Source organism: Chiroxiphia lanceolata, chromosome 9 (genome assembly GCF_009829145.1).
Source record: "Chiroxiphia lanceolata isolate bChiLan1 chromosome 9, bChiLan1.pri, whole genome shotgun sequence".
Lineage (NCBI taxonomy): Eukaryota > Metazoa > Chordata > Aves > Passeriformes > Pipridae > Chiroxiphia > Chiroxiphia lanceolata.
In genome coordinates this window covers 1,985,260-2,110,139 of record NC_045645.1, presented here as the reverse complement: position 1 = coordinate 2,110,139, position 124,880 = coordinate 1,985,260, and the positions used below count along the sequence as shown (strand labels likewise).

Here is a 124,880-nt window from a genome sequence, read left to right as displayed (position 1 = left end):
TTAGGTGCACATGGGTTTTCCTCAATGTTTTCTTCCAGGGTGCTAAGTTCTGTGAGGTGTGACAAGACACAGCATGTTCGTGAGCCTTGTGAAATTCAGCTGCACACCTTGGCAGGTGTGTGCTGTCAAATGGAGTTAGAAATTCCTTACAAACAGACACATTTTTTTTGCAGCCAGAATGGAAGTAAATGCGTGGGAGCAATATAATCCTGTAAGTGGTGACATGCAAAACTCTCCTGCTTTGGTCACTGCTCATCAGTGCCACGGCTTGACCTCGGCAGTAATATTGTGCTACGGTGCTCAACAAACTCAATTCCACAGGACAGAATGCATAAGAAAAAATTTATGTTACATATAGAACTACATGGGGAGAATATTTATCTATGCATTGTTATTAACAGCATATTGAAATACCACGTGAGGAACACATACACATTAAAATGGAGCTATAACATTTTTCCAGTTTAATAAAAGGTTTCATAATTAAGGTGTAATGTGAATAGATTTGTTCTAAATGGGTAGTGAAAATACTGCATTTCTTTTTTTAATGAAGCACACTGAGTCTAAGCTCACAATCAGCATGTAGATACCTGACTGCTAAAATAACAGCTCCAATAATTAAGATGGTACCAGCTGCAATGTTCTCTTAATTTGCAGCATGTTCTCTCTCTTTTTAATAGGTTCTCTCTGCCCAGGTTTGTTTTCTTGGGGGAGAAGAGCAAGTGATCTCAGAATTTTTGTACCTATTATCACTGTAAAGGAACAATCTAATAGATGCAGTAAGTGGAGAGGAGACACAGCTAGAGTTTGAGGGTCACAGCACTGGGCTCTAATCCTTTCTTCAAAGTAGACACACCGTTCCAGAGAGTTCTGAGGGAATAAAGAGGAGATGTATCACTTTAAGGAAATGAATAAAAGGAAGAAAGGTGAGAAGCCATACTTTTTAAAGCCAATACAATTTTTCTTAAACATTCAACAGGTCATGTTATTGAGCAAGAAAATACATGAAAAATAAATAAAACACAATTAAACACAAAAAAACTTCCAAGTGAAGAAAAGGAATTGTTGAAAAGCAATGGGAAATATCTTGGGAATTTTTTTCTTTTAAAGGAAGAGAATATACAGTGTTGAGTGTTACAGAGGGTGTGATGGCTCTATAAGGAGTGCAGTAAGATGAGGTAGAGTGCTTTGAATTTACAGGGCACTTGCACCATAAATGAAACATGAACACAGCCTAATTAACCTGATTAGAGCTATTGCTTCTATGCTGCAATTGTCTTTACATAACACATTCTGCTTGAGTAACAGAGTCTTATTATCTGCTGTTGTACTGCCAGTGATAGCTCTGCACTCTCCTTGTTCTGTATTCACATGGCTGAATTATGGTGCACTGGTGCCATTTCCACCCTGCTAATATATGGCCTAAAGACAAAGCAGGGATTAGCAGAACAGCTCCCAAGCAACCACAGCAGGTTAAAATAGATATAATCAGTTGGCTAAGCAAAGTGATTTTTAGCCTTCAGCTTTCCTCATTTCTAAAGATTTCTGAAAGAAAATTTCACACCTATTTCATGTTTAACATTCATGCTTTGATTTTTTTTTCTCTCAAAACATTCAGCATTTGTTTGTGTAGCATAACCCTCCGAGATAATGTTTGATATTCTCTCCAGAGATATTGTCTAATGAATAAGAATGTGTTCTAGGTTGGGCTAAATCGCCATATGCTGATTCTAGGACATTCACAAAGGGATTTTGTTACATCAGATTGCTTTAAAAGGTGCTTTTTTTTGTTTTTTTTTTTTTTTTTTGACTTCCATTCCATTTACTAGAAAGAAACAAACAGGCCCCAATTCCCAGTTTGATGCTGGCACACCACCAGTGGAATGATAACTGTGGGAATTGGATACAAGCTTTGAAACCACGCATATACCAAAAGCTAGACAGTACACAAATAGCATTTCTACCTCTTTTATTTTTCAAAGATGCTGTTGGTCTAGATTTATAGAATAGTTGTAGAGTTTTATTTTGATAGATTTCCTTTTTGCTAACACATGCTGCTAAAACAGAGCCCTCATCTTTGTGCTTTTCCTGGGCTAGCCAGTGGGACTGTTCCTGATGCCTGGTGTGGATTTGCCTGTCACTTCCAGACAAAAGAATGAAATTAAGAAGAGGAGCATGGAACCTAACTTTGACATCTTCAACCTGAAAACAGATGGTTTTGGTACAACTTAGCTTTACTAAGGAGCTCAAAGGGTTTTGTTTTTATTCAAATGTGGCAAAGACATTCTGAAGCCTGACATCATTGGCTCACCATCAGCCAGCACACTGATTAGGTGGCTTCAGGATTTCCCCTTCCTTTCAGTATATACTGTTTCCCAAGTCGTTCAGTGGGGTTAAATGTTAGACAACTCGCCATCTGAGGTCTGAGTCACGTCATATTTGAGGACTGGTGTTTGCTATGTAATTCCATTGCACTGGAAGATAACTTCTCCAAGTTTATCTTAACCCTGACTTCTACTCCATGGTCACAGAGTGATTAGCTGCTGTGGCATTGGTGCTGACAGGAGATCAGGTAGCCCTGAAATTTAGCAGTGTCATGACTCCAGCTCAGTCACTTTGGGGATGAAACTTATATGGGACATGGAGAGCTCTGTGCAGTGCACCAATAGGCTGTAGGCCTTGTTTTAGAGGCTGAGGCATTGCTTGGTTAGAGCTATCATGGCTGGGAACTTACCTGGGAGGGAAAAATCCTCCTGTAATGTCTGTGGTGATGAAAATTTGGGCGCTGCTGCGAGGAAGGTGAGGAGATCCCGGAGTGTCCCGTGTGCCTCAGGAGGGATGGCAGGAAGTGAGCAGACCTGGTCGAGCAGACTCAGCATCACAACCCTTTTTCAGGAGCCACTGTGAACACATAAAATAGTCACCAATTCAGAAAATGACCCATGATCCCCTGTCATTCTTTATGAGGACACCTTTCTATCTGTGGAGGAACAATGCCAGAGTCATTGGTGGAGGAATTTTAGAAAGAAGACGATTCTCAAGTCTTTTGTCTTTACATCAGCCCAAGCGTACCAGGGATGCAAAACTTCAGACTCTCCTAAGAAGGGAATTGGACTTATTGGTTTTTTTGTTCGTTTTTCAAAGCTTGGAGTTGCACAAATGTATAATGAATTCTCAAAACTGCTACTTATGTTCTGGTTCCACCCAAAATGTGCAAAGTTCTTTAAGAATGAAGGGGAAAGGACTGAGGTTTTTTTTACTTAGAAGCCAATATTCTCAGATATAATGATGATTATTTTTTGGTTCCATGGACCTTCTTCTTAGTAACTTATTCCTTCATATCACAGAACCACTGCAAGAACAGGATAGATCTGGATCATCCCACTCTGGTGTCAGAGTATCAGATAGGTTTATGGTGTCAGGAGGAAGCTCAGTATGAACTCACTCTCAGTACAGGATATATGAGGTGTGTGATACCTTAGTTTCACAGCACTGGGTCACTGTGACATCAGGTCATGGGTCAGATAAGATAAGCAGTGTATTATTCCTAAGGAAGGAGCAGATAATACCCTGCCAGTTCAAACAACAGGCATTGACTTTACCCTCACAAAAAAAGAAAAAAAAGCAAAATCACCTACCAGTATTTAATGAATGACTATGACTTCCAAAGTATAAAAGGCCTAACCACAGAAACATATAAGCACACTTCTGTTTTTAAGTTAGTGTGAAAGTCAGTTCAGTAATTAATTGGGCACCCTGTTTCATTACTTTGAAAAACATTTGCTACATGATTATTCCCACTACAATGTGTATCAATCATAGTATTTTCTGTACTAGGCAGTTACAGTTTAAAATATTAAATGGAGCACTGATGTTCATATCTGCTTATCAAGTACTGCAGCACTAGGATTTGACATTGCCCAGAAACTTCAGAGGGCAAACTAACTCTTGAACATACCTTTGGCTAAGACTAAAAAGATTTAATTTTATCCCCCTAGTGTGAAGAATGAAGGCTGAACAAATTTGCACATCCAGGAGAAGTGGCATCTAGATGCAGATCCAGGCCTGCAATTTTCAGTTGACTGATATCTCACACTCTTACACAATCACATTTTCTCCCATCTTGCAGAAAATCTCTTCACCATTTGACTGGGGCTTAAAAATCTCTTCCAACATAGGTACTGCTCAGAACGTTAAAAAAAAAATCTATAATACTTTATGTCAGAAACCATCCAATTTTGTAACAATTATTTTTTAATAATAATATCTACATTAATTTCCTTATGTTAATCTCTGCAGTCTACAACTTCCTTGTGAGAGGAAGAAGAGGGGCAGACTCTGATCTTTTCTCTGTGGGGACCAGGGACAGGACACCAGGGAATGGCCTGGAGTTGTGTCAGGGCAGGTTTAGGTTGGATATCAGAAAAAGATTCTTCTCCCAGAGGGTGGTTGGGCACTGATCAGGCTCCCCAGGGCAGTGGGCACAGCCCCAAGGCTGCCAGAGCTCCAGGAATGTTTGGATGATCCACTGGGGCACAGGGTGGGACTCCTGGGGATGGTCCTGGGCAAGGCTGAGGGTTGGACTGGATGATCCTTGTGGGTCCCTTCCAACTCAGCATATGCTGTGATTCTGTGTAAACATTAGGAAGATTGTTATTTTCTTAGTTTTTGAAAGCAAATGACTGAGAAAGTGAATTCTGAATTTAATTTTCAAGGAATGCTTGCGCTGATCAACAAAGTGTTGACATAGTTATCCGTTTTTTAATTCTTCAGAGAAGGCAATGGAATGAAGCCAGAGAGATTCCATCAACATTTTCTGCAGTCTTGTCTTGTTGGTTTTCCTTTCCCCTCTGAAAATTTAGTTGTAATTAATTCACTGCCTGAATTTCTTCTGGAATAATCTCCTCTAGCTCAGTCAAATTGTATGGAATTGGGTCAGTTTACTCCAGCTGTGTATTTGGTATTTTACACTTTTTAACACAGGAAGATGTTGCTTGATGCTAACTTCTTTTCCTAGAGACTTTCTAATAACAGAGTTCCTTTGAACTGATTGTTAGTGCATAAACCCTCTCTGAGGACTTATACTGCAAAACTCAAAGAACTATAAGTTCTAGTACATGATCCAGGCATTCCTATTCATCTTCCCAGAATTTCTGGAGACTGTGACACTTAAAATGAAGACTGGAAGTAAAAGTAAATCGAAATTTGTCTTCCCCTTGGTTTAAAGATTGATTGAAGGTCTTTCCTCCAGCAAATAAATCTATCTGGATCCGTACATGTGTGAGTTTTCTGAAGTGAATGTCAGCTTTACCACCCCCATCTGCACTTGTGCACTTCTAAATATATGCAGTATATACCACTATTAGGTGTAATAAATAGGTGCATTTAAACACATATTTTTATTTTACCTTCTAACTAGTTATACAAACATTCTATACCACTTGTGTTCTTGGTCCAGCCACCACAGGCCTCTACTCTTCAGTGCATGTGCTGGTGGCTACCACCTCACCCAGAGTCACAGCAGAACTGCCTGTTAACACAGCCAAGACCCTTTACACAGCATTTTTGTGTTTATAAAGCTCAAATATCTTTCTCAGGGTAACTGTTTTTTATAAGCGCTAAAGATTTTTTTGAAATCTGCCCATGTTAAGGCTCTCCAGGCAGCTCCTGGGCTTTCTGTAGCAGCATTGTGCTCGAGCAGACGATGGCAGTGCCACTGTTGAACTCTGAGTCAAGAGATACTATCATTTTAGGTAGAAGTGTTGATGCTAAATAATTCAGTGTCTTTCTGGAAGGTAGTAGCCCTATAACCTTTCAGTTCTCCTCACTAACCAGTCTACAAAGAAATGTTGCTAGGAGAAACCATGGAGGAGTGTGGGAATGGCTCATCTTCCAGACATAAAAGTAGCTGCTGGTATCGACAAAGGAAAATTAAAATAAGAGACATACAGCTGTAAAAGAAAATATATGCTCTACATGAAAGCACATCAACAGCTCCATCTGTAAATTTTCACTCACTCAACACGTTGGGACATGTACAGAAAAAGATAAAAGGGAGTGACAACAGTGCAAGTAACAAGACTTAGGCAACATCTGACAGGGTGGTAACAAATGCTCTGTTTTAGTGAAGCATGGAAGGGAAACCAGTCTCACAGTACAGCTTAAAAAGCCAGGCCAGTCACCTGGGAAACAAGAAAAAAGGCAAACCAAGAAAATAGGCTATCAGCCTAAGCCTCTAAAACTATCACAGACCAGTAAGTTAGTGGTTAATAGGTTCTGCAATGATAGAATTGTCTACACCACATGTGGAACAACAGGCGTGTGAGCCAACCTTAGCACTGAAGAAGATTACTGGAGCAGGAGGTTCAAAGTGTATTGAAATGAAGACCTTTACAGGCATTTCCAGAGGCATTTTTCTGACTCCAATGAACAGCTCAGAAACGGGTTTGAAAAAGTCTGTCTTTCCATCCTGAAGTTAGGGCAAATAAGAGTTTATTGCCATTAGAAATAATTTCTTTACAGAGAGGGTGGTCAGACATTGGAATGGGCTGCCCAGGGAAGTGGTGGATTCTCCACCCCTGGAGATTTTTAAAAAGAGACTGGATGTGGCATCAGTGCCATGGTCTAGTAACCGCAGCAGTAGTGGATCAAGGGTTGGACTTGATGGTCTCTGAGGTCCCTTCCAACCCAGCTGATTCTGTGATTCTACGATTTAATGGACAAATTTCCTCTTTCTCTCAAGAACAGTCAGACCTGTGGACAGGCCTTCACTATGGACCTGGGCTGAGCCCAGGAACCTCCATCTGTGAGAAACAAGGTGCCAAGGACCACAATCAAAGGCAAAGTGAGGTAGTGTCCTTCTTCAGAAACAGTGGGAAGAATAATCCCTGAAGCAGGCTTGGACTGCCTGCCGTGGAAGGCGGCGCAAGGGGTGAGGAGAAGACTTTTGGCAACTGCATAAAAGTGCAGGTTCAGAGAAGCAGCCAGGATTTTCCAGAGAGTATTCCCCAACCCTGTGAGATAAGGGGAGTACACCTTGCTAAAAAGCACGAGACACAGCAAGATGCTGCCAACAGCTTCAGATTGATCGGGAGAGCGGGAAGAGCCGATGGACTTCCCAGGGAAGGAGCTGTTCGATTTCTCGTCAGAGCACTTTGCCCTCCCTGTCACTCATTTTGCTCTGGAGCCTCATAAGATCTTTAACCCAAAACAGGTGGTTTTGTCCCACTAATGACATTTAATTGGAAACCTTTTGTTTTTACAGAGAGACTCTTAGTTCTCCTCAATAGGCGGATCGAAATAACGTGAGGGAAAAAGGGATTTAAACTGAAAGACACGGGTGACATTTTGTCCATGTTATTACCTCAGCATTAAGTAGTTTATTTTTGTCTCTCTGTCTTGGGGAAAAATGATTTGGATTTGCCCTTTTAAATAAAAAAAGATAGAGAAATTTTAAACGGTTTAAATAAATACACAGTGAAAATTACACTGGAAACAAATGAGAATTATTTGAAGCTACACAATAAAAAAATAGAGATATAGAAAAAATTCTACTTTTTCATTTTGAAATCCATTTAGAAGGCTGGGAAAAGGTGTCTACTTCAGTCTCTTATCTGAAGCCAGGAGCAAGTGTACAATGCAGAAAAAAAAGGAACCAAAAAACCCCTTTATTTTTCTCTTTGATCCCTTCACGGATCCTTCAGGACAATATAAGAGAGCTTCAGATATTTTCTTTCTCTTAGTCTTGCACTTCTGGAAGACCTTTGAATTTCACATATTCTGTTTTTCCCAGATGGCTTTTCTTTCTTATCTAGAAAATTTATTCTAACATCTCTCACCATTTTCAGTCTGTCCCTTGTTTTTTGGCATTATAGACACAGTGACTCTGTCTCAACCTCAAAGTTGAAAGAGAGCAACAACATCCCTCAGAGGCTTTTTGATCTCTTAAACCGCCTGAAATGCAGTTCTCTAAACCTCTCACTAATTTACATTGTTTCATGGGGCCTTCAAGGAAGACTGAGTAAAACTGGAGAGAGATGAGTATTCCTGTTACCTTTCCAGAATGGAAGGGGGGCTCCATTTAAGCCACCCTTAGGTGCTGCTGCCTCCTCCTGTGGTGCTCTGCCTATGCCACTGTGACACAGTTGGTCACTGACCTCGCTGCTTCCCCTCCCTCCTTTGGGACCTACAGAAGATGTGAGAGCCACTGACTTCCCAGACTGCTCACAAAACTGGTCTTGTGTTCCCCACAGGCATTGCTGATAAACAAATAAGCAAAAAAACCCTAACCAACAAATCCCCTCAAAACCAAACCCAAAAAACCCAGCCGAAGAACCCCCCAAAAGACCCCAAAAAGCAGAGCTACCTTCCTTGTGTGGATGCTGTGTTGATCAGCACAGATGTTAATGGCTGCCACAGGGATGCTAAAAGGTAAAAAAACCCCAACTTCACCTCAGCATTACAGCACAAGGCACTCAGGGAAAGGGAGAAATAACAAATATACAAGAAGGTAGTCCAAGGACCTGATTCACCTGCAGCAACTGAGTTTACTGGCAGCAATTCCCGTGCTGTGGTGGGACAGCAAATCCTACAAATACGTGATACTGCTTGCTTGTAAAGTACAAGAGACAACAACACTTTAGGTGTATCTGCCTGAAGGATGTTAACAGGGATGCCATCTCTCTTCACAGTTCTGCTTCTGACTCTATTTCACCAGGTGAGAACTGTCCAGCAACAATTTATCACAACCTCATTAGCAATCTCTGACAACTGCTTTTTCTCCAGCTTTGCTTTCCCTCAGTTCTCACAACCAAGAAAGAGCCAGTTCACAGTTTTCTCTTCCCTGATTTTCTTCTGTTTGTTGGTGTTTTTTTTTTTTTTTTATGAAAGCCCTCAGTATGTAATGAAGGATTGCTGCCAGGAGCACACTGCAAAATGTCTGTGTGACGATTATGTGAGAGGTTCACACAGTCTTTCACGTTCCACAGTATAGAAGGGAGCCTTTGGGGCACCTCAAAAAGTTTTAAAACACTTGATTTCATTCAGGGAAGAATCAAAGAGTTTCACTAGAAGAAATTGTCTTTGCACACATAAAAAAAATGAAGGTTTCTAAAGGGATCTTTTAGTTAGATGACAGAAAACCTGCATTTTGAAATACCGCAGGGGTTCTTTTAATAAGTCACTGAAAAGTTCCATTTGACAAGTCAAACCCTGAATTTTTTTTTCATACTTATTATAGCCAAGGAGGTGCTAACCTAATACAATGGGCAAAGGAGTGTCATCACAATACAATAGACCAGACAGAGTTAGTACAATGCTGGGCAATAAGGGATCTCACTATAATGAGTGAGAGAAGCAGTGTCTGCAGCATAAGAAGGATGCTTCAGAAAAGAGAAAAGAAATGTGTTTGGTTTGTTACTGGTCATTTCATAGCTGCAATTGTAACCCAGTGCAATGACCTCTAGATGCTTAAGAGTCTTCTTTAAAAAGCAGGATGATGATTTCAAAGGTTCACAGGCCAAAAGAAATCATTATGGTACCTAAACTGGAGGCCTCATAACACAGGCTATAGATTTTTGCACAATTTTGCCTCTCTCTACCATGATAATTCAGAGTTACATCAATGGGGTAAGGCTGAGGCTCTATATTGTTCACATATATATAAGATCTATATTGCTCACATTGATGTTCTGTGAGAGCTACAGAAGTATTTAGAGCATGAGATGAGTTTTCTCTTGACTTCCATTTAATTATATTTGATAAAAATTTGCATAAATTAAGTCTGAAATCCCTGCTTTTTTTATATCTATGTTTCCATAATATTTATTATATTATTGGCCCTCAAGTTACTTTATTCCATTTATACTTACTCTCAAATGTCAGGGCTCACTAGTTCCACCTCAGGATAATCCTATAGAAAGTATAAAGGGTGTTTGCCTAGAAGAACATTCCCACCCACCACATCATTCTAAAGCACAACGTGGGCAAAGGATGCTCGCAGGAAATCCATACAATATGCTCTATGTAAATCTCCTCAGGTTTTCCTCAAACTACACTCTGCAAATTTATGTGACCTACTTTTGCAGATTGCTCAACACATAATAGTACCCTTGCTGTCAGTCAAATGGCAACTGCAAATATAATATATGCCCTTGATATGGGAAAAAGGGAACGGTGGATAACTTGAATAAAACCTGGGCAAGGTGCTGAAGAGAATGGCACAGATATGAGTTCAAATTTACAGCCCAGCTATAGGAATGCTTGGCTGGGGAAAAAGTGCTGCTCATTCACTTCAGAGCAGAATGAAACATGTGGGGTAGAATGGTGACATTAAGCATAATTGTAGTATACAGAGATGCAATTTGGATCACTTAGATATACATATGACAGGCATTTGAAAGTCCAAGTAGCACCTTTCCTGATTACCCAGAAGCTCCAGGAAAAAGCTTTGTACAAAACAGGGACATACTTGAAAATATCTGTCACCAATCATAATGTACAATACACCAACTTTTCTGATGTAGATTTGAAGAGGAGACAAAGTATGTTGGAGTTACTTGGTGCAGTACAGTTTAAGGAGGAGTGCACCTGATTTTTTAAACATTTTTAATAGTTGAGTACTGATGAAAAATGGCTCTCTGATTTAGCACAGAAAAGCTGTAGTGGTATATAAATTTTAATTCAAGCATGGCAAAACACTGCAAAGTTACAAAATGAATGAATACACTAGAATGAAACCACCCTGGCTTCAGTAAGGCCCAATTTACAGCTACTAAGAAAAAGAAACTGTGAAATATTTCTGAGTTCCAAGTGCTAAATGACCTGCAGGAGTCCTAAAACTTAGTTTTGTGGTTGAGGCAGTGAGTTAAGCCTGAGAAGAACTGGTTTCAATTTATGGATCCGTGCAGGTTTTGGAGCAAATCACACTTAATACAAATTGTGGGTAGTATGTCATGCCTGTTGGACTATAAATGTTTCAAGGCAGGGAAAACCTCTCACTAGGTGAAGCCTCAGCATCTACCTCAAAGAAATATCTGTCTTGACTGAAAGGCTGAGGTATTTCTGTATTAGAAATACTGATCAATAACAAAAACAAATATTGCTGTCTTTTCCCAGCCTCCCCTGGTTTCTGGAGCTTATCTGGGATGTGAGATTGGGTACACAGATTTTCTCCTGCACTTAGCTTTGTTGTGATGCTGGAGGCAGACAGCTCCTGATTGCTGATCAAGAAGGCTGGCAAAGAAGAAAATGAACCAGAGATGTGAGGGAAAACAGAGAGAAGGAGGAGCTGATGGAAGAAAATGAGCTGGTGAAGATATTCTGGTCTGCAGATGGTGAAGGGCTTATCCCAAGCAATTTCCACTTCACCATCTAGCACTACCTAGAAGAGAAAGTTCTCAGGGAACTAGAAAATATTGTTTTCACCTCCAAAATACCCCAAATACAGGGTTAATGATTAAGGGGAAAAAACCTGATTATGTAGTCAAGTATCCAGAGTTCAGAGAGCAGGTAGAAAGCATAAGAAACAGCAAGGATGAGAGCTCTAAGACTCTTTTTTCTAGCCAGCACTCAGTGAAAAAATTAACCCTTGCTCTGAATTCCTTTCACTTTGTTCCTGTGTTTGATGCTTCATGCAGTCCTCACCATCCTACTTCTCACATCCTTTCCTTTCAAAAATCCCTGCTCCTGCAATATTGCTGTACCTCGCTTCTGGGCCATAACCTGGCACGTGGGACGAGGGCTAATGGTTTCAGTGGACATATGTGCTTTTTGTTCTGATGGGAGGTGGCCTAGGTTAGAAAATGAACTGCCCCCTCTCTGTCAGTGTTCTACTCTCACTTCTCTGAGGGACATTTGGGGTATGATGTGGTGGGAAGACGTGTTACAGATGGATAAAACATGGTGAGAAGTTGGTTTTATCTGCCTCAAATTAGACATGGAGACAGAAAGGACAGCAGTTTCTGGACATTAGGAGTAAGGTTTACTTGGCAGGGGGTTTGAAACGCGGTCACATATTTTTTGTTTAACAGCTTACAAGATAGTGTATTGTAAGATTGAGTGAGTGTTTATGATCTGTGTTGGAAAAGGACTACGGAATGAAAGTTGCTGCTGAATGGTTTCAACTTATGCCTGAAAAGCTGGCAAGGATGAAGGAGGCACTATTTAGTTTGGCCCTTAACCCTGGAGAACTGGACACTGACCACTCTGCATCTGCTCGGTGGCTCCTCCTGGGGCGGAGGAGAAGTCACTGCCATTTCACAGCAGGAGTTCAACACACAGTAATTACTTCCCTCTGATGTTTTTGGAGGAGGACAGCAACTTCCTTCGGTTTATACAGGCACATGCATTTATTGCTAAGGGAATGGAGCTTCCCATTAAGTGCCTCTCAACTCAAATGGCTCTGATTGTTCTGTCTTAAAGATGCGAGGTGTGCTTTCTTTCGTGAAAGCCTGTAGGAAAAGACCCATACTACCAAAGACAACTTTTCTTGCTTCTTATCCTTTAAAGGTTTGCAAAATGTTCTTATTTAAAAACAGTTATCTTTATGTAGTAGCTGGATCTTTTCATAAGCTAATAGTTGTAAAGCACTGTCTACTTTGCTTAATGATACTACTTTCCCAATATAAAACAGGGCTAATGGGTGTCAAATGTGAAAGTAATATTCCTGCAATTTATCACTTAAGCCTTCTTTCACTCTTTTGGGGTGAATTGTTGTATTTTTAAAGGGAAGTTGATTGCCTTGAGTGAATTCTTTTATTCTTCTACATTAACAATTCATGAATGAAGCCAATAGCTGCAACACAATCTTCGGTTGCTTGTCCCACCAATAACCTCAGCTGTATCCTGGAGGGTAAACTCACACTGCATCCATCAACTGTCTCGGTGATCTGTAGCACAACCATGTGAACCGTGGCTTACACTGTGTTCTTGTTTGCTCCCTTGACTTCTGGCAGTGGGGAACTCCACAAAAATGAATTAACTGTTACTAAGTTTTCTGCTGTGCTGTACTTTACACGATCGGAAAGTTACATTATTAGAAAGAATACAGACACTTACTCTGAGATTCAGAACCAAATGCCAAAGGTCAAATGATCCTTGTGCACCTTTCTTCTCTGCTCTGCTCCTCTCTCAGTCACTGTTAAGCACTGGGCCAGTCCAGGTAAAGAGATTCTGGGAGATGAAAGAGATCTCAGTTAGGGGACAGTTTGGACCACTTATTTTTACTTAAATAACCCAACCCCAACCCAGCACTATAAAACTGAACTGGGAAAGGCAAAGAGGCCAGCACTTTAAGGGTACACTAAGATTGCACCTTCAAATGAGTTCATTCACTTCTTTCCATGAGCAAACTTGGTGCTTCCATTCCCAGATGAGGAATAAACGCACAGCATTGAGCAGGCAGGCATCCAAATGCCCAAAATAGCACTTGTAGGGCAAAAAAAAAATTAATACTGCTGGTTTACCCCCCCCCCCCAACCAAAAACCAATGAACAGTTACTCAGTGTTTCAGGAAAACAATAAATGAAGATGCAAATAAGTAGATCCCCCTTTGCCATTGAAACTGTATTTAAGAGAAGCTGCTGTGGCTTCAGTTCTTTTGACCTCCATGGCACAGAGGAGATACAATCTGCAAACAAATAATCTTTTGGAAGATAACAAGCAGAATATCTGAAAATACGAGTCTGAGATGACTTCTTACAAATGATCTTAGAAGAAGAGGAACAGGTACCAGGAAAGCAAAAAAAAGAAAAAAAATGAAAGAGGTAGAGAAAGGAATGAAAGACGTGCAGGTTGTATGAATAAAATGCTAAGAAAAGTCCTGTGGAAATAATTGATTTTTCTGATTCACACTGACATTTCTTAGAAGTTCCTGAGTAGTTTCATGTCCACCTGAACCTAATTCTGCTTTTCCTGAAATTATTCGCAATTGAAACAAATATTAAATAAAAGTGTTTAATTTTATCTGAATTATTTTTTTAACTTTGAGTTGAGGTATTTCCTCAAAACAAAGACATCAAAAATTAAAATAAGAAGTACTTGAAAATAGAAGGATTGACCAATAGGGACTTAAGCATCACAACTAAAATTGAAGAAAGAGGAGAACATGTAATGATGGCGCCTTTCACAAAATGGAGCAGGAACAAGGTCTGAGATGTGGAAAATCCAGCCTTAGATTTCCCCTCTCCCAGAGCTGCAGTGAAGACATTAATCTATTTCTCCTTTCCTGTGCTCACGTAATTTATTCAGACAAACATTCAATAAGGGTTTATTCACATGTTCACTTTTCAACACAATGTCTGTAGACCCCAGCTGAGATCAGGGTCCCACGCACACCAGAGAGCATCAGTGAGATGGCTTCGCTGCACACAGTGGAGAGAGAATATCTGCATCCTGTGGCAATACACAGAAAGACTAAAGGTTTCTTGTTTGTCCAAAGCAATCCCCGGAAAGCGGGGTCAGAAATCCCAAGCCTTGGTTCAGTGGCTTTTCTGAAAAACATTCCATAAGAAACACCACAAAGACTCTCTCTGATGTCCCTCTGCCCCTCTGCTCCTGCAGCTGGTTGTACTGAGACCCCGGGAAAGCTCTGACCAGATAACCTTGATTGACAAAACATTTTACATGGACAAGGGCAAGGTAAACTTCCCTGGACTAGCCTGCAGTGTCATAAATGTTTGCAGAATTGACTGTTCCCTCCAGAGGCAGCCCCGTGGCTCGCTGTCCTTGCTGCATACAAATGAAGTCACTGCTCAGCACAGCCCGGTGCCTGTGCTGGGGGGTGACCTCCTGCTTGGTGACATCCATCAGTGAAATGCTCCCTGGTAGGGGCTGGCTGAAAATCATCTGGGACGTGAATTTTTACTCTGATTTCACTAAACCCCAATCGATAAGGGCACGTAGCTTTGGTGTTCTCATACACCTGCTCCCTGAATAAAGCAAATGAAATGTTTGTGCCGACTTTTGGGATTTTCTTTCTTTTTTTTTTTTTTTAAAGGCCTGACCAGGAATTGGAACGTGTCAGGAGCTCTAAGGAGGGGGCTGCTGACAAGCATCATTGCCTGCACAGGAACTGCAAAGTCCTCCCTTCTGGGCAGAGGAAAAGGAAAATCAACTGAAATATGAATAAGCACTTAGAAAAAAAATCTTGAAAGATTAATTTGGCATAAGTCAGTATTGCACTCTCTGATGCTGGACCCTAATGAGCGTGTAATTCTGATTAAAATAAAGAAACATTATAGACAGCTGTTCAAATATAAGCATATATCCCAGCTATATCTATATTTGCATAGGAATTTGTGGAAAAAAGTTCTCTGGGCATGATAATTGTAAGTATTTTATGGGGGAATTTTGGTGTTCCCTTCAAAAATCAAAACCATAAACCAGTCTGATTATGTTTTAATTATGGAAAGATTAGGCACTGAGTGGAAACAATGGCTCACTTTGTAATCTAATAAGAAAACTGGGGCAAATCAAAGGAAAGTTCAAGTAGCAGTTTCAAAGCAAAAGGAGATTCCCCTGTATTCAATGTGTCATTAAGCAAAATGTGCCCTGGCTACTGAAAAATTTCTGCGACTAATTGGAAAACTACTGAAAGAAATTACCACTAAGGCTGATACAGAGCCATCCCACTTGGACCTAAAAAAGACCAAATGCCCCTGGTGGTAACACTGAGAAAATATAATAAATGCTTATTATTGTCTGAAGTTCATTCTTAGGTATTGTCTTTCAGTCACAGACAGGATGTGGAGCTTTGTAAGAATAGCAGTGCCAGTGTGAGACAGGGGGGTTATTATTCCTAAATGTTACATTATTTTTCTTAAAACATTCTTCTGCTAAGAAACAACGCAGCAAGATAAAAACAATGGTAGTATACTCAAGAGAAAAAACAATGGCTTTAGGAAAAAAACAACTCTGGGAAATGGAGAGGAGGTTTTGCAAAAGAGCTCTTGTTTTGCTTTGCAAGGGATTACTTGAGAATGAAGACACAAAATGTCCAAGAGCAGAGACAAGAGCATTTAAATGAGCTATTCAGATGTTTGGTAAATAGAGACATGTCTTATGTCAGGGAGAGTTGATAGTAACTTTCCTTGCTCCGAGTTTTTGATTCTATTAAGGATGTGGGTAAAAAATAAACATATCTGCTCATATTTATTATTGTTCTACTGAGAGAAAGGCATTTGACTAAGACAGTCAGACTTTCCAGCTACAGAAGTTACATGCTAGTCTTTGGTGTTCAATAAGTTTGTTAACCTGTCTCAAGCATTAAAATTGGTTGGTTCCCTGTCTAAACATCCTTCATCTTCTCTGCAGTTCTCTTACCTTTTGCTCCTGTTTTACTCCCTAACTCCTTTCCCAGCTGTCCACAATTATAAAAGTAAATGATTTCAATATGATGCAAAAGAGTAAACAAACCCTTACCCTGCAATTGTTCTAGGCACTGTGAAAGAACAAATAATCATTTTGACAGGTAGACAGGAGACAGGTCAAAGTGATCTGCTGAAAATCTGCCTTCAAGGAAGGTAGGCAATGCAAAACTTCTTTCTCTTTTCTTTTCTTCTACCTTTGTTTTCTTTCCTTCCCCCTCCCCCCTCTGAAATTTTAGTGCGACCCCACAGCATTCATAGATATTGAGTTAAAGAGTCAGTGACTTTGTTAACAGCAAACCATTTCTAAGGTAGATACTGCAGAAATATGTGATCTTTTCTGTATTTTTCCAAGCAGTAGTATGAAATTCCCTTGCTTTTACATAATGATATAAAGAGCCATTGCCATTTAATTAAAATATTACAATAAAATATACTCTGAACAATAACTACTTAGAGATATGACAGTTAGAAACTTTATTCCAAGAGGAAAAGTCTGGACACTGGAATGAGAGTAGTTCAGTTCACCAACTTTTGCTTTCTACTTCTCACTATTGTAAGGAGAGATCCCACCCAGTTAAAACAAGGTACACGTTTGAAATTATAGTTCGGAGCCCTAAAATATTGAGCTTAAAAAACCATGCAAGTACTGCAAAGTATTTATAGAGAAATCTAAATATATTACATATATATACGAATAATATATTTTAAAATTCTTTTTAAGGACCCGCTGCCTCTTTCTCTGGAAATTCATTAATATTCTCAAGCTTTGGCCCTCCCCCTTGCTATGAAAATTAGGCTTTTCTCCCCTCTAATGGCAGCTGGCACCAATCATCACTTTCCAGTTCCTGCCCTCTTTTAGTTGGTACATGGACAGTCAGGACAAAGGGCACTTGGGACACCTGTCCTGGCACTCAGGGCCTCGTGTGATTCCCGGGGGATTGCAGCAGGAGCTGGGGCAGGGAGAAGGCAGGGCCTGGGAGTAGGATAGTGGCTGGAAGTCCTGGTGCCTCTCTGAGCAGGGCTGCCATGTGGGGAATGGAGGTGTCAGGGTGCACTGATGGCCCAGCACTGGTCACAGGCTTGGACTGTGTCTGTGTGTGCAGGGAGGTGGATTCCAGGAGGCACCACCGACCCACATCACAGACCTTTGTATTGTGGTAGCTCTCAGCTACACATTTGCTCGTGTTATTACTTCTCATGCTGGCAGGCTTAAACTACCAAGGGTAATTCTGGGACAAGCTACAATTACAATTTCTTTATGTTATGGAGACATGACCTTTGACTATTTGATTGCAACTGGCTCTGGATCAGGGCCTGTAGCCAAAGCTTTGTCGCTGGTATAACATGTAACACTCTGTGCGGAGCCTCCAAGTATAAGCCATCACTTCTCTGATCTAAAATACACATAAGTGCAATGAGCTGTGAGATTCTCCAGTGTTTCACAGCATATAGAAGAGATTTATTATCAAAGATTTGCTGTTTGCAGATAGAGAATTATACAGAAGGCCAAATTTTTAGCTTCCATGAAGTGGTGAAGCGTGGTGTGGAAGAAGGGGTGAACTCTGCATGCACATGGGGACATACCTTTTCCATGTGCCCCCTGGTAGTTCTAAGAGGATAGATCTTTGAAGGAGCTGGAAAAGCCTGACACAATGGCTGTGGGCTTACAGTCCAGTTTTGGCTAAAACATGACTGCTAGAAGAGGTGATATGGGCATTCCACATTCCGTTGCTAGAAAAATTTGGGTCATGCCTTTTACATACAGAGTGAGGGCAAATTCTTATTAGTAATCCATACACACAACAGGATTGCAGTTCTGAGCTCATGGAATAATTGTGGCTAAGAGTAGTTCAGCAATCAGAGTGCTTCAGGGGGTATATCAGCATCTCAGCTCCAGGCACAACATAGGACTCTCTGGATCACTGAGACTCTGCCCTGAGCTCTTCTGCGCTGTGCAAGCCAGGGCCCAGCCTGCTGCAGCTCCAACAGCACAGTGGGCCTGTGAGAGGAGTACTGCAGCCACCAGTGCACTGAATAACATCGAAGCTATCAGCATCAAAAAACAACCCCAAAAAACTCTCTCAAAAGCAACTGCCCTGTCAACCTCCGCACAATCCAGTTTAACTGTCACACGTGCTTTGTGAAAACATCAACCTATTAAACTCAACAGAGTCAACTTCGCACTTACTAGAAAGGGAACAGAACACAGTGAATATATTTTGGTCAGGCACGGTACAATATTTTTCCCCCACTACAGTTATGCTACAAATGCACTTTACGTGAGTAGATCTCGTTAGACAAGCAGGCGTTTGCAAAACATTACAAATGCAGCAGAGTATAATGAGTACACTTCCAGAGAGGATATTCTAGTACCCTCCAGGCCTTGATTGGGCAGCTTGTTTAAACATCAGGTTAAATCCTTTTTAAGTGGAGTGCCTTATAGAAGTTTTGCAGCAGTGCACTTAATGACTGCAAAAAAACCTGTCAGGAAAGAGAGCGAAGTCAGTTCTCATTTTCTTCCCCTTTTTCAGCTAACCACTCTAACAAACCTAATTCCCGATTTTTTTTTCACACACATGAATTCCATGTGGACTTAGAGGTAAATACGTGTTTCCTTCTCCCTCTCGCACAAAAAGCATCCCCGCGATGCTACCCCACCTCCACCGCCTTGGGCAGCCTCTTGGGCACCGCACCCAAATCTTATGCCCCCTCCGCCTCGGGATGGGTCATCCCCCAGGCCGCTCAGTGCCCAGCGTTTTCCAGCTGTGCCCAGCGGTTTCCAGCTGCGGCATTCCCGGCAGGTGGCACTCGGGCTCCGCGCCTCGGGGCCTCTGCGATCGCGCCCTGCAGCGCCGGGGAGGCTGAAATCCTGGGCTTAAATCGTCCTCAGCAGCATCAGCATCTCTGCCCCGAGCGCTCGCCGGGGGGCAGGTCCCAGCCCCAGGGCCGGCAGCACCCTTCCTGCAGCCAGGGGAGGCTCCTGGCTCAGCACACATTGCTGCAAACCCTCGTGGAAGCAGAATTTAAAGCATAGTTTATTATCCTGGGGAAAATCTCTACATTGAGAGGGAAAATACATATACATACATACATATATATATGTATATATATAAGCACATATATGCATACTGTAACTCCTACTGGTGCTAATGGGAGTTCTGTGTGTAAATCCCCAAATTCCAGCGTCCAAAGATGAGAGTGTCCCTGTAAGGGTCTGAATTATGCATTTGAATTAAACCCGACTGCTGGGAAACTCATAATGCTGCAGCACTTGTTATAGATTTATACTTGCTAGGACTAAGTTTCACCTGAAACAACAGAGCCTGAAGTGTTATTTGTTCCAGCACATTATTTTGTTAGATGTGATAATCAGTTCACAGCAGGGCTGTGAGAGGCTACTCAGCTTATTGACAATCCTGGGTTCCATCCAGCTTTGAGCAGCTACTGAAACATCTCCAAAGGCCACAGAGGGGACTCCAAAACCCAGCTCTTCAGTAAGACATGGCCAGGACACGTCTGACTGTCTCAGTCAACAGGACAACCCTTTCCCAGGGGCAGAGCTGCCTGTTCTGCCAAGTGCACTCCCGGGCCAAAGCAAAGAATACAGGTGAGACTCAGCAGAGGTGCTGATGTTTCCAGCTCTGTGTATTTTGCCAGGTGGATGAGATTTTTTTCTTATGAGCTAAATGCCTAAAAACCAGTCAGATGGAGGACGAGCTGCAAATCAGTTCTCCTTGACTTACTGGACTCCTCTGTAGTTTATTTCAGGAATTATGTGACCTAAGGGTATAACATCCATTAGCATCACCTTTGAATGAGGAAGATGCCTTTCACAGGAGCTTTTGTCCCACAATTATCATCTCAACCTCAGATCAGATTTAATCCCAGGGTATCTCCTCTCTCAAGGCTGCACATTTTCCCCCTGTGTCTGGAAGGAAGGAAACCCTGTCCTGACCCTCAAGTGTCAGCAGCTGGATTTGGTGAGCAACCACAGTGCTGCAGGAGAAATACCATGGGGTTGGGGGGTTCCTAATGGGGAAACACGTCCAAAGAAGCCACATCTATGGTTTCAGCCTGCCCTAGGTTACCTTTATCACCTCATTATATGGCCCAGCACCCAAGGGGATGAAAGCACAGAGGAAGCTGTGGAGGACCCGAGGCAGCAGTGCACTCATGGCAGGGAGGGGTCCCCTTTCCAGCTCACATGCCACAGGGATGCAATGCTGCTGGGTGTCAGCAGGAGCTTCACAGGGCTGCTGTGTACAGGAACTGCCACAACCATGGTTGGAAACAACTGCCAAATAGCCCCTTGCCCCCTCTAGTTCTGTCATATTTTCTCCTCCTTCCTACCTCTTTTTGTATCAGTGCTCAGGCTCTTCATTCCTCTGAGCTACCCCACAGGAGAGTAGCCTTGTGTGCCCTTTAATCCTGCACAGTCCCAAGGTCAGGCTGAAGCAGACCAGCCCATAATGCCACCCTAGATTTAAATACCAATCACAGAGACCAGGAGTTGCTTTATTCTGAACGAACCCTAAATCTATTGAGTTATTTGGAACAGCGCAGGTAATTATTTTTAAACTCCACTCTCCTACCTTAAGCCTGGGTGTGACTCCAACAAATTCACTTTCAAATCCCTTAATGGAATGGAAGTATTGCCTGTCCTCATTAAAAACACCACAAAAGCCCCAGCAGCAGCTCTGTGTTCCTTGTGATGATTTGTTTTACTGATAGATCAAACAACCTGTTGACAGCGGTTGACTGCATCCCACAGCCTCTTCTAATAAGATAAAGAAGTTGTACATCTTATTGATTACAAGGTAGATTGGGTTTTTGTCCCTTTAAATTTTTTATTGGCTAAAAAACCCAAGGACTTAGGCCTTTGAAATTCCAGCTTACCATGACATTATAATCCTAACCCACTCGTGCTTCCTCAAAGGCCTGACCCATTTGACTGCCTTGCAAGCATGTTGTAAAATGCCCTGCACTTGTATACATATTTTCAGGAGCTTTTTATTCCAGAACTGTGGCAGACTGAGAAAGGAGGCTGAATGGGCAAGGAATCTTGAGATCCTAGAATTTTAAGGGTCTTGCAATATCTTTTCTCAAGCTGCGAGCTCAAGGCAGACATTTTTGGACAAGGTTCTTAGTTTTTCATTACACAGGTGGTGAAATTTTTAATCCTTTCTGGCTCTGAAGATCTGTGTTCCTGAACATCCTGGGGATGGAGCTCGCATTGCTGAAATAAAACTAATGCTTTCTAGATTAATATTTAGGGTCAGATCTTACAGAAGCTCAAGGCAAATCAAGGAGGTTTTTAAGGGCCAACCACAAAAATCAGGACCCCCAAATCTGCTCTCAGCATCTTTCTTGCAAACCCAGATGTCTCCCTGTCTAAACCCAAGCTGTGCAGGCATCTCCAGCTCTGCCTGTGTCTTTGCACATGGGGATCTGTGGCAAGGCAGTGCCTGTGAGGAGCTCTGAAGTCCTTCGCCTGGCACTGTTTGAAGGGGGAGGCCAGGGAACACCTACAAAAGAGAAAGGGAGAGAGAAGAATTTCTTGTCCCTTCCCTGACACATCTTTGTGGGTAAGAAAGCTGGAGCACCTGACTCTGTCAGTAAAGCTGAACAGTTGAGACAGCAGCAAGAAGGAGCCCTGACTTCTGGTCTCAGGGCTATTTTTGTCCTGTCGCTCTTCCTGCTCTTTTCCTGCTCACCCATGGCTGTGACAAATGGGGGTGGGGGGAAGTTTTGGAAGGAGCTGCCAAAGCACAGGCTCCCACCTACTGCCTCAGTGCTTTTCCAAAGGGAGAGATGCTTGGGCCCCTCTTGGCCTCACGATTTTTTGCTTCAGCAGTTGAGATTTGCCAGGAAAACATACCCCAACTGTGCTGAGTACCAGCTCATGGGCTGGTGTCTGGCAATCACTCCCAGCAAGTAAGAAGTGTAGCTTTGAACCCTTGCAGCAGCTGGAGCATGTCCAGCTCCCTGGACCCACCACTCCTGGCTACAAGGCACTTCAGAATAAGGGGATCAGAGTCACCATTGCTGTTGGCTATGAATTAGAAGTGTAAAAAACAACCCTTGCTCTGTTATGAAGCAACTGGATGCAGGTTACATCTCCCAGAAATGCTGGATCCAGCACACATGACCTTCCTAGCATTCACATCTGCATGGAGAGCTCAGAGTATCCCTGTGCTCATCCTTTTCCTGTCTAGGTTGTGTAAATGAGAAAATAATACAAAATATCAGATAGCACACCACCCCAAAAACATCGCTCTGGACCAAGCATTTTATCCATGTCACCCTTTGCATGTTCTCATCCTCAGTCTCTTTGAGTAAGGAGGAAAACACACACACACACACACACACACACACACACACAGAGTCCACAGAGGTGACACGGGAAGCCCTGGATTGGAAACTCAGTTTCCAGTTGCTTTAGGGTGGGCAATTCATGAGCTGCTGCCCAGAAAGGGATGAGGCACCACAACCCAGGGCTGTTTGCCCAGGACAACTGTGGGACTTTGACCTCTGATGAGCCTCTGTCCCCACTTGAGGACCAGCCCCCAGCTCTGCATGTCTACTCTCTCAGTGTGGAAACTGGACCTGAAACCCAGCTCTTCAAAGAGGCAATGTTTCCATGAATGGTGACCAACTGATTACACCCACAGCTTGGCACTCCTACATCTTATTTTATTTTAAAGTCAGTGTCTGAAGCAGTTTAGTAACTCCACCATAGATTTCAGTGGGAGTGTTTGAGCTTAGGAGACTGGTTTGAAAATTTTGACCCAAGTGCATGGGTTATTCCCAGGTAACATCCACTGAGTCACAAAGAGGATCAGTTAAAAGCAGCTTGCAGTGCAACAGCCCATGCTATCTTTGTCCTACAGGGATTGAAAGTCCTTTGGTTTCCTGTTTGTTGATCAAGTGCTTTCTCCAGTGCTCAAGTCAGTCAAAGGAAGAAAAAAATTAACAGAGCTTCATAGAAATATTGCATTCTTTCCTAGAGTGGAGGCAAAACAAACAGAAGTTTAAAGTAAACAATCTCTACCAGCGGATCTTTTCCCCTTTTATTGCATGAATTACAATGCCCTTCAGCCAGCAGAAGGCAGAGAAAGTTCTGCCAGGAAAAAGAGTTATTTGAAAAAGTTTAAAGTAAACTTTTGTTTGCTTTGCTGCATGCACACACACACACAAAAAAAAGAAAAAAATAAAAAAGAATAGAGACTCTTTCTTCTTCCACTTCAGTGCTAGGTAGAAAGAAAATGGATTTCTCTTTATCGACTGGTATGTGGTTGGCAGAAGTAAAGGCAAGTTTCCTCATGGTCATGGTCATGCCTCTGTGCTCAACCATGACCTGGAAGAACATCGTGAGAGGTAAAGCAGGACTGTCCTGTTCACCAAGGACGTGCAGAGCAGTGTAAGAGAACAAATACGAGCGTCTCTGATCATTCCACTGAGATAAACAAGCATAAAGCTACCAGAGTCAAACAGCATAATTTTATTCTAATATAGCTCTTCAATGAAACTTTTCCTTCTAAATCTCTGTCCCTTTTGTAATGATGACAAAAATTACACAGTCTCTTTTCATTCTCACACTTGCAAATCTGGAGTAACAGGAAAAGAACTAAAAAAGCTCTTTGTTGGCTAGGAAACAAATCTGACTAAAATGTTATATGTTCTCAAGACAAAAACATCACCTTTTGTGAAAAATGTTCCCATTTCTGACTGGTTCTAATGTTTTCATTTGAAACAGGCTCCTTGATCAGAAGTTAATAAAAGTGTGTTGTGAAATATGCAGAGCATTTTATAAAATGTATAAGAAAAATAGGGTGGTTTCCTGAAGACTTTATAATAGATAGAATAAGAAAAAGAGACAAAGGAAGATAAAAAGAGATTTGTAGCAATGTATAAGCAGGGGGGATAAAGCTGAATAGCAGTTGGATTAGTGCAGCATGAGTTTGTTTTTAAAGTACACCCCTTTTCTGCACTTCCACCCTCTCCTGTTTGCCCCACAACCCTGACCTTGGCTCCTCCTCGTTTCAAAAGAGCCGTCCCTTCTTATTTCCCTCCTGACCTGCATTCCTCACTGATGGTTGGAACGGGCGATAAAGGCACCGGCAAACCCGGCTTGCCGGAGATCGGAAGATACGGAGGGTGATGTTAGCAAATTAACTGATTGGTATAAAACAAAAGGGGGAAAAAAAAGTTATCAGGAAGCCGAGAACTTTTGAACCCATTTAAACAAATAAGTGGCAGAGGAGCAGCCTTGTCTGTGACAGGAACAGCGCCTGCAAGAGCCGAGCCAGAGCTTGGAAGCTACAATCAGATGCAGCCTCTGAGAACAGTCCCTGGTAGGGGAACAGAGCTGCTTAAGAAAGAGGAGTTCCTGCCTTGCAAAAGGCAGGACACGATGGGATGTTCCCTGCTGCTGTTTCTGGCCCTCACAGACATTATCTCCACACCCTCCAGCCTGCAACACCCGTAAGGAGACACCCAAGTCCAAGGGCCTTGTGCTGGTAAAGAAAGGATACTGTACTGCAAATAGTTGGAGTAAGGCTTTGAGACACACACAGGCTCATTTATTTAATACTAGTAACTGTCTTTCCTGCCTCTCCACCAGCACTAAGAGGGTTAATGCCTTCCTCCTGGGCTGGCCTCCAGAGACACTGCCCTCTGTGGCTCCAGATGGCTTTCAGAAATCTCCAAAGTTTTGCTGCCCTCATTGGTGGCAGATGTGGGAGTTACAGTTTGAAATTTGGGGTCCCTAAAGTAAAGCATAAAGAAGTCCCAGGAACCCCCTGAAGCACTCCTAACTATGCCAGTGGTACAGATCACAGGAAACACGCTCTCACACGGTGCTGAACATGAGGCTTTATTACCAACCACATCACTTCCCTTCTCCCCCACCACTTGATCTTAGAATTCCAGCCTTCCCTTGGAGCTCCCTGCTTGGCTTTTGGGGTCCCCCAGAGCCCCTCAGCCTGCACCTCACTGCAGTGGGCACACTGCTTACAAGCCTGGCAGCACCATCTCCTGAGCTGCATCCTACATGGCACCACAATCCCGAGGGCACAGAGTGCCTGAACCAGAGCCACAGGCTAATTCTGCCCTGGAATCAGCCCTGCTATTCCAGCACATTTATTTCAGCTGACACCTAAAGTAACCTGAACCAGAACACATCTCAATCACTGCTTTTGTCATGACAGTTGGACGCAATTTTTCATCACCTCTGTGCTTGAGAGCTACCTCCAGAGCATGCCTTTGTTCCCAATTCTGTTCCTCTTTTCCTGATGGTCAAAGGAGAGATCTGTGAGGTGGCTGTAGTCCTAGAGAGGACAATTTTTTTTTTTAAGCAGACTGGAACACTCACAAGCAGAACCTGACAGGCAAAGCCTCTGAGGTCAGTTGGCACTGGCACCACAGAGGGCTTGGAGAACAGATTATTTCTTCATTGTCATTACATACAGCCCTTGACCAGCAGCTCTTGTGCATAGAACTGACATTTGTACCATCCTCTATTAATATTGCTTCAGTTTTGATCTGGGGAGGAGGCCTAAAGTAGCCGTGCAACATGGGGTCATTTCTGAATGGGCTTGAAGTAGATGGCACATAGTAGGGAGAATCTAACTTTTTGCTCATTCAAGTGGTTAAATAACACTGACCCCTTGAAAGGATGGCTTACTTTAAAACATGGGTTTATGTAGCTGTTGTACACTTGCCATAGCCACAGAGCACATTTCTACTCATCCTTCTCTGCACAGACACACAACAGGCACAGAGAAAATATCTCAGAAATGGGTGCAGGCTGAGGTTGTCAGATCCAGAAGGATGCTATTCATTTGTAGCTCACAGCCCATGTGTTCCACACACACAATGTCTTTCTGAAGAAAACAATTTTAAAGGAGGAAAAAACCAACCAAACAAGGACAAAACCTGACTAAACAAGACCATTCAAGACATGCAACAGTATAAGCAGATCTCACAGGCTCACGTGGTTTCATGAAAGCTGTGCCCAGCCACAGAATAATCTTTCCCTTTTTCTCTCTTTTTCCTGCTATTCCTGCAAGATTATACTGATTCACTAATCTGTTAGGCTTTTAGTCTAGAAATGTTGCATACAAATCATTCATTAAAAAGATAATAGACAGGACATAAATGGGAGTTGCTTTAAGATTCAGTGGATTTTTTTTCACTTTGTTTACCTGCAGGGGAAGCATCCTTGCAAATTTAACATTTGATGCTTCTCTCATTTTCCCAACAATTCATAATCTATTTGTGTTTCCTCCAGACCCCAACCATCCTCTTCTCCAGTAGTATTTCCCTTTTCTTTTTACAAATTCAGTTATTCAGGTAGGGAAACGTGGTTCTCTAGGCAACATCACTCAACTATCTTTTTTGCCCCAGAATTTATTTTTTTATCTGTTTTTCCCCCTCTTTTAAAACTTTACGTATTAGCATTAGGACACATTCATGCCTTTTTTTGGTTACCCACCAAGCATCCCTGTTTTTACCTTTGTATCCTTGTTGCAGCACTGATGTGCCTTACTCCAAATCCAAATGTTGTGCTCCACTCTTCTCAGCTGTGCTGGGGGTTGGACTGGAAGGCAACTGTAGACAGGCTGTGGATGCACCACAGAGGGAGGGGTTTTGGGTATTTATGTCCTCATCAGTACCTGCCAGAGGAGGGTGGACACATATTCCTGCCTCATTCATTTCCAGAGGGAGTGCAGGCACCACTGCTTCTGAGAACAAGGAGTCAACCCCCAAAGTCTTTAGGAGTTGTGTCATAGGCACCAAAGCAGAACTGAGCATCAGAGGGAAGATTATCCTTCACTAGGACATGCACTGTAATTTCAGTGAGGATATATTTGGCTTTTATCTGCTTCAGTGAGACCCACCTGCCAAGGTGGGGTACAAGCTGCCTCTCCCTTAGCTGGCATCTGCACTACATGGGTTACAGCTGCTACTAATTTCATTTAGGGCCTAACTCCTTGACAACAGAGCACATGACTTGTGCACAGGATTTGGATGAGTCCTAGCTGGGCATTTGCAATTGGTATTTCTGCAGCTCTCTTACACAGGGAGGAGCACATTTTCAGTTTGAGGAGTGTGACCTGATCTTTCCTCTCCAACATAAATGAGCTGCTACCCACACGTTTAAGGTGGGCATTTGTAAGTGGGGCAGAAACCCCCATATGTTAAGTGACAGAGACAAAATCAGCAATGGCTGAGGAGTGGCAAGAAAAGCCATTTGAAGTTCACTTTAAAAAGAAGAAAAGGCTCATAAACATGACTGGATGAAAAGCAGCTGAACGAATTCCACCACTGATAATGAGCAGGAAGCCCAGTGCTTGGGATCATGAGTTTATGTAAATCTGTTATTACTGCAAATTGGCATCCTAAGACCCTGATCATACAACGCTTGCACATATGCTTAACTTTATGCACATGAGCAGCCTCATTAACGCCAGAGACTTAGTCGTGCATAAAACTGAGCAAATACATGAGTGTTTGTAAGACTGGGATTTAAACACAAGGGAGAGAAAACAAATTTACTGTATCATCAACAATTATTTCTGAAACCCATCAGAAGCCAAGGTGGTGCCAGAAGTCTGCATAGTGCAGAAACATTCAAAGAGAGAGAGGAGTGGGACTTTGAAAATTGCTGTCTTTAACTCAATCCATTAGACAAAAATAATGGTGGGCCAGGAAAATATCCCTGTTCAGATTCAAATATAACTGATTTTACAAAATAAACTACGTTGTCTCTTAAAAACATAGTTTTAAAACTTAGTTATTGTAAAGAAGAGCTGTTTATAATCAACTTGGATTTGACTAAATTATTCAGCAGTGTCTCACAAAAGTCTTACAAAATTAATTTAAATGGTGTTAGGTTTATGTGGATTCAGAGCTGACTGCAGCATTTATATGAATAGTTACAATAAATACAAAGGCTTACATTGGAGGGAGGTGTCTATTGCACTGCAGTGAAGACTGATGGTCAGTCTCGGAGTTAATTTTAATTAGAATATTTGGCAATGCTTCAGAAAACAGAAGAGCTCCCTTATGTTACGAAATTTGATGAAAAGATGCTTTTTCCTTGGGAATCTAATGGAGGAAACACAATAAAATTTGAGTACTTACCAGCAAGACAAGAAAAAACAAAGAGCTGTAAAACAACATCTGTAGAAGTAAAGCTTCAGTCAAATTTAAAGGGATAGTTCTGGAAAAGGAATTCTGGGAAAAGTGCAACCCTGCACTGGGGAGATGTAAAACAAGGCCTCTACAAAACATAATTGTTATCACAAACAGAATCAGTCAAAATTCATGTTTATGTTTCATGATAATTTCTGTGTGCTTTTTAAGCATTTTTTTGGTTACACTTTGAAAAAAACGAGTACATTCTCGACGGTCACTTTTACTGCTACTTTTTGGTGTGTAGGGATTTTTTTCTCATACTTTCCGTCCTTCTCACCCAGCAGGATCGCTGCTGTCAATTTAGCTGTGCAGCAGCAGAGCTGATGTAATTACTGTGCTTTGTTTTAGTCACACCTTGCAGCTCCTTTTGAAGCAGCAGCTCCGGGGCCCCCCGGGTTCCGTGCGTGGCCGTGGACCCCACTCCTGGCAAAGCCTGGATGTGCCAAGGGCTCTTGGTTCTCCATGAGGTTTGTTCGGGAGGGTTGTCATGGAGATGGAGAGGCTGGGAGCGGGGTGTGTGTGGACAGGCTGCCCACAGCCAGGGCCGTGAGGGCTGGGCTGGCAGGGAGCCAGGCAGCTCGTGAAAATACTTCAGCACGTTGGCACTCGGCGTTTGGGTTGGGTTTAACTGGAGCACGGGTGCTTTGGTGATCAGCTGTTTGCCAGTCTGCATCCATCTTAAAGACTTGATTTTATATAAAAATAGCACAGGGATGGGGTGTGAGGGAGCATCTTCAGTTCTGTAATCTCACAGCACTGAATGTATGAGCACAAAGCGAAAAGAGTAACACAAGCTAGACCAGGCTCTTGTCCAGGAGCCCTCCTCCCATCACCTCTTATCCCAAAGGAAAGAAGGTTTAAACTTTCTTCATGGGTTAAGTTTTGACTTTTTTGTCTCACCTGTACGGATTTCAAAGAAGGTAGGACTGAGACTGGATGTGGCATCAGTGCCATGGGCTGGGAACCACAATGGGGTTGGATCAAGGGTTGGACTTGATGATCTCGGAGGGCTTTTCCAGCCTGGTTGATTGTCTGATTCCCTGATTCTGTGATTAACTGGCACATGTCAAGAGCGTGATTATGAACTGGGCTTTAAGGAACTGTCATGATAAAGACATAAAAAATGGTATTATTGGTGAGAAGAGCGATGCTGGAGGTGTAGCAGCTGGAGGAATCAGACCTGAAAATATTTTTTCATTCTGCTTAATGTCAACATGTGCAACATTGCTTTACTTTATACGGTTGGTCAATAAGATGTACAAATCTGCAAATTCCTGGCTTCAGAGTACCACCATGTTCTGAGTTGAAGGTCTGTGACACCTGGAGAGTGAAGGAAGGCCTGAAATAAATTTGCACAGTATTTATCTTGTTTTGAATGCCTATCTGCTTCATTCCAACAGGTAAAGAGCACAGAAGATCTGTTTATCAGCACAGCTCTAGCAGCTTAAACCTCCCAAAGGATGTGATGATAATATTGCAGTTTCTTCGAAATACTGTTTTAATTCTTTGAGGGAATACTTGTTTCAGAATAAACCTGTCCTTACCTTATTTATTATATACTGAAGCCCACCTTGACATGCAACACTGAACACAAATTTCTGTTTGACTGGTTTCATGGAAACAATTCTTCATCAAGCATTTACTTTCAGTGTGAAACCTTAATATTTTTCTTTTTATCTGTCTGGTCAATCACTGATATTTTTTTTTTTGTTAATTTTTCCTGTTGGCCCTACTGGACGTGTCACATGCCTCTTCATGCATATGATTACATTAAAAAAATGTTGAACAAAATTTTTATTTTTCAAACCAGTCAACTAGTCATTAATTGATCTGATAAATAGATTAGATGAATTTGCTTTTGTAAAAACAGTTTGTTCAGCTGATCCTTAGCACTTGGGTCCAAGTTTGTGTAATAAAATCATAACTCATTTCCGATTATTATTTTTCTGATTTGATATTTCACACCATAGGCTCATAGAACAATTCAGGCTGGAAGGGATCTCAGGGGGTCACCTCATCCACCTTCCTGCTCAAAGCAGGGTCAGGTGTGAGATCAGGTTGCTGAGGGCTTTGTCCAGTCTTAAAAACCTGCAAAGATTTTAACACAACCGCACAAGCTCTCTCTGGGAGATCCTTTCCAACACTTTACTGTCCTCATGGTGAAAAGGTTTTTCCTCATGTCTTGCTGAAACCTCTCTTTTTTCAGTTTATGCCCATTGTCTCTCCTCTCTCTGTTGGCTTTAGGCTGTGACAAATAAACCCTTTAATTTCTTGTCAGCATGTCTGCATGCATTAGGAAGGACAATTGCAATATCCTTCAGGGTCTAAGGCAGTGAATCTAAACAAAATTCTTCTGCTCTTTATGTGCTGTATTAAAAGATGAAAACTCATCCTTGCATGTAAGGAAAACAGCATTTCAGTGACGATCTGACCCAGAGACAGGAGACCAGTTTCCCTATGAAAGATGTTCTTTCATTACAAAGACTATTGTAGCCTAAACATTTTATGATGTATTTTCTTTCCAAGGAACTTTTTTCAATCTCACTGAGCATGCTGAAGTCATTATATAGTTACTAGAGATGCTTTGTCCAGACAGTCTTACTGTAGGTTACAGTTCTGCAGGAGATTAAAAATGATGTATTAGTAGATATCCTTCTAAAAATACTCTTTTAAGTAACATGTATCTTCATCTTCCCAAACCTAGAAGAACATATACAACAGCAAAGGAAATATAGCAAATAATTGAGGGCAAATGATATATAACAGTGAGAACTTTTACTGCTGAATTTATTTAAATGAATGGAAATGTCAAAATGTGAAAGCAAAGCACTTCAGTTTATTCACATATTTTACATTCAAAGGACCAGCAGATTTTTAGTTTTTCAGAAAAATAGACTCCTGTTGTGGTTTCAAAAAATTTGACAGAGACATGGAATATACTTAATGAAGCCTGTCACTGCAATGCATACAATGAAAACCTTGTGTATATGGAAAAGAAGATGAAAACCAAACAAAATTGACCGTTACTAAAAAAAGACTTCCTTTTAATATAAATAAAATTCAGCATAGTGCTTTATTTTAACAGACAACACAGCAGTGGGATTTATTAACAACTACATATTTACAGTGCCTCACTGGTAAAAACATTGGGCTTTGCCTGAGATCCTGGACACTTCCTGAGAAGGCAATGTGGGCAGGAGATTGCTCAGCACTTCACATAAACTGGGTGCTAGAAGGGTGAAATGAAAGCCTACTTTTAAAATAAATAAGATGCCATGGGTGGAACTGTTGATGCATCACGTTCATGCTCTGATCTGCCAAAGCTTGCACTTCAAGTGCTCCCTTTGCTTTCAGTAGCTCTGTGGATACTCCTAAGGTTGAGTGCAGGATTGTGCCAAACCCAGGAGCCTCAGAGGAAGACAACTGCTTGACTCAAAGTTGCTCTGAGAAAACCTGTAATTGTAGTTTTACAGGGGTACATTACCTTGAATTTAAATCTGTATTCTTCTGCAGGGCTGATTTCTACCACTTTAATTTTAATTTGATCCTACAAGGTCTGGATTCCAAGTATCTCTGTGAAGTGACAAACCTGTGAAAGGATCTTCTTCCCACAGCCTTCAAAATCATAGGTGCCAGTTTAGCAGATCTCAGCCTTTTTGGCAATTAAATAAAACAGGAACCAGATCTTTTTCAAAGTATTCACAAAATAATCTTTCACTTACAAAATGGCTGTCCCACCATTCTTACATCAGATCTGACCTCAGCTCTTTAGATCTAAACAGTTCTTTAGAAGTTATAAAAATAAAGCATTGATTAATATACAAATATATATTTCAGAGTGATAAGAGAATAATATTAAACAAATTCCTTTTTTAATCTACTTTAAATTAAAAGAAATGTTTTCAAAAGTCTAGGCTGAAGCAGATCTTTATCTATTGACTCTTTAATGGAACCCATTCCCTGCAGATGGTCACATGCAACTTAATGTAAGAAGCTCGTTACTACAAAAGGACAGTGAAATATGTTTCCACTAGCAAAGCAATTCCTAAAATCTGCTCTGCCAGTTGGTTTTTGATATTTTGCTTTCAAGAATTGCAGGTATTTTTAATATTGTTGAATTGTTGAGCTCCTTTGGAAATTAGCTTCTTTCCCTGGTCTTTATTAATATTTGTTTTGCAATAATCCATTTTTTTTTTTGTATACTGTTTGTATACAGAATAATATAAATGTTCTGCAGGAATGCACACATATGTACAAAATTCAGTTAAGAGATATGCCTGCTCACTGGGTCATTTCATGCTTTCACAATACCATATTTTGCTGTAATATCCATAACAACAGCATGTGGGTTGCTCCCTTCTTCCACTGAGATGCTTATGGGTGTTTTCCTTCTGTTTATCTCAAGCAGCCGAAACAGCAAGGAACATTTTTGAACAACCTGTAATACTCTTCCTGAATCTGAAATAAAAATATTGAATTCAAACATGAAATAGGTTTATTACTAGGTCTAGATGTCTTTAAACTCATTTTGTACTGCTTCTGCCTCTATATGTTTTAGGGTGGGGCTGGTTTTGACCTTAGGACAGAACACTGAAGAAAGCATCATCCCAGGGTAAGTGTGGGGACACTTTGCATTATTTCATCAGGTTAATGGCACTATAACCAGTTTTACAATTAAAAACCCCCCATTTTCCCAGGTTTAACACATAAGTTTTAAAACTGGGAGGAAATATGTGAACAGGTAAAAACTAGACAGAGGTTCTGTCTCCACTGAACAGACAGAAAAGCTCAACTTCTGGGCTGGCACCTGACTGTGTAGGTACCTGAGACTGCCCGAGTCACTTCCCACAGGGACTGGAACACTCACCTTCCTGGACAGTACACAAAGGAAAATGAAGATGAACATCCCCTGGAATGCATTGAAGATTGTAAAAAGGTAGGCAGTAACCACGGATCCCTGGACCACGTGGAGCACCCCGAAGATCCAGGTGGCCCCGAGGAGGAACAGGAGGGCGAGGGCACCTCGGGCACAGGACCTGGACGGGAGAGAAACATCGTGAGCAACGTGCAGGCACAAACCACTTCCCTTCCTTCTCCACTTCGGGTCAGCAGTTTGTTGGCAGCTGCAAAGGCCTGAGAAGTGCAAGTGCACGGGCTGCTCTTCAGGGTGTGCTGCAGCACCGTGGCACGGATGGACTCACGGGATCCCTTCGGAAGAGCAAAGGAGTAAAACTGGAGGGCCTTAAAACACTGGCTGCTTTAATCTTCAGATGTGTTCTCTCTGGTGTACTGCAGCACCATATGATTTGATTTAAATCTACTGTTAGTGTAATTCCCCAAGGAAAAACATATGCCTGTTACGAAGCATTCCCCCCACTTTTCCTCCTCCCCCTTATCTTCCTCCAAAAAAATAACCCAGAAAAAATGTACAGTATGCTCTGAGGTCAGTGCATGTGCATGACATCAAAGGATTCCCTGGCTGCCTCTCAGGTTCACTGCAGAGGTGCCAGTTGTAAAACCAGACTTTCTTTCTTTCATTCTTTCTCTTAAAAAAAAAGAAAAAAAATTATTTTTGTTTTTAGAACACAAATACTCTCAAATAGCTCCTGGGTCAGCATATTGATGCTTTAAAATTGTAGGAACTGATTGGCTATATCTTTTTTTTTTTGTTCCAAGATGCTGTTCACAGACTTGAGCAAATTACAGCATGTTGTCTTGGAAATGAAGCCACTGATTACTTTCTTATTCATTCTCAGCTCAGTCATTGCAGGACTTCCTTTGAACAGCAGACATTTTTAGCACTGTTCCCCTGAAAATGAATAATTTTCAACTTCATTAGAACCAGGTCACCACACGAAGCTATGAAGGGTGAGGAATAAGAGAAAGTAATCAATCAAACAATTCCTAAATCCTAACTATAAATCCAGTGCAATGCATTGAAATTGCAGGAGTGTTCCTAAGCAACACAAACAGTGAGTTGTTTTCAATGTTCCCTGTAGTACACTTCAGCTTTTCCTGCACAAACGGTTTTCAAGGTCCCTATAAATCAGTTTTAAGGAGAGTGAGTTGATGGAAAAATCATAGCAGCATGCAAAGTAAAATCCTGGAGAGGATCTGCCCCATCCCCCCAGTGCCACGGGAGCACAACATCCCACTGCAGACTTTTCCAAGCAACATGAACGGCTCGAGTCTCTTATCACTGAATTACTTGTTACTTCCAGGCAAATATTTTGGTCCCATTTCAGACATAAGTTCTGAGATCTGTTTTGGCTTGTATAGAAGCTATGGAAATTAAAAAAAGGACAATTCCTTCTTTAACCTTGCCATCAGCCTTTACCCTCTGGTTGATGTGGGCTGCTGGGATTCCTCATGCACCTCTCACACACCCCCAGTGTTACTGTACAAGGTATAGCTGGATGGGAATCATGATTACAAAATGTACTTCCAACCATATATAAGGGGATAACAGGAAAATAAAGATCCTTCTTTTTCTACAAATCTTTAAACTGTTATTTTTGAATACTCACTGTCACCTCTGTCTGCATTCAAACTTACAGAAGGTAGAATTTGTGTTAAATGGCAAACTTACCTTATATTTTCGTAGCAACTAACTTCTGGCTTTAGCATTGCAGTGTGTCGAAACACTTTATAAATAATCACTCCAAAAGCCAACAAATTAACCTGTGGGGAATGAAGGAAGGAACTTTTAGTTCAAACCAGGACGCTTTTGAACGTCAATAACTGTTAAACATTCAAATGAAACAAGTCAGATAAAGTTTCTGTGTCTCTGAAACCTCCAGAATCCAGTTAGGAGGGGAAAAAAAGTGCTTTGATCCACTTCCATTAAAAAATATGGGCCCTGCAATAAACATTGATCAAACAGGGATGGAACTCCACCTTATCTCAACTTTATCACTACTAACAGTCTGCAAATGTTCATTGATTTTATTGGTAAATGTCTTTGATTTCCTGCTGAGATTATTTTCCCTAAGCATAGATGGAGGGAAAAGGGAAAGGCAGAGAGAAAGGAAGGAAAGGGAAGCAAGGCAAAGAAAGGGAAGGGGAGGAAAAGGAAAGAAAAAGGGAAGGGAAGGTTTGGGAAGGTTTGGGAAGGTTTGGGAAGGTTTGGGAAGGTTTGGGAAGGTTTGGGAAGGGAAGGGAAGGGAAGGGAAGGGAAGGGAAGGGAAGGTTTGGGAAGGGAAGGTTTGGGAAGGGAAGGGAAGGGAAGGGAAGGTTTGGGAAGGGAAGGGAAGGGAAGGGAAGGTTTGGGAAGGGAAGGGAAGGTTTGGGAAGGGAAGGGAAGGTTTGGGAAGGGAAGGGAAGGTTTGGGAAGGGAAGGTTTGGGAAGGGAAGGTTTGGGAAGGGAAGGTTTGGGAAGGGAAGGGAAGGGAAGGGAAGGTTTGGGAAGGGAAGGTTTGGGAAGGGAAGGGAAGGGAAGGTTTGGGAAGGGAAGGGAAGGGAAGGGAAGGTTTGGGAAGGGAAGGGAAGGTTTGGGAAGGGAAGGGAAGGTTTGGGAAGGGAAGGTTTGGGAAGGTTTGGGAAGGGAAGGTTTGGGAAGGTTTGGGAAGGGAAGGTTTGGGAAGGGAAGGTTTGGGAAGGGAAGGTTTGGGAAGGGAAGGGAAGGGAAGGTTTGGGAAGGGAAGGGAAGGGAAGGGAAGGGAAGGTTTGGGAAGGGAAGGGAAGGGAAGGGAAGGGAAGGTTTGGGAAGGGAAGGGAAGGGAAGGGAAGGGAAGGGAAGGGAAGGAAGGGAAGGGAAGGGAAGGGAAGGGAAGGGAAGGGAAGGGAAGGGGAGGGAAGGGAAGGGAAGGGAAGGGAAAGTTTGAGAAGGGAAGGTTTGGGAAGATTTGGGAAGGAGAGGTTCGGAGAGGTTCAGAGAGGAGAGGTTCAGAGAAAGGGAAATGGAGAAAACAACCAAACCCTCTCCATCCCATGGGTTTTCTCTTTTACTCTATCATGTTGGTCTTGACAAATATGTCTTTCATTGCTGAATAACATTAATAACATCATACATTCGGAGGTCTTTAGGGTGTGAAAACTTTCAAGTGGCACAAAAAACTTTGAGGTTTGCACAAAGAATTTTTAAAAAATCTAACTAATTGAGAGGCTTCTTGCTGTGTATTCTCTCTTATTTTTCATGTTTGTTTCATAGATGAATAATTTTGATATTTTTTTCCCCTGCTGCCTGTATAATGGCATCGCTTTATTTGAGTTTGAAACAGAGAAAAGCAACTAAAAGAAGCAGTTTTGCAAATGATGCTCAATTATAGTTCTGATCCTCTCTTTGCTTGGCTAGGCTTCACTGATCTTTCATTTAAATTTATGCTGCATTCCTCTAAAAATGTGGATGGTTGCTTTCTTGTTTTTTAAAAAGTATTGTATTTTGCTTTTCAGCATTTAACATCAGAATCTATTTAAAATGTTAGCAAATGAACCAAATTTTCACTGGATGTCATTCAGGTACTATTTGTAAATCCTTGGTTGTAATCTCTTGGTTGGTTCCCGTGGGCTTCTAGCTGTAGGCTAAATAGAATTAATGCCCTTCCCAACTTGTTTCTCCAGAAAAACTGTATGATTTTCCCCCCTTCTTCTTTTTCTTTAAATAAGAAACAAAACAACAAAATCCCTCACCTTTGAAAAGAAAACAAAAAACTGCTGTATGGACACAGCATCACTTTAAGAGGTATCACTTTCATTTGTTAACACTCGTTAGCTATGTCCTTAGAACATTTTTGTTGTGTCAAGGGGGGAGCATCTGATATTAAAGCAGGCTCTGCTTTAATTAGCTGCATGCTCATACTTTAATACAGCATAATATATTTACAATTTGATAAGACAGGAGATAGAGCTGATTAGCAGTTTAGGGAATTAATCCTTCACTGAATACCTTGTACTAGGCTGATCATGAGAGCTATTCTGAAGCTCCTTATATTTAAAATTGTAATCTATGATATCTCCTAAACCAGCAATTTTTCAAAGTTAATTATAAGTCAGTCAGCAGTTGTGGGTAATTATATGCAGACTTACTTTTTATCTTATATTTGTTGGTGAATAATATATCAAATAACTCAGTGCACACACTGTAATCTGCATAACCCACCTAATGTACTTATTAAGCTGAAAAAGGTAGCTGGAAATCAAAGTACCACGAGCATGGAGAACACACACTGCTACTTCAGGAGCCAAGATGGAGCTCACAGCACAAACCAACGTGGCCCACCTTCCCCTCTGCCAGCCCCTCACCACGACCACTGATGTCAAACTATTGCCACTAACAAGTTCTGGGAGAAGCTCTTGGGCCAACCCCCCTTATTCTTCAGCCACATGAGCAGCTGCAGAACCAGCCAGGTTTTCTGAGCAAGGCTGGGGCAGCACTTGGGCTCCATTTCTCTCTGTCCCAGCGGGGCTCCTTTACACAAACAGTGTTTGCACTGTCCACTGCACAGGATAATAGGATTTGGCCCTCTGCATTAAAGTAATACCCATTAACCACCATCTTTTCATTCATCAATCCTTCTAATGGGAGTAATCTGTGCATCTCTGGGGAACAGGAGAGGTTAACACGGGCTCCTGGAGCCAGCTGCCGGAGCACAACTGCTGCACCACACGTCTCAGGTAGCCTTGCAGGAGGCAGTGTTACAGGGTAATGAGGGTGAGCTTAACTTCTGAAACACCAGGTCATTTCCAAGATTTATTAAAGCCTCAAGTTGGTCTTTGCCCCGTTTTGAAGCACTCCATTAATAAAAAAAAATACCTATAGCGAAGTGAAAGTGCCTAGACTGCCTTTACGCAATGTTTGGTGTCTCAAACCAGGAGTTTTTAGGCAAAACAACATTTTTTCCTTTTTTTTCCCCTCCCCCCCTTTTCAACCTAAGCTAGAGGCCTGTGGAACTGCGTTTTGTTCTTTGAGGAGGGACAAAATGTGAGGCAAAAAAGAAGTTGCAACTGTCCCATCACACAGAAATGCAGCAAAACTTGAAGGAAAACAACAACATGAACTCGTGGGTAAATCATCCAGGAGAAAAAGCAAGCTAATGTAAATAATGTGTTAATTGTGGCATTTAGAGAAAACTGGTAATCCAAAAGGTATTCTAAACTTAATGTATTCTGCTTCAACCCGATACTTTGCATGTTCTTTGCCATGAACATACCAGTAGCCTCAACTAATTCTGGGAAATGTAAAGTAAAAAGTTCATATTGCATGGCTGGGCTGAGTAGGAACACTGAGAAACCGGACTTGGAAGGGCTAAAGGGGAAATATAACTGATATCCCCAAAGGGTCATATGTATTCCAACAAATGTAATGGGAAGCCAAATCACCTAAAATGCCTGGCCAAAGATACAAGCACTTGAGACATTTGAATTTGTACCCAAAACTGAGTTTCAAGTGAGCAGAAATTGAAGTAGCAGGCTGTAAAAGTCATTCAAAATATAGAAAAAGACACAAGGAATCCTAGATCCCCAAACCTTCCATCTGGAACAAACTGAGTGGCTTCTGGATGAGAGACACTGAAACATCTAAAAAGGTTTCAGCTGCCACTTGCTGCCAAATATTGTTTTATACTTACTTCGGTTGTAATCGTGTGTTTTCATTTTTATAATTAAAGCACAATCTTCAGATCTCGTTGAATAAACCTTCAATGACATTATAATTAAGGCTGCCTTGAGGTGACAGGCAAGGTGAATGAGAATGAAATGGCAAACATAAGGCGTGCTGTCTCCGGAGAGGGAGCGAGTTGGAGCGGAGCGGGATGTGCAGGGAAGTGTGGAAGGAAGCGAGCTCAGGACAGGCAGGGCCCGGGGCTGGAGAGGGGCCAGCCTGGGGCCAGCTGCGGGGACCAGGTACCTGTGTAATGAGCAGAGTTGCTCTGCAGCTCTGGGCAAACCCCGAGGTGGCCGCAGTTTGATGGAGTGAATAACGATGTTACAGTGTGACACCGCGAGCCCTCGTGTCTTTGTTTGCGGTGTTATTACACGGCTGAGCAGTCACAGAAACTGCTGCGTGTCCTGAGAGGGCTCCTCGGCAAGCCTAATAGACTAAAGGGGAATTGCATTGATTCCAAGCCCAGAACTGAATTTTTTTAAAATTTTATTTCTTTAATAAACCACTCTAAACTGCTAGTGGGCACACAGTGCCCCTAGTCCTTACTGTTTCACAAAGGAAACCTCTGGCTTTCTCCCTGCCAGCCCAATTCTGTGAAGTGCTGAGCATCCTCAGCCCTGCCTCCCTGTAATTCAGCGGGAATCATGTTTCACTCTTCATGCTCAGGTGCACTACAGGACTAATTTTAATAATTAATCTATTCCTTTTTTTCTTTTTTTTTTTTTTTAAGTGGTTAATCAAAGACAAGGGCTGATACAGAAACAGCCTCCACTCACAGCATCTTCAGGGGAATCAAGTCTCCTTAAAGATATTTGTAAAAGTATTTTTAGCTTTCTTAAATTCTAGAAATGTTGTGGTATATTTATGAACAAATGGAAAACTTAAAATGTATTTATATGAAATAGGCATTGAATAAGGGCAATTATTAGGATCCCATGGAATCAGGATTCTGTAGAATCCTGCATTTATGTATTGTATAACCCCAGATAGTCTCTGAGGAGACACAAATCTCTATGAGCTGGATTTTATTGTACCCCCGTGACTGAGTTTAAAGGGAGGACTGTAAGTGTTCAGTACATCTCTCTCAGGGACGTCACCCATGTGAAGGGTCAGAAAGATTTAGGACTTTGGAGTGACTTCTGGCCCCATTAAGCCAATGGTAGAACTCCAGTTAAATAGTAAAACTTCCACTGCTACCAGCATTGTCAAAGCTTTACCACTGCACACCACAGAGAATGACAGTCTCAAGGGATTCACTGGCAACTGGACACTGCTGCAGGTTCACTCTGCAGGTTAGCAATGGCTAATGCCATGGGTGCACACTGGGGCACAGAACAGGACAGGGAAATTATCCCACAGCTGTTTTGGGGACCCCCATGGCACAGTTCCCATGCTGACAACTGTGATGTTGGTGAGTAAGATCCAGCAGGCACAGAAGGAAGAGCTCAGAGCTATCTGGAGTGGTACAAGCCCCAGGGTCAGATCTGACCCCCAGCATCGCTCTGCATGATCTCCTCTTGTAGGAGAAAAAAAGCAACTGAACATTCAAAGAGATTTCCTAATCACTTTGTCAACAATAAGGAGGCTTTGCCAAAAGAATTAGCTCTGTTCAATCAATCATATGTATTTTAGGATAGGATGGGAAAAGCTCTGTGTGGAGTTAACCTACCTCCATCTACAGCTCTGGGAATCTGTTTGCAGGTTTGAATTCCTCCCTCTGATCTCCCTACTACCACAGGTACCTGAATAGAGTGATCCTGCACAGGCTCCTGCAGGGAAGGAGAACTGCCCAACAGTGGGCATGGGTGGACCAGGACACTGCTGCTCTGGCTTCTGCTCCTGGGGCTGCCACAGCAGAGAGCGCTGAGGAACAGTCTCATCTGTTGTCTAAGAGAATTACAAACTTCTCTATTGATTGCCAACTGTATTCTGGAAACCAAGTAATAATATAAAAACGAGCATGTAGGTCCTAAATGTTCCAAGCTGTTGGAGTTCTGCTAATAGCCCATTGCTTAGCAACTGCTATATTTAAAATAGGTCCTTAATTCCAGTGTTAAATGTACGTATTTTACATACTGCAAGGGTAACATAATGTTCTGTCCTCAAGTAAATATGATGTTAGTGCTTCACACTGCATGAAGCTCTCTCTGTGTAGGTACAAAATGATAGTTATTTTTAGTTGAGCACTGAATAGTATGAACTACACAAGATTTAATAAAACATGCAAAACATCTGCCTGCAAATAAAAATATTTGCACTCATGTTGAAGAGCTGTAGTTTCTTTCATAATTAATTACAATTAAATTGTAAGCTACTGAGTGAAGTGATATATCATCATTTTGCCCCTTCAAGATAGCTGACAGCTGTCAAATTTGACAACAAGACATCTTTTTCCTTCTTTTCCCCTTTCCTACTTCCAAGCAAGACAAAAGAGCACTTGAAAGCTCAGAGGGGAATGGTCCATCTTTCATGATGGTAGCTCAGTTAGCACCTGGGCACCTGGTGAAAGGACAGGGATCAGGATGGGGCATTGAAAAAAGATTTGTCCAACACTTTTTTTTGTTGAAAAATGTCAGTTCATTAGCACTGAAAGACATTTAGTGTTTTAGACTGTGCTTTCACCAAGAAAGGCTCCCTGACTAGGATAGCTTTTCTGAATAAAACCAGAAAGGACTCTCCTGAACAATGAAAATCCCTGTGGACAGGGTATTTATAAGGGATGTTGGAGACATGGGCACAATTTTCTGTTGTACTTAATATTCAGACTGGGCTATGACCCTCGGTTTCTCCAGGCTCTCTACAGGTTATTCACTGCTACTGCTGGATCTATTCCTTGCTATATAAATAATTAAATATTCACTGGAGCAGGGAGACCTGGATTTCCCTCATCCCCCAGTTCCTCATCCAGTATTATCTAAAGACAGGTTTGTTTTTTTCACACTGGTGTAATTGTTTAATACAAGACTGAGCTTTTTGATGGTGCTTTCAAGACACATTATTTATAGAATGAAAAAGGAATAGGTAATTTCATATATGGTATCCTTGTGTGAAAGATACACCCCAGCCTTTCAAAAGTTATTAAAACATTTCAAACACCAGCCTTTAAAGGCTCTCTAGTGTTACAAAGAAGAGAAGGTATAAGAAAGAGGCAGCTAATTCTAAAGACTCAGACATACTAGTTCTGATTCAGTCTGAGCACTTTACATTCAAACTTCAAAAACGAAACCCCCAAATCATTCCCTTTCCCTTTCTTGGTCTCCGTCTCAATAATTGATGAAACCATCTATATGCTGATGTCAGATCTCACAAAAAAGAATGAGAAAATTTCCCCTGCTGCTCTCTTAGGCATATACCTGAATTTTTTACATATATCATATTGAATTTGGCTCTTTCAAAAAATGTCTGAAGTTCAGAGCAGCTGTATCTGTATCAGTTTGTACAATGACCCTCATTATGAGTGTTTGAATTAATGAGCTTGTGATGGTCTGAATTCTGCCACAGAGAGCAATACATTTCTGTCTTCCTGGCTCTGTGGCTAATGGCTGGGTAAAATGACAACATCCAGTGGGTCATCGTTATTTCAGTCAGGGGAGGATGGAATTAAGCTATTTAACAATACAACAGTTTAAGCTTCAAAATGGAAATGTATGCTATATTAATTGCATAAAATTGGACACAAGCTGGCAGTCAAACAGTCTGGGTTTGTCTCCTGACTGATTTATCTCATTACCATGTCCCCAGTGAATATATCTCCTCAAATGCTTTAAGTATACAACAGCAGTCTTCTCTGGGAGTAGAAAATGTAACAAAAACACTGATGAACCCCCTTTAGGCTATATTTTGGGGAAATAGTTTCAATTATGCAGGGTTAGAATGTTATGGTTCTAAGATTTTAATGATTTTGCTTGTTTTAAAAGTTAAAACATAACTAAAGGAGTTTATTTCAAACCCTGTCAGGAAATATAAGATTTTCACATAGGATTGCATATGAGTACTTCAAAGTTTTCTTTTACATACCTCGAGCTATAGATTTAGACTCAATTAAGCATTTCCTTTATATTTTTAGAACACTTAAACAAGCTGTAAATAAATAAATAAATAAATAAATTCCTATGCTTTTCATCATTGTAAACAGCTTCTCAGACTCGTAGATTCCATGTTATTTCTTATTGGATTGCAAAGCTAAACACATACTGACCTAAATATTTTTATTTACCCTCAGTTCCGCAGCCAAGGGCAGGAGGGATGAACCAACAGAGCTGTACCTGACCTTAGCTATAAACATCAGCCCAGTTAGATCCGGTGGTAGGACTGGGGTCTATCTTGCTCACAGTGTAATTAATTACTAGATTTACTCTTCTCCTTTTCCAAGAAGCTTTTGAGAAGGTGGATTTTCCTGTGAGTTGGTAGTGACATAAATCAGGCTGTTTAATGAACAGATTCAAGGTGCATCAAAGACTTCAGACTACATATCCCTCCCTCCTATGGTTTCTTTGCATACACAGAAACCTTTGTTATGCTGCATTTGGAGCCTTATGCAGGAGCCCTGCAGAAGGATTTTTACCTGGCAAAGAGGAGTGAAATAGTTGTATATTATATTTTAGCACAACTATCTTCAGTGAACGGATTAGCTACTGGGAGGGAGGCAGCATCAGGAGCACGACTGAGATGTCAGGTCTGAAAACAAGCTGTGTTTGCCATTTTGGAGGTGTCAGTAGTTGGCAGAAAGCTGTCCATGCCTTCCACAGTTTGCCAAATCCTCCAGAGGATTTGGCCTTTAGCTTTTTCAGAAATATCCATGATTCTGCTGTGAATGTGGTCCCAAAATCCCATGCTGTGCCTTATTCAAAGACACAAAAACTTCTTTCAGTGACCAAGTGAGATTTCCAAGCAGAGTATTCACGTGCAGTTCCTACTGTGAATTTAAATTCACTTCTCTAAATGCCTGTCAGTGACAAATCAAAGGGGCAGTAGAATAGTCGAAGAAAATCTGGTTTGAGTGAGATAATGTCATGTGGATGCAGTCATTACTTAATTACTAAGAAAGTCCTAAAGACATCACCAGTCCGTACTAACTATCTAAAGTAAACCTACAGTGTCCTTTCAATGAACAATTTAGGGTAAGCATATATGTTTATAGCAATTGTGCTTACAGCAAGGCAGTGTAAAGAATCACCTAAGAGGATATTAAGCAATAAAAAAAAAACCCCAAGAAACAAAACCCAAAAAAGCCAACCTATTTCAGACTCTTCATGTGGCTTTCCTGAAACAAAAATTGACTGTGGCTCATTTTATATACATGGATCCATAAAAATTGTGGGCACTGTTTGTCTTCCTGGAATTGAAGGGAAGAGAGACATTACCCTGCACTGAGCTGTGGAGTGTCTCAGGAAATCTGCACAGCCAGCTGGCACCTGCAGGTGCTCTTCCCCTTCCCCTTGGCATCCACCTGTATTCCCTCACCTGCCAGCCCTGGTTGCTTCACTCCTGGTGGCAGAGGACATGCTCAAGGCTCAGGTCTAATGTCCTTCCAGTGGACGTGAGGGACAACTTAATGTAATTTTCCTTATAACATTACTAAGCTGATTTTTTAAAAAAACACTTTTACTTTGAACACCCTCTGAGGATCTTTCACCCTCATGTGATAAATTTGTTCCTATGTAATGGCACAGGATCAAGCAATTTTCGTGTTATAGACTAATGGCCACAGCCTCTTTTTTCCAAGTATTTCCAGGAACTTTAGAACGGGGGCTTTAGTGGCAGAGGGAAGGAAATAAAAACCCTTAATTCAGGCTCTGGTCTTGGTGATAAACTGCATCCACTGGGTGTGGAAATATGGAAGCTGTGGCTTGGAGATTTTAGCTGATCCTGTCCACTGAGCAGGACAAGCATTTTCTGACTCAGTTATTATTTAGCACAGCAGGTATTGTTGTAGCTGAACAGCACTGTGGTTTGAACTAATCTGTTTCCAACAAAGTTGCAGACTCAGTCTTTAATGCCACTATATAATTCATTATCTCCACTTTATCCACAATGGCATGAGAAATGCAATGGAGACACCTTTAACTGAAGCCACAGAGGGGCTAATGAAAAGGGGGCTATTACTCTTTAATAAAGAATAATAAAGCCATTGCTAGTCCCTGTAGGAAATTTATTTCCACTAAAAAGGCAGACTGAGGAACAGCAGTGGATATAAAAAAATGTTTAAAACAGCAATTTTCCAAAAAACCTACAGTAAATGGTAGAGTATATTTTTCTCATTTATCTAAGAAATACAACTAGGCATTTATCACAAATAACCCTCTGGAAAAAAAAAAACTACAGAATTTTCAAAGCATAAATATCCACTAAAAAAATCTGAGATGGTGTTATATTTTGTTGTGATGGCAGTCAGAGGTCAAGCAAATTTTTGTTAGTAATTCTTAGCATATCCAGAAATAGCAAGAGTAACAAATACTAGATGCTTCACTGAAGAATGGGGATGACAAAGTGAGGAAGCCCAAAGACACAGTGGATTTGATTGCACCAGTGTGATGTGACTGACCTCAGAGATGCTGCTTTTTTAAAAATTATATATTTTTATTTTAAATTTTTTTTTTAAGTGGTAACAATGGACTGTCAGACCACGTTCAATACTGAAGCTTGGGAAAATGCAAAATCTTAAATTTTTTGAATATTTATTTTTCAATAAGAGAGATGTTCAGTTTGAATAGCCTATATTAAGTCCATGAAATTTGTGAGTATATGAGAAAACAGCAGAGTAATGGATTTGCCAGGAAATTTTTCTGCATTCATTGCAGCAGTATTACTAATCCTGAATCAACCTAAATGCACAGAACTGAATAAGTATTAGAGCTGTCCAATAAGATTTGATAAATGCACGATTCCATTAATTTTACCTTTTTTGTTGAATAAATTATTTGACAAATAATGGTAAAATTCATCAAATAAATTATCTGATGAATGTATTTTTTAAGTAATCGACTGGCTCTAATGAATATGCAGGCAGTTCCTTAATGAAAAGCATTACTCTACTGTTAGCCTGCTTTCATCACTCATATGTCACATTTTTTTTGTATTTTGCAACTGCAATCTGTATATTTTATTCATTTACCCATTCATTTATACAAGAAAGGTTCAAAACAGTATGGTTAATCAATCACTGCAGTTTTTAGAATATTTTTGCTTTACAGTTGATTATTCATTACATTTATTAAAAAGGGCCTGGATTTTCTGAGGACAGCACTCCCAAGAATTATTCTTGGCTTGTATGCTCCAAGTCAAGTGCACAAGAATGCTCTGAAAATTGCAGGGTTCATTTGTAAGCCATTTTTGTAGTTGCAAACACTACAATTACCAATTGTTTCAAGAAAACTTGGACTTGAAGCCAAGCCAGACACCTTCAAAGTCCCTGAAAACACTCATTAGGGGAGTAAAACAAGGAACAGGGTAAAGGAGCTCTCTTCTCACTGCACAGCACTGGGATGTTTGGATAAAAGCCACCCAGAGGATTATTTGGATGATGTTCAATTTTGGAAATGCTCCAACCTCAAAGAGCGAGTCTGTGTTTTGTCATTACAGAGGTGATCCCAGCAAACGACACTGATGGATTTACACTGTCAAATGGCAAATTGCACCTATTAATGTTACAGCATGTCACACCTCTGAGGGCTGGCTCCTCACAGGGATATGCCAATTTATTGTGACAGTGACAGTGGGTGCAGCAGCAGAGCCTGCACGACTGCAAAGGCGCAAATCGTGTTTTCATGGGTGACCTGGAACTTGCTGCACAAATCTCAGCAGAACAGATTTGATGGGAGAAAGTTGTGGGAGACAGGTATGTTAGAAGGGTTGGCCATGACTGCACTTGGAGTTGCAGTGGTTCTCTTCCAAGTTTTCATAACTGCACCGTTAATAGTCTTTGACCGACCCTTCCAAACACCATCATTTCTACTGCCAGTGGGACAACTAATATATAACTATCCCTCAAATATGTACATAGGTACAAATTGGCCAACAGGTCCAAGGAAGTGATTCTTCCCCTGTACTCAGCCCTGGTGAGGCCACCCCTGGAGTGCTGTGTCCAGCTCTGGGCCCTCAGCTCAGGAAGGACATTGAGGTCCTGGAGCAGGTCCAGAGGAGAGCAACGAGGCTGGGGAAGGGACTGGAGCACAAGTGCTGTGAGGAGAGGCTGAGGGAGCTGGGGCTGTTCAACCTGGAGAAGAGGAGGCTCAGGGGAGACCTCCTCACTCTGCAACTCCCTGACAGGAGGGGGGAGCCCGGTGGGGGTTGGTCTCTTTTCCCAGGCAACCATCAGCAAGACAAGAGGGCTGGGTCTGAAGCTGTGCCAGGAGAGGGTTAGGTTGGAGATTAGAAAGAATTTCCTTGCAGAGAGGGTGCTCAGCCATTGGAATGGGCTGCCCAGGGAAGGGGTGGATTCTCCATCCCTGGAGGTTTTTAAGATGCGACTGGATGTGGCATCAGTGCCATGGGCTGGGAACCACAGTGGGGTTGGATCAAGGGTTGGACTTGATGATCTCGGAGGTCCCTTCCAACCCGGCTGATTCTATGATTCTATGATTCTAAGTGGAAGGACTTATGCTGTGTCCACAGAGTTTAAAAGATGAAGTTTCCAAAAACACCAGTGGTGCAGAATAAAGCCCTTACATAGATCTGCTTCCACTCAGCAAGCTCTGGTGCCAGAGTTAGGGACAGCCACGTTGAAGTCCTACACAAGGGGAAGGGGTTTATTATTGACTGATATTACATACTCATCAAAACTGCAGCCACGTTACGCTGGTAGCAAATAGTTATTTCCACTCTACACATTTCTTATTACAGAGAGATTATTATTGTAACAGTGCATTACAATAGAAAAGAAAGTGTTCTAGGGCTTCTTTTTATTCTGCTTTTTTTTTCCTTTTTTTTTTTTTCTGTAACTTTTATCTCTGGAGTTTATATTTGTCTTTGCCTGAATCAGACATGGGTCGTGCTATGTGTGAATGTTTGTCCCTTAAAGCTTGAGATAAACTCACTTTTCTATTAAAAAGTTTAAATACTTGTTATAAATAATTTCTCCATACTTGTATGCTTTGATCTAATCTACTGCATAGTTTTAGGTAAAATGGTTGTGGTTCTAAAGATTACAAATATTAGGAGGAAGAAATAAGTTGTAGAAATTATCTTCAGCTTGCAGCTTGCTTTATAAAGGTTTAAAATGCCCTTTCTTTGCTAACTCCATCTAAAGAGCTTTTGACCCACTCCTTTTCATGTACAGTCACCAATCTAATAACAATAATAATAATTTTTAGATGGGATCAATAAGGCTGTTGCTTTGCACTTAAGACTTCTAATATTAATCAGCAAACACCTTCAGAAGTAGTGTTTCTGCTTAGGCAATCAGAGGAGAACTTAATTTGTACTCCTGATAAACACTTAAGCTCCCTGAGCTTCATTATTGCTGCAGATTTACAGTGCAGGAGCGTGTTTGAAGCAATGTGCCCCGAGACAGATAACCCATTGGTACAGGACTGGTTCTGTTCTTCATCATTTACATGCTGTCTCAAAGGCATATTACAGTATAATCCAAACCACAAATCTCCTGGGCCCCTACTCACAGAAATGGAGAATACCATTTGGGCACAAGGGCATCTGTCCTGACAATGAGTTTAATATTTTTGTGCAAGAATCAGATTTGTGGTGAGGAGCTCTCCAGAGATTTGGTATCCACACTCTCCAGACTGTCTTGGAAAACCTGCAAATTCAATGCTATTGGTAAATGAAGCTCAGGATTAAAGGTAAGCTTGAAGCTGCCAGATTTTTCAGCTTTCAATATGAGGGTTGCAGTGTCCTATCTGGTTATCCCAGAACAAAAATGATAATTTCATTTCAGAGTCCTTAATTAGTATTTGTTTTTTTTCTTTAATGAGCTGTGGGCAGAATGAAAATACAGGAAAAAAGATCAGCTCCTGGAATTAAAAGAACTTCCTGAGTGGCACTACTTTGGAAAGAGTTTAATCTTTGTCATGGTGGTGCCCGTGCAGTCTGCTCAGCAGGACTGGACAGTGGAAACAGAATCACCACAGCACTGTGCCTTCCACAGAGAAAAGATCTCACACCAACTTCATCTTCCAGCATCAGTGCCTATTTTCATAGGGTTTTCCATATTTTACCTAGACGATTACTTGGACAGAGCGTGGGCAAATTACCCAGCTCCCTGCAGTCTTTGAAAACATTCCTCTTGCATTTCAGGCTTCAGTTTGCTATCACTCCATCAAAACAAGCTGTCCAAACTCTCAAAACCACCCCCAGAGCAGCTGAAGCAGCTTGCTGAAAGCAGGTTGCCTTTCCCGCCGGGTCTAGTGGTGCGTGATTACGAAGAGACAATAATAAAGGTGTGCAAATACTGGGAAAACAAGTTTGCACAAAATATTTCTACGACACGCAAAAAGTAGCTGAACAACCACAGGATTCTTTGCTGTCCAGCTACAGCTCTTTTGTGTGACTTCACTTAGGCAAAGGAGGGAGGGAAAAAGAAGGAACTGCCTGGCTGCTCTCCTCATCCATAGGATGCACTGGCACACAGGCCTGTATCAGCTTCTATCACCTCCTCTTTTCCTTTTTATTTTCAGGGATTGCTGGAAGATCTGGAGTGCTCAAAGAACAGCTACAGGCCTCAGAGCCCAGCTTGCAGGATTTGCTTCTGCAGCCAGCCAGACTTAGAGCAAAGCCACTGCAGAGCTGCTCTGCCTCTGCGCTGTGTCCCTGAGATCCCCACTGGGCACAGCTCGGCTGGAGCTGTAAACAAGGTTACAGATGCACACACTTGGGGCATTTTGTATGCTCTGATAATGCAGTTTTCTTGTGCTAACCGTGCAGGGATACATCACAGTGCATAAATCTTCACTTGAAGGTAGATGAGGAACAGGAATGAGAGAAACAACAGAAAAATCCCTGCCCTGCTGCCTCCGTGGAATGAAGAGATAAGGTCCAGAGAGGAAATAGGAAACTGTAAACTTAAACCTAAGAATCCTAAGAACTTCCTAATAAAGGATGATGCCTCCCCATGATTTTGTTTCATAGTGGTAACCTGCTGGCCATCAGGGCTATCTGAACCCAGAAGCACTGAGCCAAGAGAGGTCACAGTGCTTCACCCCTCTCCAAATTTGCTGTGCTCGCCAGGAGGGTGAGACGGGGAGGCATTGCCTTGCACTTGCACCTGGTAGGCTGTTCCCAGCTGTCCCCAGTCTGCAGTAGGAATCTGAGGGGGAATTCGACCAGAATTATACCTGATACTTTATCAAGCTTTGAAATGTCTAATGCCTTGAGAGAAAACTGTTTTACTACAAAGCTGTACGTGTTAGGCATTGCCACTTCTCTTTTTTACAAATCCTCACATTCTCACCAAATAGCTTAAAAAGCAACAAAGGGTTATAACTGACTTGACCAGAGATGTCACGAAGCCTCACCATTGTACCTTCTCCTTCTGTTATCTCCAGCTATTGCCAGATCACTGTCAACAAAGTCATACACAATAATGCCCCATTACAGCTGGAATGGTTCCTTAAACTTTACAGCACTCACAAATGCTCCCAAGGCCCCAAAAATGTCTCGATTCAGAACTGAACATATAATACCTGCCAAATTCGCAGGTTTGAAACCACTTCCAATAAGAATTAAAAAGGCCCTCTTCACAGCTGAAATAGGGCTATCAATACTTGACTTGTCTGCCCGTGTGAAATAGTGGGTTCTTTTCTCTGACGTCGCAATTTAGTTCAAAATGGCTTTGATGATGACAGGGTACATGCCAATGATAAAACCACAGAGATGACAGTCTAATCTTACAAAGATGACCGATCACTGATAAGAGATTAAGTCACACAACATTTGAAAAACCAGATTATCTGTCTGCTAGGATAGTGCCTGTGCACACCTCCTGCTGAGCCATGCTGAGATGCCAGCAACATACAAAGATGCTTCTCTGTAAAAACCAGAAATGCTTCAGAGAATTTCTCAAGCCATTGGGATAAAAGAAAGAAAGTGAGTGAGAAAAAACTCCTCTGATATTACACTGAGCTTTTTTTGTCAAACATTCATTTTTCAGACTAGTAAAGTATTTAGATGTACAGCATATAAATAATTTAGAGGCACTATAAAAGGGACTAAATTAGTCAATTCTGCCCTATAATTAGCACTCACAGCTATGCTGGCAATGGGTGGGTGATTATTAAACACCTTTTATTATCGGTTTTATGTACTACAATAAAAAAATTAAAATTATACTTACAAGAATTATTAGACATGCCGGTCCTATAAAACTCCATATAAAGTTATTCTTAGTGCTGAGCCAACATCTGAAAATCGAACAGCAGAAAATGCCTTGAAACGTGCTGTTTTGATTATTTGGGGCCAAGTAGGATGACTTGGACAGAGAAAGAGTGACTTACACTTCCGTGGTGCCGTAGTACTTGTATCCCAGTGCAGCTGAAATTCCAACCACCACGGCTGGGCTGACGTAGCCAAAGACATAGAAATTCTTGTGCAGGAAGCCCTTGTTGTAGATGACTCCCACAACTATAAGGTAGAGGTGAATGCCTTCGATGCACATCCACGCAAAAGCAGCTAGAAGGAAATAATGGAGCAATCCAGCAGTAATTGAACAGAAGAGCTGGAAATTCAACCAGAGAAACGAGAGTCATAATTCTATTAATATGCCTTTGTCAAGATATTATAATAGTACACACACAGCAACTGAGTGACTCTGAAGTGGTGACTCAGCAGCCCATTTGTAATGGTTGACAAGATCTGGGCCTACACCCATGAGCACACTTGGTCATTAGTGTCTTCTGTAGCAACTTGGAAAATAAAGATAAAATAATATAAAATAAAAAAGATAAAAATAATTCAGCTTTTACAATTGGTATATGCCTCCCCAGAAAAACCGTATAAATGATTTGACAAGGTTTATCCTATAGTTATAGCTGAGTAATCTACATGCTGATCTACACAAAGCCCATTTTTAAGATTTTGATAACAGTTACATTGTTATCACCTTGTAACTGCATCGCAAGGAGTTATTTCTGAAAGAAGTTTTGTTATAAAGAGCGTTTGTAAAATGATATTTTTCAATCAATCAGTACTGGGATGCTACCTCAGGGAGAGCAGCTCATACTTTTTTCAAGTAATTTTAAATCCTATTCAGCCACTTATAGTAGGGGTATTTTGATAATTTATGCATAACTTTATTTCCTAAAACCAATCTGCGATGCAAAAAACAACAGCTCAGCTTTCTGAAAGGCTCAGACAAAGGCCCTGCTGCTTTAAAGGACCATTTTTTATTTCCTGTTGCTGTGCTGGGAAGTCGGGGTCACTGCTGTAGGTAGGAAATGTGGGTGATTATTACAGTCAAAATCATATCTTACACTGTATATTTCCTGTGCAATACAAAATCAAGACACGAGTGAAAACTACCCACCTTGTTATTGTTCATATTAATTCCAATCAGAAAAATCAGTTCCGCCAGGAAAAGGCTGCAGCAGAGGTTTTTGTGGATTGTCGTTCTAGTGCTTTGAATTTCACTGAAGAACCAGAATGTAAAAATGCACATGGAGAGGCAAATCAACGAAATAATTATTCCTAGCTGAGTGATTCTTGTAAGAATGTTATAATTTGTAACACCCTGGGGGAAAATTATAATATAGTATTTAAAAGAACAGCTTTATACCTTCTCAAGAAAAGACCTCATTCTATAATACAGCTCTTTTATTCTTTTCTATAAAATATTAATCAAAATTGTTTGTAGAGTTTCACTGGAAATGAACACTTTGGATAATCCAAAAAGTACTGGGGTTTGGTGAGACAGATATAATTCTAGGGGAAATTAGTAATAAACTGTATATATTCTGCTCTTGCGTTTTCTGATATTTCTCAACAAAACTTTTTATTAACATCAGTATCTCCTAATAAGATTTTCAAAATCAGATCATTTTAGTGAATGACAAATACACTGGCAGTGGGACATATATTAATATGACATGAACATTTTCTAATATAAAAGGACTTATCACAGCAGTGACTTAGATAAGCAAAACCGAATAACTGTCCTACTGAATTTGCAACATGATCAAAACAAGACTCTGAAATAACAATCACTTCAAGCAAATGCTATTCCAGATACACAACGTGAACATTCTCCAAAGAAACACAGGATATTTTAATAGGGGATGTGAATATTTTCTGTGTAAGAATACAGTTTCTTTTGCCTCTTGCTATTGTCACAAAGAACATCTGAGATACGTGACTGTACATCAGCAAAAGGAGAGCATTCAGCTGGCCATAAAATGTCTCTAAGTATTTTTTTCTTAAATAAAAGATCAGAGATTATTCACCTCCCAGCCTTTCTTTTCAAAATAACTATATAAGTACCTGCAAAGGTTTTAAATTTGAACTGGAGACTTAGGATGCTATTTAGCAAGCAGGAAACAGCCTCTATCAGCATGAGATTCACAGTGTGAGAGAACTGCCTCAATAGAGTATATTCATGCTAATATTCTGCTTGCTGTCAGTTCTGTTAAAAAGCTGCCTCCTGAGGCAGGACCTAAGCTCCTGCAGATCCCCACTGAGATCCTGGAAATCTGTGGAGCTTCTTAATATAAGAAGGACATAAATTGAGTGGTCATTCTCCCAATTTTGTGCTGGTTGTGAGTGTCCACGTTTAATAGTCATAAACTTCAAATTGATTATGCTGCTGCAAACCCTCAGGAGAGACTTTAAAGCAGATTTTTAGGTGCCAAAGTTAGACAAATGGGTGGCAAAAGTTTTGTGAGAGAGAAATTCAAGGCCATATGGTTACTGACCACCAATGAATGGCAGATAAATCCCACAGCAGTCTTAAAGTGGGATTTAAAATGAAAAGCAATGCTCCAAAAATAAGCACAACAGACTGTGTATTTGGAACAAGATCCTTTGCTGCATCACTGCTCTGTAATACTGCAGAAAGGACATAAGGAAATTCAAACACATATGGGAGGAATTTTGTTTGCTCTGTGCACAATAAATTGCGTGTTTGCTGAATAAAACCAAGACACAACCTAAAGGGGGAAAGTATGTGGGTTGCACCAAAATAAAAACATAAGGAATGAAAACAGGGAAAAGTATCAGGTAAAACACTAAATTAAAATAGCACTTACAACAGAGCCACCTGAGGACATCAAAACAGCAAAATGAGTCAGATGATTACATTTGCATGAGATATGAGTGGAGTTGGAATGTGTCAGCTCACAGCCTTCTGTAGCCCAGTTGCCATTCATTGTGTCCGCTGAGTAGTTCCAAAATGCACATTTAATGTCTTTATCTGCAGTCTGGAACAGAAACAAGATGTTTTACTGATGGCAAAAGGCAGGATATTTCCCATCAAGAGACCTTTCTTATGCTAGCCAGAGCAATTCATTAAAAATCGTTTGTTGCCATTGGAAGGCTGGGAAACAAAAGGCACGTTCTGCAAGGCCTGTTCCAAGCAATTAAAACATGGCCGGGGATGGAAGCATTTTATCCACGCAGCTAAACCCCCACCAAACATGTAGTCTAATCAGATTACTGAACTCTTCTGGCACTGGCAAAGATGTTGGAATTTTTACCTACAGAAAACATTGTTAAATACACACTTGCACCTGCTGAACATGGACTAGACTGCAAGGTTACAGTCACATTGCTTGTCCTACTCATGGTCCATTCCAAACGAGCAGTCCAAAAACTGAGACTTATTCTGTTCATTTTACAAAGTAATCTGGGATAAAGCCAGGCTCATACCACACCTGTTGTATCACCTGCCATACAGCAGTGATGGGCAAGACCATTAGTATTATTTAGTACAGTTAGTGCTCACTAAATCCAGTCAAAGATAAGGTCTCAACTGTACTATAGGCTTTATAAATATATGCAAATTTATATACGGGTGATTTCTAACTCAGAAGGCAAGTAACATATTTAAAAACTGTGTAACCAAAGTCAGAACCTTGTCTCTCTGCTCACCTCCCTACAGAGTTGTTTTCTTGTTAAATTTCTGATAATTCCTTGTGCCATGTTAGGTGATTCTTCACATATTAGTGAAGCCAGCAAAAATCTTTATTTACTGGAAGTAAATCTCTCAGTTCTAAATAAATGTGTTCAGAAATAACAAAGTTTCAAAACTATGGGTTCTGCTATTCCCCCCTAACTGCAGGTTAACTTTTTGTGTTAACTTTGAAGCATTTCTTCCCTTTTTTTGGGAAGAAATGCTTAAATGTCTGATAAAGTTTCAGGAAAAACCCCACCTAAACACAGAACAGTCAAGATCCTGTAGTGTTCTCTAACTCAGGCATCTACATTTTATCCATACTAGAACCCAACAAAGATGATATTGTTGCCCTTGTTTTAGTCCCAGAGCAATTTTCCTCTGTACCATATTTAGTACATACTGTGCTTAGCACGTCACATTTGAGATTAATATTATTAGAGTAATAAATGGCAACCTCACACCAGCAAACAACAGTATCATGTCTCAGTTTATCACACTCCGCAGGTGTGGTTACATCACATAAAATGATTAGCTAATGCTTTGTTTTATTTGAAGCTGACAATAAAAATAAAACAAACAAACCAACCCTTACCTTGGTATACTTTAAGGTAAATGTTATTTTCTCGAGCTCATAGAGCGTGGGTGGGTTTGAGCTAATTGCAACAGCTATAACTGATGAGCTCACTGTCTGTCTCTGCTCGGAAGGATCTTTTGAGGAGTGGTTTTGAGGTGAAGAAAGCAAGGAACCAACGTTGCTGTACCGCAGAAAGACAACTGCGACCGTGCCTATCAATCAATCAAACGCACCATGCTCAGTAGTTTGTGGGTTTTTTTATAGAGGAACAAAAGTGAAGACATTAAGGAAACAATAAGCAATAGACATTATTGCTGCTGTGGCATAAAACATGCAAAGCAGATGGAATGTGGAATACTTATAAAAATGTTTTAGGGACAATAAAATATAGCTTTATTTAAACCAGTGTAACTGGCATTAGAAATAAAACTGCATGTTGGCACTGGAAATACTGATTAGAGATAGGTATATATATTTTTCCTAGAGTAATGTGTGCTTGCTGCTGTTCTGCAACTGGTTACACATATGGTGTCAGGGCTTACAAATTAAAATGTCTCAGACCTGAGGTAAATCCTGGACCTTTCTGAAGTCCCTGGCTTGCTTTGACTCCCGTTACAGTGAATCGAGTGTGGAAGACAACTAAGGAAAAAGGTATTTTAGGACTCACTGCTGATCTTAAAAAATGTAGTGACTTTCTCCCTGGTATCAAAGTAAACCACAATTTGAGATACTGATAGGTGGTGAGATACAGATTAGATAGAAGATGAAGATTTAAAAAATCTTTTCTATGTTTTTAGTTAGGTGGTTTAATTCCAGAGCTGTTTAAACACATTTATTTATGTTTACTGCTGACAGTAGTTGTAAGCCCTTTCTGTAGCAGTCTGAGGTCCAAGTCAGACCTGGGTCCTGCTGGTTTTGGTGCTGAAGATTGCATGTTTTTGCCCCAGTGAGCTACTCTCTAAATGGAAAAGATGCACCAATTTTTGGAGGAGAAGTAGCAGAGAGAGTTGAAGGGACCACTCCAAAGTCACACAGCAGATCTATGGCTGAGTAAAGGATAAAGCTCAGGTACCAGTGTGAAAACTCACTGGGTACTCACTGTGCCACTGGAAATGTTGGAAATATCAGTCTTGAGACAATAAAGGGGCAGGAGAAATGGTGATAAAAACACCTTGTCTCCTTTGTGGTTAAGCAGTGCTGAAGCTCAGTCTTGGTAAACTGCACATTTATTGCTAGAGGGTACAAGTCTGTCCAAGGTGTTTATTAACCCCCCTGCTCTCTAACCTTTGTTTCTTACCATTAGGATGAGATTCCTTTCTCTTCTTTGGCGAAATCTTTATGTAATCTCCCCCTGTGTAAACGTGAGGGTGAATGTGTTTCATGTGGTGTGAATCAAAAGCAAAAACCTTGAGTGCTGTAAAGGAAGAAAAATGCAGTACAAATCACAGCTCCATTATGGTCTACCATAATTTACAGTTGGGTTAATAAATGTGTTATTGGATTGCATAATTACTGTGAATTTGAAGAATATATCACTGTGCAAAATATTTCAAGAAAAATGCTATTAGTATAACACGTTTGTTTAAACGTCTGTGTTTTTTTATTTTCATGCATACATTTTGCTCTCATAGTTTTTACTCTTTCCATGAAAAATATGGTCTCTTATTTACCTTGCCTTAAATTAGGTACTGGAAAAAAACAATGTAGGTTACTTTGGGAAGAGCTATTGCTTTATTAAAAATGCATTTCTGAAAGCAGCCACAAATCACAATTATAAAAAGCAAAGCATAAAATTCTCCACTGAATACTAACATTTGATAAAAGTCAATTTTTGAAGAGTATATATTTTATAGTTATCTATCCATGCTACCGAATGCACATTGCACCATGAACTAATGATGTGTCTTGTCAGAAAGCAAACAAACAAGCATCACCCCTCAGGACAAAAACTACATTAGAGGCCATTGAGCTCTTTACTTGCTTCATTACAGTGCTGAGTTTCAATCACCCGGGATGGGAACAGAAAAAAAAAAGTCAATCAGGCCTTTTCCTTTTTTAAAACAAAAAAAAAAAAACAACAGCAAACAAATCCAAAACCTGACTGATGGAGGAGTATCACTAAGCTAGACCATCTGCATTGCTTATAGCACAGCACACAAAAATAATATGAGCTATTCAATAGACCAGCTGTCAGAAAATGTTTGTCAGGGCATAAGAAATAGTTTTATTTGGCTGGAGTTTTGAAAAGCTCATAGTTCAAGGGCTTGCACCATAAAAAGCAGTGGAGAGAGAGAGACAGACGTAATGTTGTAGGTCTTGTCCCAGAATAGTTATGTGTGGCACATGAGATCTGTGGAAAATTTATTCATGCTGAAAGACAATAACAAAAAATGTTAGCGTTTGGGTCCAATTTGGAAATGAGCTCACACACAGTTTACCGTTTTAGAACAAAAATAAGCCAAAAAAATCATTAACCTTTCAATATGGAAATTCCTCCCTGTTCTCTTTATCAGCTCTTTCTATCACCTTGTGACTGATACCCACAGTGCCACCAGAACCTGCACCTGAATCCTCTCCTCCTGACCTTCCCAGCCTCAGCTTCCAAGCGAGGGAGGTGGGGAAGGTGGGGTGAGGGGGGTGAGGAGCAGGGGGCCTTCACAGGTAGCACCTGGCACAGAATCAGACTTAAGTCTGACTCTACAGAGCCTATGCCATGCAAAAAATTCCCCCCCCTCTTATTTTTCCATCACTTTGTGTAATTTATTTTCAGAGAGGTGAGGGAAGAACAAGTGGTTTGACCTGTCTGGGGATCACGGGAGGAATCTTTCTCATGAGCTCATTTTATAAAACAGCAAGCCAGTAAGAGGCACTGAAGGACTGTGCTAAATCTGAAGTAAGACATCAGATCACATGCAGTTTGGGGACATTCAGAAAAATAAAGATGAAAGAGTGGCCATCGACAAAGGAATCAGCAATGCTTTATTAGGATTTTCAGCAGTGGCTGGTGTTAGTCTTACTCTGCTCCCAGTGAAGGAATGGTAAAACCATTATTGCCACAGAAAAGACAGCAGGTATTGGTAGGAAGACACCAGCTCACAGGTAGAAGGTAGGAGAGCAAAATGGTGCAGTTGAGACCAAGCAGTTCTCCTCCTGTGGAATTCCTCTTAAAAAGAGAAATTTCTGTTGACAGAAAGCCACTCAAGGTTAAACTCACTAGGTAAAATCCTTATTCAAAGTTCACTTATAATACCTTCACTGAACTAAAATGAGTAAAAAAATATGTATAGAGCAAGTCCAATTTTCATTCCACTGGTGCTTTTTATGCATAAAAGATGCATAGGTTAATTCTGTACTTAGAAAAAGGATCCAGATTCACTGTGAGTGTGGCCATAATGAGAGATTGAAAGAGAATCTGAAAACAACTTCCCACAGATTCCCATTTTTTTTCTGAGCTCTGGACTCAAATGTTCAGCCTTTGAAAATTATGATACCTACACTGACAGTCAGGTGTTAGTTACGAAAATCATACAAATTAACACCTGTGTCTTTCACACGACACCATCTCTAATCTTCATAATTGTGCTGAAAAACTCCTCGGTGTAACCCACACCTAAAGTATACCTCGGATTAATTTTCTTTGTCTTACCTATGTCACTTGCATTAGCATCTAGCTGTGTTGTCTTTCTGAAGCTCTGTGACACGAGGAGTGTTGCTTGCTCTGCAGTGTGCAGCAGCTTAGTCAGGCTCCTCCTTTGGTTGTCCGCAGGAAGGGCTTCCCAGACTGTAAGTTTGTCCTTTTGTAAAAAATTATTCACAGTGTTGACCAAAACCTGTAAATAAAAGCGTGTGTTTGAGAAGAGAGTCAGGCACTACCTGTGGAACAAGGACAAAGCCCACAAAGCCAAGGCTCGACCCGCTCACGTTGATGGTGGTGTTAGGAAGAGCTTCGCTGTCGGAGTCGCGCGTGGCGTCCCACGGGGGGTACGACAGTGCTTCCACGTAGGAAACCACATCCACGGGTGAAAGCGGGCCCAAAGTGCTTTTATTAATTTCCTGCAGCATCTCCAGAGGCGTTTTTAAGTGACTGATCTGAAAAATGCCAGAACTCACATATTAATGAAGCAAGCAAAGTAGTATTTCTGCAGTTGAAAATAGACCCGGTGCAAACGACTGAGTTCTGTGAATTATCACGCTGGTTTTTAAGGCACTTGTGCATAAAATCCCCCACTACTTGAATCAGCAGTTTGACCTATCAGGTATTGGTGTTACACGTGCCTGGTATAACCCTAACAAGTCATGTGCTATCATTACACTTTTTTTTCCCTACTGCAGCTCAGTTTCCAAATTGAAATTAGTAAATTAGTGAATGTCCCAAAGTGAATTAGTAAATGTTCTGCAAAAATAATTAAATATCATCGATATGATCATTCTATTGACTTTTTTATTAAATTTTAACTGAAGAGGTGGGAGAAGATGTGCAGTATTTGTATATTTTTTAGTGCTCTTTTTTTTTCAAGCGCAAATTATAAAGAGCTGGTTGAGTGGACTGTACTGCCTATTTCACCTTCACTGCTTCAGTTTATGAAATGCTAAATGCACTTACATCAAACAACTAGTTTAAAAGTATGGACAAGAGAGGGTGAGATGAAGATTAAGCTTGAAGGTTTCAGTCTCATGGCTGAATAAGAAAATTCTTACTTCAGAATACTGAAATCTAATTAAAAAAACCCCCAACATCTGATTTTGTATGATCCGTAATCTCTGCTGTCAAGCAGCTTTTACAGGCCTTGCTTTGTCTTTAACTGCAACTGAATAGAACTAGAGCACAGGTTAAAAACCAGGCTAAAATTCTGACAGTTATTTACATGAAATTAAAGTGTTTTGATTTATTAAGTTTAGTTTAATGATGCACTTAAAAAAATCTCACTCTAAGATCCTACTGTGGCATTTACCATGCCTTTGCACCTAAGTCTGATAACCATATATTATATTTGATATATTACATTGTAGGTAAACATAAACAACATGTTAACACAATGTATATATAACACTAGGTTAATAACAGTCTTTAAATTAATATCTTTCTGAACCCAGTAACTTCAGCAAGCTGCTTAATATCAAATTCAAACATATACAATTGGTTTTAAATTATTTATGCTTACGCTTCATTTATCCTTTAAAAATAGACACTAATGTAGCTGTAGATTAATGAGTAGTGCATTAATTAATATATTTTTTAATTTGCTTCAGGAAGCTCTGTTTCTGTGAAAAAAAAATGAGCCTGGAGTCTTTGTTTCTACAAGTTCTGTCTCACTTTACACAGTATGCTTTGAGGAGTAAATAAACCAGCACACCAAGATGTTATGGCTCCCTTTTCTATTTAGTCACTTGTTGACATTACTTTTGCAAGCTATCTTGCTACCTTTCCTTCTGAACAAGCAAATAATTGCACATCAGTAAATGCAGCAGTGTGTAACTTCAGAAATTACAGAAACAGCTGAGTGATTACCACACTTCTGAATTTTTCATGCATCGTGATTCACTTTGCTGGAAACAGAACATGCAGATTCCCAGCAAGTTATTATCATGATTCGAACATACAACCCAGTTCAAATAATTTGAAATTATTAAAAAGACTTCTGTAAACATGCTTAAGTTCAATTGTATGCTCCAAGTCCTTGTTAAAAGCTGTTTAAGAACAATTATAATTGAAATAGCAGTTTCAAACAGAAACAATTAAAAGATTTGGAAATTAATCTATAAACCAATGCTACTTACTCTGGCTAAAGTTCTATTAATATGTTCAGTTACACAGTCTTTGAATAACTCACACTTGGCCTTTGGATTTTCTGTGGAAATAAAAGGAAACTAATTATACATCACAGTCCATGCAATATTCAATATATTCTAATTGTAAAAGCTCTTGTTTAGGTCATTCCCCAAACCACCAGCATTCTGAATTTATGCACGTAAGACACAGCACCCCATTCTCAAACTTCAATTACAAGGACTTTGTCTTGGCCAAAGTTACAGCACTGGATTGGACTGTCCCCTTCCAGGGGACTTGGACTGATGGAGTTAAGAGGCAGCTCAAATTTACAGAAAGGGACACAGGTCTGACAACTGTGAGGAGGTAACTGTTATTTCAAATGGGTTTCATTACACTGTTTAGCAAAAATACATTTACAAAATTATTCTATTCTCAGGAATTGTAGATGCAAAAAAAAGATGCCTCGTCTCTTTTTCATGTCTTGCTGATTAATCTAACTGAAGATAAACAGGCACTGGTGGGTTTCCCAGAAGATGTATCTCTATAATAACACATAAACCTTTATAATGTCATGTACCTTGGCAGGAAGTGCCATCATTTGGCTTAAACTGCAATTTTCCTGTGGATGGCTGATAACCTTCCTTACAGGAGCAGCTAAACCCTCCATCCACGTTTTCACATTTTGCATGATCTCCACAGGCAACAGTTCCTCCGTTGCTGCACTCATCTACATCTGCAAATATCGTGAGAAATGGAATTTTTTATTAAGTATTTACAGACTAACACCTTGCTGCTTTGTTGATAATAGCACCACGCACTACAGGCAGTTTCATAATAAAATTTCATGTAATAAACAAAGCAAAAAATAAAAACGTGCTAAGAATGGCAACCCCTCCTGCCAATTATAATACTTACAGATTAGAAGGATAAATCATAATTGATCAGATTTTTATACCACCACTCTTATTACTATATAATACTACATTGCTCATGTTTTAAAACCATATTAATTCTATCATAAAAAAATAGTTGGCATGATGCAAATCCTCTGAAACCCATTTTTCAGAGATTAGATTAAATAGATTTTCTCAACTTTATGATTCAGTTAGGAAAAGAAAAAAACCTAAACCTGCAGACTTTTCTTTTAAGTTGCAGCTTTGAAAAGATGCTGCAAAAGATCACTCTATCTCGTTAATCTAAGAATTAAACTCTGTGCCCTTTAAAGTGCTTGGCATGCCTTTTCTTTCTTTTTTTTTTTTTATAAATCCATGTTTAAATTACATTTGCCTAAACTGTATTTCGTGCTTCTAAATAGTTTGCTATCAGGCAGACAGGTTCATTAACTGGGTGGGGCACAGTCCAAGAGTAAAACCAATGAATTCCAGTAAGGGAATCCATGAATTGATCAATTTAAGGGAGCTGGGCACTAACTCCCTGGCCAGAATACAGATTATTTTGCATTATTTGGTTGGCTGAGGATAAAGATCAAATAACTCAATGGAGAAAGTAAACTGGGAACAACACCAAATAATTCTGAAGAATGAAGTAATGGGCTGTGAAGTGTTGTGCTGGAAAGGAGAAAAAAGTGAACAGCTCTGGGAAACATATATCTGATGAAAAGTGTTGAAAAATGAAGAAGTGATACATGAGCAGGTTTAAAGTTACAACCTGAGAACTGAGCTGAAGGAAAGTAAAGGTAGCGTGGGGAATGGATTAACCAGAGAGGAGGACAACCCAAGTTAAGAACTGGTATGACTCTTAATTTTGGGAAGAAATTGGTGAAAAAAGGAGAAGTGATTACTGGATCAGTGGAGGAGAAGAGCTGCCTGAATTGATGGGAAGCCTCTGCCCTGCCAGATGGGTGTCAGGAACAGACAGACAGAAAGCAGATCTGGGGTGGCTGGGAATGCACCATTAGGGTGTAGGAACGAGTTTCACACTCTGCTTTTGGTACAAGAATCTTAGTGGTTTTCAAAAAGGAGGAGAACAAAAAGGAGCAATAATGCTTGTGAAATAAAGGTACTGTTGAAAAATGGAAAAATGAACTGTATGTCTATGGGTATATCTAGGGAATGCAAAAAAATACCTGAAGGATATGTGGGGGCCACCTGCCTGTTTGGACAGCATTGTTTGCAACTTTGGAGAACATTCTTAACTAATGGTTGTGTGGTTTGATGTCTGGTTTTTGTTTTGTTTTTGGGCTTTGTTTATTTGATTGATACAGGGCAACAGTTAAACGTGTATAAACTTTTAATAGAGTATCCCAACATTTCTTCTGCTCATAATCCTAGGGCTCTTCCTGGGATTCAAGGTGATGGTTGAGGTCCCACCTCACTTTCGTATATCTGCATTTCCCAACGAGGTGTAGGCTCTGATTTGCACCTGATAGTCTGTGTTTTAAGCCCTAGCTCCAGAAGCTGCCATAGAGAAGCCATTCAAACTCCTGCAGGGCCAGGAAGGATTTGTGGGGCTGGAGGTGCCCTTGCCCTCCCCAGCACAACCACCACTGCTCTGCAGGGACAGCCAGCAAGGAAGCTGTGCATTGGAATGGTTTGGTGCCAGCGTGGAATTTTAAAGTATGAGGTTAAATTACGATTATTTGCATCAGGGCAATAGTTTGTTTCCATTTTTAATGCCCCAAACTGCAAATGTTTCTCTTTAAACCACTGAGTTTTGCATTATCCATATTGGTGTGGTTTTTGTGACCTCAATATTCATAATTATGGAACTAACCACGTTATACATGAACCAGTCTGGAAAAAGGGAAGGGAAAAAGCGTGATACAGTGCTACACACAGGATACCTCATAATTAAATGCTGTCATTTAAGGCCATAAGGCTGAAGTTCTTACTCTTGGCATTTAAATAACCTCTCACATCAGTACATTATAAAGCTTTGTTTGAAACAAGTGGGTGCCTGTCCATTCCTCGTTGTGTGACTCTGTGCAAGACAGAGAAACTTTGAATGAATTGAAGTGGTAAAGGTGACAATCACAACAATGCCAGTTTGTATAAGGAGGACACACATCAGCCTCACATCAAAGGTTTCTCTGGCCTTGTCAGCTCCATGGAGGACACATGCATGTTAACAATACATTCAGCATGTAATGCAGTGCAAAAACACTAGCAATTCATAACAATCCTTGCTAAAACTTACAATAACTTAAAAATAAATGAATAACTATTTGAATGCTTTTCAGAACACCGTTGCTAAACATCAGGTTTCTATGGGATTTTACTGATGTAAATGTTTCAAAGTTATGACAATATTTTTTGCTTTTCATAAATCTTTAGTTCAGTGAAAAACTTATTTGTCAGTATTGGGCAGTCACACAAATTAGTTTTTTTTGTAATTATGTCAGATGTTAAGTGTAATGGAGATTTTAGAGAGAAGTCAAGATTATCCAAAACAACAGCAGGAACTCAAGCACCATGGCACATCTCTGGCAGTGGGACAGCTACTTAAAGTCTGATAGAGACACTCTGTTGAATATATGCAAATAGACTTTCTGCAGTTGAGTTGCCCATATGGAACGAGTCCATATCACGCCTATCTAATTTACTGTTTCCAGAAGAAAAAAACCCAATTCCTGGATGACAAAATTAAAAGGCAATATGCCTGATCTTGCAAGGTACTAATCAGCTTCGTGTCCCCTTTAAATCAATGAGATTGTCAGGGGCAGCCAACAATTCGTGACAGTTACAAGAATGCAGCTTTTAAGATCCTGCTTTGAAATGCTGTGTGCAGTAGCTGTAAGGCTTTTGTTTCTTTGCATTTTGTAGTTATGCCTTTTTAACCAAACAGGCAATTGGACCACACGCAGACAAACAGCTTGTCAGTGCTTTCAGCAACCCGATTTTAGGGGGGCTTTGGGGCGAGGATCTCAAACAGTCCTCCTTGATCTGCTGTGGGAGCAGGAGTGGGGCTGCCAAGGCTTGCAGGAGCAGTCTTCACAAGCAGCGTTGCTGAGGAAAGGTTGAGGGCCAGCAGCTTTTTAAACAGAGGAGCATTTGCCACAGCACTGTAAAAAAAGCCCTGGCCTTTCAGTAAATATTCAAAACAAATCCTGGAGCTGAACTTTGAAGCTTTTATAACAGCTCCAGTCAGAAAAATATTATCACCAGCACCACTTAGGCTAGTGTGAAAATAGATTTATAACCTTTTATTTTATTTCTGTGCTTTGTCACTCCTCATTTACTGCAGCAGGCAAGGAAATTCCAATTAAATTAAAAGTACTGAGAACAGTTATTATGTTCAGTCTTGCCAATTACAGGATTGTACCTACACGGCTTTGATTCTTCACCAGTCAGTCAAGACAGCTTGATGTCTGCATTATACCTTCTGCTTATTAGTAGCTTGCAAGTGACTGAAAAGTCCAGTTGCAAAGGACTGGATGCTCCCTCCCCGCGTCTCCGCACTGTGGAAGGCAGAGGCACACACAAAGTAGGAATGAAAAAGGCTGTGAATGGCACAGCTGAAAAGAAAAGGCAGCAGTGTGGCACAGTGCCAGATTCCATCCACTGTCACAGCAGAGGATGGGATGGAGAATGGGTGCCTTCCTAGCGCTCCCAGAAATACCTGAGGGAAACTAATAGCACGTTCCCAGAACAGGCAGAGTGGCGTGGATGGCACTTTCATTTCACAGAGGGCCATTTTCATGTTTTTAGTCTGCTGGCTGGGGTGAAAAAAGAAGGTTTGTATTTCGCTTTTTTATCTGCAGCCGAACATTCCATAAAATGTGAAGTCCAAGGGAAAGCATGGTTTTTACACAAATCAAAAAACGGATTTTATTAGCTCGCTTTCGTGACATCAGAAAAATATCATCTTCAGAAATACCACATCTCTGCATTCTTAATTTTTCCTTCTCCCTTTCCTTTCTTCTATTTTCCTCCCTTTCCCCTCCTACCCTCCAGTTCCTCCTCTAGCTGCATGTTTCCTTGTCATCTCTTCACCAATTCTACCTGATAACATGGATGAAAAACTGTTGACCTACAACTCCAAACTCAGCATTCTGGTTGGATTAAGGGGGAAGTGACACATCTCAAAGCAGTTGTCCCAAGCTTTCTTTTGATCTACTGCTTTGAGAGGGATAATCACTTTGTACTTAGAAGCTCGTTGTAGTTTCCAGAGAGGGAGAGGAACACACGTGTGTTCAGATGGGCTTTGAAATGGGCTTTGCACAGACACAGTGATGTACCAGACTTGCACTGCTGGGAAGTCCAGACAGCTTTGATGGCATAAACAAACAGGTTGTATAATGACATACTCTCCAAAATTCAACCACTGCATTTTTAAAGTTACTGCCAGGTAGATATATATATATATATATATATATATATACACTCACACATACATTTAAAACAAGATTTAATACTTTGAAGAATATGGAAATATATTGGGGTCCTATAAACTTGAGTAGGATGCATACCTGGGAGCTCTGTGCTGTGATTTGTGTTGGATTCCAAATTTTGGATATGAGAAAAAGCAAAATTTTAGGTTTAAACGAAAGCCTTGGGCTGACAGAGACTGGCAAAAAACCTCCATCCACAGTCCAGGCAAAGATCCATTGGTGTCATGGGTTTGGAGTGTCCTGCCCAAGCCTGGAGAAACCATGCCCTGATCTCAAACCTGTGCAGAAAACCTTTTGTGTTTTATCTCTCCCTTTGTGTTACCTGTTCCCCCCTGTAAAGTCCCCTAGGATAAGATGGGTTTTTTCCCCATGAAGTAATTGTTAAGACCCCCAAAATTTGTTAATCTGGGTTTTCCCCTTATGTTATCCTTGTGAAACCCCTCAATTTTAATAGAATGAATATGCAAACACCCTGTTGAATATGTAGACCCTAAACCCTTTAAATATGAATTTGTAAGTCCGATAAAGCTGTCCAGCTTCTTGCCTCCCTGGGATCATCATAGCTTTATTGACCTCTGCAATTTGTACCAGATAGCTTGCCCTGTATTTACAGTGACAACTTTGGTGTTTGCTCCAGCTGTGTGTACACCCTGAATGCACAACTCTCAGCAGTTTGTGTGCAAGGCATATCTACTACCTGTAGCTGGTCCATTGGGTACAAAATATCCTATTATTGTTTCCATGATAAAGGATAAAGGAGGAAATTAATTGTGGATCATAAGGTTGTCTCTAGGACTCACATCTTGGTGAAGTAATTGGTACACTTGTTTAATCAGAAAAGGTGCCCACAGGTAATTTTTTTATTTCAGTGTGAGTTTGGAAGCTCTTGGTTCCTCCGTATGGATTTTCAAAAGGAAGAATGAAAGTGCTAAACTAAATCCCAGCAGAGGATAAAAAAAGATCAATCTACCCACTAAAGAAAAGAGGGAGGGGAAAAAAAGTTATCACACTAATGGTAAAAAAAAGTGAGACAAAAACAATCAGAGAAATAACTTGGAGGACAAACTACTGAAGCTGAGGAAAGGTTGTAATGCAAAAATCAAAATTTGGACCAGAAATGGTGAGAATATCTACAGCTCAGTGTGCTAACAGTCTCCATCCAGGCTAATTTAAGAAGGATTCATAGCAGCTGGATGAAGCAGAGCACTTTTAGGTGGATGTGAGCAATGGGCAAGAAAGGTCGATTAGATCACTTTCTGGCTTAATATGCAACCATTCTGCTGATATTAAGAGCAGTAAGAAGAGAGGTTGTCAGCACTCACAAGCTCACAGGAGACATACCCAGAAGGAGACACAGTCAGCATAAAGGTGTAAAGGGCGATAGATTTATTTCTCATTCTCTCATTCCCTGAGGACTCTTGCAACATACAGAGAAAATTACCAGGAGTTTGAAAAAAGAGAAATAGTTACAGTTCTTCCACTCAAAGGAAATCCTAAAGGATTGCATAGTTGTTCAGAAATAACATTTTTCCAGAGAACTTTTCCTCCTCTTTAGTCTTGATCATGTTCCATCCAATGCTACAGAGAGAGAGGCAAGGGAGGTAACTATTGATCTCACTCATTGCTTTTGATCAGACTTGAAAAATTACCAAAAATGTCCCAATCAAAGTTTCCAAACAAAAGATATTTGAAGTATAGTAGGTCAAACGTATAGAGAACTTTGCTGGTCCAGAGTGACCTGAGTGCAGAATATTTTATTACTTTGCTTTGTTTTAAGAATGTGATCAGGTAGCTCACAGATCACTGAAACAGTGACATAAATGGGTGAATTGAGGATTTTTGTATTGCCTTAACTCTACATTCATTGTCTAAAACTGTGACATGTGGATTTAAATATATTGCAAGCAGAGTCAAGATGGAAGTGTTACTGAAAACAGCTGCTGTGTTGTCAGTGAGAAGTGTGGGCCTGAACTGGAATATTAAGACTGTACCAGTGCAAATTATAGGAATTTTATACCCAGGCTCCAAACTTCCCAAATACGAAAGCATTTTGCTAGATTTCTATAATAAACAGAAGCAATAAGAGAAGAGTGACAATGTAAAGGGAGCTGGCAGACAGTAACAACTTACCCACGCAGGAGGTTCCGTCATTAGGTACAAAAGTTTCTTGACCATTGCTGGATTTGAAACCAGGCATGCACATGCAGAAATAACTTCCCACCGTGTTTGTGCAGTTGGCATGCTCTCCACAAGGCTGAGTAGCATTTTCACACTCATTATCATCTGTCAAGACATAAATTACAGAGAAATATATTTGCATTTGACGATTGAAGAGAGCGGTGCAGTATAAGCTTAATTTGGCTCTGGTCTTTTATTTGTGTTAAGTTTTGAATGCTGAGCTGGCACTCTTGGTGTTTGTCTATATAGTTTTCCCATTGCCAAGGAAGTAATCAGGTGTTCAGCAGCACTCTTACTGCGTGAATCAACAAATGAGGAAATCAGTGGGATACTGAAGCGGATGGTTTAATTGGATATATGCTTGGAATAGAGGATTGAGACAAGTACATGTTCTGCCATGGTTGTATTTGATAACATTTTTTCCTATCCAAAAATCTACAGGTAGAGAGTCACTCTGAGGACGCACCTGGGAATTTAGAATCATAGAAAGCAGAACCCAGAAGGATATAAAGAAGCCCCCCCTTCATTCACTAATGCCAAAGCAGAATCAACATATCTAAATGCACATTTTTATGGCTGGTTTTTAAAGACCTTCTGTGGTATTTCTCAGCAGTACCAGACAACAAACTTACAAATTCGTCCTACTGACTGACCTGAGTCCTCAAGAATATTGTTTTTTCTTAGTTACCACAAAGACCTTAACAGAGAGATGAGGAAGATTCAGGGTTTGATCCTTCCCTCTTAGCAATTGCTGTGCAAGTAATAATTTTTGTACCTGCAAACTTACAGCATCTATTTTACGTGGCTAATCCCATACTCCCAGTGGTACACCACAAAGGAACAATAGACACAAGTTTGAAGACTATGTCATCTCTGCAGAGCCTCAGCACGTGCTGTCACTGTGAGCACAGGACCCAGAGAGCTTGATCAAAGGTCAAACAAAATCACAAACTCCTGCTCTGAACCACAGAGTTGATCTTCTGCAATGACTCAATAAAACCACTTCCTCTCCAGAAATCTTCCAAGGTCCCTGTTGTCTATTAAATAGTTTTCAGACCAAATTCAAGAAAAGTTTCAAAAGCTTTCCTATCCAGGCACGCTATATATCAAACTGAAACACTCACAGCACTGATAATTCCATCTTTCCAATAGCCCATTTCTTTTAAGGCACCCCAAAACTTTGAAACAAACAAATCAATGAATCTCTCCCAAAGAAGCACTCTGGGTGGAATTCTCTATTTTCTACATCGTGAGAAAAGAAAAGAGTTAAAGGCTTCCTAAAATCTACTGGGATTTTTTTTCTGTTCTCAAGAAAAAGGTACTCATAACATGATGAATGACAGGAAAGAATTCTAACAGGGAGAGAAATAACGATTTATTGCTGAAGAGAAATGATTAAGGAGCATGACAGGGAGAAGAAATATGATTTCAGAAAAGGCACCCGAGGATGAGTTTTAGAAAGTTGCTCCTGCTTCCTGATGGTCAGTGCTCTCACAAGATCTTTAGAGAGATAGTGTGCAGATAAGTAAAATGTCACATAAGCCAGGGCAGTGACAAGATTAAAGTACAGCAAGAGGCACAAAGCATTGCAGGAGTACATTTCTGGAACATAACTTAGTCACAACTCTCAGCATAATTCTGGAACAGGACTTTTTTTTTTTGAGATTTGAAGTCTGACATGATTTTGAATGTGACTCAGTCGACTCAGACATGCAAATATCAATTCAGAACTGCAGTTTTCCTCGGGGGAATTCGGGTCAACGGTATCAAATGGATTATGCTCATTAAAACTAAAATTGAATGTAATTTAATGAGGAATCCAAGTATAAGAGCACTTTGCCAACACACGTCAACAATATTTATTCTACAGCTTTGGTATTCATGAGAATACAGCAGAGAACATGTATAATTTGGATCTTAAAGAATGCCAAAGTAAAACCAAATTAGCTTAAGTGGAATTGTGATAGGGAGGAAAAAATGTGGTGCTGAACCAAATTCAAAAACAAAGGCATAAGAAATTGAAAAAAGTCTGGCCTTGCAGAGACCAGGTCTCAGAACACTTTACAAACCTTGACAACAAGGTCCACTTCTAATATAATCTGTGGGTGTCTCTGACTCCCTTGCAACCCAAGTTTGCTCCCAGACCCCAGCAGTTAATGACAAAGAAAAGTGGACTACCCTGTTATAGCTGCCAAGTCAACTTGGTCTCGGGAAATATTGCATATTCTAGAAAACAATATGTGCTGACTTTGGAAAGCTCAGGGGATGGTAGCCATGGAAGATGAGAAGTAGAAGGACACCGACTATGGCAGAGCTTGATTCAAAGTAGAGGAATAACAGAGCTAAGGAGGCTACTTGTGACATGCAAGAACTTTCCTTTTGTTTGTTTGTTTGTTTGTTTTTTTTTTTTGGTAGGAGTTCAGCTGTAGTCCTCAATATCCAACAATATTACCTTTTTCAGGTGGTCCAAAGGATTTATAAGCAATATTAAAATGACTCATGCAGTGGTTATCAATAAATTTGCTACAATTATGCCTAAATAACTTCACTGGATGATTGGTGGTTTTGCTCAATATTTATGATGGCTGTAAGGGGTTTAATGGTGATTATATTCCCTTAGCAAGCTTGTTTATTGAGAGAGCCTTTCAGATAATTCGAGAAACCTTTTGAATATTGAAGGAACAGCAGTAACTTACACTGCAAACACAGGAATGAATATTTTAAAGAGTTAAGTTCATATGAAGCTTTCTTTTCACTATTCCCATGGTCTAATGTAATACTCAGCAGACCCTGCTGGGGCATAATTTACTGGACCACATCCTGTTTCCATTGAAATTAATGACATAAAAGTCACTGACGTCAGGAGGCTGTGAAAAACTACTGGGCTAATGAGAAAGGAAAGTGAAGAAGAAATTTCAAAAAAAAAAAAAGGGAGTTTCATATACAGTCTATCTAAATGTGTTTTTTTTTTTTCCCCACAAAATATTATACAAGATCAAAAATGATGGTAAAAATATCATTGAGTTCTCTGTGTAAACAACTTGAATTTTTTATTCAGACAGCACTCCAACGTAAAGCCCAGGGGCTTAAAGTAATTTTCCAAATTTTGCATGATTTATAATACTATTGGATTTGCAATTTAAAGGATGTCAGGAAAAAATAACAGGATTTATAGATGAAAAAATTTTTTTTTTTTTTTTTTTAACCAAAGTGTTCTGCCTATACAGAAAGGATACTTTAAGTGACAGCACTCACATAATCCACCTGCTTTGTTGCTACCTAATTTAACTGTGCCATGTGCATTCACTGGTGCACAGGCACTCATTGAATACTGCAGGTAGTATCTCAGGAACACACATTCCTTTAAATATGTTTTCTTTTTCTTCTTCCTCCAGTAAATGATGAAAAATTTGGAGACTTTAGAGACAAGATGGCCAAATGACAAAGTTAATTATTAAGGCTAAATGGTAATGCTGCATTCAAGTTTGATACAGAAGGCATTTCCTGAATAGCTGCACTGTCTTAAGATTTGTCAGTGGGGATGTGGGGAGCAGATTCTTGGGATGGTGGGTTTGTATGGTTTTTTTTTTCTTTTTTTTTTGGTTGATATTGGTTTTTTTTGTACACACAGGAACGTGTACCTAAACATTGGTAGGATGCTTACACGGTACAATTGTGGAATAAAATCAATTTTCCATTCTTACCTTAAAAATGCAGCTGGCATGGATTTTACTGTACATAAATGCAATTGTTGTTAGATGGAATTGACTGTCAGCTGCATGTCATCTGCCTCTACTGGTCTCTTGAAAATGTATTAAGGATTATCAAAAATAAGAAAAACATGAAAGGCTGATATACCCCTTTCAAACTCCATTTTGATTTGAGCTAGAAATTCTGTGTTAAAACACTTGCACACCTGAGAATACCATTGGTTTAGGATTGAGTAGGATTACTAAGAAGCTTGGGCATTGATGGAAGACTTCCCTCGTCACAGAGGACTATAAATTGGATCCAGTCTTTGAACAATCACTCTTTTACACATCAGGTGACACTGTTTATTAAGTAAAATGCGAATGAATTTTGTTTAGCATTGATACAGTCCATTTTTGTATAGAGAGCATTAAATTATTTTAGAAATTTTAAAATATACCAACACAAAATGGAAGAATCATTTGAGGATTTTAGGGCCATGATGCAGTTGGAAGCTAGAGGAATCTGATAAGATTTTAGGGGGAAAAAAACCCCCAAAACCAACCAAACAGGAAACTTCTGTTTTTGTATTCCATATCCTAACAAAGTGCAAATGTTACCCTCTCGTATATTGTATTTTAACATGGGATGGTTATAAAATTATTTGATGGTATGATGACATATAATATGAAGAGTTAGTTTCGGCGTGAAACTTGTCATATTGATTCACAACCACACAAGTTTTTCCTCTTTATAAATTTCAAAGTAAATTGTTTCTCCCTCAACCTCAAGTAACAAACAAACAAGGCTGAAACCCCCAAAGATAAACAGAACGATTTGTGCATTTTCAGCCCTCCCCAGTCCACGCAAAATGAGATTTTTGTAGATGTGAATAGTGAGTAGAGAATATATTTTGGGATCTCTGGCATGGAATGAAATCAATCAGATGGGCTGATGGCCTAAATTAATTGGCAAACAACCCGATGAGAAAACTAACAACATTGAATTTGGAGGTTGGTCACCTGAGTTTCCCCAAAGCCAAGCAGGAACACATGTAGGGGTGTGATTTTCATAAGTTTAAGGAAGCTTGATGTTACAGTATAAGGACTAGAAGCAGCCCTTATATAATTCTATTCAGTGCATTCCCCTCATGACATAAGACAATACAATTAAAACATCAGTGATTAATTTTGCCCTAATCCCAGTGTATGGAAACCAGGGTTGGAGGCCCCTGGGGCAGACCTGTTGAAACAGGAGGCCAGGCCCAGAAGAGTTCACTAAGAAATCTGGGCCTGCTAACAAGCTATGAACATCCAAACAATCTGTAGTTCTGTTCTACCTATTGGACCAAAACTTAAGAGAATGGTAAAAGAAGCACGGAATAGGCCTAGAGGTAATAAATTAAGAAGCAGTAAGATAAAGCAGACATTTGAGAAGAAGAAAGAGGTTGGGAGCCAAGGCCTTCTCCAAGCTTCAGTGAGCGAGTTGAGAACAATAGAAGAGAAGGGAGGTCAAGCTGAGGAAGATGAGATTAAGCCCCCAGACCCATGGAGGAAGGATGGAACTAGCTCCAAGATTGAGGGCCAAGAGAAGCACCGCCCCAAGCCCTGCCTGAGCTCCACCTCTACTCCACCTGTTATTAATACGTATAGATAGATGTAATCACTTGAATATGCATTTAATCATCTATGAAAATTGTCTAAAAACTGCTGATTTTGTGTGAAGCCTTCGAGCAAGGTTTTCCAGCAATAGCTGGCTTGCTCCCGGCACTGTCAATAAACACCTTTGCTGCTCAAAGATCAAAAGCCTCTGGGCAGTTTATTATACTGGATTTTTCGGATTCACCGTCTGTCAGCATCAGTGGTGGCAGCTCAGGACACAGGAGCCTGAAAAGTGGACAGCAGTGGGTGGGAAGGAAATGCATCCAGAGTGGCTGGGGAATACAAGGATCCAACGCATCCGACTGCTCTCTGCTGACAGCAGCCTCTGCTGCCAAAGCTGAGATGGAGCCCCTGGGGGAAAGGAGAACTACCCTTCCCTAGTGCAACCCTCGTGGGAGAACAGTGCTTGAAGTGCCTCACTTAACCCCTCAAAAGCGAGGAAATGAAAGGCTTCCTGTAAAACAAATTCCAGGGCTGCTCACCCCGCTGTGCTGAGCTTGTCTGGAGGTCTCAGAGCAGTGGGTGAGCTCACACACATCACTGCTGTGCTGCAGGACTGTGCATCTCCAGCCATCAAAGGCTGAGTTAGGAACAGTGATTCCATTAGCAACCTTACCTCTCCTTTCTTGTGATTTGTTTCTATTAATGGCAATTTAACACAATTTATTTATGATTCTCCAAAGATTCAGCATCTGAGCTTGGTCTAAATCAGCATGAAAGAGCAGACGCTTAGAATAACCACTTGAGGCTGTAGAACTGGGCTGGAAATCTCATTTAAATATGAATTTCTTTCATAATGGGCCTGATTCATCTTAGTCCTACACCAGAGCAGGGAACCATGCAGTTGCTGCATAGGAAATCTTGTCCCTGCAAGCTCTGTCTGGTTAAGATTTCATAATTCCCTACCCCCTTACAAAAGCTTTTCACATTGCCTTCTCAGGATGTTTTTATAGCTTGTCAGGAGTTTTTAACTGGTTTGAACTTGGTGGCTCTGAAACTAGGTAGTCTCCTAAAAGTTATTAATACAGCAAACAATTATTTTCTCTCACAGTCTTCATAGGCTATGTGGATATGCAGAGATGATTTTGGATCAGCAGTTCTTTCACGTCTGGATGAACTAAAGGTCCTCACAAAAGAAAAATCCCTTAGTCCCAGGTTAAGGAACAGGGTAGAACAGCATAAAAGAAGGAGGAAAGGAAAGTTTCCTACATATTAAAATCACACTCAGGTTGAGTTTCAGAGACTGGACAAGGTTTGGACAGGTTAATATATTATCTAAACTGTTTCCCTCATCTCTTGCTGGTATTTCCAGACATTATAAATTAAACATGAAAAGAATTTGTTATTGGGTAAGTGCCAGTGATGAAACTGTCATTTCTTTAGCCACATAGAATAACCTGCCCTTTCAACACTTGTGAAATATCAAAAAAAGAAAATCTATAATTTGTGATCACTCATATATGAAGAATGGGGTTGTGGTGGGGGATATATCATTGAAAGTACTAGTCCTTGATTGGAAACAAACCATTTACCCAGAGAAGCATCTGTAAGGTGCTCAAATTAGTGAAACAGAAGGAAAAGGGGGAATAAATAATTGAAGGGGGGAATAAATACTGAGTGGCCCTGTCCCAGTTTTTCCCCAGCACTGCTTCCCTGGTACCTCTGGAGAGCAGGGGACTGTGTGCAGTGCAGAGAGAATCAACGCTCTTATCAGTTCCCCCAAGGAGGCCTTATTACTGCTTTCTCCCAACAACATGGCACTAATTCTTCAGCTGAGCACCTGGCCTGATGAGCTGTTAAAATGCAAGGCCAAAGAAGGAGAGAGACTGCAGCAGAGCAATGTCAGAGACAGAAAAATGGAAAAAAAAAACCCCAACGCAACAGGTTGAAGGTGGTTTTCTGGAGTTCCAAGACTGGCTTTGGAGGTGAAGTCATGAATTCTTTAGAAAACTGGCAAGTAGATACTGAATAGGATGGGATAGAAAAATAATCCCAGTCGCACACAGCTCCCAGTTGGACATACTGTGAACTCAAACAACACAACGTTCCCATCAGACAGGACGTGAATGAGTAAGACATCACCACTCAAATCTAAACATTTTGGTCCCATGCAAGAGATTAGACAGAAGGAAAACACCTTAGCAAACAGTTTGATTAAAAGGGAAGAAAAACTTCCTGGTAACACTTTCCCAAACCACAAAACAAAAAGAAAAGAAAGATATTTATTGAGAAAACACAGACAGGAAATGCATCATCACTTTACAGTTTATACATGAAACCCACCATGGTGCCATCATGGTGTGGGTAAACAAGATGTGAAGAAGGGTGCAAGTGAGAGACAACACAGCTTGAAGGAGGCAGAGGAACATTGAGCATGATCTGATCAGCTTTATAAAACTCACTGCACACATGCAGCAAAGACTGTGAGAAGAAATGGTGCTGTTCTACGTCAGGATATGGGCTCGTCATCCTTCAGTTAAGCAGAACTACACCCTGGGGTCTTGAATGTCACACGGCAACAGCAGCACTATGATCCCACTGTGCCAGCCAGCCAGGGCTGGAAGCACCCAGATGCACCCGTGCTGCTCTGGGAGCCCCTGCAAAGCACGAAGGGCAGTGTCACATATTTAATGTCAGTGGCACTGGCAGGTGTGAGCCCATTGCACAGGGAGCACACAGCGATGCTCACAGATGGGTAAGTACTTGGAGCTCTGTCATGACTCATAAAATAACTTTTCAGGTGCAGAACTAGTTGTTAAAGGCATGGAAACAAGCAGAAGTCAAGAATGAAGATCACATTGCTCTTCCTTTCTTTACCCCACACTGATCAAATTACAAAAACCTGACCTCAACATTCTGGCAGACGCTCTGTGTCAAGTTTACCACTCGAGGATTAGACAGAATGTAATTGAGACACATCATTAGTTTCTTGGTTTACCTCCTTCAAAAACACAGAATTAATATGAGGTGAAGTACAGCTGAATGGGAATATGCTGGATTCAAGCTCCTGGCAGTGTGCAGGTGTCAGTGTTTCTCTCAATGCTACCAGCAGAAGGCTTTTAGAAACTTCCCCATTATTAAATTACATAATTCCCAATTCAGCTTTCCTTTTTGCTGCTCACTTGTTTGTTTTCACTGAAAATCACCCTTGAACTGAAAAGGCAGCACATGCACAATCAGAATACTTTTGCTTAAAGGAAAGCAAGTAGCACAGCACTTCCCTGCTGAGAGAGCTTGCCAGTAGGTAACTATGCTCCCTGCAGAACTGAATGGGCAGCCCAAGCAGAAGTTCTGTTTTGACACTGCAAATAGAACTGAATTAAAAAAGAAAAACCAAAACAACCAACCAACAAAACCAGAAATCCAACCAGAACCAAACTAAATTATAGCCAGACAATATCTGCACTGTAACTTCTTGCAGACTTCCCATTGCATTTTCTGTTTACCATACTGCTGGCATAGAATCAGCACCATCCACAAAAGCAGGTGTATCAGAACATGAGGATTCGTCTAAATAATACATATTTATTTATGCTGTGTACACATATCCCTCCAATATTCCACTAGACATTGTATAATGGTATTCAGGAAAATAAGACTCAAAGTTTTTCAATTCCCAGTGCACCTGGTTCTTGTTATTTCTAACACCAACTTCTCAAAACTCTGTTAGCAGAACTTTCTAAAATACACAGACTCAGTATGACACATTTTTTTTTTGCATGTTAAACCAGAACCATAAACACTGTTCTCATAGAGGACACAATTCTCCAGTAGGAGAACTTTTCTTTTGCAAAGAAACTGTGCATTTCCATGCACCAGACCTCGTGATCCATCTGACCTGCATCCAACAGATGTTAAATGCATCTTAAGAAAGACAATATAACCATATCAGGATTACTCTATCCATATCTAAATCCCAACAGCTACCAGATACATGTCTCCTACAGACATTTACCAATTTAGTAGCATTTTTGGAAGGGAAAAGAAGAACTGAGCTCTACTGAAAACATTTTGCTAAATCATGATTTGAGAGCCTTAGCTCTCAAATAAATAGCTCAAAATAAAGACTTCATGTCTTTATTTGGTCAAGAAGGGCAGATCCATACGTAGAAAGGACAAATGGGCTCATCAGTGTTCAACTAAAGTCCCTCTTTATGCTTTTGAATCTGCTACCTAAAAATAGGTGGTGCATTATAGAGTGCAGCTGCCATTCTACCACTTTAGTTTTCAAAGGACAAAGTTTATTGAAGATAATTTCCTGTAACATATCTGAAGCACTATTAAAAAAAAAATTCTTGCTTTTGAGATCTGTATACGACGTTCCATTTTGGATTTAAAAAGCAGAATACCATAAAAGATGTGGTAAAATTGCTTTGAGAGAAGTAATAGCTCAAATAACATGGGAGGCCATAAAACAGTGGCTACAGAAGCTTTTTCCATTGTGGAACAGTATTCATTGATTTCTGAAACCACAGTCTAATTATGCTCTGAGTGGACAAAGTACCTTAAGGAGTCCAGTCTGGGCATCAGAGATAAAGAGTTCACTTTGTACTTTGGTCAAACCCAAGTTAAAGGACTAAAGGCAGGAGTAGTTTGATGAAATTTGATTGCCAGCACTCTTCAGGAGGTTAGTTGAGGTTACCTGATGCTGCTCTGTGGGACACATGGACTTATGTTGCTCTAAGCTAATACTAAGGTTAGGTCATTAGAAGAAGATAGCACAATAGTAAATAATGGATTTATTTATTTTATTTTTAAAGTCAATACTGTTTTATTCTTGTCAAAAATTACATGTGAACTATCCATCTTCTACAGTGGACCACAGAGCTTTCATGTAGCTTGATGACTGTGCTTTTTATATTAGGCCTATTTGTAAGTTATCCCATTTAAATGTTCTGGAATTCAATAGCTTCACTGCTGGAGAGGAGACTAAATCACAAAAGGAAATAATTTCAATCTATAACTGAGAAAAGCCATTAATTGCTGGAAAATATCCAGTCTCCAAACCTGAAGATATCAAATATGGTCTGGCAAGGAGGAGACAATTAGGCTGAGGAATTCTACCCAGAGGGAAAACATGCCAGCATTACTTCAGCTAGACTAATGACTACAACAATAACCACTGCAGTATTTCCAGCTACTGTCAATACTGCAAGTATTTAACTCCATGGTGAAAACATCTTAACTACTGACAATGATATTGTCAGAGACTTATCCCAGTGGATCATTTCTGGAAAAAAAAAAATCACTATAAAATCATACCTGCTTTGGTGTCATATACTCCCCCTCATCCTCCCTCTTTTTTCCTCCTTCTGATGTGAATTAAAGCTAAATGTAATGATACAAGTGGAACTGGGGGTTATAAAACTCAGGAGGAGTTAGGTCTGTGCTACTGCTCTGCTCGGGTAAAAGGCTGCAGATTTTTGGGCAATAATAATAATTTTCCTGTGCAATAACCAAATATCATCTTAGTGGAATTTGTTAATTTAGAAAACATCTAGCCCTTCTCCTTTCTGTAGACACATCTTCCAAAAACCAGACTGCTCTTAAGGCTACCCTTCCTCTTTCATCTCTCCCTCCTGAAACCTGCAGCTTTGAAGTGATGGAAACCGTGGTCTCCTCAGGCCAAATGGTCTTGATAGCTCTTTCTGGACCTTTATTTCTAAGACATACAATCTGGAAAACTTTAGTTTCATGTCAAATAGCAGAATGAGTTAACCTACTCAGGTCCCTTAATGAATTTTGAGAGTGAGGGGAGTACATAGCATCCCAAACCAATCTAAAGTGACTTTTCCCTTGCTGACTACACTAACAACTCCCCTCTTCAATACTTATTACATCCTAGGTTGAAATATTCTGTTTATTCATAATCACTGTTGTCTACACAAATTTGTCATTTTCCAGTGAAGGTTTTTATTCTTAGGTACAGGGGCTAAGGACTTTATTATCCCAAAGATACAAAACACACTTAGTAGGCAAAAATATAAAAGTTCCATTAAAAACATATCTAGAGTTTGGACAGAAGTAATACTTATAGCAAGGAATAAGGTTGAAATGTGGCACAAGTCAGGCCTGAAAACACTTTCAAGTTTGTCTGCCATAATACAACCTGCCACATAAAGTGTTATTATGTGCATTTTATGCCTGGGAGTACTGACAGGTGGGAGGGTGTAGATATGTTGTATAAATGCTGTGTATCTTTCAGCAACTGGAGATACTAAGATGAGAGAAGCCAGAGAAAAGGAGGATTGTCATAAGGAGCTGAATAAAGGCATATAAAACACAAGAGATTTCCACAGAGTGCCATGCTGAGGATCTGTCAGAGAGGGAGGCACTGCACAAACTTCCATTAGTGTTGTTTGCTGAGCATTACTCAGCTGCAAAGGTCTCAACTGGAAATGCATAAACTTGCTCCCTGAGAAAAATCACTCAAACCCACAAAAAATAACTTCCCTCCATCTATTGAAATAAACCTCTCAAAGTACGCAACTAAAACTAAGGTCAAGAAAACATAATCAAGATAAATATTTTGATTATCAAACAGACTGAACGTGTAGAAACATTGCACAAATTTCTACAGCATGTTAAGTATCCCTGAAATTTGGGCTGTTATTAGGAAAGTGGAAAAGTGCTGCAAGCTGCAGTAAAGATGGTTACTTTGTTTTTAAACCAGGAAAACTATTACATCATGTATTGTTCATCAAAAGAAGTCATTGCCTTTTGTCCTCTGCACCCGTCTCTGAATGTGCCAGCACAGGCAGTTCTATAGGATATCCTCAGTTTTGCTCTGAGAGTCCTAGCTCAGTCAGAGCACTGAAAAATTCCAGTTTCTCTTTGTTGGGAAAGGTTCTCTGTGCTTGGATTGGTTGGAAACTTTACGTTATAGCAAGCATTAAGCATTTCATTTGGAGTAGGTTTACATCTCAAATCTAAATTCAGACTGTGGACACAGAAAAGCAGTGCTTAAAAAGACATTTGTTTTCAAATGGACAAGATGTTAAATAAGAAAACAACGAATTAGAGCTCGAATTCTTACTCCAGCTGCCTTGGCTCCAGATCAGGCACTGTAAAGTTGACCTCCAGGACCTCCTCCAGAGACCCACTGAAAGATCTGGGATAAGAAACAGCTGGAGCCAGGGAAAAGGGCATGTTGGGGATGGAACAGCATGCCATGCTTTGGAAAGGCTGATATTTTACAGAGGTCTGACTGTTGTTCAGAGGAATGTTTTACCAGTCCTCAAATCTACCTAGGAATTTGAGTAAAGAAAAGGCATGTCTTTCCTCTTTACTGGTGACACCCATGTTACCATCTGTTAAGAGGCAAGTGGCAGAGTCACCCTGTGAGTTAAGGCTCAGGAAAGAAGGAAAAATTGTTTTCTAAGCAGGCTCTACTTTTGGGCCATTAAGCTGCAAGATAATGATGGGTTTCTTGAGGAGCAACAAATGTCTTTAGAACTTCATTTTAGCCAAAGGCTGCTCTGTTGTGATATTTTATGTTTAAACATACCCTACTCTGACAAGCCACTGAAGTCTTTAAAGTCTTCTCATCTTTACTGCAGACAGTACTTTGATCTCAGTGCCAGAAAAGGTCAACATAAGAACTTCAGAATTAGACTTGTTTACATCCAACATAAAATACAAATAAATGAATGTGGCAAGGACATCCCAGGCAGATTAAATAAGGCCATGTTTTCCTAGTTCCACTCAGAATGTTTTTGTTTTTGCCAACCATTGTGCAAGCAATGTCATCATCAAATCCAATGCAATTCACTTATTGAAGCTCTTTCCCCCTCAAAATATTTCATCAATCAACCAGGAGGGCTCTGTCGTAGGATAATTGCAACTTGGCGTACCAACAAAGAGCATCCAAACGTCCCCAGCTTCCTTATCTGTGCAATGGGCAGGGATGACAGCCATTTTATTAGCTGAGATATTGTTACCCCCATCAGATAAAACAGTGTGTTTTGTTGCTTTGATGTTTTCTGTCACCAGGGCAGAGTTGTCATGTTCCACTGCGTGTTTAGAGAAGGGCTGTGGTGGCAGCTTGTGTTCCCCCACAACACCCCTGCCTCCAACACCTCACAGGGCCAGGCAAGGGCTGGGCCAATTGCACTGATAAAGAAAGAAATGGGAAGAGCCAACAAAGTTTCCTCTGCAGTTATTTCTGGTCAAGGCAAAATGTGGAGTCATCTCTTGTTTAAATTCTTTTCCTTGAGGAAGAAAAGATCACCAGAGTGAATTCCCTCTGAAAGCAGCCAGCTGAGAAGGCACCCAAAAATGATTTCAGCTATTCCTGTTCTACTGTCTCCACAACAGTACTATTAATCCACAGAATATTTAGTGAACTAAAATAACATTTGGGGTAACTGCTTGTATTTAATGATTCTCCACAATAACAACTATTATAGAGATCAGAAATATTGTATCTGGCTTCCACATGCTTGGTTAGATCGTGCAGACTTTGAAGGCTAACAAAAAAAAAAAACTCTCAAGCAGAGCAATATGCAAACCCATTTAATTTTCTATTTAAATTCCTCCTGACAGAGTGGACTTTTCTTGAATTTCAAAAAAGCAAGGCTGTTAACCAAACTGTGAAGGTGGAAAAGTCTGCTTGTCGACACCGGGCTTATCTTGCTGTACTATCACTTGGGCAATAATTATATGAAGTGCTGTAGACATAATTTAATAATTCAACATTTGCCAACTGCTACTGAGGACTTCCCATCTATACTAAACACAGGGAAGTGCTCTGGGCTCTCCAGTGGACTGCATGACAAATACTGCCCCTATCTTTCGTGGCTCTAGCACAGCACTTTCTGCTGAGGGATGTTGTCGGGATGATAATGGGAACAGCGCAATTAGAAGTCATCAGCCCAACAGGAAATCTCATCTTTGGTGGCTGCTCAGCAAGGGGTTGCCCCTGATAACAAAGAGCAAAGTAAGCAAGTGTAAACTCTTCTGGCAAAGAGTGGCATGTCTGTTGACCTTCACAGTTCTGCAGATGCAATATGCCTCTAGAGAGTCAAGGCATTTTCACTGATGTTGAGTCAGCCTGGACATGACACCTCTCCCTGCTGTGCCTCCCTGCCCCCAGGTAACTCCCAGATACAAAAGGTCGGTCCCTTCCTTTTCACAGCAGTCTCCTTTCCTGATTTTCCTCCTTCATCCGTGCTCCTGAAGCCACCTCCACAACTGGAGGTTGTGAGCTGGATGCACCCTTGAATATGTGACCTTGAGAGACTTACAGATTTCATTTTCATTTATTGACATTCCCATAGACTGTGGGTGGAAGCCTGTAGAAACACTTAGCCTGCCTTTGTCTCGGTTCCCCATCTACAAAACCCTTTCGTTTACCTTGTCTGTTTTGATTTAAACAAAACAGGCTCAAACCCCAAAAGGTCACATTTGCTTTGATAGCAATATGAACTCATTTGGCACCTTGATCTTGTTTGGGTGAGCTTAAACCACATAATGAATCTTAAGAAATGAAACAAACTGAAACTTCCTTTCAAACGCTGCTCTCTGGAATGTTTTTACTTTGAGTGAAGGATGGTGCAAGATTAAGTTGCACAGTTAGAAAGGTACCTTATTTCCCCATTAAAAAGCAGAGTTAAAAAGGAAATTCTGTCATGGATTTAAGTGGTTGGGAGATTTAACCGTGAATACCCTTTTGATATTGCAGAGAAGTTACAGGTTGCTCGTACTTGTCTCTAAGCCCTGTGGTGTTGTTTCCCCTGTTGAGCATTGGAGAGGACCTGGAGACACAGAGAGGGGAGCTCCTCCAGCCCAGTCAGCCCAGCCCTCCTTGCAAGAGCATTCTCAGGCAGATTGAACCCTTACTTAAAGCAAAGTTTCCTCTCCTGTGGAAAAATTTTTGTAGTGTAGAATTCAAAGCAAAGTTTCCTCTCCTATGGAAAAATTTTTGTAGTGTAGAATTCAAAGCAAAGTTTCCTCTCCTATGGAAAAATTTTTGTAGTGTAGAATTCAAAGCAAAGTTTCCTCTCCTATGGAAAAATTTTTGTAGTGTAGAATTCAAAGCAAAGTTTCCTATGGAAAAAATTTTATAGTGTAGAATTTAAGGTAAAAATTGCAGACAAAAAGAGGGTTGTAATAGTGCCTTTTGAGCAGAATTGTTTGTTATTTTCATGCACCTCAAGGCTACGGTGCTCAGTCTTTAGAAATGCCTCCAATATATGAAATGAATGCTTTTACAATATTCAGGTTTTTTTTTTACTTAAAGCTTTAAGTTCTGAAATCACATTAACAACTATAATACTTCAAGCTTATACAAACCAAACCCCAAGCATCAGACTCCTAGCAACAGAAAGCATCTATTTTAAATAAAAGAAAACCACATATTTTCATGTTTCCACTTTCTCTGTTTGCAGGGTACATGCATACATGAGATCTGATTCACAGATACATAACTTGGCAAGAAAAGCTTCTGCAAATCCAGTGGTCCTACCACTTCTCTTGTGAAATTCTAGGGTTTTCCAATTTTGCAGACACACCCTGGGCATACCACCTATCAGATCTCTTGAAAATTAATAAAATATTAAGAGTTAAATAATTCTGCCTCCGATGCACTTCTGGAAACCCCCTCACAAGGATTTGACATATGATAAACTAACAATAAAGAAAACAGAGACCAGCAAACAGTCAAGGGAAAGTCAAGGGCAGAGAAATACTCATTTCATTATCTGTCCATATTTCTTCAAACAACAGCTGCTGCCACACTTCAGACTTGCAGCTCTGACTAACACCTCCTGACAGACTCAGCTCATACCTGCCTACCTGCTTCAGGGAGAAACTAACTGTGTGAGGGTCCCACCTTGCTGTCTGCATTTAAAAACGTGGAAGCACTTACCCTTCCTGCTTTTTTTCCTCCTACTGCTGTGGCTCATTGCCATGATGTCTGCCTACACCCCCAAAACAGACTGTCAGTGGAAACCTCAGTGCTGTTTCCACTTCCTTCCCTTTTAATAGCTAGTTCAAGAAAGGGGTAGTAGATTGGCATCAGGAGCATTGGGGCCCAGGAAACTACTCAGCTGCAATTGAAATCCTGTGTGTGTGCCAGGTGTGATGAGTTCTGAGAAAAAAAAAAATTCAGAAACTTCCCCGGATGAGCTGCAACTGCCAGAATCACAGCAGGGCAATGAAAGGGGCTCTTCAATGAACAGAGTGCTCCTTGGCCATTTATAAAGGATTATTCAATTATCTAATAATGAAACCTTTAGATAATGAAATATTTTTTGAAAGGTGGAGGGGGAGAAAACCAGCAACAAGGACTTCGCTTGAGCAGATGTAAAACTGACACATCTGCCTCCCTCGACACTCCCAAATTGCCTCTTTCAATGTTTCATTTGTTCTCCTGCCAATTGCTGATCTCTTGTCAATTCATTCTCAAACTTGGAAGAAAATTAAATGGTTTGATGACATATTGGTTTCTGTATTTTATCTTTGAAATGCAAAATATACATTTCAGTGATCTTAGGAATGTCTCACATCTTTGAAATCTTTGCAATTGTAAGATGTTGGACTTGATCTCCATCTGGAACAAAAGAGCATAACTCCACCTAACTAAATTAAGCTAGACAGTTTATCACAGCTGGTGATCTTGTCCATCGTTTTTCCACAGATTAACACAGAACACATCATATACTTACTTAGAAATATGCAGTGTGAAAGGTGTGACTCCCTATAATGCTTTAGGCATGCTTGAAAATACCTATACTAGATGATTGCCTAAAAATGCTTCCTAATATCCTTAAATACTCAAAATGAAATGACAGACCTGTCATCACAGCAAATCACATAGGGAAAGAAAAATGATACCAGCATTAACTACATCAGCCACCTGCTCTATAAAGGTTATTAAAATGATGGAAACAGTATGTTGACTATTCCATACATGCAGGCTAGAACCCCCAGCAGGTCTTATATTCCATACTACTAGTTGCAATTTATATGCCTATAATTTATCCTATACTATAATTCATAGGACATTTCTCAAAATGCTGGCTGGAAAAGACTGGCTACTGACTTGCTCTGTGGCCACTTTAATCACCACATGACAAAAAGATTTTGGTGCCAAAAGCACTTTGGCGAATTCCTGTGCTGTGCTCCTTGATATGCCCTGGGCTGTCTTGACCCTGCCAGCAATAAGCAGACCAGTCTCTGTTTTTCAGTGGTGCCTCAGTTCCACTGGGAACTCTTTGCCAAGGGGTTGGGGTCCTGCAAACACCAACGGGATCCTGTGCTACCATCAGTGCAGCTGCAGCCACTTTAAACACAGGAAGAAGAAGAGAAAGACAAGGAGGTAGTGGCAATGCCCTCTTCATTAGCACTGTTTTAGTATGCAGGAGTTTAGAGGCAGTCCTAAACAAACCTGGAAAGCACCCTAATCACCCAGTACCTGAGCAGAACTGCACCCCATCCTTCCTACTGAATCTGCTTCTGTTGGCAAGAGCAATTCAATCACCCCCAGCCCACGAGCACATCTCTCCAGCCAGGCAGGTAATGCCTCATGCCATAATCTTGATTTCAGGTTCCTGCCCTAGGGATGCCTAATGTATTTTATCCAAGAATTGTTTAAAGTAAAATAATCTGTCATACAAATGAATGGAAAAAGGCTCATTTTAGGAGCTACCGTCACTGTGGCTGACCAGTATAGATGGAAGTGCTTACATTTAGGCACTCTTGACTGAAAACTGTGGCTTCCCTCTCTTTATGCTAAGTTTACCCATCTGTAAAGCAGACACATTACAGTTTACCTAACTCAGAGAAATGAGATAATACAACTTTGGCAAAAAAAAAAAAAGGCTCCATTGCATTGCTTTACTAGACATAAAAAGGTAATATGAATATATGATTTTAAGTCAACATTAAGATAGTGTAGACTCCAGGACATTTCTCATATTGCTTTGGCTGGATGATGTAATTAATTTTCTAACAGATTCCTTGAAGTGCTTGATATTCCAGAGAGCCAGCCTGTGTTACAAGGTGTACATAGATAATCTGCTGAGAAAAGGAATCATAAATAACCCTTTATCCTGCATTATTTTATTCATGAGAGCATTGTTCCAGTTGGTGTGATCTTGAGGTATGGATTGGATCTTGGGGTCATGTAACCATGCCAACACACCCTGAGTTAGTCTGCTTTAAATATTCTTTAATTTCAGAGGACAAAGCTGGTGCAAAATCTTTAAGCCTGTCATATTTGGTTTAAAACTTCCTTCTATTTTCGTTTCTTTCTTCTTTTATTTTTACATAAGAAAAATGAATCTCATTACACTATTATCCATAGTTTCCTATATGAGTAGGCTGAACAGGGTATTAACTACATTAGCAGTTAGTTTCCAGGGTGGAAGTAACAGCATCTACCTCTGATTGTCCCAGCACAGGAAGTATGACTTTTGGGAGCTCTCAAAGCAAGCACCCAGCACTGCCAAAACCAGGAATCTCTTGAGCAAGTTCACATTACTTATTTTTCCAGGAGCTGGACTGACATTTTTGTAATATGTACAGGGTGTCCCCACATTCCTTACAAACCAGCCATCACGTACTTTTGGTAGCATTGTTTTCACAGGATAATCCTTGGTGATGTACAAAATGAAATCTGTTATCTCTTTGATGAATGCCTTTTAAAGTCCAAGGATAAGCATGGGTGAGCAACACAAGGATAGAGAAGATTTGCAAGCAGTCACAAGAGTTGACAGGAAAGAAAACTAGTTTCTTTAGAAATGGCTTCTCAGAGGTTGTCTCCCAATATAATTTAAATGTCTGAATCCACACTTGTGCAGTATATGTAAATTAGTACCAAAGGTTCATTAGATACCATCCCTAGAAATTATTTAAGAGAGATAGATCCCAAGGTCATGTAAATATTGGCCGGAAGATCTTGCTAGACTAGATGCTGAGAGCTGTCTCCCATGACAGTCCTGGATACTAAGCCACTGCTAAATGTCTGTCTTGACACAGATTTATTTTGTGTGTGCTTGAAACTGAACTATGTCACATATTTGGCAGGAAATGTAATCCCTTCACAAAGAGGATTTGATCCTCGGTGTGATCTTGCCATTCTCAGGCAGGAATAGCTCTTGGTAAAGCCACTGCAAGGTCTGTCCATGTGTTTCTGTTTGAGTAAGGGACAAGCCCCAGACATGGGGTTATGAGAGCAAAAGCTCCTGTCCCCACTAATCTACGTGGCCCAAATGACACGAGAAGAGATGGGCTACAGATTTAAACTGCACAGTGCACACCCATGATGCCTACATCTGAATTTATTCAGAGAAACTGGATTATTTTCGGATTATTTTCTAATTATTTTCCAAAGCCCCAAGTGGCGTGTGATGCAAACAGCACCACAGGAATTACTATGAAAGAGAGCAAGGCATGGCTCTTGGTTTGAACAGCACCAGACAAACTCACTGAATGAATGACAGCTTAGAGATCCTCCCCTAGAGCTGTCAGCTGCAGAACTCCCCTATCAAACTGACTCCCAGTTTTGAGGCTCTCTTTGACTTCCCCTGCTCCCTCCTTCTGTTCAGACCACGATGGCAGCCCTTCTCCCCCTGCTGTCCACCATGCCAGGCCTTTCTATGCCTTCCTTCTGACTGTATCTCCCAAACTGTAGCTGGTCCCATGTCTCCACCACTCTTTGTCTTCTGGTGGCACTGCTCACGTGAGATGTCCCACTGCTGAAGTGTGTAAATTGGGATTTCCTACCCCCTTTGCCTTAAAACCTTGGGTGTGAATATCAGCAGTTGCTGAAAATACAATATATGCAGGCTGTAGTACAATGTAGTACAATTGTAGTACAATGGCTCATAAAATCTTATTAGAAAAATAATTTATAATGTCTTGGGTAAGAGTGCTGCCATGTGGATTGAAAACTGGCTGTAGGAATGTAAACAAAGGATAATGGGTCGTGACAAGCAGCGCTGCACTGAGCTGTGAAGAGACATCCAGTTGGGTTTCCCCAGGAGCTGATATTAAGCCCAGTTTTATCTTCTGCGTTTATTAATGCTCTGGAAAAAAAATGAGCATTCTGAGAATGAAATTCGTGGATGATACTAAATTACTATGATGTTGGTAACACCAAGGAGGACAGAGATACTGGACAGAGGGAAAGCAGAGAGGATGGGAACGGTAAGAGTCAGTGACCAGATTTACCTACACAAATATGTGAGGAAGGGTTTTATGTCTCAGCTGATAATAATGGGAGGCCACTGACACACCAGAAAAAAGCCATTTACATCTGCTCTGTCAAAGGCTGAAGCAGAGAAATGACAACAAAACCAGCTGGGTTATAATTATTAATGATAATATTTCCCCCAAAGATCCCACATCTTAATTCTCATTTTCTGGTCTCAATAAATTTCTATGTTTGGGATTTTTCACAAAATACATGAGGTTTCATGCTACAGGCTGGCATACAGCAATGTAATACAAAGCCATCTGTCTTCACATCAATATATTATGTCTCTTTTTGAGGAGAAATCAGTGGTAAAAATCTCACCATTTTGATTGTGTGCCTTGTACGCGTATACCATTAACACAAAGAGAACAGAATCAGTAAAAACTGAGTCACTTCTTTCAGGAATTTCACTCTCCAAGAGCAACCCAATCCACCCAAATGGAGTCTGCTTAGAGGTGTAAAAGCAAAAATAATTTATGCAGCTGCCTGATAGATCCTGTGTTACAGAATCATAGAATTATCAGAGAATGCTTTGGGTCTGAAGGGATCTTAAAGATCTGGTTCTAACCCCTCAGCTCTGGGCAGGGACACTTCATTAAATCAGGCTGGTCATGAAAAATAAGATTTTTTTCCAAGCACTATGCTCTGTGTGCTATGGAAACACCTGTGAAGGTATACCATTGTCCTAATCTATTTTAGTGATACCATGTGCAGAGTGCTCAAATACAGCATACTTTTATTTATTTCTCATCCATTATAGATGATGAATTGGCTATGGATATAAATTTTGCGAATCAAGGTTTTGGAACTTCTATATAGATTAAATAAATTCAGATAGTTTCAATGTACCTAGACAGTATGGTCTATATATATGTGTGTATTTATAAGGAGTGTTTTTCTGCTACTTTATAGCCCAAGGAGCAGAAAAATCTAAATAGACTGTAAGTCTAATCAGACCCTTTAGTTCAAATAAAACTTTGACTCTATAGTTCTCAAAATTAAGCCAAGCAAAATGGAAAGGAACAACTCACATAAAAAAAATGCTTCTGAATACTAGCAGCAAACAGAACATTCCACAAGACTTGTAATGTCTGAAACCTGGCTTCCTACCATCTTATGTCTTGGGTTTGTTCGATTTCAGTGGCTGGGGAAATGCAAGGCCAAGGTTAAATTATTTTCATGGCTCAGTCAAAAGCAGAATTACCCTTCCATATGGATTCTTCAGTATATCTGAGTATTTATTTATTTATTTATTTTTAATGAAAGATAGCAGAGTTCAAGAGGTACTGAGGATCATCACACTTTGATGCCACTCCCACAGTGTGCTGGGTTTGGCTGGAATAGAGTTCAGTTCTTCGTGGTAGCTAGTATGGGGATTTATGTTTTGGATTTATCCTGAAAACTGTGTTGCTAACACAAGGATGTTTCAGGTATTGCTGAGCAGGGCTTGCACAGAGCCAAAGCCTTTTCTGCTTCTCACACCACCCTGGGGGTGCCCAAGAAGTTGTGAGGGGACACAGCTTGGACATCTGACCCTGAGTGCCCACAGGGATGTTCTGTGCCATTTGACATCATGCTCAGCATATAAAGCTGGGGTAAGAAAAAGGAAGGGGGAGCATTCAGGGTGATGGCTTTTGTCTTCCCAAGTCACACACAATGGAGCCTTGCTGTCCTGAGGATGGCTGAGTACCTGCCCGCCCATGGGCAGCGAATGAAGGCTTTGCTTTGCTTTGCCTGTGTGCATGGTTTTTGCTTTACTTAGAAAACTGTTTTTTGTTGATCAAATAAAACTGTCTTTTGCTTGATCAAATAAGTTTTCTTACTTTTATCCTTCTGATTCTCTTCCCTATCCCACTGAGGAAGGTAAACTAGCAGCTGTGTGGGGCTGAGTTGCTGGCTGGAGTTAAACCATGACACAGAGAAAACCACATCAGGTAGAAGGCTTCATTATTCCCTACTTCCTTTCCTGACTGGTAAAGACTGACATGGAAAACTGGAGAAAAATCAACCTAAGAAATTGTACATAACACAGATGGAGGTGTCTTCAGGTTACTTCAAGTCATGACAGAGGATGACTTCAGTGCAGGAGTGAAAACTGTGTCTGCTCCAAGTGCAGATCCTGAATGAGGATCTGATTTCAAACACACCGTGGCACAGAGCAGAGTCTGTCAATGATTGCCATAAGAGAGGAAATGAATCAACCTTTTGAAATACCTACCACTGCTGGTGACTACAGCTTTGTCATATAAGTATCCCCAAAGAGACTACTCGGGGAGCAAGGTTAAAAATTTCCAGGAGGAATTTGGTTTTAGTGTATCCAAGTAAATACAAATTTTGGTTTTGTGCAATGCTATTACTGGCATGATATAAAACAGTAGTGTGTGAATGCTTTATTTTTTTGAGGGAACGTTGCATCTCAAAATTTTTAGGACTGGTAAGGAAAAAACCCTTGGGCCTGAATCTCATTTGCATTTGATGAAAGATGGTATAGTTACTTTGAATTTAGAGAATGTCTTTCAAATATGATAAAAGGTGTTTTGAAGATGTTCTATTATATTACAATTTGCTCTCTCGTCTCAAGAATTGAACACATCTTTTCTGTGAAATATTTGCAAAGACTTTTCCTTCCACCAAAATTTCTACAGAAGTTAAACCCAAATTTGCCTGGAAAAGTTACGTTGAGCCAGTTTCTGGTAGCAATCTGGCAGCATCTTTGTATCTGCACAGCACTGTGATTATCTCACAAATTCACAATAACTTTAATTCTGAACTATACTATTTTCCATAGAGGCAATATCTTCAGTGCTAGTCTGAATGCTTGGAATGTTAAGTGTCTGGCTCTGGCTGGATTCCCTACATTTTCTGTCCGTGAACACGTAGCACATGGCTCTTGATTACTACTTTTAAATTGATCTGTGTCTGCTATGAAAATATATTGCTTCATAAAAGTCTTTCGGAGTATCAGCTTCCAAATTAATGATTTTTTCTCTCCAGCTCTGACTTTGAGAGCTCACAGTACAGAATCACGGCAGTCCAGCTACTTGAATCAAATTGAAATCCATCCATCTGCAATTCAGATCCAAATTCTTTCAGTGCTCTTGGCTCATCTCTAGGTAAAGAGCAGCTGTTGTCCTGTTAAAGTGACTGTAAATAATTCTAACTTCAAGCTTCAACAGCGAATTCACCCTGCTTCACTGGGGACCACTTAATCCCCGCGATGTTCCCGGGTTTGGCCTCGGGCTGGTGGAAGCGGAATTCTGGTGCCGCAGCCGACGGAGCTGTGCTGCTTTACACCCTCTGCTGTGCCCAGCAGTGCCCTGGTGTGTGCCAACTCTGCAGGACAGTGTGCTCTCCTGGGCACAGAGGGATGTGGGGACAATATGCTGAGCCAGAAATCCCGACTTGCTCTAATTGCACGGGGCGCTCGCACCCCGACACCGCACGTGAGGAGGTGACAAAGGCCAGGGTTTCTTTTTCTGGCTGTTTTCTCATTTTCCACCCCTGATAAGCCTGCCACTGTGCTTTTTTTAGGGGTTACATGTATTCTGTAACACAAACAGTACCACACCAGAGAAGGACTTGTTTATAGCAGAGATTCAATAAAGTGTTTAAAGGAAGAATTTTCCGGTAAAAAGAGATGGGCCCTAAACAAGAAGGAAGGCACTTGTTAAAGCAACTGTATCAGAATAGCAAATGAATCGTGATGGGATATAGCACTATTTGGAAGGATGTTTTGAATGGAGCTGTCAGCAAGTATTTTAATAGCAAGTCTTCAATTTCTGCTTTATGGGGTTTTTAACCACCAAGAACAAAACATAAGTAACAAGGAGGGATTTAGGAATTGTTTAGTGTTTGGCTGTTTGAAGGAAGAAAAGAGCCCTCCACATGCATTGCAACTAATGAAAATTGCCACTATGGGTTTTTTTACTCCATTTGTGGATGTTAAACACTGTAATAATGCAAAGTCCTTATGATTTTCTAAATCTTCTCAATAAGGAGGATATTATCTACTTATTTAATTACTGAATCTCTGATGGCAAGGAGCTGCTACCACCAGCAGCTCCAGCTCATTCACATAGTTCCTCTCCCTAATTAAAGGGTCTTTAGAGTTAAAAATAAAGAAATAAATCAATCAAAAGCCCAAACTGACAACACATGATAGGAAAATATAAAAGCACTTCAGATTTTCAATTACTCGGCGTCCGCAACTGGGAGCATTCTTTTGAAACAGCTCAGTCCTCCTTTAGGCACCTAGGATAGAGCCAGACAGTTCAACAGTGCTGAACACATATTTCTTTGGAAAATCCACCCCTAACTGTGGCTTTGTGTCCTACAGCCATTGTGGCTTGCCAGACTCACTCGTAAGTCACCCACCTCCCTGTCGGAGGAATGTCATCAGCATCACCCCTTCTGCAGGAAACTACAATAAAATACCTCACTGTACTCCTCTGTGCTCTTGTCATTGCTTACTGCTACAAGAACAGAGGCAGTAGGTCTATTTTTACCACGGTGGCAGTGAAAGCAGCACTAGCCCTGCTCCTGTATTTCTCTTGCAGCACTCGAAGCCAGGTGTCCATATTGCAGCACAGACCCCTGACTAGACTGAACATCAAGCTCAAAATGGAATGTTCCTGTCTGCGTGGCATTCCTTGAGGGTAATGTGGCATTGTCAGGTTAAAAGTTTCTTGAATGTTCATCAGTCTAGGGCCAAAATGTGAGCAATAATTCAAGTGCACTTTACAACCAATAAAAGCTGCAGTGGCTTTCTCTGAGAACAGAGAATAAAGCCCAGAGGTTTTTTAGCACATCGCTCCAGCAAGAAGCTTTTGGTGGTATTAGCATAGCACCCGTTTCTTCAAGAGGAAATACAAAAAGTTCAGTTAAGAGTTCCTTTCTCTGCAGCCTACAGCTGTGTAAATATTATCCCAGCCTCTCCTTTGACATCCGCCTAAACCTCAGACCTCACGTGCAGAATGACACAAACAGAGCTCAACACTTCTGTGACCCTCTGCTGCGTCCTGACACGTGAAGGACAGAATATTTGCCTTATTTGAGACCAGTGATGCTGCATGATGCAGCCCTGAAGCAACCTCGTTTTCTGAAGACAGTTTTTCTCTGTGAGTTTCCCAGGTTTTAACCATGGAGCTGAGAATGATTAAAAGCTTTGTGGAATCACCGCACCAAGATTTGCATGACAACATTAAAAAAAAGAAGCCAAATCATAGCTCTGCATCATTTACAACTGCCATCCTGCATAGTTTCTATTTTGATCTGCCCAGATGGAAAGCCGTGTTAAGTTTTAGAAACTTCTCCTCATCTCTGCTTTCAAGTCACTTTTGAAGGCTATTTGCCTTGCCCATTTTCTCTGTGGTAGCTAAGGAGATGGAACTCTTTCTGTATGCACCAGATATCTCTTACACAATGGGAGAGAAATATTGACATTTTTATATTGCACAGTGGGTCAGATTTATGAATTGATGCATGCTTCATCATAGCTCTAAATAATGGAATATTTTGGATAGGAACAAAGGGTCTGAAACTGTTCGTCTGAGTGCCTCCAGCTTCCTCTCCCTTCTGAACTTCTTGCAGGCTGATTTTGGAAAGGGTGGAACTTCCTTGGGATCAATGCTACCCACCAAAATGATTTATTAAAGAGAAAAAGTAAGGCACAGCCTTTACTGTAATACAGTTTTCCACCTACTCCTTTCCCATCACCACAAAGAACAAAGCAGGGCTCAGAGCTCCTATTTGGGCCCATAGAGCTTAACTGGACTTCTCTTTCAGTCCACGCCAACAACCTAAAGTTTCTCTGAGGTTTCCTTGGGGCCTCTGATGTTCCAGAGATCAGCCATGAAGACCATCATATGATGCACAGATTGCTGCTACAATGATCTCTCTGCTAAAATGACTCCCTGCCCTCCATGACACTCCTGATGCAACCTATGAGCCAAGGCTTTGTTGCCCTCAGCCCTTTTGAGCTTTGGGGTTACTCAAAACCCATTATAACATTAGGAAGGCAGTGAAGATCACTGTACTCTGTCCCAGCTGGGGACTGAACATGAGAAGATAGGACAATTGTTGTGGGAGTGGCTCCTCTGCACAGATGGGGCAGGAGAGAAACTGTGGTCTCATGGTGGAGGCTGAATTCACCTTTTCTCTTTGTCTTCCACTGGTAAATTTCTGCCAATGAAAACCTCAGCCTAATTTCACATTTTTAAAAATTGAGATTCAGACACTTTGCCACAAATAAAAAGTAAATATATAAACATGCAAGTCACCATCTATGCTTATGTTCTCCCTCACTGTAACTTATGTAGATTGCTGCCTATGTGCATGGCTTTCATTACAAATAAAACATAAAAGCCACTGCATATCCTGAAGAGCTATTTTTCTCTATTGCCACACCATTACATGAAGCCTAGTAACATAAACAAAGATTAGACTCGGCTGTTTTGAACAAATAACCATTTATTGTCAAGGCTTTTCAGGAGCTTTCATTTTCCTTTTTTTGAAAAACAAGATCCCGTGCCAACCTAACAAATGTGCAAGATTAAGTAATAAGCTAAAGAATGGGACACCCTGCCACGCTGGTTTATAGACAACTTCAGACTGTCACAGTTGTGCAAGTCCAAGCTAAGACAGAAACCTAGCTAAATAAAGCAGACACAGTAAATCAAAACCCCACCAGGTGAGTCCTGAGGAGGTCAAGATGATTCCAGGGGAGGTAGAAAACTGGGATTGTTTATTGGATTCACGACTTCATATTTAAAGGGTTCGTGGTTTGCATATTCAACAGGGGCCTTGCATGTTCATTCTATTACAAGTGGGGATCTTCCAGAGATGAGGTAAAGGGAAAACCCTTAAAACACATCTTGGGGTCTTAGGAATTACCTCATGGGGAAAACCCCATTTTATCTCAGGGGATTTTACAGGGTGGAACAGGTAACACAAAGGGAGAGATAAAACACAAAAGGTTTTCTGCACAGGTTTAATGAGATCAGGGCATGGTTTCTCCGGGCTTGGGCAGGACACTCCAGACCCGTGACATCAATGGATCCTTGTCTGGACTCTAGATGGAGGTTTTTTCTCTGTCAGCCCAAGGCTTTTGTTAAAACTTAGCAGTTTTCTTACAGAATCACAGAATCATAGAATCACAGAATCAGCTGGGTTGGAAGGGACCTCTGAGATCATCAAGTCCAACCCTTGATCCAACCCCACTGTGGTTCCCAGCCCATGGCACTGATGCCACATCCAGTCTCACCTTAAGAAAAAACCTCCAGGGATGGAGAATCCCCCACTTCCCTGGGCAGCCCATTCCAATGGCTGATCATCCTCTCTGCAAAGAAATTCTTCCTGATATCCAACTTAAACCTCCCCTGGTACAGCTGAAGACCCAGCCCTCTTGTCTTGCTGATGGTTGCCTGGGAAAAGAGACCAACCCCCACCTGGCTCCCCCCTCCTGTCAGGGAGTTGCAGAGAGTGAGGAGGTCTCCCCTGAGCCTCCTCTTCTCCAGGTTGAACAGCCCCAGCTCCCTCAGCCTCTCCTCACAGCACTTGTGCTCCAGTCCCTTCCCCAGCCTCGTTGCTCTCCTCTGGACCTGCTCCAGCCCCTCAATGTCCTTCCTGAGCTGAGGGCCCAGAACTGGACACAGCACTCCAGGGGTGGCCTCACCAGCGCTGAGTCCAGGGGAAGAATCACTTCCTTGGACCTGTTGGCCACACTGTTCCTGAGCCAGGCCAGGATCCATTGGCCTTCTTGGCCACCTGGGCACACTCTGGCTCATGTTCAGCTTCCTGTCAATCCAAACTCCCAGGTCCCTTCCCGCCTGGCTGCTCTCCAGCCACTCTGTCCCCAGCCTGTGGGGCTGCCGGGGGTTGTTGTGGTCAAAGTGCAGGACCCGGCACTTGGCCTGGTTGAACCTCATCCTGTTGGAATCAGCCCAACTCTCCAACCTCTCCAGGTCCCTCTTCATCTCCTGGCACAAGGCACAGGGCACAGGGCAGAGCTGTCTTGGCCCCAAAGCAGCAACCACAGTTGTGGTGAGCAGATGAAAGAACTCCCTGCGTTTGCTCTGGCTGTACCACAGCAGTTGAGGCTCTGGCCTCTGGTGCTCGCCGAAACCTTAACTCCAACCTCAGATCTCCATTTTAAACTAATCGTGAATCTCCTAAACTTGGCCTGGAGTAAGTAATCACACAACAACCCATCCCTTAGACAATGAGGCAGAGATTGCTCAGCTTCCTTGTACCCCAGCGGAACGGCAGCTTCCTTCCTGCCCGTGATTGTGGCCGTGATTAACGGCGCGGTTCAAGGTGAAGGAAGAACGCGGTTCCAGGCGCGCGGGGCTTCCTTTAACCTCAGCACAACGCGGCGCCAGATATTTCAATTAGCGCGTACCGAGGTCACAAAATCAATCCCTTATCGCCGAAAAACACACCTACTGTAAATTTCATTTTCGAGCCACAATCTCTAAATTAAATCTGTGTACCTCAAAAAAATATACAGTGCGAAAATTGCAGTCCTTCAGCCCCCTCCTTCTCCGGCAGCCCGGCAGCGTTTTCACAAACATCACCTGGCTTTGTGCTCTATATTTAGAGCACAATGTTTGGTTAGATTCTAATCTTCTTGGAGAACGTCATTATCTCTTTCTTTGGCAAATAGAGGCCCAAAGTGTCAATTACCTTCTTAAACTCTTTCTTACACACAGGGCTGAGCTGGGTTTGATATTCTGTCTGCCAGCAGCTCAGTTGGCAATTTTTCAGTCATACACTGAAAAATTGTGCACCAGCATATCATCTCAGACAAATTACACATTTCAGATGTGGTTACATACAACCTCACCACTCCTAGCTTGTTTATTCTGGCCGAGAAAAACAAAAAACCAGCAATTAAAATAAGGAAAAAAGTAAAAAAAGGTCCCAAAGAGAACATTTTTCTGCTCTTGAACTCTGTGAATTCAATATAGAGTTACAGAGACAAAAGTAAAATGAATATAGCAGATTGCTGGGATATTATGTGTGCAGAAATGACATCATCTCTTATGTGTGCAATTCCTGATGATACTTCCCTTGTTACGTGGGTAGCACTGACTTCATAGCCCCAAAGGCAGCTGCAGAGTCTGATGGTTGCAGTGGCCTCTGCCATGTGCAAGCCTCAAGGAACTGGAATGTGTGGAAGCAATTTCTTTCCAATAAATCCTGGTCTTTCCTTAACAAAGCTAATTTCAACTATATAACCACAGAACGAGTAAAATTGACAATTTTGGGATTGGATTACACTTTTTTTAATAGAATATTCTGCTTTTTATTCACATGCCTTCTTATACATAGGTCCATGTGTACCCAATTGTGTGCATTTAATATACCTGTATGAGTATACATGTTCTGGAAATACTTTCCATCCTTTTACTTCAGACCAGCAAGTAAAAAGACTGTATTGTTACTGTTGGACCTTCTGGGACCACTTCAGATGTTAGAGACACAGGAAGGGAATCATATCTCTGGTAAACACAAAGTAAGCAGACTCTGAAATTATAAGTTTAAAGCTCCTTAAATGAATTTTCCCACATCCTCTAAACATGTAACATATTGATTCTTAGTAGCATAAAGCAGGATGAAAGGAGTATTTTCTCAAGAAAGGAAATTAGCATTATTTGGCAAGGGTTAAAACACATTTTGAATTAAACAAATAAGAAACCATCCGTGAGCAGCTGATCAGCCTGAAAGTTTGGGTACATTTTTGAGAGAGACAAATAACTCTTTTCTACCACATCATCTACACACTTTTTAAAAACTCTTTTTAGATGCAAACAGGACAGATTTAAAAGAGAGACTGGATATGATTAAAGATATAACAAGGAGAAGTTTTGTTTGTTTCTGGTCCTTTCAAAAAATGCATTACTGCATTTTAGTCATGCTCCAAGTATCGTTTCAAGAAAATGTAAACAAAACCCATAAAAAAAGACAGAGAATAGAGATGACTTTTTTTTTTTTTCCTCAAATCTGTGAATGTAATGAGTCTATCTAAAAAGTTCCTAAAATGGACTTTGTCCAGGGCTTCTTAAAGTCAGGGTCAATCTTACAAATGGTTATTGTGGGCTGTATCTTTGGCTGAGGTAAACTGTGTTTTGTGGCAGTGAGGAGAAGAGCTAATCCTCTGAAGATTCCTCTCTATCTCATTCAAGTGAGAAGGTGGGAGGGATTTTTTTCACGAGTGAGGAAACCGGATTTGGCACTTTGAATGCATAAAACGCTTTGAGTCCAAATTTTATGGGCCCAGCCATTTACAGAGGTAAGAGAATTGGAATGAAACAGCCTCCACTGTGTCTTATTCAGCAGGATTGTATTGCTGCTGCAAACATCCTGCACTGTTTTCTGCCTGACTCATGTTCTCATGCATCACCAGGCACTGCTGTAGCACACTCTCCCCTTTCAAATTCCTGATCTGCTCTTAAATGTTTCAACTGAAATATAAAATTTCAAAGGTACCTAGTTATAATAGGCAATTTCAGCTTTAAAAATTAAATTCAAGCCTACAGGAGCTGTTTTGACCAACACTGTCAGCCAAGGGCATGGCTGTTTTCGGGAGCATAAACGTGGCTCTGTCCTTTGCCACTGGAAGGCAACCATACAGCAGCTGGTTAGTCCCCAGCAGTCTGCACACATCACAGCCATCAAGCCCTTCCCAAATTCACAGGAAAGTGTGACATCTTGCACATGAAAAGGCAAAAGCCATACATAAAGCTGTAGGTCCCCAAACAGCCAGGAACCCGCTCTGTAAACGTTAACACCCACGCTTTCCCAGGCTAATGGCCTGTCATGCACCAGAATATTAAATCCTCCCAGCTATTTTGTCCAGACTTTTCAATTCCATGATCTGCCTACAGGTTTAATCAGGAATGTGGGATCTAGATACCTCAGCTGGGTAACATCTCACAGCTCAGCAGTCGATTTCTGCACTTCAAGAAAAGTAGAAAAACATTCCGCTACCTTATGAACAAAGAAGTCATGTGAGGGAAGTAAACTTCCTGTCCCCTGGAGAAGAAGCTTGAAGGCATAGATTTAATTAAATATAATACCTATATATGCAATAAACAGGATGGTGCCTTCCTAGAAATTCTTGGGCTCACTGAAAAGCCAGCCACTGTAACCTGCAGTAGGAGTTCTGAGTTTGAAGGTGATTCCTGCCCTCTCATGCTCTGTTTTTACCATGGTCCACCCTGAAACCATGCAAATGCTCCAGCAGAATTTAGAGGCAAACCAGCAGAGACTGGGAGATACAGGAGGAGCAGGGAAAAGTAGAAAGGGTAAGGACGAGTGAGATGAACCCAGAGGCTACGAGGAGCATGTCAAAAGGGCTGGGAACCGGTGGTCTGCTTTGGCCTCCTGCATAGCACATCCCAAGGTTTTGAAGCTGTCAAACACTGAGTGGAGCCCTGTTATTAGTGTTTGGCTAAGGCATATCTTTCTCCTGCTCTGCTATGCTAGAGCAGCTGCAATCTGCCTTTTTATAGCATGTGGTAACTGATAGCAGTGAAATGAATTTAGGAAGTGCGTGGATTGGATCTTCCGTATCAGTGATTTCAGACTATTTGGTAAACACAGAAGTGACATTCAGTGATGTATGCCTTCTGGTACCAAAAAAATAATAATAAAAAAATTCTCCTCTGGTGAAGCTGCGTTTGGATTAGATAATTTTCTACTGATGAACACTTCTGGATAGAATAAAATGATTATATGCAGCAACATGTTAATTTGAAAGTAAAAATTCCCTCAAAATTATACAGCAGTTGGGTGCTGCAGAATGGCAACAGTGACACCAGTGAATCAAAGCCAATTCAGTGACTGCTATAAAAGCCAATGGTGAGACACAGTGACATCATGTTAGAGCAAGGAACTGAGTTCTCCCAGGAAATCTCCTTTTTATAGTGGCAAAAGCCAGAGAGTTGGTCGTTTGACCCTCAGTAAAACAAGAAAATATGTTTGTGTTCAGATATTGAATAGGCTTTCAATTTGTTTCAGCAGAGTTTACACCACCTGCCCTGTGTTCCAAGAAGGATTCTGTATTTTGATATAAAATACCACTTTACACTGATGTATTTTTTACCTCTGGAAAATGATGAATCTTCCTATATTTCACTTTAGGAACAGAGCTAGTGCTTTGCTTCAGCACAAAGTTTCCCTGACAGCCTAAGCCCCTGCTCAATATTTCTGGAAGAGCTGTAACTATTTTACAAGTCAGACTGATTAGTCTTGCAGTATAATTTGCGAGTGACATTTACAAGGGAATATTGTGTAGGGATATCTGGGAGGGATATTGTGTTCAGGCTTTTTCCTGCTTGCCTGCCTACCCTCCTGGAACAAACAGCGCTGCTTCGCTTTCCTTCCGTATTTTAGAAAGTTAAAGTAAACACTGTGATCACGCTGTTTACTTTAATTTCCTGCAGTGTGCCAGCAAAGCAGCAAATTGGCAGTCAGCAATCAAGAAGCAGCCAGTATTGAAACAGCAGAGCTGCTTAGGAAAGCATCACTGATGCCAACTCATTTTCCCCTTTGTTTTTTAAAAATAAAATATTGGCTTCGGTGAAGTTTCGCTTCCACCCCCAATCTTCTCTAAAAGATCTGAAATTTCGTTTGTTTCCTTTAATTTTCTTTTGGAAGAAAGCTGGGATTGTGAGCAACACCCAATTTATATGTCCGACTCTTTTTATATCAATGCATTTACAAGAGTGGCAAATGTAATGCCATTTAACTGTAAAAAATCCACAGCATTTTTGCATAAAAGGAAGTTAACTTCTCCATAAATCAGTCTTATCTGGATATATTTTTATGTTTTATTTTTATGCCAAGAGCTTTAGCCCATGTTGCTTCAATTAGGTGTATGATAATGTGAAGCTAAAACCTCATGCATAATAGTCACAGAATTCACATCTGCTCAAGAACAGAGTACCTAAAAAGAGAATAGTTCTATTATCAGAGGTCTTTCTTTCTCATCTAATACTACACAAAACAAGAAATATAAATACAAAAGAATAAGTAAGAAGACTGGTATATATTTTGTACCTCAGAGGTGTAAAACTTGACAAGGTGACTCATTTATGGCTTTCTGGAAGATACTGCATAGAAGGAATTTATTGCTATGTAAGTTATAATTCCAATGTATAAAAGAGGCCAGATACCACAATCAGTTATTCTCCTGACTATGTGCATTCCTGCACATATTCTTACTGAAGACAGTGAGATTATGAAGAGGATTAGCTTTTTGTTAGACTGGCCAAAGTATGCCTTCAGAAAGTCCAAAACATGACCTAATTTAAAGTGGTTGAAATCTTGTGGGAAAGATTGTAAGAGGATAATTATTTTAAAAGCCGTGACTTTGACACCAGGAAATTAAATTCATATCTATGTGTCTTTATCTATACACAGCAAATCCAATAATCTTGAGCTCTCTGCAGTCACTTAGCCAGCTGGCAAAGGGAGCAAAGTCAAAACTAACAAACCCCATTCCAAAGGTATGCTGACATCAGTGATTCATGATTCATCAATAATGGTGCTAGGAAATAAATGTAACAGGACATTATTGCCTCTTGCAGCACAGTAAACTCAGGGGAAAATGTCTAAGCGTGTCACATTGAAGAGACAGGGCTAGCAAAGAAATAACATTTACAAGTATTTAAGAGGTGTTACAAGCAAGTGAAAGTAGAGAAGTGAATGTAAACCTTTCAAAAACAGTGAGAATGTACCTATAAATAAAAAGGAAGAGTTTCTCGTCTATAAAAGCTTAAGAGGACTAACCTGAAAACTGGCATTTCTTGTTCAACATTTTTACAAGGAGAAGGAATTTGAATTACTTGTTCCAGAGTAAAGTCTCAAAACAATGACTGCTCTGGTTTAATTGTCTACCAGGATAAGCACAATGAAGTTGGTTCCACATTTTGCAAAATTACTGATGTTGTTGACAGTAACCACGACTTTCACAACCTGTCTAAATAACCAAAAGGGCAAACACATAAACACAATGTGCTATATACACTCTTTAGAAAATGCCTGTATTAGCACATAATTGATGATCACTTTTGAAGGTGACTGCACTATCATTGTAAAAGCCCAAGATTATTAACAGAATAAAAATGGGTAGCTATCTCCAGAACAGCAGATACACCTGCTGCTTTCTCCACACAGAACAGCACGATCTCATACATCATTAAACACCCCAGGCTTTGCCTTACGTTTTCATGGCTTTAAACTATTTATGATGGGGTGTAGCCTATATTTCTAATCCTTTATGGAGCCCACCCAATTAAAATTCAGGTAACTTTTTTATGCTATTAGAGGGCTGCTGCACAATATTAATAATGCACAGTGTAACATGCTGCCCTAGAGAAACATCGTCCCTCTTCCAGGGCCAACAGCCACACAGTTCTGACACGAGCTTTGCTGCTTAGCTGCAGGGTAAGTGACTTTGGTGGTTGCTGAGGTATTTTACCAGAGAAAAAGTTGGTCTCCTGACACGAGGTTTGCTTCAGACCATTGCCACTCGACTGCAAAGCACCACAAGTACATCTGGTGTCTTGTTTGCCTGGACCGACGGTGGAAATTTGATTATGTATTTTTTTGGATTTTGAATGTAGGTTTCCCTAAGAAAATACAGGTAAAAGAGAAAGTGAGGAAAAAGTGCTGTATGAGAGAAAAAGCCATGGAAGGTAAGATAAATCTGGCCTCACACAAGTGGATTTCATAATATTATAATGGGTACCTATATAATGGATGGATTTAAGACCATCCATTTAAGACATGATGTCAGTGAGAACAAAAGGTATCTTTACTGAAAATTTAAGTGATGATTCATAATCACAGTTTTCTAGAAAAGTACAGATAATGTAGTGGGTATCTTATGATGCTAGAGAAGTAAGTGCTTGTTTGATTTGTTCCAGGAAGTATTGCTAAAATTGGCTTGGTTTTCCCCTTTCTCTGCTTTATTCACAAGTGTAGGCTCTTGACTCTGCAAACATAATGTGCAGTTGTCTTTCAAATCAACCAACTTTTTTATGGTAGTAAAATTGAACCAGTGCAAATGCCATATTAGTGTTGTGAAGGCCATTTCTTCTTATTCTCTTTTGACCAGAGATAGACTATTTTCCATAGACAAATAATGATTTACCTATATTTAGGGCAAGGTGAGCCTTAAATTCAAGAAATATGTTTAGAAGCTACATGACACTTGATGCAAAGATGAGATTGAGAGAACAGTGTTTGTTCAGACTTAAGATGGGAAGGCAAAGGAGAAATACTATAGCTGCCTCCATCTACCTAATGGTAGGTCAGCAGGGATTATAGAGGAGGTGAAGCTGAACTATTATTAGAAATGTACAGTAGTAAGTGCACATGGGAGGCAAAAGTTACAGGCTGCAACAAGAAAACATCAAACAGATATCAGAAAAAAAATTTTCAAAATTATGGTGGTCAGACACTGGAACAAGGACCCAGAGAGGCACAGGTTTCATCCCTGGAGATGCTCAAAGGTCAGCTGGATGAGGCCCCAAACCACCCTCTCTAAGTTGAACCTGCTCCAAGTGGGGAGCTGAACCAGATGACCTTCAGAAATCTCTTCCAAAATAAGTGATTCTGTTATTTTGTGATTCCTTATTGTTTATTGGGTTAGCCAGCTATATTCCTCTCTAAACATTCCCAGCTTACAAAAGGATAGACAGCTTTCTTAGGAAAAAGGCATTCTGTATTTTGCTAAACAAGCACACTTCCAAGTACACCGTGGTAACTGGGCTATAAAAATCCAAACTACACGTAGGCTGCTCACCTGTGCTCATAGCAAACCTGCTAAGCACTGACTGCTAAATTTCCAAAGATGCTTGAAACGCAGAAACTGAGCAAATAGATGGTTACTATTCATAACTACTTCTCAGGATACTGAAAACTGACAGGATTCATATGAATTTCAGCCTGTCTGCATCTGGACATAGCTATACCTGACAGTGGAAATAAGCATTAGAGCTATTCATAGCAGAGAACAACTCAGAAATGAAGGCAGGAAAAATATCATTCTCTTTGGATGGAAGATAGAGGCATCCAAAATCAGACCTCTTCATGGGATTTCTGGCATATTTCTCTTGCAAACAGCTGTAGTGGAAAAATCATCACTGGCACATCTCTGTGGCACACACAGAGCTCCTCAGCCTCCTGGAGCAGCCCAGGAGCTGTGTTATTGGATTGTGATCAGCTACTGGGAAGAGTGGCTGAGTGCTGCATGTGTGGGAAAGGGAGGTGAGGGCTGGGAAGCAGCCACTGGGCCACCTCCAAGCTTCAGAAGCCCTGAGTCACAAGTGAAATTGCTGCAGATAAATCAGCGAAGATGGCACTAGCAACTGTCATGGGAAAGGAGAGCTGGAAAACAGGTCATACTCAGCTGAGATGTGTGGTATGCTGAGAGGAAACTGTAGAATTTCTCAGAAAACCTTGAAGTTTTTGGCTTTGAAAACATGTTAGTGCGTGCTGTTGTGATATAAAGTTTAATCCTTGAGCTAAGGGGCTTTAAAATCGGGTTTTCAAGCGAGCACATGACAAAAATACATATAGGTAAGGTCTGTTTACCGTAACAGAATGTTATTCCATTTCCTGTGTATCCCTGGGAGCAGTAGCAGCCAGTTGTGCCACCCTGGACTTCACACCTGGCATCTTTGTGGCACGTCATGTTACAGCTGGCAGAGGTGCAGCCATAGTCCAGCAGACTGGAAACCAGAACTGGAACAAAAGGAAAATCAGACTTGTTTCATTATCTAAAAACATAATTCTCATGAGCTCTAAAACAAGATCTGGGTCACAGATTTGCACAAAATGGGTGTGTTCCTGTGAACTTGCCATCGCAGACTCAGTTCTGTTGCAGGATGGGGCAAGGGCCACCACTACAGGAGCTTCTTTGGTAAAGCAGCAGGCACCATAGATTGAGAATTTGTGTGTGTTCTCAACCAGTATAAAATTGGTAAACAACACAGAAGTTACTCGGTGATCTGAGGAAAACACTTGGATGGCTTTCAAAGCTCTCTGGTCCTTTCCGGTAAAGCACAGCGTTTATTTGCACTCTGAATTATGTATCGAGTACAATCCAAACTGCCCTACACATCCAAGGGAAAAAACACCAAAGAGGGTTCCCCTGATCAGACTTTTTATGTCTATAAGCAGTTTTACAGCTAACACACAGGCATGGTCTGAGAGATTAGGACGATATGTCGCATGTTTACAATGTTATGACAGCATGGTATAAAAACTTATAAAATTATTTAAATTTAATCCCTTAAAGTGCCATTTCCTTGTTATGAGAGCATTGTCTTTTTTTTTCCCACCCCCTGGATGATTCCTAAATGGTATAAGTACTTTTCCATGGTATGAATGCATATGATTTTCAACACAAAGAAAAAAAGGAATCTTTCTTTTTGAGAAAACTATTGGCTCAGAAGGGAAAGTACTTTTTTACTTTGTACTTTATAAATTGTTAGCAGGACATAATGGAAGTTGGAGAACACAAAGATCCTTTTGGATGCTGAGTTCCCCTGCAGTTCTGCTTTTCCCTACCTGGATATTATTCTGGACATTTGCTAGCCTAGTATTACAATTACATGATTAATTGCTTCATGAAATCTCATTTAGGCATTGTTTTCTTGGACAAATTAAAATTTCATGGAAAATTCAAAAGACTATAAAACACACACACAATTTAGGTATCACTCAATTTCATCTTTTCCCTGTGTTTTCGAGAGAACATTTTCCAGAGATTAAAACAGAAACCTGTGGGATTCTGTTGTCATTTTACTGTTTATAGCATGTGAAATCTAAAAATCTCCCAAGCAGATGGAGAGAGAGAAGAAAAAAGAACCAAACTAAACCAAACCCACGGAAACCCACGATGTTTCTGTTTTTTTTTTTTTTTTTTTTTACAGTACAAAACCCACAGTGAGATAAAGACAAGCATTTGTGGGATTTGGTTTTGGGGATGATACTAACCATGCAACTGCTGAATGCAGTAGCAACACTGATCAAAGCTATGGGGACTTTTAGTCCTGCGTATCCCCCAAGTTTCCACCATCCCCAATACACCGATTTCCCCTTGCCAGATCCCACTCCCTTCTCATCTGCCACTCGCTCCCCAGGGACAGGGATTTCACCTACCTAGGAATGGAAGCAGTTTCATTGGTGATGCTGTTGCTGTGCAGTGCCTGGTGTAGAGCCTCTGTGTCACAGAAAAAACCTGCCTGCCTTAAAATATCTGACCATGTGCAAAATACACACATATGCCCGTCAGGAGAGCGATGTCCCAGTCCAGGCACAGCCCTGACACTGCCCTTTCTCCCAAACTTCCAGAAGCTCCTGAGGCTCAACAGGCAGGACAGGAAGGGTCAGGAGGGGCTGAGGACCTGCTCTTCTGGCAAGTAGGAAAGCAGTGAGAAAGCCAAAGGGAAACAGGAGCCTGCAGAGGATCTCAGGGAAGATTGCGGAGTGAGGAGGTTAGAGGAGCACGGGGTAAAGGAGCTGTTTGGGAGAGTGGGTCAGGGGGAGGATGAAGCTGGAAGGGGTGACAGCAGCTTGCTGGCAGGAGAAGTACAGGAGCAGCAGCAGAATGGAGCAGCAGATGAGGGAGGGTGAGGAAGAGGTGGAGGAGATTAGCGACTTGCTCAGAGTTTGTGACCTCAGAGGTAACGGTCTACAAGCTTCCTTCCACCTTTTCCTGGTGAGATGAGTATGTGTGAGCCCCAAGACTCCTTTTTTTGGATCAATCTTGACTGACTGCAGTTGTTCTTCCCACGGCTTTCCTCAGTTTTGAGATGGACCCTTAGTGCAGCTAAGCAATGTTGCTTTAAGGGTCATGGGCTGTAAGGGAGGTACAGGAAATCACTGAACTCCACTTCAGGAGGAAAACAAAGACATATAGGCAGGGAAGAAAGAGGCAGGAAGACAATTGTATGGCCAGGAATCTCAGGAGCCCAAGGAGAACCAAGTTTCTATGAGTTCGTGGGACTGAAATAGAGTGTTGTGTAATAATAATCAATATAGCCAATTTATTATTATTTATATATTTATTTATATATATATATTTATATAGTTATATATTTATATAGTTATATATTTACTGTTATATATTTATTATATTTATTGTTATTATATATTTATTGTATATTCAATATAACCAATTTGGTAAAGCAGGCACACTGCTGGAAGAGTGGAGAATCTCTCTAAACTAAATAAAACAGACATGAGGCTGTGGGATGTCACTGTGGCAAAATATGCCATGTCTGACTGGAGAGTTTTGAGGCTGGCACTTTGGTAGGTACCTGGTGGGAAAGCATTATTAGCCCCGTCTTAGGAATTATCTCTGGAGGTGGATGTGGTGACATTTTTTCTAGACTTTTTAGGAACAATTTGCTTTCCGTCATTTTCCAGCTTCATGATCAGTGCTGGTTGGAGTTCAGTGGGTTAAACTCTGCTCAGGTCAGGGAGGTGTAGGAACAGCACTTAGGGGTCTGGTTGACACAAGGCACCCCTGGAGCACCTTGGCAAAGAGAGAGGAAGCTCCAGGAACCGGATGTTAATTTTTGACGAACCGCAGAAAAATGAACAAAGGGCCCAGGTGTAGGAAGACTTTGTGAGGGGGACAGGACTTGAAGGGTAAGAGAGGAAGGGACTAGGAATTAGTTTGTTTTGTTAAGTTTTCCCGTAATCTAATGCACGGAGACACAGGAACAGAAAATCAGATGACCTGAGCAGAGCTTTGATCTGCACGTCCTGTCCCTTGTGCTGGCAGGAGCTGTGTTGTAAACTTGGCTGGTCTGAACTAACTGACAGATCCTGCTGCTAAACATCAGTGTACTAATAAGGGCTGTGAAACCCATAATGCAGAAATTATATCTTACTGCCCCGTGGCTTTTCATTCCCCAGGCTAAAAGATTTTAATAGTAAGCAAGAGGAGAGAGCAAGAAGTTACAACTTAAAATTCAGGTCTTAAGAGCTGGAAAGGTATTTTTGAAAAGTAAGGGATGAACATTTCAACATGGTTTAGACATCAGTTTTCTGCAAGAGGTGTTTGGATAGATTGTTTGGAGAGCAAATTCTTAATCACAGGGATAGTAAATTTATAGTAAAAACTTTAATTCCTTTTCTGATTCAAGGCCTAAAGAGAAATTGTGGATTACTCAGAAAAAAACAATATTCTTACTATTAGAAGACAAATATCTCCTTTCCTTTTTTTTAGGAAAATACGTGATAACTTGCTTTTTTAGTAGTCAGTGATTGAAACTTATGAAGGGGACTTACAAAGGGGACTCTGCCAATGACATGGGAGTATTTTCCATCTGGAATAGCGACTCCACTTCCAGATATCATGGATGGCATCGAGGGCAGTGCACAGGTCTAATTGGCAAATGGTTTACACTGTGACTGGCAATGGAGCAGGGAGCACATAAAGAAGAAAGATGTGGAAGAACAGAGCAAGGACAGCAGAAGGTAGGCGAGGTCAGGAGGAACTCTGGGTGATAAAAGGAGCTTCGATCAGATTTAGAAGGCAACAGGGAGACAGAGAAGAAGAGGGATTTACAAATATCTTAATGAGATCTCAATACTGGGAGCAGTGGATTACTTTTGCATTACACTACTTTAAAAACTGGCTAATGTGAGTGTCATTTAGAGGCTGAGGACAGCAAGGTCGCAGTAGACATGGATGTGGAGAAGGATGGACTTGACAAAGATTTTATGGGGAGAATGAAGAGGAAAGGAGAGATTTCTGAGACATTTTGGAGATTAAACCAGGAGGATTTACTGATAATATCTATTGGCACACAGGGATAGGATTTAAACAAGTGGAGATGAGCAGGTGAACACATGAGAAAGCAGACACTTTCAAATTTGTGCTGTCACAATTTTCAAAATATGCTGAAAAAAAAATATTGAGGTGTCACAAAACTGCAGTATTGATGGGTGCCTGACTTTATAGGCAGAGAGGAGGGACATGGACAAACATGCATATTCCTGGAAGACTGGAGAAAAAGTCTAAATAAAATGGCTACAAGAATGTGGAAAGTCAGTACTGCAGAATCCATCTCTGCTTGCCTTGAAATAAAGAAACATTAAAAGTAAATGGTTTGTGGAAACACTTCAAAAGACAGTCTTTCCATTCTTATACATGGGAAGCAAAGCCCCAGTTCTACACTTAAATGTGTTGTTCATTTTATAAATGGGCTCATTTATCTTTGCATGACTGAGTCAGGAGGGCATAAGTAAATGAATATACACAGACTAACATGCTTGACTTCAAAACACAGATTTTTGGTTACTGATCACTGTGATTACAGTATCTTACGTGTGACTGTAAATTCTCAAGTTGGTTGTTTTGCTGATGAACTGATAGGAAGATATCATCTTGCTTTTATAAATTATTGGATATTTTCCAAGCTTTGCATCACGAAAAAATGTGTTTATTCCTAATGATTTTAAAGGCAAGTGGGATGCTGATTGTGCAGACAATGCTATGAAGCTAACACCCACAGCTGATGACTTCCTAGAGCTCAGTCTTAGGTAACTTTCAAAAAATAAATACAGATAAATATGGAGCAGACACTGCCTATAATGCCAACAAAGGATCAAAACATGAATAGAGCTGGTATGAGGTGTGTTTCTTTTAAATGAACATGAGCATGGTCTGCTGTATTAAAAATATTAATTACTTTGGTGTGATCGAATTTAAACTGCTTGCACAATACATAAAACAAAGAATCTCACCAAATTTGGTGCTCCAATATAATCCACTCTGCATGTGCAGAACAGCCACATGCATGCTCATGCACACACACATTTATCTCTATCACATAAGCATGTGAAAGTATCAGTTGCTGAATTGGGATGATAAACACTTAATGCCAATAATAAAAATATGGTCAAGATCTGTCAGCCTTTGCTTTTTTTTTGACTAATGACTGTTCTCTTGAATCACCAAGTTTACTGCCAAAAGGAACGTGTGATATAAAACAGAGGATGCACAAATGCATTGGATAAAGCTTTTTCTATGATGCTTGCTGTTTTTTTAATGTATCAAATTTATTTATTGGTTTCAAACCAAATCCTATCTCTTCAAGAATTCATATGGTCTTTATAATCCTTCAGAAACGTTTCATTTATCCTTGTTACTAGAGCCAGTATAGTTTGAGTTTTTTTGTCTAGTCCTTAAAATCTGGATACAATTGAAAATGTACTTAAATGTCAGATAAAGTAATGAATTTCCACGATTGGTTAAAATTTGAAAATATCTTTCAAACACAGACTATTCTATCACAGGGCAGCCTACCTCAGAGGACTCCAGCCCAAAAGTAGTGCCAGTGTCTTTTTATAACTGTGTCACCCCACCTTCCTGTCTGAGAGCTTCACAAATCCTTATCATTTTATGTGCAAACATCATATTCCACCTGAGCATACAGGGCTGAATATATCTCTTGGGATGATGTAACTTCAGGCAATTCTGAAGCAAAACACACCAGCTCACATAAACATATGCATGCACACATCCTCCTAAATCTGCGTAGCTGTGTCCATCTCAAGGAAATGGCACATTTCAGTGCTCAGAGCCACTTTCTTTCTGCTCTTTGTTTTACCCTGGATGAAGTCATGAAATGAGGGAATTTAAAGTGAATGCAATGTTTCTGGAAGCCAGATTAACCACCCTGAAATTCGGCTCTGTTTCTGCCTCTGCTCTAATACAGCAGAGATGCACAGACTGAGAATAAAGATCCCCACAGCTAAAAGGGATAAAGTAATTCAGTTTCCATGTCTGTTTGTGTTCTCCTGGGACTGGTCATGCTATGGTGGAATTGTAACTGTAGTCACATCTCTGCAGAAGGAATAGAGTGAACTCCATGAATAATTACACCAATGAAATGCCAGACTACCAGTTGCTTTTAGTACACTCATTTTATAGCAGGGCATCAGAAGCAAAGTGCTCTTACAGTGCAGTGCTAATATGTGAACTACGAGACAACCAGACTGGCTCCTACAAGACCACAACTACATCTTTTTTTTTTCTTTTTTTTTCCACATGGGAGAAGAATTCTGACACTTCTTGTTTGCCTACGACATGGTGCTGGCCTGACCTGTCCAGGTGTCTACCCTCACAACATTACAGTCAATCTTCCGTCAGGAAAATGTTCCACAAAAACCACCCTGAATTTTTTCTCCTTAGGTAACACTCTAAAAAATGGTTAAATTATGATATGAATTTGGGTCCTTATCGAATTAACTTTCATATCTATTGAGGGTTGAGTAGATTCTAAGCAAGGATCTCAGGATTTGATCCTACACTTCTCAGGAACCTTGGGGTTTTATCTTGCAGAGATGCAGGTCAAAGGGAGCAGAGCAAGAGGAGTGACCAGCTAGCTGTGGCCACAGGGATGGAGAGGACTGTGGTCAGATGAGGTGTACACAGTGCTGGAAGAGAAGATGCTCTTTTCCATCCTCCCAGTCCTAGTCAGCAATGCCCTGGATCACAGCTCAGAAAACTGGTGGTGCTCTGCTGCTTTTATGCTCTGCCCCTCTTCTCACTGTCCTGCCACGGCCAGAGCTCTCTTGCCCCTGCCCTCTTTCCTTCCTTACCATCTTCCCCCAGCTGCATCCCTTTATCCTTTCTCCCAGTGACTCCTCAGGAATGTGTGCATTTCCTATCTGAGAGCTCCTGCAGAAGGAAAAATGCTTGAGGACCAGGGCGGGGAACAAAATAATACCCAGAAGAAGAAAATAATGAATGATCATTTAGGACTGAGAGTGGAAAGTTCATCATATGAACTGCCAAGAGTGCTGTAAGTCAAACCCAAACACCTGCATAACAAACAACAACCACACAAAACCTGACTTTTTGCATTATCCCCTCCTAGGCAGAAGGTTCCCTGAGATGCATGGGCCAAGAACTAAATTATTCTGTAACATTCTTCCCCTGTGATATCATCTCCTCCCTTTAAGGTTTCAGGAACATGGTAGTTGTAAAGTTTGGAGGAAAGCTGGCAGTAGCTCACAGAGCACAAGTGAAGTCTCTCCACTCAATGACAGCACAGATAATGCCTTTACAGAGAGGAGGAACAGGAGGGACAGGTCCTCAGGCAAACCTGCTATTATCTAATTGCTTTTCTATCATCCCAGTCACTTGGTAAAGTGCATTGCTTGTGGGGACTCACTCCACAAAGAGTTTCCTCTGGACTCTGATACTACATGGTGGAGAGTTTGTAGCAGCTACAGAAGAGTTCAGACTTTGTTGCTGCATGGAACACTGATCTAGAGCCATGTTCTCACCCACTTCATGTTTCTGTGGTATTGGAGCACTGATGGCTGAGTTCTGCTGAGTCCTATTGACGTGGTCTAAAATTAAAGCCAGTAGTTTGCTGGTTTGACCCTCTGCTGGAGACCACCATGACAATCTATGTCAATTGCTTCAATGAAATTGTTAACATCTTAATATAAGCCTAATAACTCATTGCTAAACCTTTTTGTCTGTTCTCTAATGCTTGATGCTGGACTTCAGCATGTCTCAAAGCTTAAAATATGCCCATCACAGAGCTGCATGTTTTGTATGATGCTGATGCTCTCTCGACTTAGAAAGTAAACTTACAAGTTTATCTTGCATCCCCCAGACCACTTTTCACAGGTGTCTGCCCTTTCCTCCTGAGTTGTTTAACTATGCCCTTTCAGAGTTGCCTTTTAGTTTAAATTGATGCAATTCCACCTCCAATAAGAGAAATTAACTATAAATAAATAAATCCAGTGATTTTTTTTCCCCCAGCTTGCCCTCCTGCACACAGTTATAGAGGTCTCTATTTCTGTCTTACATTAGCCCTGCTTACAGCTGCAGTAGGACTGAAGATGTCTTTCTGATCTGGGCTTATCCTGCCCCTGGCTTGCAGCACTTTTCCTCCCTCACTGCTGCAGGATAGTACATCCATCCTAACCCAGAGGTTAGAGCTAATTCACACCCCTCCAAAACACACAAGTAGTTTAAATTATTTCTTACAGTGTTCATTATCTTGTACTTATCTGCATTGAACTTCATCTGGTATCTTGTTAGTCAGTCACCCAGGTTTTATTAGCTCCTCCTGAAATTCCTTACTTTGCTCCTTGGTTTATATTAACTTAAATAATTGTGTATTGTCAGCAAATTTCAGCACCTTGTTATTCATTCCATTTCCCATATCATTAAATATGAGTGATAGGCAAATAGCGGAGGAAATTATTCATGAATATTCATTTGAAGTTAAAAGCAAATTCCATTTTCACAGCACTCGTGACCAGCCCTCGTTCACCTTCTGCAAACAACTGAGTGCTAAAGATTTACTGGTCGAAATGCATCCAGGATATTCACATCTTATTCCCATATACAGATAATCCCTCCAAGAATTTCCATCTGCATGTGACACCACAGGTCCTGACCACCACAGCCAATTCAAGAATCAAGAGTCTCAGAGACTGCACTGCTCACACGAAGCACAACTTCATTTTACACACTGCCCTGTGTGTTTCTGAAACAACATAATGAGATGTGTCACAAATCACCATCACAAAAGAAGGAGCTATTTTTATAAGAGCAGCTAAGAACCCATCCAGTCCCTTAGAAATTCTAATGTTCTGCATTGCACAGCAGTGCTAACCCAGATCAAGGTTGTCTTGGGAATCCACGTAGATGCTGGGAAGGGAAAACAGAAACAAAGCCTGTGAATGAGGCAGGGAATCTGCAAAAATGCAAAAATGCATAAGAAACATTGTTGTAGCAGAGTGATTAAATTGATTTGTCTTCCTAATGCCAAGGAGAGATTGAATGGAGGTAGCTGGTGAGCAGTTTGGCTTGATTGCCCCCATCCTTTATTCCATATTAATTTTAAATGGCATCAATACTATGTTGAGTGTGCATATAAGAAAAAGAGCCCTGTCAGTTGCTTCAGTAAATTCAAATCTGTGCTCCACATCAAGCTCCATGTGAACACAATGTCAAAGTTCTCACACACATTCACAAGGGACCATTTGGCCTTTGGGGAGATTAGCCTGAGTTGTTTTAAGGTCTGCTTGCAGGTATAACAACGAAAACAGAACAGAATATAGTTTGCAATGCTCAAAAAGCAGCCAGAAATCCATGTTTGCCTCAGTCAGACATGGTTGTGTATGTGAACACCCAGGTGTGGCAGGCAACTCCTGCCTGCAAGCTAAAGTTGGTGGAAACTTTGCTTGTGCACAACTATAGGACTTGTTCTTTAAAAGAACTAAAATACAATGAGTCTATTTAGGTACTGGTTGGGCAGTTACACTGAAGTCTTCGCTTACTAATTCAGATGTTTTCAGATTAAATATTTAAAATATTCTCAGAACACGCTGCTGCTATATGTATGTGGCACAGTCAGTGCTGATTATACCATATGACAGAGCTTTTCTCATAAGCTTGAAGGAAAGGAGACGTGCAGATACTCATATGCAACTTCCTTCACAGAAATGCCTGTATTTAACGTGGAAAAAGAAAGGAAATTAAAATGAGATTCTATTGTTTAGATGAGAAAGTGCAAAGGTTCATGACTAAATTAATGCAATTCTGACTTTGACCCTTAGACAAAGCATTTAAGAGCTTTCCAATAATGACATCATATTTGCTTGGTGCCCACGCCTTAGTTTGCATTATTTAAAGAACAAACCATCTATAGATTTATAGAATATGTTTGATATATTACGTGTGTTATAACCCTTACACTCATCACAGCTGCTTTAACTAGTTCAAATGGTGATATGCTGGACTTCAGCTCACAAATCCCTTCCCCACAGCCTCACAGCCATGATCCTAGAAATATCTGGGCACACAAAATGATGCAGTGTGTTTCAGGGAACTAGAGGGATATATAGATTTGCTATTCTATATTTCACATTGTTTGCCAACCTTCATTCTTTAAAATTCTCCCCCAGGTATCTGGAGTTATCTTTTGTTTCAGTATTTTCAAAGCCTCCCTATCAAGGAGAAGGTTTCCTTGGAGATTTTGAGATTTTGAGTTGGCTGAAGTCGAGGGAACTCTGCTGCTTTATGCAAGCTGAGGATCTAGTTTGATAGTCTCATCTTAGAGAATACAGAGCAGCATGAATTTATCCAGACTTCTGAAAGCTGCATGAATAAGTTTGCTCGAACAATTCTGCTGTATCCCCTCTGTATTTACAGTGTAATTTAGCAGACTGAAATTAATTTTTCTTTCCCTGATTATGTTTTCTGCAGACACTGGAAAGGTTGATGAGCACAATATAATTTTAAATGATGTGCCTTGTTCATGCTTTTTTCTTTATGTTCCATTACTGTAGAATTTGAGTGGAACCATATGATTATAGTCTTAGGCTGTCATGCAAATGGACTAATTTTGTTCCATTTCCCATTCCCCTCACTGTCCTTGTCAGTGCAATGGATAAATCTTGCTCTGTGTTCTGTTCCTTATAGACTTGCAAGGCTGTCATCAGAGTGGATTAATCTACTGCCTGTGTTATCACAAAATTCTCTGTCCTAACAATGACTTATCCCTGAATTTAAAGCTTGATATACTTTATACTCAATCTGTAGACTTAGTCTTGCAACAAAAGTTGTAATGAGAGCTAAAAACGCCAGAAAAATAATCCATTCTTATCACAGCCTTTGAATTGTAATTTCATGGATTTCCTTGAATACAGTATTTTACTGAACAATACTGAGGGAACGTAATAGAATAACGTACTTGAAATTTCAATTTGAAATGTCACCTAAAGTAAACTTCCAAATTGTTTAATTAAGTGACCATAACTGTATTAGAGATTATTGCCAGCACAATTGTTGTGCAAGCAGTTCCTTCGATAAAAGCCAGGATGTGGACAAACTGTTACTCAACAGCATATAAAATCACCATTAAAAATAATGATAATGGTGGGACTAAAACCTAGAATAATACAATTTTTAGAGTTACTTCTTCCACATGTAATCCCTTAACTCCCCTCTTCATGCTTGGTTATTTCATGGTTTTTAAACTGACATGTGGTTGCTATGCATGCTTGTAATCTATTCTTTTCTCAGGGTTCTCCCACTGGTCTACATTACAAGAAAAAGATGTTTTAAGCATTTCTTTAAAATACATAATTATGTGTGTGTTCAAGACGCTGGATGAAATAACAAATGTCTGATATTTCTTGCCCTCTGATGTAAGGTATACAAGGCCAAAAGAAACTGATTTAAGCTACTCTGGATAAAAATAATGCCTTCTAAACTTTAAGTTTTCTTGGTATTTTATTAGCATACTAGGCTTGCTTACATGGGAATTTTAAAACGAGGCAAAGAAGTGAGTGCTGGGCTATGTCAAACGGAAGCAGGGGCTTCCACTCCGCTTCCTAAAGCTGATTTACAGAAATTCCCATGTTAACCATTTCGCTTGCAGGTTCTATTTGTTTGATTTCATAGCTGGCAGTTTTGGCAAGGAACCCCCCGTGCAAACTTTTGCACGTCAGCCCCGCGATTTTTCTCGCTGTTCTTTACGAGACACCTCCTACAACTGGCAGGAGGCCTGAGACTGGCTGTGTTAAACTGCCACGATGCTTCTCCCACAACTCAGCTGTGTTTTGCCAGCTCTATTTCTAAACTGCCTTGAGAGCAGCCTGGAAGACACACTGCTCACTTCCAGCAGCCTTTAATATAAACAGGATAATGTCGTGTATTGGCACTCGCACGGTCGGATGGATTTGGCTTTGTAGCTTTGGAGGAGCAACATTATGGTTTCAGGAGCAGGAAACCTGGAGGATGAAGTAAAAAAGCAGTGTGTGGTTTGTTGTGTTTTGGTGTTTGGTTTTTTTTTTCCTTTTTTTTTTTTTTTCCTTTTCTTGGAGGCTTCTCTCTGCAAATGTGTTCAGAAAGTGCTTTCCTTGGCGAGCTGTCAATGCCTGGTAGGATGAAACCCTGGGAGGAAAAGCACTGCTGAAGAATTTTATGCTGGAGAAGGTGATGATCCTACTAAGATGTTTGGTCCTCTTTTAAAGCTGCAGAATATCCACATGAAAACCTTTTCCTCCCTATAATTTAAAGCAGTGGGATATCCTTGTTGCCAAAAATACCCAAGAGGGAAAAACTTGAAAGGCAGCAGCCACAAGCAGGGAGTGTGCTCGGTAGCATGGATGTTCTGTACAGGCATTAAGGAAATTAAGCTGGGTCTGTAATATACTGTCTGCCCCTAGGTGAGAAATGACTGGCCCAGAAATGGAAGAAATCCTAGACAACTCACAAAATAAAACCTGTCTTGAAATTGGGCACACTGAAAGAAGCTGGCTGCCTTGCCGTGGGCTGTCCTTCATAACACCCACACATCTCACTTTGCAGCATAAACAATGTTTTAAAAATCACTGAAACTTCTTAAGGAGTGCTCCTGGTTCACACATTAGCCCATCAAAGCCCACAACTATATGTTCTGATCTGAGGATGCCACGCAGCATTTCGACCCCCATGCTCTGTCTCTGCACTGTGGCACTGACCCACAGCTCCAGATTCCGGTTCTGACTTTTCCAAGCTTCACAACACAGACCCAGAAATGACTGTGTGAAGAGCTCTCACTCCTCTGCCAGGTCATATAATTTCTGCCAGGTCATATAATTTATGATCACTGTGAAGAGTCTCCACCTGGTCAGATCTCAGCATTTATGTAGAAAGGGTGTTTTCCTCTTATTATGGTATCTTGGGAATCTGCCAGCTTTTCTTGTGTTCCTGTTTGGTTATACAAGGATTTTTGAGAAACTTTCCTGTGTGTTGGAAGCACACTGTGTGTGTGCACTGCAGAATGCCTTGCCAGAGTGCTCTCCATTTTCCAAGAAAAGAGGCAGGTGTTGGGAGCACTGACTGAGGCTCGCTCCTGTCTTGTCTTCAGTCACTATCACAAAACATTTTTCCTTGGACTTGGCACGGGGAGCAGGAGCAGGAATTACCATCTCGGCTTTATTTACTACAACAACATCTTGTAGACATTTGCTTTTGTGACACCCCTCCAGATGGGACTGAGCATGCAGCTCTTTGAATCCCAGAGCTCTACAGATGTCCAGATGGAGGACTAGAGAGTGCAGCAATCAGTGTGTAATTGGGTAAGTGATAGACCTGCTGCAAAGCTGCATTACCTCAGCCTTAAGGAGGATTAATTACAAAGGACCTATGATGCCAATTAATTCTCTTTAAAAAGTTGTGTGTGGATTCAAGGCACTTTAAGTCAAAGAAGCTGAAGTTAATTCAGCACAATGTGCCTACATAAATAAGTGAGTGTTGCAAGAAAATAAGCACTTCATACAGCACAAAATGAAAATGTTGCAGTTTTTGTTTGTAAATATATTCTGAAAACAGTAAGAAACTGATCCCCCTGCCACCAGAGGTTCTAGGCTCTGGGCTTTTTCACTCTCTGAAACCCAAACCTAACCCTAACACAAAGCCAGACTAGACAGTGTGGAGACAGCAATATTTGGGCCCCACCTTGATCCTCCTGGTGTGCATTTTCCAGCCCCAGTATCCTGGGGCTCTGGGCTCTTTCACTCTCTCAAACCTAAGCCTAAACCTCAGCCTAAGCCTAACCCTAAGCCTAAACCTAACCCTCAAGATTTCCAAGGAAGCCTAAGAGAGTTTTGTTCAATTAGAGGGTAACAGAGATACTCTTGCTGACACGTGGCTGCAGCCTCCATGGAATAAGACAGACACCAAGGAGGGGGAAACACCTCTGACCGGGTTAAGATGAGAACTTTTTTGCAAGCACTAATTGGAATGCAAACCTTTGTGCCATAAGAAACCTGACCTATGAATAGAGCATGGGAGTTTAATTGATTAAGTCTGCCAGTTTCTAAAAAAGCCAGAGATACATCCAACAGTTTTATTAATGGCCATGTGATGCTTCAGCTTCCTTAGAGATGCAGGTATAATACACTCTGTCCAACAGCAGGAGCTGGGGCTGGCAGTGACTGAATATCCCTGACGCAAGGAGGTTTCCCATTGCTCCATGAAGGAAATTGCAATAAATTGTATTATACACAGGCTTGTAAAATACCAGGAAGTCAAAGGAAAGCATAAACCCAACCAAACCAGCACCCCATTAGGGGAATTGCTGTTTTCATTTCATTGCCATTTTTCTGAATTTCTGCTCTAAGAAGATAAATTTATGAATCGTACACTCGTGCTGAGTGACACACTCACCTTTAGATGGGTGTGACAGAATCTATGGGTGCATGAGGAGGATGTTTGCCCCTCTGCACAATGCTTATCAATATGCTTAAGCTGCTTTCTCATTATGACTCAGGTAGGTTAGTTTTAAAATTACATATCCAGTAAGTCACTCTACAGATATTCTCTGTCGCCCTATGAATCCTCTCGCTTATTTCCTCAAAGTGAATTGTTTTTTTTCTCAAATCCTGGACCAACATTTATCAGAGTGTAAATCTGAACTTTTCAAAATTACTGTAATTAATTGAAAGCCTGTCAACTCCTTATCTATCTGAGGGCAAGTATAAAATCTTGCAATGAAGTGTCATTAAAAATTATGGTATAAATTAAAGCTGAGCTAGAATGTATTTGTTAATCCTCCCTCCTACCTCCAACAGGAAAAAAAAGAAAGACTTCATGATCCTATAATCCAAAATAACAATACTCAGGTATATAACATGATTCATGGTATCATGCTGTTTCATTAATATTACTGCTATATGGCTTGTGTTTTATTACTGGAATAATACTTAATAGATTGGTCTTTCATTTTGCAGTGCATACCCGGTCTCACATTATAGCTCAGAGATTTATTCTTTAAAGGAGATAATATGAAAAGAGGAAATAAAAAAGTTGAATCAATAGGCTTATGTTTCTACTTTGTGTAGAACCTCATGAAAGAACCTCATGAACCTTTTTTGATTTTCCAGCAATTCCAAAACCCCTGAAACAGTTCCAAAACACCTGAGTCAAAATGAGAAAGCACGAACTACCTGAAAACATAAGATAGCGGTTGAAAAATTAAAATTGTAAAGAAAAAAAATCTTCAAGTAGAAAAATCCTTTCAAATTGAAATACTGAAATATCAAGATATTGAATCAGAGCAGAGCACTTTAACTTCTCTTTCGGTTTTTATTTAAATTTCCATCAATCTCTTCTTGACAAAAACAATTCAGAGAGATTGAAATGGAGCCAAGGAGAAATTCATTGCCACCCAATCAGTGTTTCCCAACAAAATTTGACCTAGCTTTCTCCTGAGACTTGGCAAGGAGATTAATTTATTTATGAATTTTTCAAGTTTATTTTTTCATGTTTTTCTATTAAAAAAAAAGAAACCAACCACAACTGGGGAAGAAGAGGTTCCAGCATAAATATATTTGACAGCTCATGGAGAGATAACTTGCTGCTATTAATCTGCTGGCTAATAACAGCATAAATTTACCTGCACAGGGTCCTTCTCTGAGGTATGAACAGTCAGGTCTGGATATATTAAATAAACAGTGAGTGAGTTGTTAAAAAGCAGATGCATGAGGCTTTGTGGGTGTGGAGTCAGTGTGAACCTTTGTTCAAAATGTCACAGCAACCAGTTTTAGGGTTCAGGGCATTGCAGTGGAGGAGCAGAGATTATAAATATTGCCATTTAATTAACATTGCACAATATGTTTCCTACACAAGCTGACATAACTGTCTATATTTCAAGAGGTAGGTTTATATAGCAATGGTTGGAAATGAGCAGATTTGCTACAAACACTACCATAAATAAACTTTCCCAAGCCAGGGTCGGTAACACAAACAAATGATTATGTCTGTTGTCTGAAACGCAGCAAAAAAAAGCAAAAGGTGGCAGGTGTGACACCTGATAGCTAAATTGAAATTTATAGAATGCATATGGCAGAACTTCATTTTTCTTTTCCATTTAGTGATCAAAAACTAGATGACAGACAGTGTAAAATGAAAACAGATGAAATGAATTTCCGCATGGATCCTGCCAGGTTTCATTTGCTCCACAAGTTTCTTGGAAAGCCCAGAACCTATTCCCACGTGCATGGCCAGAATTTGCAGATTCTGTGCTTTACCTCTTCATCCTGCCATCTGACAGTTTGCCAAGTCCTGTGTGCTGAAGAATGATTGCGAGGAGAAGTGTGTTTATTATGGTACCAGGATCGTTCTGTCAGCCTTGATAGCCTAATTTTTATGTGGAGTATAAATAAAATAAAATAATATATAAATATATATGCGCCCATGCACACATTAATTATAAAACTTTTCAAAGTCACAGTCATTATAATGCTTTCTCTGATGAAAGTAGAAAGACTGGATAATGAACGGAGCGGAATGGAAATTTGATACGAGTTTTTATAAATGCGGGCTGAGGTAAAAGGTGAACATAAGCAACAGATCCTTTTACTCGTCTGATATGAAACAAGATTCTCTGTGGAATAAGTTTCAGACAGGCATGGAGAATTTATTTTTAATCAGCTTTAAAATACAGTCTATAATAAGCGTGCCCTTAGGCAGTTATACTTGTGCACGCCATCATAAAAAGAAAAAAAAAAAACAACTCCAAAACCAGAAAAAAAGCTCACAATGAGGTTAAGAAAACGGTCACTGGATGTTGGGTTTTTTAATCCGTGGTTGTCTTTGCCCCTGCTGAGGATTCCTGTCTCATCTTTTCATCGGGAGGGTTTGGCAAAGCCACTCAGCGGGTGCCGTACGTTGGGAGCCACGGCAAATCAATACAGGGAATACGAAGGCAATTTTTAAAAGCTAATGTGTGAAACATTAAAAATCCATGCAGTATAAACCATGTATAATCTTCCCAACTCCCCGGCTCGAACGGATCAAACGGCAGAAATTGTGGTTTGCTGCAAACTAAAGTGAAATAACCTTTAAGGCTGAAGATTGATTCTCTTGGGGAAAGTTTTACAATATGGGATATTAAGCACTTCAGATAGAAATAACATGTCTTATAACAGGGAAATACACTTTTGAAAGAAAACAGCTAGGCAGTGATCTTATGGGCTGAAGGAAGGGAATTAAGCTTACGGGGGGAAAAGCTCAAAAGTTACACCTTTTCATAAGAAAATTGTCAGATAGTTTTCATTTCAGAGCATAGCATCATTCAATTACAACTTCTAATTAGGACAGACTAGTTAGAAAATTATCTAGCTTTTTCTTGGACACGACATATGTCACACAGCATTAAAATTATTTTGGCTAAAGCTTTATAAACTTCTTAAACATCTGATGAAAAGATTGCCTTTTGCAGAGTTTTCGTGCACTGGAGTTATCCCACTAAAATCAAGGTGATTGTTCTGGGGAAAAATCAGGCAAAACACCAAGGCATGCTACAATCTACCCCAAAAAGATGAGAGGTGGGGAGTGTTTCTGTCTTGGCTGGGTAGCTGGAAACATGAAGAACAGAGAGATGAGGGGACATGCCAAGGTTATGTAGAGAGTCTTTGTCAAGGCGGGATCTAAATATACATCTTGAGAGTCCTAGAGGGCACAATATCATCTCATTTTGAACCGAAGTGCTCTCTCTAATTCTGTGCAATCTTCCAAAACAATTATAGCCTACAGCAAACGCACAATATCCTTGAAAAAAAATTAACATGTGTGTTGCATAAAATTCCTAGCACAATTATCCTCCTAGTACACTAGTGTGAAATCAAGAATAAATAAAGGGGTAGGTAAAAGGAATCACCAATACACAGAAAACATTAAAAATTGAGAATCTTCACCAAACCCCAAAGAGAGAATTAAGGCAGCCATTCCTGCACTCAACCCTACCAACTTGCCCCTGTACTGGTTGACTGGATTAACAGGGCACAAGAATCAAAACATGAGCCTAATTGGAAATTGTCTCAGTTTCTGTACAAATACATACACAATGTCTCCAAAGAGATGTACTTTGTAACTTTGCCATAGGAATAATATCTTTCACTGTTCCTTTCCTAATTATTTCATTGAGACCTGTGGAAGTCCCTTGTTAAAACTTTTGCTCTGATGGAAAGTCACACTTTTTATTATTTAACATTTCAGTATTGTGGATTTTGTATTTGAAGAATTTCAACTGAAACATTAAAACCCTTCTCCTTCAGAACAGAAGTGTATTAAGTACAGAACAGATTTGCATAACACTTCTTAAGAGAGAGAGAGAGAGCACGATTAAAAATGCCCCTAACACACTTGAAATGCATTCTAGCAGTCAAGAACTGAAGGAGG

The 124,880-nt window shown here is 40.6% G+C and overlaps 1 protein-coding gene and 1 long non-coding RNA gene across 2 annotated transcripts; both read right to left on the bottom strand.

Moving 5' to 3' along the window:
* Window positions 1-23,326: 23,326 nt before the first annotated feature.
* Window positions 23,327-26,935, bottom strand: LOC116790817. The gene is made up of 3 exons (XR_004358507.1): window positions 26,882-26,935; window positions 26,354-26,430; window positions 23,327-23,370 (listed from the first exon to the last, which is right to left on the bottom strand). It is a non-coding gene; the product is annotated as an uncharacterized LOC116790817 (long non-coding RNA).
* Window positions 26,936-31,338: 4,403 nt separating this feature from the next.
* ADGRL4 (adhesion G protein-coupled receptor L4) lies at window positions 31,339-108,459 on the bottom strand. The gene is made up of 16 exons (XM_032696913.1): window positions 107,822-108,459; window positions 106,250-106,399; window positions 69,047-69,199; window positions 62,144-62,299; window positions 61,575-61,645; window positions 59,718-59,885; window positions 59,443-59,626; window positions 57,094-57,210; window positions 55,815-56,008; window positions 54,357-54,527; window positions 52,643-52,846; window positions 51,615-51,835; window positions 51,455-51,521; window positions 35,158-35,249; window positions 33,436-33,604; window positions 31,339-33,026 (listed from the first exon to the last, which is right to left on the bottom strand). The coding sequence occupies exons 1-16, from the start codon at window positions 107,841-107,843 to the stop codon at window positions 32,964-32,966; spliced, it is 2,202 nt and encodes a 733-aa protein (XP_032552804.1). The 5' UTR covers window positions 107,844-108,459; the 3' UTR covers window positions 31,339-32,963.
* Between the last annotated feature and the right edge of the window lie 16,421 nt (window positions 108,460-124,880).

Coding starts and splice junctions, on each gene's coding strand:
- ADGRL4 (XM_032696913.1), bottom strand. CDS start 107,843: ATGAAACTGCTTCCATTCCTAG. Junction 69,200..106,249: donor TGGAATAACATTCTGTTACG/GTAAACAGACCT, acceptor ATGTCTTGACAG/ATGATAATGAGTGTGAAAAT. Junction 57,211..59,442: donor TGCTAATGCAAGTGACATAG/GTAAGACAAAGA, acceptor CTTCCTTTACAG/CACTCAAGGTTTTTGCTTTT.